Raw genomic sequence first — 111,756 nt, 5'->3', positions numbered from 1 at the left:
GATAGGTTCTCAAGATCAAACCCCAGTCTGTCTCTCAACACAACGTCTCCTTCCCTCCATCAGGGAACAAAGGTTACAGTCGTAACCGAGACGTATCCCTTAACAGACAAACTGCTCTACAGAGCGCATTTCGTAAATACATTCAGTATTTCAGCAAATAAGTGAAAAGGTGACAACAACTTAGTTCTGTGTCAGCCTCCATAGTGCTTCGAAAGGGAGTTGTGGAGTAAGCCTTTGGTTGCAATTCACAACCTCACCGCTAGATGCCGCTAAATTTCATACACTGGAGCTTTAAGGCACAATGTAAAACAGGTGGAAAACCAGCCTATAGATTATTTATGATATTATGCACAGAATAAGCACATATGTATATCAGCCATGTGCATGGTATTAGCACAATATCAATAATTAAGAGTATTAAAATCACGATTATGGTCAATACCGGTATATTGCGTCAACCCTACGCTATATAAACAAAATTACATTGAATTGAACTGATAATAATAGCAAATAGTGTTAATTCTAATGTTACTATTACCTGTATTTTAGGACTGTTAATGTGGTTATCTGCATTACTCCCATTACTCATACAACCATTACCCTTATTATTATACGATTGCTAACGTTAGCCCTGCTTTTTACTAAAGTTACAGCCTTGCCATTACTGCCACCGTTACTGCCGATAGTCACGAGTAGCACTACTGCTGCTACTGTTGACACCTCACTTGTTACCAGCACCTCAATTTCTACTTCACTTCAGCTTCTGTGTCATCTGCAGCTGAATGTTCCCATTCTCCTCTAGTGCTCTTCTGTCTGAGTCAGCTGCATGCAGTCAGTGTTCAGCCCCCGGTCTTCCTTTCTATACAGCAGCCAATACAGAACACACTTTAAGCCTGTGTATTATATACTGCCCGCCCTGCTCTCTGTCTCTCGACTTTATGGCCCTTCCTCTCTCTTTCATTTACACCATCACTAGCTCCACTTAACCCACCCAGCCATCTCAGGCTTTCAATGCAATAGTAGGTCTCTCTCTTTCGCAATGGAAATGATACCGCCACCCTAAATGAGAGTGCCAATACCGTGCCGTGATTGCGGCCCTCCTGCCAAAAAGAACGGCATTTTACGGTGCGATGACAGACTTCCTTCTTCAAAGTGATGGCAACTTACTGGCAAATGACAGGCTGAGCATGGCGGAACCTATTTGAGAGGAGCTCCCTGAGTCGCCTCCTGGAGTTTTACATTGCACTTAGATTAAGGTGGGGATTCATGTCTTGATTTGATGAAACTTTGCAATAGTGTTTCATCATGTCGCAGCAGAATCCACTGTCTGTTTCACACTATTTCACCTTAAACTGTAGCGTAGCTCATAACGCTGTGATTTTGAAAGATGTTAACAGTGTTGCGCTCTGTGTAGTTGAAGTAACAGATTCAGTGGGAGGGATATTCTGTTCAAGTTAAGCAACCTTTCCTGTACTATAGGATACAGCTATTCAATTTTTCTCAGCAAAGGCTCTAGAGATGTTTTATTGAAAGTAATGTGCGGTTAACCAAACACAACATTTACATTTATTAATTTGGCAGATGCTTTTATCCAAAGCGACTTACAAGTAGGAGAGCATATAAACATTCTGTGTAAACGCTAAACAGTACCGTTAGTTTACAATGCCATGCTGCTAGGAGGATTAAAGTTGGAGTAAGCAAAGGAGAGAATGAACAACAAAAATTTTTTTTTAGACAGACAGTCAGACAGTTATTGGTTAATTACTCAATATTCTCTCAGTGGGTTACACCTCAAGATTATATTTACCCCAGCCCTGCAGGTTTGGGGATTTTAGCACCTTTCAGTTTAGACATAAGATTGAGTTTGTTCAGCGCTATGGACCTACTGGTTTCTGTTTGTGACAGAAGGCTTTATTTGTTGTGACAGAGCTTGAGGGTTTGCTTTGCCTCACAGATGCTGAAATCCTTTCCTTAAGTTGCTGAGTCAATGCTTAAAATTAAAAATTGCACCTGAGACCTAAACAGTATAAAGAATAAACTGTTCCATTTCCCTTGCTATTGTTCTTCTGGTACTAAACTGTTCACTAGCTCTTTCCATTTTCATGCTTTATTGCAAATGTGTTTTACATTGCAGATTTGCTACAGAAACTGTATCTGAAGTGCCTTTTATTATGTTAGGATGCGTTTATACTATATATCACTCAAAAGTTTAAGGTCACTTGACTTGAATGGTTCTCAAGATCTTAAAAATCCTTGTATGCCTGAATGTTCAAATAATTTTGTGGACAAAAAAAGCATATTAATCACATACATTTCTGTCATAGAATTTTTGGTAACACTTTAGTATAGGGACCAATTCTCACTATTAACTAGTTACTTATAAGATGCCTATTTTTTGCATATTGGCTGTTTATTAGTACTTATAAAGCACATATTCAACATGACCATATTTCCCTAATCCTACCTAATACCTAAACCTAACAACTACCTTACTAACTATTAATAAGCAACAAATTAGTAGTTTACTCAGGCAAAAGTCATAGTTAATGGTTTATTAATACCGAGAATTGGACCTTAAAATAAAGTGTGACCGAATTTTTTTATTAAAACATTTACTTGGTCTAAATAATGACGAAAACATTAGAAAAAACATTAAAAATCACCATTTATCGGCCGATAACGATAATAAAAATTTAGGTCGATATATTGTAGCCGATAAATCATAAATAATTTCCTCTGGTTAAACTTCTTCAGCTGCACACTGCTCACAGTTAAAATGCATTACAGTACTATCTTTCTGTCATGATAATTCACTTACTGCTATTAGCAAAACATTGTTGACGTAGGTACAGGATTTATTAATGTGTAAATTATAGGAACTAAAGCATATTGTTTGAATCAGACTGCTGTCTGAATGCTTTCTGTCTTGAGACCTGTTAGACATGTGGCTATTAAAAAATTGTTCTGGGTTGCTCTGGAAGAACATCTATAATTTCTTTATTGAATAAAAAATATACCAGAAAAGTTTGAAGGTTAAAGAATCGTTAACTAGTGTAAAGTAGGCATGGTACATGATTTTCAGGGGGAAAAAATAGAACGAAAGGTTACCTTGTTTTCTGTAGTGAATGTTTTCAAATAAAAGCAGTTGTCCACTTTTTGCCTTTTGTTTCAGTCTTAGGGAATTTTATATAAAACACGTGTAAAACACGACTTGATGGCGCTCAAGCACAAAACGGTCTTGCCGAGCATACATTGACGAAGAGGAAGCAAGATGAATTCTTCTTCTGTGTGACAAGCAAGTGTCAGAAGCATAAAGTTGTCAGAAGCATAAAGTTGTGCCTTGTGTACCGGGGTGTTTCTGTTTTTCCTTAAGCGCCATCTATGTCTGGGAGTGAATTTGCATGTTCACTTGGCTCATCGCCAGTGAAAATCGTTTGGGTATGAACGCTGAAAAATGTCTGGAATAACACTGGCGATAAGCTCGTGCGATTAACGTCCCAGTCTGTACGTACCTTTAGCCTTTGCAAAAAATGGCAAATCTACTTAAAAGTCTAATAATTACACCATTTTACAAACTGTTTCATTGTTTTTGAACTTATATTACTTTGTAGTTAGTCTTATCCTCACGCCTGACAAGATGTTATCAATGTTGTGTTCTGTGTTGAAGTTGAAAGTAACAGATTCAGTGGAAGGGATATTCTGTTCTGCAGTTGAAAATATTTCTTCAAGTTAAGCAACACCACACTTCCTCTGCCTTTCCTGTACTATAGAATACAGCTATTCAATTTTTCTCAGCAAGGGGCTCTAGAGATGTTTTACTGTTTTACGTTTTATATACGACTGTAGCGAGGAAGGCGGGGCGAGAGCCGTGGGGCGAGTAAGGCGGGGCCGGCGGCGTAAGTGGCAACGAGTGTCAGCTGTGCGACCGCCGGTCCCCGCCTTACTCGCCCCACGGCTCTCTGGCCTTTTCTAAATACTCAGAAGATGATAGGTTCTCAAGACAAACCCCATTCTGTCGGTTCGACACAACGTCTCGTTCCCTCCATCAGGGAACCGAGGTTACATCCGTAACCAAGACGTTATACAATATATATATATATATATATATATATATATATACTGTATATAATACAATGTAACAAATGCTGAGAATGTAAAGGTGGAAACATAAAAGCTTTTCTGTAGCTCAGCTGGTAGAGAATGTTGGTAGCAGCCCTTAAGGCATGGGTTCAACTATCTTCTGCTCATAAAACGTATATAGTGATTGCACTGTAATTGCTTTGGATAAAGGTGCCTGCCAAATGCAATTTACAAGTTTAATGTAAATGTAAAGGTAGACTCATGAATTTACATATTACACTTCTTTTTCTGTGCACCTTAGTGGAGATGTTACTGTGTCAGGAGACCATATTCGCTAATGTTAAAGGGATGGTTCACCCCAGAATGAAAATGATGTCATGAATTACTCACTCTCTAGTTGTTCCAAACCTTTTTAAATTTCTTTGGTTGAAGACAGAGAAAGATATATGGAATAATGCTTGTAACCAAACAGTTCTTGGACCCCGTTGACTACCATAGGAAAAATGACAATGGTAGTCAAAAGTGCCCAAGAACGGTTTACCTATGTTATTCAAAATATTCTCTTTTGTGTTTAACAGAACCAAAAAGTTGTAGAGTAATTTTTCCTACTATTGTAGTCAATGGGGTCCAAGAACTGCTTGGCTATAAGCATTCTTCCAAATAGCTTTCTCTGAAGGTGAGTGAATGATGACAGTATTTTTATTTTTGGGAGAACTATCCCTTTAACTGTTTATGGTAGACATTTTTTGTTCTATAGGAAAAGCTGTTCTTATGTGGCTTTTGGTGGCTCTTTAGAAGAAGCAAGACGTGTTTGTGCTCTGGGTATGTGGGGTCAAGGATGATTTATTTATTTTGATTCATTTAGTTGCTCCATACAAGTTCATTCCGTAGAATGATGCAGATTTTTCTTCAGAATTAGAGCACATAATATGGACAAATCTGAAAATCCCATCTGTGCCTTTATTATAGCTGTTTGAAATTGTTAGTCACTCTCTAAACCTTGAAACTTGCTGAATTAGCAGCAATTTGCACATTTTACACATTAAAACTCATCAAAATAACTCATAATTGAATGAAATTATTTGTGACCAACAATCCTAAAATCAATCAAGTCAAAACGCTGTCAAATTTACAGTTGACATACAGTCTGCGTGCTTCATTCGTGCTGTTTTGCTTGCGCAAAAACTGAACACATCATTTCCCCTTATTTCATGTTTGCTATAATAATAAAATAAACACCCTGTACTTAATTAATGTCAACAGTAGCATTTTTTGTGGGTACATTGTGATTACAAAATTTTTGTGTATGTTCAAGCTAAGATTGTTATATAGCATACTGCAGGTCATGCTACATTACATTAAAATAGTTACCCCTTAGTTTTAAAATACTTACAGTATAAATATTTAATTAATTTCCTGACTTTTTTATTCCCCAAACTTTGCATATTGTTCCCCGTTACCTACAGATATGTACTGTAGAGGTACATTTTTGTTACAATCCAGTACCTCAGAGATGACGTATTTTTGTAGGCTAACCCGGAAGTAAGCACCGTGCTGGTCTCCTTGACCGAAAGCCTATGCATTTTTCCCATTGACATTATTTCGGCCGATTTACCAAAAACCCATTAAAAAACCCCATAGACTTTGGAGCGATGGAACCAGAAGTCTTAAAATGCTAACTCGCTTCCGGGGTTAGCATACAAAAATACGTCATCTCTGCAGCTCCCTCTAAGTTACTATCGGTAAGCCCCTCCCCTCGAATGTTTATAAACTAAACACCCCATCATTTTCACCTCTTATACTGGTGAAATTATGTGACATATGTAATTATTTTAAGAGTAGGGAATGACACATCCTTATTGTTATTTTAGTTTCAAGGTACATCAACATTTTCGTCTCTTCCCTCCTTTTCTCCTCCTCTCCTCCTCTGTCTGGCTCTCCCTCTATTTCTCTTCCCCTCTCCACCCCAGGGCTCCAGTCATAGGGGAGAATGTGTGGCTGGGAGATAAAGAGGCTTGTCGCACCTCTTGATACCCATTCGCCGATAAGATCTAGCTGCTGTCCATCAGGCTTGCTCATAGCACTGGCTGTCAGTGGCATCCTAGGAAATTTGTCAGATGCACGAGCCTTTCATATCCCTGACATTCCATAAAGAGCATCTACACAAACAAGTCTTTGGTAGGATTCATGACCCTCTGATGGCTGCTGAATGAAAGAGAGAGGCTTTAGAGTAATGAACCCAGTATTGTTTTAAGACAACAATATTTGGAGCATTTGATTTTGACAAACAATGTCTATTTAACAAGAATAATACTGTTTTTTAACCATTTTCTATCTGTGGTCTAAATGACCTTGAATACCTTTTAAATATATAACATTCAAGGATATGGATGATGGTTTATGAATTTTCCTGGTATAATGAGAATTAAGTTTGAAGTTTCCCCATGCATGATGTTGCATTAAGTCTGTTTGTCTCGGGTCCTTGCATAAAACATTAATAAATGCTTTTCTGATTGGTTCAAACTTTGTATTTTTACTTAACCTTAAACAAAAATAATGTTTATAGGTAATAATCATTAGCAGACACAACAGATGGGTTGAATCTCAGTCATACTGTATGTGTTTGCTGTGTTTTGATTTAGTCAGGGGAACATGTAATGTAAAATAATTTTATAGGAAATAAACACAATTTTCATGACTTTCTTAATTTATTTTAAAAATGTTTTTTTTATTACTGTATACATGCAATAAACAAAGATTAAAAACTATGCTTTTGGTTGGAAACCTACTTCAGGAAACTACTCTCAAAACAATTCACACATATTGTTTTCATAATAATCATGCATCTTATGACAAGTCAAAATTTACTAGAAATCATCCAGTTGAATGAATCTGTTAACTTTTTTCCACCCCAAATGAAACTGGGGATTATTAAATTGTCCTTTTCAATAATCCTATAATGTTAGCCATTAGACTTCACCTCATCATGTGATCAGGTATATGATCAATGCTGCGAGGCCTATGTAGTCGTTTTAGTGTTTTATTTGAAGCTATGTAAAAATAAATTCTTTTTAAATGGATTAGGAGTGCCATGGATTTTTTTTAGCAATTACAGTATATTTAACCTCATGCCTTTTAATACTTATGTCTACTCTGCAGCGCTCTTGCCTATTGCTTTCCAAAATACTTATTTCAATATTTTGACTATATTTGTACATTAGTTTCTCTATATCCTAACATAAGTAATGTACAGTCTACAGTAAGTAGGATGTTCGGTAACACTTTACAATAAGGTGCTATTTGTTAGCAATTAGTTTATGCATTAGCTAACATAAACTAACAAGGAACAATACTTCTAAAGCATTTATTAATATTAATTCATGTTAATTTCAGCATTTACTAATACATTATTAAAATCAAACGTTGTCACTGTTAACATTAGTTAACGCACCATGAACTCACATAAATAACTGTGTTGACATGAACTAACATTGACAAGGATTAATAAACGATAACAAATTAAATAGTTAATTGTTAGCTAATGTTGGCTAATGCATTAACTAATGTTAACTAATAGCACCTTATTGTAAAGTGTTACCGGATGTTCTTATGGGATCAAAGTCCCTGTATAGAAGTCATCCCAATACAACTCTGGACAGCTCTTGCAGTCATACAAGACTTGAGTCTTAAATCTACTGGACTGGTGGAAGATATTTTTAACATATTTCTGACCAACAAATATACCTATTTCTGATAAAACAACTGTACCATAAATTCTTTCTTAAACTCAAACCATGCCATTGCTTTAAAAACAGCTCTGATGCAATTGCTTCAGCTACTGTGCATGTGCAAAGGCTCACATTCAGTTCAGTCCCTCCCCCCGAATAATTATTAGTCTTGATGATTGGCTCTTTTTACTGGAAGGCGGTACTTGCACTTTCCCCATTTGTTGTAACAGAAGCGAGTTAGCATTTTGAGTGGGAATACTGCGTCCGCCATGTTTTATGGTCGTGACCCGTATGCTCTTTGACCTATGACATGTTAACAACAACCTATACGTGAGCGTTGATAAAAACATACAGTAATTTAGTCACGAGAAATTAATTTATTTGCACTTACATTAGAAATGGCAGCCACCTTAAAGTTTTCCACTATATTTATTTGATTTACTTTGGAAATTTGACCGTTGCTCAGCTCCCGTGGCATCATGGGATGGAGAAGTGTCCATCCGATCCACACTCACGAATCTCGGCAGAAGTAGTAGACCATCCGGGTATTTCTCACCTACTGTTTTTTGCATACTGAGGTTTCGGATATACTAATCATGACTCATACTAATTTTCGATTACTATATAGTATGGAAGTAGGCTATTTCGGACACAGTGTATGGGTTTTTTGAATGGGTTTTTGGTAAATCGCCTGAAATAAGGTCTGTAGCTTACAAAACCTCTAAATATTTTATGTCGTGAGTAATGAGCGACAGACTCAATTGCGGGGAAAGAAATCAGAAATTTATTGAAAGCACACAGCAACCGGCTCACCTCATCTCCGGTGGAAGTCCACAATCAACGACCGGTCCAACACGTCCCGGGACAGTACCCAACATCTCTCATCTGTGCCATAGCCCTCCCAGTCCACCAAGTAATGAAAACCCCTGCCGTGCTGGCAAACAAAGGGAGACATACCTGACAAGGAGACAGGGAGCGAGTTGTGGGCGTACTCGACCCAAGAGAGGTGTTGGCTCCAGGAGCTGTGATTATGCGACATCAGACAGCGGAGTCTCTGTTCGAGATCCTGGTTGGCTCGCTCACATTGCCCATTGGTCTGCGGGTGAAAACCTGAGGAAGGACTCGTAGAGGCCCCGATCTGTCTACAGAACTCTTTCCAAAACCGGGAGGTGAACTGAGGACCCCTATCGGACACGACGTCGACCGGAAGGCTATGGAGACGGAAGACGTGGTCCATCAATAGTTGAGAGGTCTTCCGGGCGGAGGGGAGTTTGGGCAGGGGAATAAAATAGACAGTCTTGGAAAAGCAGTCCACCACCGTAAGGATGACTGTGTTACCGCCGGAGGGAGGCAGACCAGTGACGAAGTCTAAGGCGAAGTGTGACCATGGGCAGGATGGAATGGGAAGTGGGCGAAGCAGACCAGCTGGCGGGCGATGGGACGGCTTACACTGGGCACAGACAGGGCAAGCCAACACAAAATGTCTGACGTCAGCAGCACAGGAGGGCCACCAAAACCGCTGACGGACGGAAGCCAGGGTTCCTCGAACCCATGGATGGCCGACCAACTTGGACGTGTGACACCACTGCAGGACGTCAGGACGCAGCACAACCGGCACGAACAACTTGCCCGCCAGACACTCTCCCGGTATTTGCACGTCTTGACCGGCCTCCGTTACCCGCCGTTCGACACTCCAGGTGACAGCTCCTACCACCATCTTGGCCTTGGCCGTAAGCTCTACCTCGGGAGCCTCAAACAGGTGGGAAAGCTTGTTGGGTTTGACGTTCTTTGAACCCGGCCGGTACGAGTTCGTGAAGTTGAAACGACTGAAGAAGAATGCCCAACGGGCCTGGCGTGAGCTTTACCTCTTGGCCGAACGGATATATTTGAGGTTTTTGTGAGAAAGTTGTCTGAGGTTTGGTGGTGGTGACATCAGTGGTGTAGTCTACGGGATACGCAGGTATATGCTGTATGCTTATACCCACTAGAAAAGGTCAAGGATTTACGTGTACCCACTTAAAAAAGCGTGAGGAAACCTTTTTTTCTTTCTTTCCCTTGTTGTTGTTTCCATATTCTATTTTGTACTGTTTTTTCCTTTCATTGAACGTATAAAAACATAATAAATAAAAAAAGGCGCGAGGATACATAACAACAACGTTTTGTGTCAGAAAAGTGCGACATACTGACTTTTGGACCATTGGTGCAACCGGGAGATATGAAACAAAAGGCGATAATGAAAGGCAAGCATTTAAACTACACTATTTCAGTGTTTTCGTAAGCCTGCCTCTGAAGCTTCTCTGGGTGACGCTGCAGCTGCAGCAGGTGTTACAGAAAATGAGCCCAAAGAGGCTCATGCTATGCTGTATGCGTGGTCCCCCTCTGACCTGATAGCATCCCGGGGTCACAATCGCATTTCTATGTTCGCCGATGTATTATACTTTCTGCTGATAACTTACTCCCACTTTCAAAACCACTGCGTATTCTTTAATAAAATGAGCACATTTGTCATCATTAACATAACTGTAAAGGGATTGTTGGCATATTACATTTTATCTAACTAGCCAACTTCACAAATGCTTGTTTGTGTGGTGAATCAATAAATGAGGACCAATTCTCAATATTAACTATTTGCTTATTAGCATGCATACACTGAAAAAAAACAACTCAAAAAATGTTTTTTAAACTAATTTTGTTGTGTTGGTTAAGCAAAAGTCCATGAAAAAGTTCACAGAACTTCTTTTAATAAGTTCATTCATTGTAACCAAACATTTTCCTCATTAACTTAAAAATATGAGTTGTGTGAAAAATTCTATGCAAATTCACTCAAAAAGACCTCTATAAATGTAAAAAATTGAGTTACATCAATGTACAATGAACAAACAATATAGCAAGAGTTTGAAAGTTCCCAAGATGCACTGCAGCATGTTCAATTCAGTGTTTCTTATTTGTTTTTCTTTTAAAAATTAGCGTTTTAGTTCTTGCTGGCTTAATTTATGCTTTAATCTCGTTGTTACTGTTAGTTATCTGTTGTGTTTAGAGTTTTTTTAATGAATGATGGTTTTTGATTGTTACCATGGTTGAGGTTTGTGTGTTCAATGTTGAGGTGTAAGTGCATGACCCATCGCCAAAACCGGTATAAATGCACTCAACTCAAACTGTTCAAACAGTTATTTGATCAAAGTAGCCTACAATTGTAGTAAAAGACAAATATATTTGTTTATTTTTAAATAACCAATTTATATTCTTTATTTATTTTCAGCCACCAAAACATATTTTGTTATGTTGTTCATTAGGTAAAAATGTTGTGACAACTTTAACATAATTTTTTGTACATCTCAAGAAAACTAATACTCCTAAATTACCTTGATTAATTATTTTTTGTATCTCCAATTAGGTGTTTTAAATCAGTACAATTTATATTCCAAAAAGTTGTGTGAACAAGAGAAAGCAAGGGGAAATTAGGGGAAAAATATTTTTTGTTTTTGTGCAGGCCTAATTTTTTTTACAGTGTATTATTGGCATATTGAGAAAATGGCTGTGCGCACAGACGCAGCGGCTCAAAGCTCTCCCTATTTGTGCTTTTTTTGTGTTTATCGTGTGTTGTACGTTCGTCTACTTACACTGAACTCTACAGTCGTCTGGACTTACTGGACATCGGTTTCCAACTGAAGATGACCATATCCAGCAACTTTCATCGCACTCACAACATCCCGAACGAGATAGCAAGACCGGTGGGATCCCCGCGGATTGTTATCGGGTCTGGCAGGCGACGCAGACGGCGACGCGAGAGGAAACAAAAGCGAGGCTGCAGGGCTGGGCTACTGGCTAGGCTAAGGAAACAGCCACTTAAACCTCCGCTGCCGAGCCTCTACCTTACAAACGATCCAGATCCATGGTACACAAAATGGACGATTTGGAAATACAGCTGGCTGGCAATCGTTATATTCGCGATTGCTGTGTGTTTATTATCACAGAGACATGGCTATGCACACAAATCCCTGATGCCACAGTGCAGCTAGCAGGCCGCACGTTACACAGATGGGACAGGAACAGCGACTGAAGAACAGGGGGGGGGGGGGGTCTTTGCATCTACGTGCATGAAGGTTGGTGTAATAACAGCACTATTTTTGACAGACACTGTTCTCCTGATCTGGAGTTCATGTTGGTGAGATGCAGACCCTTTTTTCTGCCTAGAGAGCTAGCTTTTGTTGTCATCACTGCGGTCTACATTTCACCGGACGCTAATGTAAATACGGGTCTTTCTCTGCTGCTAAATGCCATCATTATTCACCAGCGTGCCTACCCAAATGGCGTTTACATTATTGCAGGGGACTTTAATAAGGCAAATCTCAAGACTGTATTACCAAAATTCTATCAATATGTAAAATGCCCTACAAGAGGGGAAAACACTCTGGATCATGTGTATTCCAACATCAAGCATGCATACAGAGCCATACCCCTCCCCCACCTGGGCCGGTCAGACCACCTCTCCCTGGTCCTCACCCCAGCATACACCCCCCTCAGTCGACAAACAATGTCCACTAAAAGGACCATCACCACCTGGCCCGAGGACGCCCTCCCCCGACTGCAGGATTGCTTTGAACATACACAGTGGGAAGCCTTCTACCACGAAGACCTGGCAACATTCACAGATGTAGTACTGTCTTACATCAAGTACTGTATGGGGAATGTCACTGTGGAAAAGTGCATCCGGGTGTTCCCAAATCAGAAACCCTGGGTGACGAGCCAGTTCCGCATGCTCCTCCGGGCCCGTGACTCAGCCTTCAGGTCAGGTGACAGAGCATTGCACAGCGTCGCTCGCGCCGACCTGAGGAGAGGCATCAGGACTGCCAAAGCAGAATATAAGAGAAGGATAGAGGAACATCTCAACAACCCCAGGCAGGTGTTGCAGGGCATACAGACCATCACCAACTACAGAGGCCGTGCTGTGACACCCGGGGACTCAGACGCGGGGTTGGCAGAGGAGCTGAACAGCTTCTTTGCCCACTCTGAGTCTCAAACACAGCACTCAGCAACATTCAATTCAATTCAATTCAATTTTATTTATATAGCGCTTTTCACAATGTGGATTGTTCCAAAGCAGCTTTACAGGAGCAAATAAGAAAAACACAGAAAGGTAAAACACAGCACAGTGCATGGTGTTTATAGACCAAGCAAGATCATTATAATAAATAATATCTAATAAATAAATGAATAAATAAATAAATAAATGCAGTCTCCCGGTGAGCAAGCCAACACTGCACTGCTCTTCTGTGCAGTCACTTCAATGACCACCACAACTTTCACCAGCCTCCAGCACACCTCCCCCACTCACTCTTCAGCCACAGGACGTGAGACGGGTGCTTTGTGTAGTGAACCCTAGGAAAGCAACAGGTCCAGATGGTGTACCTGGGAAGGTGCTCAAGGCATGTGCCAAGCAGCTATCACAGGTCTTCACTGACATTTTCAACTTATCTCAACTTATGAGCCGTCATCCCACCCTGCTTAAAATCTGCCATAATCATCCCGATCCCAAAAAAGTCACCCACAACAAGCCTCAATGACTTTCGTCCCATAGCACTCACCCCAGTCATCACCAAGTGCTTTGAGAAACTGGTTCTGAGACACATCAAAGCCTGTCTCCCCTGGACCCGCACCAGTTTGCATATTGGTCAAACAGATCAACCGAAGACGCCATAGCCATCGCTCTCCACTCAGCGCTGAGTCACCTGGAGCAACGGGGGAGCTACGTCAGGATGCTCTTCATTGACTTCAGCTCATCTTTTAATACAATAATACCGGACATTTTGATCCCCAAGCTAGCCAACTTGGGGCTCCCACCACTCACCTGCTTCTGGATAAAATACTTTTTGGTCAACCGACCCCAGCAGGTGAAACTGGGTCCTCACCTTTCCTCCTCCCGCACTTTCAGCACTGGCTCCCCCCAGGGCTGTGTGCTGAGCCCACTACTCTACTCCCTCTACACATCCGACTGCAGTCCCGCCCATCCAGAGAACATCATTGTCAAATTTGCTGATGACACAACGGTGGTGGGGCTGATTACAAGGGGAAACGAGGTGGCCTACAGAGACGAGGTCCTGAAACTTGGCACTATACAAATAACAAGACTAATAACCTGGCACTAAACATCACCAAGACTAAAGAACTCATCCTGGACTTCAGGCAGAACAGAGCTGCCCCTGCCCCCCGTACATCAACGGTGAATGTGTAGAGCGAGTGGAGTCCTTCAAATTCCTCGGCATCCACATCTCTGCAGACCTCTCCTGGTCGGTCAATTCCACAGCGCTGGTCAAGAAGGCCCTTCTACCGTTCTACCATCGAGAGCCTGCTGACCTACGCTGTGATAGTTTGGCACTCCAGCTGCACGGAGGCATACAGGAAGAGACTGCAGAGGGTGACAAACACCGCACAAAAAATCATTGGCTGCCCTCTGCCCTCCTTGACTGTCATCTATAACTCCCGTTGTCTCAGTAGGGCCAGAAACATCTTGAAGGACATCACCCACCCCGGCTTCCATCTCTTTAACCTGTAGTCCTCTGGCAGGCGCTTCAGGTCCATACGGGCCAGAACAAACAGACTCAGGGACAGCTTCTTCCCCAAAGCTGTCACCATACTAAACTCAAACCTGCACTAAATGTATTTATTGTGTTGTATTGTATTTATTGTATAGTCTTATATATTGTGCTAATTATGTGTGCACGTTTACTGAGTTGCTCTGTAAAATCTCATTGTACTGTGTATAATGACAATAAAGGCTTTCAGTTCAATTCAATTCAATATTGGCTGTTTATTAGTATTTATAAAGCACATATTCTGCATGATCATATTCTACATCCCTACCCAATACCTAAACCTAACAACTACCTTACTAACTATTAATAAGCACCATATTGGGAGTTTATTGAGGCAAAAGTTGTAGTTAATGGTTTGTTAATAGCGAGAATTGGACCTTAAAATAAAGTGTGATCTGATATTCTTTACATTTTGTTGGTTGCCCTTCTAAAAAGATAATAGAACCCTGCCCAAAACACAATAGATGCAGATGGGAATCAATAGAACACCCATTAATGCCCAAGAATCTTTTTTTAACTTTTGTAATAGAAAAATGTGTGGTTCATAATGGTATTTTAATGGAAACCATAGAATTTATGTAATGGTTTTTATTTTTGCAGGCAGGGTTTATGTAGAAATATATCACAAATAAATGTTTTTATAGCTGGGTTTTCACATGGATCACATACACTATGTGCATTGCACATTTCTATCTGATAAAACCTGTGCTGTAGGGATTGTATACAAATACCATCTAAGGCTAAATTTAACTCTTAACTGGCTGAGAGACAGTGATTAACAAAACCAGCAAGTCCCCCCAGATGTCTTGGCTATTGAAGTCTATTGAAATCTTTCAGAATGCTATTGATTACATATAGAGGCATACTCTATGCATTCGTGAGTGTGGTGGTGCTCATGTGTTGTCGATCTGGGACGGGTGACTAGGCTGGGAGGGAAAAATCTGAGTATACTCACTTCAAAAAACTAGACTATACCACTGGGTGACATTGATATCGAGCGAGTGTAGTCTGTTTATAGCATCGTGTTAGTTTTTTACTTCTTGCGATTGTATTTAGGCTTAAAAAATAGCAAATATTGTGTTAATCTGTACAGATTATCTTGATGGAAAAACCTTGTAAACATCATGAACATTTTTTAATCACAGAGTTTATTTTTTGCGATCTTCCAAAAGTCTATGGGAAAAATGCATAGGCTTTCGGTCGAGGGAACCAGAGTGGCGCTTACTTCCGGGATGGCCTACAAAAATACTTAATCTCTGACTCACTACATTGTGTCTTTTTTATTAAACTATCATCTTTTACTGGATTGCACATAGAAAATGCATTTCCTTTCATCATACCATTTATTTCTCCAAATCTCAAATTTAAATGAGGAACAGATAAACAGAGAATTATCTTAAATTAGATAACTTTGATAACTCTTCAAATTATAATTTGTCTCCAAACGTTGTTTTTCAATCCTAGCTTCATTCTTCACATCAATTTATTCTTTTCAGTTTGGTTTGTCCTCATGTACAGCAAGCAAACTGCATTGTCTTTCTCCACTTCCAGACTGCAGGCTTTGCTTCGTCTAATATCACAAGGCCAGTCTCGACAATAAACCTATCAACTTTGTATTTTCACTTTCTGCATTTCGAAAATATAACATCTCAAACCTCCTCACAGAGTTTACTGAATTTCCGGTCTGTTATGTAAGAGAGAAGACGGAACATCTTAGTTATTCTGTGCAACCATTGTTTTAATGTTCCCCAGGGGCAAAATCCCTCAACACCATAACCTTTAATTCATGCACAATTAGGACTTGCTACCAGATGTCTGTTCTTCTACCTAAAGTGAGCAACAGATGAGGATAATGGCTTAGGAAGTGGACACATTTAGAGGCAACTGATAACACAGCAGGTGCACCCTCATCTTAGTCGCCATCAAATCAATGTACTGGGATGCCCACCGCAGAGCAACGCTCTTGTTAGCTGGGCCAAAGTGATCAGAAAGACCTCTACAGTTGCTCTCTAAATCTTGTGGGAGAGCCGTGTGGCCCTCGGATAAGCTCTCTGTGCGTTTCACTCAGAGGCGTCTCTTTTTGTTAATTATGTGCTCCCTGGAGACCCCAAGCCTCATTTGAAAATGCTCTTATTCAGGCTGTCATTTCAACGAATGATTGTAAATGCCCCTTTTATCCTGTTTCATTCCATTCAGGTTTCTGATGGCACAAAGCACTGTAATTATTACCAATGCATAATGCAACAGATCTTAGAATTATACATGGAAATGACAAAGGATAAATGTTGCTAAAGGTACTGTAAGTGGTTACAGCTGTTTTGCCTTTGCCATTTTGCAACTTCAAAACGCCTCCCTCCAAATGTCAGCAAACGAAAAAATGATGTACAGGCAGAGAACATTTATGATTGGCTAGTTTTTAGATTTGTTTTAGACTGGCCTAAGAGTAACTCAGTTTTTGTGTTTTTGTTTACAGACTAGATGGGCTGTCAAACAGACAGGTTGGTTTCTGAAAAACGGCTGTTTTAGTGATGGCTGTGAGATAATATGGACATTTTATACAACGTAGTATTTATAAAATGAATAGCTTACAGTCCAAGACTTTAAATTAATAATATTTAAAATTTAAAGTTCCAGTGTGACATTTTTTTGGGGGGGGTCTAATGACAGAAATGCAATATAATATACATACCTCTCTTCAGAGATGACCTTACATAATGAAGCGTTATGTTTTTGTTATCTTAGAATGAGCTATTTCTATCTACATACACCGCGGATCCCCTTGCATGGAATTCACCATGTTGTTCCAGTAGCCCTAAACAGACAAACTGCTCTACAGAGCGCATTTCGTAAATACGGTATCTCCTTCACCAAAGAAGTGAAAACGCATCTAAATTTCATACACTGCAGCTTTAAAACAATGTATTTATTATAATGTTCATACTGCTCTGAAATACTGACTTGAAAGTTTTTGATTATGAAATAAATAAACTAATGCTGTCAACATCACCTTGTAATACAAGACAGCAGATTTTATATTGTTACGTGTTTGTTCGACGAGCATAAGCATTCCAGATCAACACGTTGTCTCCCATAGCGAGCATGTTAATTGCCTCTGAGTCAATATGTTCAGCCTCTGCTCTGTGCATGTGTTCTTCCTCATCTGAAGAGGTAAAGTGGGAAGCCATATGAATAGGGCCCTAGGTACCCTGCCCACCGCTGTAATACATAATGATGAGTTTATTGCTGCTTACACCAGCACTGAGGATTGCTGTGTGTTTTAATATAAAAAGCTAATGTGAGGCGTCTTGTGATCTCTACTGCAAACATCTATCAAACGTATAGATGTAAAGAAAGAAGGGCAGGTTTTCGACACGTGTTTGCTTTAAAAGGGTTCTGCTTTTGCTTCTCACGTTATTTTTTCACCTTCTGCTTTTCTCATCAGACTTCAGCTGAGACACAAAGTTTTCCAAAGTTTGCCTTTTTAAAGAAAGAATGAAAAAAATGAAAGGGACAAAACCCCCTCTAGAAAAGCTGACTTTATTTCACCGAGCGTTTGGACTCGGGCAGAAACTCCTTCTGTCTAGACATTTTATGATGCTAAGAAAAACAAAGTCACAGAAAGACCTCATACGTTTGAAGTCACCTAAAAACAATATTTCAAATCCTCCTGAATAATTCTCTGAAGCCCTGCTCTGCTCATAACTAAACATTTTTATTTGCTTATTTTGTGCAAAGTAACAAAGTTAAGGGAGAATTGAAACACTCTGTAGTTCAAACATATTGTAATATATGTACAGTATATATATATATATATATATATATATATACTGTATATATGCTTATGCCGTTGCTGTAAGCACCTAGTTATTTTTCAGTGGAAAGGGATTCTTAGTCATTCATGTCTAAAGCCTGTCTAAACACTTTAATTCTGAAAGGAAGTGAAATAAAGCACAGATTGAATGCCTTATTTGCTTTCTTTTTAGTTTTTACAGCCAGGGATTGAGAACTGTGATGTATGTCAAGGCTGAGACTTTAAAACTTCATTGTCGGGGTAATATATTTCTAATTCGCTGCCTGGGTAAATCACTGGCTGAGAATTGGATATTAATTTTCAGACTCTAAAGGAGCCGAAGAGTGAATTATGCTTCATAATATGGATTACTGAACGGCAGGACGGTTGGTTTTACTGCTGTAAGGGAAAAATACTTATTCCCCTTTGTATAATTGATTAATCCAAAGTGCAAGCAACTGTGTCAACTGCAAAGGTGTGATGTTGTTTTTTTTCTGTCGTTTTTATAGACAGATTACCAATGTGAGTAGCGACCCGCCTGCATGCCAATTTGAATTGTTTATTTATTGATGCATACAGTAGTAGCACTGAAGTTTGGATGAATAGAAAAGGTTCTGGCCACGCAGCCGAAGCAGGGAAGCAAACCAGCAGGACAGGAAGTGTAATTCAGAATCCAATCTCGTGCAGAGGTTAGGAAAAATGCACCATTCAAATGGAACAACTGAACCAAAACCTAAACCATGAGTTTAGATAACAGAGCGAGGCTTCACTCAGATGAATGTGTGGAGGATTACGACTGCAAAATTTAGCCTCATGTTCCACCAATTGGTCACATTTTCTGTACTAAAAGCTATCTGCACTCTTTGAAAATGTTTTCTCCTAATTTTGTACAGATAGTCTAAAAGTACTTTAAAATTAACCTTAATTGCTTCTGAAATGAATTTGAACTAAAGGCAAAAGTTGCTATTGCAAAATCACAGTGTACTGTATTTGGTGGAACTGCTAGTTCATATTTAAACAATTACCCTCAATGGTTGCTTTTTGTTGTTGGATGTAGAAATTATTTCTGGGCTTGTGTGCTTCTGATTTGGGATGTGCAGATTATTCATTTTTTACCACTAACAGAATAATTTCAAGCATGATTGTTTTCAAACACCCCCTTCATCTGACATTGCATGGACAAACAAAATAGTCTTTCCCAAATTAATGCCATTGAATGAGCCAATCTGATTTTTGGCCCAGTTGCTGCTCAAAGGGATAGTTCACCCCAAAATGAAAATTCTTTCATCATTTCATCATCATTTCACCTCTTGTCATATAAACCTCTATGACTTTCATTGCAAAAGATATTTTGAAGAATATCAGTAACTGAACAATGGCGGTGCCCATTGACTTGCATTGTTTTTGTGTCTATACAATAGAAGTACTGTAAATGGGTACCGCTGTTGTTCGGCAACCAACATTTTTCTAAATATCTTCTTCGTGTTCTGCGGAAGGAAGAAAGTCATACAAGTTTGAAATGAACACACAATTCAACTACATGGACTTGGACATATTATTGTCCGGTTGCAGTTTTATCAAACTCCAGCATCTTTTCTGAACGTCCTGAGCGCTTTTTTTAAACGCCAGCCCTGGTGTCTTTTTCTGCCGCTCAGAACGCCCTACGTCAAGGTCCTTTTTCACAGCTAACCAATGACAGAGACCTGTCATTTCCATAACAGCATGCAAGGAATGTTATTGGTCGAGAAGACTCAAGCTCGAAAAAATAAAATGGTGGCCGACTTCTGATTGCATTTCTAGCGAGATATTAGTATTATCGTTTTTAAATATGTGATTAGTTATTGCAAAGACACTCTCTGTTTATAATTCAAATAGACTTCCGTCACGCTGCCTATCTGTTTCTTTGGGCTGCCTTCGTTCGTGCACAGATGCTGCCTCCGAAGTCATGGTGTTCGTCTGCTATTTGTAAGGCTCTCCTGTTTTTGCGAAGTGGTTGATATCCTTAGGGAAACATCATGTTGACCCTGGGACAACATTTAAATCAACCAATCAGATTTCAGAAATAATTTTACAGTTTATTTTAAGTTTAATCTTCCAACCAGGATTAGGTGCTTCTAGACCATTGTTTTTCACTTATCACTTCCCTCTGATTTTAGGGGCAAGTTATGGTTAGGGTTGGGGTCTGGTGTGGGTTTAGGTTTTATTTATAAGAATGTTGTCCTGAGGACATCAACCACTTGGCAAAATCAGGTCGAGCTGTTTGTAACCAAATGCTGCCAACATTTTGTTTTACTAAAAAAGCGCCTTTGTCAACTTTTTCTTGTCAAAGAAGAAGTCAAGTCTGAACACGGCCTTACAGACATTTACGCAGCATTATTGTTGCTTAAAGATAACACCAGCATATCTATTATTGATCAGCGGTCAATCGTAATTAAAACATGCATTAAATGTATTGTAAAGACTCATAAAGACTTTATATTCTTATATAATTTCTAATGAGCTTTGTGGCTGGTGAGAAGAGAATAATGATTTATACATAAATAAGATACTGCTTAAGACGCAGGGCACATGCAGTGTATTATTCATTTATTAAAATTAATGTTTCATGCTGTCTAGAGAGAGGTCAAAATTATTCAGCTCACATTGCTTTATTCATATAATTTTAAGCAGTCGTTTAAAGCTCAGCTGTATTCAAATGTTTCATTACAAATCATGCCGTTTTCAACAGGGTTTCACTATTGACAGTATGTTGATGAGAGGGAGGAAGGTAGATGTACTAAATGTCTGTCTTTATCCTTGTGAAGGCTGCCTGATTTTTATACTCACGACTGTAGATTTTTTTCAATTAAATTAAAGAAAAATACTTTTTTATAAATATGATTTGATGAGGATCATGCATTTGTATGAAATGTTCACCTCATAGTTTTAATATTCTGTTTTATTACCCTTGTCTGTTTTTTCTCTATTAAATCATTCGGGTCACAGGCAGCAAGTTACTCAGTTAATTCACATTCCAAATGTCGCATTATCTCCCTCTGCATATTCAGTGTTACACATGACCAGCTGATATTATTTGTTCGACATTCCACAGCATTATAAATTATAATTACTCTGAAAATGGTTTTCGGAAATACTTATCGATGTAAACAACTCTAAAATGAATCTTGTGCAGTGACAGCTGATTCTCAGAAAAAAAAGGTTTGTAGCATGAGAGTACTGTGGACTTGTCTTTACGTCTGAGTGTGTGGCTGTCCAGAGCTCTTGGTCTTGAGTGGCTCACTGACAGGGTTCCTGAAGATCAATGAAGCAGGACTGGAGATGGACTGGAGACAGGAGATAATTGGGCAGAACAGGACGTGGTGTGGCACCATGGCCGCCCAGGGGGCTTCAACACTAATCTATGGCTCCCGTGAGGGGTAAGACTGGGGAATCACTATCTTGAGCACTCCCATGCCACTGGCTCCCTTGGGAAACTCACATAGTCTCACAGAGTCCCCGTCTCTAAGCATCTGTCAACCGTCAGCCTGACTTTTCTGCCGGCCGCCAATTCTTTCCCGCTGTGACATCCGTGCTTATCAAATTCTTTGACCTCTGGTGGTGTTGTGATGCTTAGGACAGGGATCAAATACTAGATGCTGACTTGGTAATTACGGGGTGGAAAAATAGTTTCCTTTCTTTAGTAGCATGTTGACATGTGTTCAAATGTAGCACTATGGAGAATCAATTTTGATTGCTCTAAATATTGTTTTTGTCATTCCTTTCATTTTTTTCTTTCTTATCTACTAATTTCGGCACTACTGTATGTCCACAGCTTTATTTGTATAATTATATGTAAATGATCTGGCTGTATGAATGTACTGTAAAGTATTTGTTATGCCAAAGAAATTGAAAAAGAGACGCCAAAGTCATTGAAAGCCTGAGGGAGTTATGAGAATGAAAATTAATGTCCATTATTAACAAGCTTCTCGTTGGTTATTTTCAATAGACGTCTGGTGAAATCCAATCAGACGCCCACTGCAGCTCTTTGGAAAGTAAAATTAGTTAATTGAGTAAAATGCATATTTCAGCTAAACTATGAAACATAGAAAGATGCCATGGTGGGAGGAAACCAAACGCACATTTATGCTCATCTGAATTCAGAATTGTCATTTTGTATTTTGCTGTAATTGATTTTATCCCGGCTTGACACTCTTGAGGCATGGGACTGCAGATCTCAGCTGCAACCTGTGGGAATCCTGAGTTCTTTGTGACATCTCAATTCAATGAGACACCATTTGGATTTGAAAGTGTGGCCAATGTTTCTGTCAGGCCACCCAGACCCCCTTAGCATGCGGAATATTTATCAGGGAACATTTTGCATTTGTATGAAATCAACAGAGGAGAAGCCTGATGAATGTATGTATGTGCTGGCTCCACTAATTCACAACTGTTGGTTGGTTCCCTCTGTCACATAGCTTTCAGGAATGGGTTAGAATTTTAAATATTCTCTATGGGCCAAAAGCTTCATGACTGATGGGTGTCATACTCTCTCTCTTTCTCACTCTGCCTCTTTTCACCAGGTTTTTGTTTCATTACATATATTGTGTATTCTTTTTAAAAGCATACGTGGTTACAGTCAATGCAGGTTGTTGATATATGCAATGTATATCATATCACAAAATGCAGTAGACCTTATTAATTTCTCACTCCCTGTTTACCTGATTTTTAAATTTTAATTATTTAATTACAGCAAAATGGCTGAGAGGTTCCAAAACACAACATTGTTACGGTAGACTTGCATTGTTAATGTAATCAACAAAAAAATCCAGCTAAATTCTCAACAATAGGGAACACTTCATGTAGTTTGTTTATTGGTTTAAATAGCATAGATTTTTGGAAGGAGTTTAAACCTCTGATGAAAGAGAAAATGTTAGGATTGTCTTTGCGTGTGCTTTAATGTTATTTAGACTCTGGTATAATGCTGCTGATGAGATTACCCTCAACACTGCTATCTCTGAGATTCAGAAAATTAGATTATCAAAGACAGAATTTAAACCGCATAAACTGACATGTGAGTAAGAAGAATATAAGTGAGCTACATTAAAACCAAAAGCCAAACTTAAAGGAAGACCGTCTTCACCCTAAATCTGTATATTTTTTCAGGTAAAGACAGAGAAAGATATTTTGGAGAATGCTTGTAACCAAACAGTTCTTGGCCACCATTGATTACCATATTCGGAAAATTGCTATAGAAATTTCTTTGTTCTGTTAAACACAAAAGAAGATATTTTGAAGAATGTAAGAAAGCAAACAGTTCTGGGGCACTTTTGGCTACCATTGTAATTTTTCCTACTATGGTTGTCAATGGTGGCCAAGAACTGTTTGGTTATAAGCATTCTTCCAAATATCTTTCTCTGTGTTCATAAGAATAAAGAAATGTATACAGATTTGGAACAACTCGAGGGTGAGTAAACGATGACAGAATGTTTATTTTTGGGTGAACTCTTCCTTCAAGTCTGGCCTTTGGGTTGTACTGTCGTCTTTGAAAATGTCATTTTCAATGTGTCGAGGCTAATCTCATCCATACATTGCTTTTTCCAGTGTTTTATTTTTAAATATAGGAAATTGATTAACTAGCTTCACCAGCATGAGAGTTCCCTGGTGAACCAGTTTTACCCCTCCACTTTTTTACAGGTAAACAGCATGGTGCTGGTCCACCAGGTAGACCAAAACAGTATAAAACAGCATTAAAATTCCTGCTGATCTATCCATGTCTTTTAAGTAAAATAAAAAAATACTTTTTCTCCAACACAAGCTGCCCAGAAACTGTGAGATCTTCCTTCGCTGCATTTGTGTCACCAAAGAAGCTGAATCAAGCTGAACATTCCTTACGCTTATGTCACATCTTCCTACAGTCGTCCACGTGGCTATTTTTAGTGCCACACTAATTTACTGCACATGGGACTCTGCGGGCCACAAAGCTGCTCCTTTCCTCTTGCAACTCCATTGCATGTGGCTTCAGCTCGTTTATTGGTTTCCAGTCCGCCCTGCTTTTGCTAGAGGAGTTATGAGGCGTTCATGGATGGAAGCCCAGTTCCAAGCAATGGCACTGCACAGACTTTCAGTATGGAAAATGTGAGCGATGTCCGCAGAATATAGAAAAGACGGAGAAACGCAGGGGAAGTGGTTAATCCCAAAAAAGACTCTGGCCAGCCTTTCATGTTCATATGACATGCAGAGCTTGTGGGAGAGCTTGCTGCCAGTCCATATCAACATATCGCTCTGCCCTTAGGACAGATGAGGCGGCGTTTCAGTCAGGATGTCTGCGTTAACCAAAGTCACCTCAAATGGTCCTTCGCGACAGATCTGTAAACTGAATAAGGATAAAAGAACATTGAGAGTTTGGTCTGCTGTGCTGCGGGTGTCTTGCGCTTTCTGTTTCTTTTATTAATTTGAGATGCAAAAAGGAGAGTTTACTGAACAGACAAAGCCCGTAATGATGACAGATCAAATGCATCTCTGAGTTTTTTTACATTGGCGAATACACTCGTTCCATACTCGCATTACCATTTCACCCTTCTGGGAGTCAACATCTGGAACTTATCCTCTAAATGCTTGCAGAATTGAGCACCAACCATTAACATGCAGACACAGTTTTAGTTTCTTTACAACTGATTTAAAAAACAGCAGTGTTTGACACACACTTATTTATATCTTTTAAAAAATTCTTGTTCCTCTTTAATTTTTTCTTTATTCATAATAAACACACACACACGTCTAGACAGGAAACATTGATTAAACGTTGAGAATGAATGAACCAAGCGTACTTGAATATCATTCAGGGGAACTTTACAGTGTTTTAGCCTTTGGTAGTTTCAAGGATGCAATCCATTCACAGTCTCTGTAGGGAAAAGTATTTAAGGAGCCCATTACATCAACATTTAGGTTTTATGGTTTTTAGCCCATGTACAATAGCTTTATATGCTAGTGTACTCATATACATTGTAAAGCCTGTTAGTTACTTAAAGGAGTAGCCATTGAGAAAGCCTCAAAGTTTCTGTCTCAAAGATCTCAATTGTATCCACCTACTTTTAAAGACAACTTGAAGTATTTTTTTCTTTCATTTTTCCATAAGTGCATTAAGATGTACCAAACCGATTAACCTTGAGGCAGGAATATGCCTGTATGAATTAATATATTCTGAAATATCTGCAGTATGTGAAATCAGGTTTAGGGCTTTATTCTTGAAAATAGCCTTTAACATTCAGTCAGACTAAAATTGTAAAGACATCAAACAACTTTTCCCAGGAATCCATGATATTATTGCAAAGTCATTTTTTAGTTGACAATATATCTAGAGTATCTCTAGCTCATCTTTTGTAAAACTTGCAATCCATTGCAATGCCATGAGAGTTGTACTCTATAATATTACATTTTATACAACGCCTATGTGTGTACATATGTATATAGATATATACAGTATGAGTATCAAGGTTATTTTAGTTTGCTAAAATGAAAACTTTATAAACATTTTTGTTGATTGAAATCAAATAAAACATTGGCCTAAAATGATTGGAAAAACTTAAACTAAACGAAAAATTGAAAAGTTGCCTTAGAAATAAACTGAAATAAGTTTAATTATGATTATAAACAAAAAATAAAAATAAAAAAGTATTAATCTTATATCGCTAGATAAGAAATAACCATAACTGCTAAACATGTAACTTAAATTAACATAAAGACTAAAAATCTAAAAATAAAAGCAAATTTAAAATATGAATAAAACTAAATGAGACTAACAAACAAATTATAATAACTCTGATGTGTTTGTTTCTGTAAATGTGCATGTCTATGTATATTTATTCATTCCTTAATTACCTTCTCTGTGCCCTATTATTTTAAGGTTATATTTTATTATATTTGAGTTAAACGTATATTCTCTTTTTGGTTTTTCTTGTACAGCTGCTTTGATGCAATGCAAATTGTAAAAATAAATGTTACTTGACTTAAAATATTTTAGGACAGAAATCATGATATCACTTTAAAGCATTTACTTGTACCATAAACCCCTATTTTCCCGCAAAGCTAAAAATCCCTAAAAATATATTTATTTTATTTATTTGTATTTATGTTTAATCATTAATGATTGACATGTACAATTGTCTGTGTTCCTCTAAGCGTTTATTATTTGCCTCCAAAAAATGGAAGGTCCCAATTATTAGTTTGCCTTCCAAAAAAAACAAGTTTTCTTTCAACACTTACATATATGTTTTTTTGGATGATTCGTCTAAGATGACTGTGATGTTTAGTCAACAAACACCACAGCGCGGCGGATGGAAACTGACAAATGATCAACGGATCACTAAATCTCTCATCTGTACACCACACAAGATTATTCCCAGCGTGAGACTTGTAATCACTCTGTTACCAGGCAAAATAAACCCTAGCAGGCCCTGGAGCAAATGCCTTTTCTGCTCCGCAGAAGCCAAAGCACTACAGTGTCCTTTGTTGACTGTTCCAAACCTCCTGCAGTCATCTATGCTCAAGACAGCCGTCACCTCGGCTCTAATCAGCATAAAAGCTCCCTAAGAACTCAAAGATGAAGAGAATTGGGCTAAATTACACAGGTAATGACATTGTTTTCGCTAAGATACTTAGGGGACCTGTGCCGCAGCGACCTGAATCTATACCAGAATCATTACATGATCTTTAATGTAATCAGTGAACCCTTCCTTGGCGGGCTGGAGTTCCATCACTGCTCTGATGAGAGAGAAAGAGGGAAAGTGGCTTTGTGTCCTACCCTCCCGAATTACTCTCCAGAGGCTAGCAGAAACAAACGCAGGGCTGCATAGTCTTTTCAATGAGGCGCACCAATCTTATTACTATGGAAAACAAATTCTGAGAGAGCAATGTGATATNAAGCCACTTTCCCTCTTTCTCTCTCATCAGAGCAGTGATGGAACTCCAGCCCGCCAAGGAAGGGTTCACTGATTACATTAAAGATCATGTAATGATTCTGGTATAGATTCAGGTCGCTGCGGCACTGTGTCCTACCCTCCCGAATTACTCTCCAGAGGCTAGCAGAAACAAACGCAGGGCTGCATAGTCTTTTCAATGAGGCGCACCAATCTTATTACTATGGAAAACAAATTCTGAGAGAGCAATGTGATATGCATTGATACCAGGCAAAAACATGCACAACACAGAGCTGTTACTTTTGGTCTCCCACCAAGGGGAATAAAGCAGACGCAATGGTTATTTAACACCACCATTTCTAACATAAGGAATAACCAAGTGAAAGAACAGCCTCCGTATTTACTGTGCCATTTAAATAGCAGAACAGACAGATGACAGGAAAGGCAATATAAGGGATGATGTTCTACACACTATAAGTGTGACAGGAAGATGGACAGAGGTTTTGGTGTAAAAGTATATGTGAGTCAGAATTACTATCAGCAGTCTCCCTCAGACACTCCAGCAGACAGGGTTTATTAAAGAATACCTCATCTCTGCCGAGGTTATCCAGTGATAATCTTGGCAAAAGTTTCTAGCACTATGCACAGCTGACTGAACTGCATTTTCCAAGATTACAGATCTTGTCATACAAAATATCATCATTCGCTTCAAACTGAAATTTTGTGGATGCAAGCATCTAAATGTTCCTTGAACATGACGTTTCAGAAGAGAGTCGTGAAAGGTCTTTAAATAACAGCTATTTGGTACAGAGACAACCATAATGATGTTTCTTTTTAAAATTAAATAACTTCAATATTTTATTATGGCAAAATATGCTGTCGGAATATTTTTCTTTAGAAAAAACGTACAGCTCTTCATAAGCCTAGTGTGAAACATTGGATGCTTGCTCTTTATGGTCACAGCTTTCTCTTTTCTGTATACTGATTAAAAAATGTCTCCCGGTGGCATGTGATATGCATGCATGGTCTGTCTAATATGTTGCTCTTTTCTATAGAGTCGAGGTAACAGTCTCTCTTTTCCTTTGTGAATCAACATGCCCAGCTACCAGGCTGAACTGTCTGTAAGTCATCCATCCGTAACATTTGTTTGATGATGTTCTCTCCACTTTGTTAGTGTATTACGGGTATTTTGCAAAAGCTTAAATGGGTCATATGGCGCGAATCCACATTGCCCTGCATAACTTGTATATTACATAATTTGTATATAGCTCTGTACATACAATACACTGTCTATTGTCATTTTGTCTAATATTGTCCTTTTTGTAAAATGTGTATTGTCTCTCACATATTTATTTTTTACATTTTGTTACTTGTGCCTTGTCACTTTTTTAACCTGTATGTGCACTGGAAGCTTCACATTCCTTGTGTGTCCAAGCACACTTGGCAATAAAGCTAATTCTGATTCTGATTCTGAATACGTGATTTTCTGTGTCTTTGGTGTGTTATAAATTGCCCATGCATGTATTAGACACGTAAAATTGCAAAAATTAAAGTGTCGAAACAAAAGATGCATTCTATCTAAAAGCGAATGCTCACCCAGACCTGCCTGAAACGTCTCGTGTAACCACACCCCCACAAATCTACATCAGTTCGTGGTATGATTTGACTAAGACCGCCAAAATGTATACGCAAGTAAGGTGGGTGTACCTGTCAATACAATTGCTCTGTAACCTGATGTTCCAAATTTGGTAAGAGGATTTACATTTCCGTCACACGCTTGCAGTATTCGAACAATCACTACGCACTGGTAAACTGGCCAATCATAGCACACCTCGCTTTTCAGATCGGTGAGCTTTGTAAAAAAATCTGCGTGTTTCAGAGAGGCGGGGCAAAGAGGAGATACAAGCATGCATGGTATGTGGAAAATACAGCGTTTTTTAACCTTCAATCATGTATACACATTGCATTACATCTAAAACAAACAATAATATTCGTTTTAGCCCTGTCATGTGACCCCTTTAATAAGAAGTCAGTTCACATTTCTAATGCGCTTCATCGCGGAAACTTTAAACGGTAATTTGTTGAAAAACTGTGATAACCGCACTTATCAGGCATTTGTAAAATCATGCAGTTTGTCCTTTTTTCACGTGTGTTAGTAATACGCTGTATGACTTTGTTTCAAGCTGTAAATAGTTCTACCCATGAGGCCTCTGGGACAGGCTAAAGTGGCTTCCCTCACATCTTGAAATGATTACTACGGTTCAAAACGGTAAGAGATTTGATTGCATGTTTAGAATGTTATTCCACTGAGACACACTGTAATTTAGATGACAATATTGCTTTTTCTTAGAGGAGAATAAGAACATTTGTATCTTCATTTTCCCCCCTCTCTCTCTCCTTGAGCATTTTTTTCATGATGTTGACCCAGAAACAACCCTTAGAAGGGAAATCACACATTTTAATGTATTAACAAAATAATTTAATTTGCAGCACTGATTATTATCCACAAAAGGGAACCTGGTGGTACCAGGTGACCGTAGAGGAAAGCTTGTGAACTATCACCCGTGTCCACCCACTTGTGTCAAAATAACATGCTGGTCTGATCAAAGGAATGTCAACTCACATGAAGAGCACTCTGAAGTAAAGAGTGAGTTCTGCTCTAATGAATGTCAGAGAATGTTAAACATGGGACATTTGGTCAAATCTTCGTGCTCCATCTCTCAACAGCACCAACTTGATTGTTCCTCCCCCACCCTCCACAAACCCATCAGATGAGTGATTCAACCCAGCACCCCATAGTGCGTATATCCTGCATATGGAGGGTGGGCGTCTGAAGACCGTGGGGGACAAAGCTGTATTGGTGAAAGAGGTGTTTTCAAAGCTCACTGAAGCAGCGATGCATTTCCCCCCTGGTCAGCCGAGTTTGGAGAGCCCCTGTAAACAATGGCATGGGGCCATCATACATGCCCTCTGAGGACCAGCCACCGAGATAATCATCTGCTAGTGATGACGGGAACATTACCAAACAGCCTTTATTCTCCTGCTTCAGTACACAGCCCTATATGTTTCCGTCTCCAAACCAGCTATAACACACTTTAGTTTCTAGTGTTATTCATTCTAAATTTAACTATTGAGTTTTTTACGCATTTTTCATTTTAACTGTAAATTAAGAGTGTTTACCTCTATATTGTATTGTATCTAACAGGGTGTCCCGTGGTGAATTATGTTGGATGTGGAATCGTTTGAGCTGAGAAAACAAAAAAGGAAAACATATAAAGACTGTCAGACCTAATTGTGCTTCGTCTTTGATCTGTAGCGTCTATCGAATCTCAACATTTCAAGCAGCGTGTGAAAGTTTGATATTGCTCAGAATGGATCATTTTTGCTCGAGGCACTAAACTCGCACTGCATGCAAATGCCCGGCTGTCAATAACTCCGTGCAGCACATCTCGTGTGGAACAAGCAATATCCCAATTTATTCCACGCAAACCTCTTAACTTGTTGAAAACTCCAGCCATCAGGAAAACTGATTTATTCAGAAAATACGTACACTGTAAAGAAGTTAAAGCGAGAGCACGCGCACATATCAGCACTATCACGAACAGATACATCCTACTCAGGCTAATAAGCACAGCGCGGGATGTAGTAAGCATGGTGCGCAAAGTTCAAAATCCATTTACCTACAGGGGGTGGGTAAGGGACAGAGTGGTCTCTAGATTCGTGGCTCTTTTTCTCTTTTACACTCTGACTTATTGATAGCTCTAATGCGCCTCGCAGCGTCTGTGTTTTATTTCAGGAGCCACCGCTTTCCTGCCTCTCTTCTCTTTCATTTTTCATCTCAAGCAGAGAGCCTGTTTCCAGTCCATAATGTACATGTCTTATTAATGGGAGGTTTTCACAACACGGTTGTAATTGTGAGAAATGTGGCCATTGCAGCCCATCCTCCGGACTGCTTTCTTCTGCCTCCTCATTCAGGCTGTGAGAGGCCACTGCAGGATGCCAGGTGAGCCTCTCATGTGCTATGACCTGGTTACAGATTAAATCAGAGTTTGACCTGTGGGTCCCATTACAGGTATCTACTGATGTGACTTGTAACATAATGGCATAGGAGAATGAAGCATTGAGGGGCCATTTGGAGTTTGTTTTATTCCTCCTTCAATAATGGCAGTGCACAGTGTGCTGTGGTACTTTAAAGGGATACTACGCCCAAAAATGAACATTTTGTCATCATTTACTCACTCTGTTGTCATTTTAAACCTGTATGACTTTCTTTTTCTGTATAAAGATGTGCAGTGAAATATTCCAGTCATGAGTTTTTTGCTGTGTTTTCTGTGTTTTTATACACTGACTTTGTGCTGCTGGGGCGGCTGTGTTTTCCACAGCTGTAATTAATGATTTTCTCATCTGACTGAACCTGGCATTTGTGGGACGCCACCCATCTCCTGTGAGACCCAATGCTAAGCAGCCTCACATAAAAGTCCCGATTTAGGTCCTTCAGTTGCCTTGATGGCGTGCTAACAACACAGCACATATGTCTTCCGACACATAAACAACGATGCAGCAACATTTTCATAACCTCTAATTTTAGCTGCGCTTGGGTGTTTTTCAAATGGTTTATAGCATAAATAAATGGTACGTTTACGCTTACCTCAACTGGAAATATGTATGTCAATTTATCTTTTTTCCTACAGACAAACCAGAGGAAGAGAGGCATGGCCATTATGCCCATAACGGTCGATGACAGGAGAGTCTATGTGGCTGCTCAGAAGCAGTATCAGTCAAGACTAATGTCACGCTGATCTTTGTGATAAATGTTGTAGTTTCACCTACTCCAAATGATGATGTGGCTAAGAAGTCATTTCTCAAAAAGCACACAGCTGTTTCTTCTGCCCTGATCCGAGAAGTGTGAGTGTTAATCCTTCTGTCACAATGCTTGTGCGAAGATGGTTGACAAGACACGCTTTTGTACTTGTGTATAGACAAAGATAACAGTTGACGTATCAGAGTTAATTGGCTAAACGTTTTTGGCTAAACTGTTTGTATCAGCCATCAAAATAAATTTTCCATCACTCAAATATTTCTGCCTATAGAGTTTGTTTTATACATGTTATGTGATACATGTTATATAACTGTACACGTGATGATGATTGACTGACTGATGTGTTTGTTGAATATGTTCCTCTTACTAAAGTGCAAAAATAGCTGTGAAATATTTAATAGGCATCTCTTTGTATGTCAGACCAATCTACTGAATCAGCAAGCTATCTTTAAAAAAACAAGCCTGTTTCATGCGAAAAGCACACCACACCTTATTTCAATGTGATACATGTAAACCATGTTACTATAGATATATTGGCTTGAACTGTCATAAAAGTGTGGCGGGAAGAACCCAGATGCAGGCAGGCAGAGATGAAGGGGTTAACAGGGTAAAAATGTGACAAGACAATCCAAACTGGAGCAAGGGGAAGACAAAACGCACAGGAACCATCCGACGACAACGACGACGACGACGACGACGACGACGACGACGACGACGACGACGACGACGACGACGACGACGACGACGACGACGACGACCGCCACGAAAGACACCATGTACAATGCACGAGCACAGGACAAAGAAACAAGAGGGTATATATAGGGAAACACAAACGAGGGATAACGACACAGGGCAGGTGTGGGTAATCAAACACTCAGGGAAAGATAACAAGGAAACGAGAGGAACGGGGCCAATGACAAGACACTGGAGAGAACGTATATTATTGTCCAAAGGACAACAATAAGTTTCTCTCCACACATAACCAAAGACTTTGTCATGGCTCTGCTACAGGACCAAGAAAAACATGACTAAGGAAGCAGAGCCATGACATGAACTTTATATATTTATAAAAAAGCTTTCGTGCTTAGATTGTGTCAAGATCACGATGGCCTGTGTCTCCTAAATTAACTTCCTTAAAATGCTTTTGTGAAGTTGGCACATGATTCAGACACAGCTGCTAATGATTCATTGGTCCTATACCAAACTTGTAGCTTTTCCAACAGACATTAAGTCTTGCCCGGACCGTAAGCACACACTTCTTATTCATCACCCTAATGAACTGTTGGAACACATTTAGTCATAGTTCAGATTGAACATGACATTTAGTAGTGAAAAATCTATATGAATGTGCCATTGCTACCTGCTCAATGTTTAATTCTAATTTCTGGATTCAACCCAGAACAATGCAATGTTCTCTTTATTCCAAATGAATTTAATTCCACCCTATGTAAATTCTATTCTATGTTTCTGCCACAGATATACACACGGTGTGAAGAGGCTCAGTGAAGTTGACGGAGTACTGTATTGGTTTGATCCAGATAAGGGATGGAGTCCTGGTTGCCGCACATGGTTCTTCACTGGTCCAGGGGCGTAAGGGCAGCTGCTTTCATTAGCACCTCAGCATTACTTAACCCTTGGAGAGCGAGGGGCATGGCAGCTCCAGAAAACTAGGCTGACAGGCTACGATACATGCTCACTTTTCAGGAACAGGGCCCAGTGACTCAACTGTGGCAATCCCATTCTGCTTTCGTCCAGCATATATGCAAGACCAATCTTCTGAAGAGAGGTGCTCCAAGGATTTAAAGGCAGCAGGGACAAGACACGATGATGTGTTTATTCTATCACTATGTTTATGTAACTAAGTATTTATTCATAAACTGTTAAACGGAGATGAGTGCACACTAAAACAAACTCACTCACGGATTGTTTTGTGTTATTCTGTTCATTTTGACGGGAATGTAACCAAATGTTGTGTTTGTATATTAACACAATTTAGGTTGTGAAAATGTTAGGTGGGCATTATCCCATGTTTCCTTTTCCCTATTGAATTTAATGTCTTAATGTCACACTTTGTAATATTTGTTTTATTTTTGTACTGTTAATTATTCCATTTTTTTATTTTGGTATACGCTTGCTATCTTGTCTCATCAGAGAAACCACCCTGTTGTCTACAAGTAACAAGTTAATATTATTCCAGTTCGGCATTGCATCTGACACAAAGTCAAGTCAGCTGAATAAAGAGTATCAAACATTTTAAAGCAGATCTGCATCTTCCACAAGCATCTATATCTTTAAAATAATATACAGTTATCTACATTTAAAGCATCTTTATTTTGTCATTTCGTATGCATGCAATATATGTTTGAAGAGGTTTGTTACATTATTGAAAATGTAATTGTATGTATGACATTACATTAGACATAAAATTGAAGTTTTTTGTTGTTATTGAAAGGGTTGGTGGGCAAAAATATAAGATACACTTAGAAGAACACTTCTCAACACAACAAAGACCAGATGATAATTACCGATCAGTAACGATTGTCAATATTTGCTCATACTGTATCTCTAAATTACATTAACTAAACTCTAATTAGATGTAATCATAATTGAAATATTAAGTATTAATTGAGTTTGTAGTAATTGGTTTTACATGTGTGTTGTACTCTAAGTGCGATGTTATTTGTGCTAGAAAAACAGTCTAGAAGGTGTATTATATCACTGCTCCACCTTGGTGAATTATTTATGTGACTCTGATGTATATCTTCCAAACAACAAAACATTTCTTTCAGAGTGCCTCCTTGCATGTGTCTCCATACGTCTTTATGCTTTGTAAATCAAAGGCTTAGGATTTTTGTGCTTTTTCTTATTAACTTCATACATCTACTTTATTTATCCTGCCGTAACTTTTTATTTACGTCTTTTTACTGTGTTTTGATTAATATGTATATCTCTGTGTACTGTACGGCTGCTGTAAAGCCCCTCTTTTTGCTCTCATGTCTTTAAGGTAATCACATAATTCAATATTGATTATATTTCTGTTGACAAATGAGGTGCTCTATTTTTCTGAAAGTACTTCAATTTGAGCACCTGCAGAGTAGACAGCTTGAAAGGGGAAAACAAAGCTGTCTTTAAATTAAGAAAAAACAAGATAACACATTTGCTTTACCGCAAAGTGCCAAGTAAGGGAGCAGAAAACAAAAACACGAAAAGAAGAATAATACAGTATGTATTTACCAGAATGTCAATGTATAGTAAAGTATACTTTAGTTTCTTCCAGTAAAAGAGCATAGCTTACAGAGAGCTATCAAAGCATTGATATGTTACTTTCTTGTTTCCCCAAGATTGCCCATCAAATAAATGATTAATCGACGGCTGTTTGTATGACACTTTCTTTGGATCTGATTTCCCCATGCATTTTTTATATTTATGAATATAACCACTGGGCAACCAGTCCTCAGAACTGGACAAATGGGAGCCTGTGTTCCATTAAACTGGCTCTCCTTCATGAGCGCTATCTTTACCTTTGAAATAGAAGAGTAAAAAGTGAAGACAAAAAAAATTATAAATAAGTAAAGAAATAAACTGAAACCAGTCTCTGTCTATTTGTTTACGTCTCCCGAAGTGCTTGGAGAGTTAGAAAGCGCACAGAGGAATACGAAAGAAATTGTCAGGAAACATTTTATTCAGTTGAGACCTGCATATGAAATATCTTTTGGTTTTTGATCCCGGAGCTAAAGAAACATATCTTTCTCTTTCAAGCAGGTCATGTCCTGTGTAGTCACACTAGGGAAAAACACATATTATTAGCATTTTTCTGTACCAACTGACAAAGCATTGTGTTTGCAGTGCAAAGGTCATGGGTTCGAATTCCCAGAAAACAAACAAACTGATGAAAAATGTTCTTGAATGCACTGTAAAAATGTAAATGTAGCATATATGCACAGAAGAGAACACTGTGTTCAGATAGTATACTCTACTAATTCTATAAAAGAACGCATCATACATATTGTGCTTATATACTTTCATGTAAGAATTTGTGCAGTCATTTGCATACAGACTTTTTTGGCTGGATTTTGAGGTCGCGGCCGGGTTTCCAAGGTCTGCGACAAAACCCTCAGGTCGCGACCAAATCGATGCTCGTTTGGGTCGCCGAAGCTCGTTAAGTATAAGCAGGTCAGCAAGGTGATCCGAACCCGCCTCGAGCTATCCCAGATGCTACAATATTTTCAAACCTGCTTGATATTATCACCAAGTGATCTCAGTGTGTGTGACACTGTGGAACTAATCCAGCCAATCACAGAGCAGAAGGTTTAACGTCAAATTATTACATGGAGGAATTAAAAACTGCTGGCATATATTCAACCATATAACAACTCGTTTGCCATCCACCATCAAACTAGAATTTAGCACGATGTCGTAGGTGTTTTCGCTGTTGGTCGCATCTGCTCCTCGACCAAGGTCTTGTTGTTAGTGCACTTTGTCTACATTGTGTTGTGTAGTGTGAGTGCTGCTAAAACAAGAAGATGAAGGATGACAAGAAACCTTGTTGTGTAGTGTGAGCGTTATAACAAAACATATCAAACTATCTACTACAACAAACTAGATTATTCAAATGTGATGAGAAATTAATTTCATCTGTCAAAAGGTTTCGGTATTTGTAAGCCTCTGTAAACATCTTGCTATCCATATATGGCACTGAGAGGAAATGACATCATGTCTTCTGCTGTGCTATAACTTTTTGTTTTGAACTTGAATTGGTAAATGTCAAATTGCGTAATATAACCCTAACCCTAATCACACCAGAACAGAACATTTATAATATGCTCAGATAGTCCTTTCTGCAATAGTGTTTTTAAAGGAATCATATGCTGAATAATGTATTAATCTTTTTAAATAAAAGAGCTAGATATGCTATGAAAACTTAATGTAACTGTCCGAAGTCAAAATAACACATTCTCCCAGTCCAAAAGCATAATTTATTTAAACTAACCTGCAAAGATGACTGGTCAACTTACACAACTTCTTACATCTGTTACTGTTTTAGAATTAAAGACAAATAGCAATAAAAATGATGTCAGAAGCATTGATATGTTAAGTGATTTCATCTGTGTTGCTTGCTCCTGGGTGGAAGATGAGCTTGATCTGAATTGTTTTACCATAAACAGAGTGAACATCATTTTTGCTTTCACGTGCTTAGTCACTGCATGACTAAGCTGTTTTGATTTTTTCTGTCTACTTTTTACTGTTTTCCGGGATGTTGATACAGTAGATGAGTAGGATAATAAGAAATAACACATTGCATGTAACAGTGTGTATCTACCCTGTCAGAAAAAAGTGGTGCTCAGCACTTTCATTCAGTAATGTGCTGTAGTTTCTTGTTAGTTGTATGATTTAGTTTAGCATATTATATTGCATATTTCCCAGTGTTAGAGGGTGTGAAAATATTTCTGACATTCAGCAGAGCTTTCTGAGTATTATATCAAAATACTCCAGTCTCTGATATTTTCATATAAAAGAACAAGGTCCTTCAAGCAAGCAGTGCTCCAGATGTCTCTCTGCCACTCCTATTATGTTAAAGGCGGCGTGTCCGATTTCTCTTAGCTGTTGTTGATGTTCAAATCACCAAAACAAACACACCCCTACCCCCATCTGTCGCTTTCGTTAGCGCTCAGCTCGGCTAATGTCCGCCCTGTGCACTGTGCACCTTACTGCTGATTGGCTACAAGGTTGTTTTGGTACTCGGCCTGACTAACTTGTCTAAAGCGTAATTCGGAAATCGGTTACCCCGCCTTTAAGTTTTGTGAAAACTCGTAACTTAGCTACCAAATTGTCGGAACCACTTCTTGTATTATTGCTTGGCTCCTTATGATATATCGCGTTATTGTTTTCTAATTCTTGTAAGGACACTGTAAAAAAAAACTTGTGAGTCTGAGAGCTAAAACTAACTAAAATGAACATAAAAACTATTAATCTAAAAATAGAAGATTATTTAAAATATTAATAATAAGTAAATAAACCTAAAATCAAAACTATAATAACTAAGCTATAGAATCTACTCAATAAAATTGAGGTAATAATTTCCACTCACTTTGTTAGAGTACATTCTATTTTTGAGTAAAGAGTATTTAAATTCATGAGCTATAACACACTAAAAGAAATTGTGTCTACCTAATATTTTATACGACTAATTACTTAATAAAATTGACCTAATTATTCTTCTTCCTAATTATTATTAATAAATAATCAATACGAATAATTAAACTTTATATAGCCTATTACTTATTTAGGGAAGGTTGAATGAGCCCAAGCGTCCGTTCAGGCCCTATACGTTAGCGGCCCACCAGGAAAACTCCCGGAACGCCAGATGGCCAGTCCGCCCCTGCGATACTTGGTGTTCTGTCATTTATTTATCTTGTTTAAACATACGCGAATTCTCTCTGCGTGATCTTCTGATGTTTCATAGTGTGTGGATCTATCTGTGAAAGAAAAGGTAAGAAACACAGACATTAAATGAAAGAAGCATGCAGAAAAACATACACATAACTCCGTAAATAAGAACAATAACAAAATAGCTCCTCCTCGACGCCCTCAACGGCCAAGACGCGCCGCGCAACGCTGCTGCTCGCAGTTGCTCGCTGCTGGTGTTCTGTCGAATTGTCCTACCCTGTCAGATTTTCCTACCGCAGAGAAAAACAATATAATCTAAACCACATCGACAAAATAAACAGGTAGGATGACTTTACAATGCAAAATACCCTGTCAGATAGTCCTACCATCTTAAAATAAACACATAAAATAAATTTACATCGTAAATACCCTGTCAGAATATTTTACCAGCATGAAAGAAACATGTAGGATTAATTTACAGTGTAAAACCCTATCAAATTGTACTACGAGTATTAAATAAATATGTAGAATGATTTAACAACAACAAATAAACCGTAGCAGTATAAAATAAACAGGTAGGATGATTTTATAGTGAAAAAAAATAGTAACATTGATGTGCGCATGCCTGGTAGGATAATCTGACGGGTAGGATGAAATTTCAGGACACCGGCTCACATTGAAAATGAATGACTTCCGATCACTTTGACACTCTCGACGGCGGCGATGTGAACGCATATTAGCGACTTCGTTGCTGCAAGTCGCCAGTGGGCGTTCCCACTATTGGTTGCCTTTCTCAACTTTGTCCCGTCGCTAGACACGCCCATCCGGTCGCCTCGTGTCGCCGAAAGTTGCCAGCTCTCCATTGAAATTAATGGGATCATGTCGCTTTGTCGCTTGTAATGCGAATGAGGGGTAAAACAGAACCTACATCAACAGAATGAAATAATATTTATAGCAGCTGTTTCTCCCAGTTTATTTTTAGCACGTCACTCACTCATGCTGTCCTAATCAGGCAGGTGCTGACAATACAACACAAAAGCGTCAATTACAAATATTTTGCACATTAAACAAAAACAAAACTTACCTGTAGCTAGACACTTTCGTTTTCCACCAGTATAACGGAAGACGATGATTTGAATCCCTTGATTCCCTCCTTGAAGTTGATGCATGCACACTGTTCCAGGGCTAATATTTTAGGGTAAATGTTACTCAATATTTTAATGTTGTCAACTATTAATCTTAACAAATAGGTAGAATGTACTCATTTTTATAAATTGTACTATAGTTAATACCTTTAAGTAAAATCGAACTGAGTTTCATGGGTTGTTTTTATCAATCACATCGGGGTGTTTTTTTTTTTTTTAAGTTGCCAAGGTTACTCTAAACAAATAGGTAGTGCGGTTAAAATGTACCTATTCTTATTTATTAAAACTGCTAACTACTGCAGTTAAGTAAAATCTAACTGATTTTAATGGGTTGTATTTAAAACCCCCCAGAATCTTTTTTTACAGTGTAGCTTTGAATAAAAGCATTTGCCAAATGTAAATGTAAATGTAAAGGATGTCATGTTAGGATGGTTGATGTATACTTTATTTTAAAGTAGTAGATGTCAAATGTATAGCCTCCTTAAGATTTTGAAGTGTGCAAGTTTTATCAGTGTTTTATTTATTTTTTTATGAATGCAGATATTTCCTTCACCCTATCCAAAAAGACTCTTGCTCTTGAAGGCCATCACCTCAAGGGAGATTAATCCTACTTGCTGCCTTGCTTTCAATGCACAGATGCTAAAGGAGGTGATAAACACCATGAGTTATCATACACTGAGGAATAGAAACATCACATCCGCTTCTTTGGTGGTGATTCACAGGTGGATGTAGAGAGCAGGAGTTGTGAGAGAGTGTGTTCCTGCTGAACCTGCCTGCCTGGATGAGGGTACTGTGATAAATGCAGAGAAAGTGTAATCGATATAAGACAAACAGCTCTCATGCCGTACCATCCCTGTGGGAGTGTCAAAATCATAAATTTAAACGAAAACTTAGCAATAATACAAGATGATTGCTATTGGATTTCACCTTCCAATAAAGCACTTTGTGGGGGCAGTCATGGCCTAATGTTTAGAGACTCGGACTTGTAACCCAAACATTGCTGGTTCGAGCCTCAGTACCAGCAGGGATTGTAGGTGGGGGAAGTGAATGATCGGTGCCCTCCACCTTCAATACCACGGCTGAGGTGAGAGCCTTGAGCAAGCCACCCAACTGCTCCCGGGGCGCCGCAGCAATGGCTGCTCACTGCTCTGGGTGTGTTCACGGTGTGTGTGTGTTACTCACTACGGTTAAATGTGGAGCACAAATTCCGGGTATGGAACACCATACTTGGCCTCACTTCACATCACTTTCAAACATTCTCCAAAGAGGCCTTTTGTCCAATAACCTTTAAAACATCTCAATCGGCAGTTGGCATTGCGGTGAAAGTGAGCGTCTGCTGTATGTGTTCAGTCATCAGCCATCTGAGCGTGGTTTTCAGTGAACATGGCTACTCGATAGGTATTTCAAAGTTTAGAGAAGTAAGCTTTGACAAACCTTTAGCTATAACTACCTTAAGAGCTTGAATAATCTTTTCTGGATAAGAAATGTAAAGATAAGGTTGCTTTCATTTACCTGGAAGTGAGTGTCGGCAAGAAGGGTGGCATCTCTAGTCACAAAAACGGTGAGAGAGCAATTTACAGTAATATATTTCAAATAATCAAAACAATTGAAGCTTTCTACAACCACATTTAGAGAAGCACTGAAGGCTGGTATGGCAGTAACAAGAGTGAGAGAGAACTTCATTATAATAATGCGAGAGTCACCTGTAGAATTAGACCAACGTAAAGAAATATATGGCAAAAAATATATTATGACCAGTGTTGGGTAAGTTACTCTGAAAAAGTAATTAATTACTAGTTACTAATTACATATTCAATAGTGTAATTAGATTACTGTACAAATTACTCTCTCCAAAAAGTATTTAGTTACTTATTACTAATTACTTTCTAAATCCTATATCAACCTTGATTAGTTCAGTGATTTAAGGATAGGCATGAAAGGGCTTATTTAATTCATTCAATCAAATAATATTAAACTACATAAAGTACTCTTATTAACTGACCAAAGTATTACAAATGTGATAATTATACATTAAAGCACAGATTTTAAAGTTAGACTTTGAATTTTAATGTCAATTCCACTATTGCACACACATATTACACAAAGTATTTTGTTTAATTACATCATAAGTAACTGCAATTAAATTACAGAAAAAATAAGAGTAATCCCTTACTTTACTTTTTCAAGGGAAAAGTAATTCAATTACAGTAACTAATTACTTAGTAACTAGTTACACCCAACACTGATTATGACACTGTAAGGTTATCTACCACTTGTACAAGCCTCAGACCTTCATAATGTTACCATAAAACATTTCTTTCCTCCCACACAGTGTTTAGGGCTGGGGTTTAACATCTCTTTACCTCCCTGTTTTCCTGAAACTGTGCCCCCTAACTAAATTGTTGGGCAAACATAGTATGAGCTCTGTGTCAAACAGAATAATCATGTAGTCTACTAGGATTACTTGAGTTTGTTGTTTTCTGTTCCAAACTCTTTCAAAGTAAGAGAGCAATTCATCATTGTATTTTGCGATGGAGCACCACCCTTCTCCGCCAATCACGCAAGGGACCAAGGGTTTCAACTTGACAGAATCAGATCTGACTTTGTCAAGTCACTTTCTGGATGTGCCTCCCTGTCACTGTTTATTTTGTTCAAATTGATGACGAGCTGGAACAGCTTTTCCAGAAGTATGCCCTGCCTCTCAATTGCATGACAAATAGTCCTGTGTGAGTGGCGAACGCCTTGTTGCTGGATTGCCAGGCATCTGTAGAAGAGACCCCCGACTTTGTTGCTTAACTGCATCGTTGTTTCTGATGGTTGGTGGTACAAAAGCATCAGTGGCCCAGTAGATCATCAATTGCAGCTGAACTTTTCAGTCTGATATTTATTGGCATTGAAATCTTTTCTAGGCACTTTTCAGACAACTTGCATATAATTATCATTTCCTTCAACATTCGGGAATGCATAGTAAATTCTGTTTTAAGCTCAACCTTTGCTAGTTCATGTTTAATACATCATATTTGTTCAATCCCGCAATGTGCTCCCCAAGTTGAGAAAGCCTCCTGCTACTTCACAACAAAGAGAATAGATCCCATAGTCCTGTGTGCATTTGTAGATCCCAGTGCTGGGAATAAAATGAGCTAAAAAAAACTGAGGAATGGGACGGAATGATGCTGTGAAAGAACTCCCAGTGGACGTGATGCGTCGGTGCCTGGTAAGGGGAGAAATGTTTCTTTTAACAACAAATAAAAAATATGGAACAAGGAAACTGTGAGATATCCGGTGACAGGTCGCAAAAAGCCTCCTGTTTTGCTTTACGAAGGGAACTGGGAGCTCTATGTCTGCACGGTGAGCCTGTAGATCAGAGGACAGCACTCTCAGGCCATTTCCACTCTGTTGCTTGCAAAAACTGAGAAAATGTTCTGGGTGGGGCTGAGAAAACTAGTTTCCATCAGCACATGGTCCTTACCAGACATCAATCCGCTTTGAGACTCTGACACTGCTGAGCTTTGATATAGAGGTGAGGTCATGGAGACTCAAGTGACCTTTGGTGATGATTGGTCTCATTCCCATAAGCATTTAAAGGGATAGTTCACTCAGAAATTACAAATTTGTCATAATTTACTTACCCTCATGTCATTTTAAACTTTAAATATTCTGCAAAAGAAAGAAAGCCAAACAGGTTTGAAATGAAAAGAGGGGTCAGTAAATGATGACAGAATTATTGTTTTTGGGTGAACTATGCCTTTAAGTTCTGGCTTCTCTAAAAATGCTTTTTAATCCAAAAATGCGTGAATTTTCATTCCCTTGTCCTCATTAGTGTCACATTTATGAAACGTTGTAATAACGTAGCCTGATGATCTGGGCTTGTTACGCATTTACAAGGCTCTTCAAAGTCATGAATGACATCAGCACATTTAGCAGGGCTCTAGACTAACACTTGAGAGAGGTTGGTGGCACCAGCCCTTAATTTGATAGCACCAAAACATCGAGTCCCGAGTCGTGGGGTGAGATAAGAAAAAATAATCACTAAAACTTCATTAAAATGTATTTAATACATTAATAAATCAATTAGAAATTAATACAAATCATTGTTTATGATTTAATTATTTTTATTGTACATGTAAACTCTCTTTCAACACTTTAAAGCACATCTTTCTTTAATGCTACTTTCTTCCTTTATTTGTTGTGAACAACTCCTATAAGAGAACACAATTCCTTTAATATCAGTGAGTGTTTTGGGCCCGTCCGTTGTTGTTTGATGAACATTACAAACAGGGATCTTTATTATGCTGCTGCCCCTTTAAGAGCTCGCGCACTATACTGGAACACACGTTTTGTTTCCCGACTGTTTGGTCATGAAACTGAATACCTTTACAAGGTTTCTTGTTAATATGGGAATTTTGACGTTATTTTGTGTTTATATGTCTGTTTCAGAGTAAGAAGGCGTGAAAGAAAACTCCGTTTAGTATTTTGTGCTCTGACTCTGGGCGCGCGCATCTCAAACAACCCGCGAGACCTGAAGGCTTTTAGTGATTATTCTTCATGAAAGCTGCATTGATACACGTTTGGCTTCTATCAATAGCGACTTACAAATAAATAGTATTTAGCGTGATGTATAACGTTTTGTTTGCTTTGCAGTATTGTTAGAGAGCTTTATACAATAGCTTAGTGCTTTTAGGGGCGGTTTCCCGGACAGGGATTATCCTAAACCAGGACTAGTCCTTAGTTAAATTAGGATATTTAAGGCGTTTATAAAAACATGCTTTACAAACAAACATTACAGTGTGCATATTGAGACAAAACAATCGCACTGATATATTTTAAGATATGCAAGTGCAAGTTGTTTTTGATCAAGATGCCACTCATTTTTAAAGTAGTCTGGGACTAGGCTAAAACCCTGTCCCGGAAACCGGCCCTTAAAGTTTAAACACGTGTTTCCTGCATTAGCTTCACACGCATACAATACTCGCAACACATTTCATTGTCTTTGCTGTTTTGTACCTTAGCAGGGGAAATTCTTGTATTCTGCATATTTATTTCAGTTGCAAGATTGAGTGTTTCACTCGTCTGCTCTTTCGGTCCTTTGCCTCTTAACCGCGAATTACGTCTTTGGGGGCGGGGATACTGATAGATAAGTGAATGGTTGAAGGAGGGGAGATGAAAATGAGTGACTGAATGCGCCGCTTGCGCAATATATAATTTCTGCGCATTAAATTTATAATACGCAAAAAATTATATATTGATCAGTTTGGCAGTCGCACTGGCAGGAAAAATAGTCGCAAAATGCGACCATTTTGTCGCAGTCTAGAGCCCTGTTTAGCCTAATGTTTACAGAACAGAGTCTAATTTTCTTTTTCATCTCTGAATCGCCAAGTATTGTCTTTTTGTAGACGTTAGGGTTAGGGGGACATTTGATAAAATGTTTCCCTTTTACTCTGCCTGCATTCAGATAGCCTGCATGAAAAAACATCCATGAATTATGAATACACTCATACATACGTAAGTATGTGCAAACAAAGGTTTTTGTCTCTTTCTCCGAATTCCTCGTTGTTTGGAATGGCTTTGAATTCAGACTCTAAATTTGAAGGCTGGCTTAGAGCAATGACTGTCTGATTTGAAAGTCTCAGAGGCATTTATCTTAATCAGTTCATAAAAGGGAAATACTGTGGAGAGTGCTGGTTACATGACAGTGGGGGGTCACAGGAAGAAATCCAGCACATTGAAGTATATACTTAAGACGGCGTTTATTCTAATGCATTTTCCTTTAAAAACTCTTGCTAGGGTTACGCCTGGCGTTTACACTACTCCGGAGTTTTCGACCCCCGAATACGGAGACTTTTGGAAATGCTGCAGACCCTGTTTTAGTTTGAAAACGGACGAAAGCAGAGACTTTAGAATACGCAGCTGTGGTTGCCCACATTCGCTTACTGATTAGGTCATCTGTATCATTGCGTTTGCTTCGGTCATATGAGCCGAGCCATTACACTATCTGAAGGCGACAATGACCAGCCTCGCAATGACCATGTAAACAACAGGCTTGTTTGACTAAGCTGCGCTTCGTACACGGATCAACATGGTGACATTACAGCAACGGGAGAGAGAATCGAGAGCCGTATGCTTTTAAATCGTGCTCTCAGTACTGCGATGTCATCCGTTGATCGGTCTGCGTGGCACCGGATGAAATCAAACCTCAAAGCCTAATATGTATTACCTCATCTAACGTTATCCACGCGAAGACATCCTTGCTTTTGCTCGCCATCATGTTCAATTTGTACTGTCCGGTCTGTGACTAGTAACCAACTGTCATCAACAACCAACTTTTGTATGCCCATACAACCGTTTACATTTGTTTGCGCATGCCCAGCGAGTCTCAATGGTCATGTGACATGCTTTTTCAGTAGTGTAGTGTAAACGCAGATTTTTTCTAAAACACATGTGGAATCGGCAGTATAAACGAGGATCGTTTTCGTACGACAACGGGGTAATATAAACACCACCTTAGTTTCGATGCAGAGCCAGCTGCTTGTGACATTTTGGAGTTTGAGTTCTCTTTTGAGACTCTATTTGTAACGGGATGGGAGCTTGTTTAAAAGGCGATTTTTTGCATGTTTTGGAGACAATATTAAATTACTTTGACCCATTTAGCTCAACTGAAGAATGGGGCTGTACAGTTTTTCCTCCTCTATTCTTATCTCTGTGTTATAGGGAGCAGAAAGCAAGCAGCAAATTTAAGTGAGGGCCCGGGACCACATAAGGTCTTCCCTGCAGCTGCACGCCCAGCGTGCTGCACCTTCTTTGGCTTCAGAAGCAATTGAATAATTTAAGGCAATTAACGCTGGCAGGGGTTAGGGCCTGCGGCGTCCATCTTTTTCTGAATCTGCTGCTGTGTGGGTCACAGGGGAATCTTTGTTGCCTCTGCTCTTGCAGCTGGCAGTGAGTGAGAGAACACTTTGACTATATCGCATCACACTGGCAGGATGCCCACAGTCAACGGTGTCAACTCCGTCGCCCACAGGTCTCCAGTGCCTTTTGGTCTCACATCATGTTTGAGTTTATCCGCATGTGTTAATATTAGTCATCTGGCTGCTTTTAATGTCTCTTGGCCATTACAATGGTACTAAAAACCAAAGAGGACCACTAGGGGTCAACAGCTCTGCTACAAGGCAAAACAGTTCATCCGTCGTGCTTTTTCTGCTATTTTCTTTATCAAAGCGGTTCCTTTGAGCCTGAGTTATGGAGACATTAATTCCATCATGTCTTTAGTGTCGAGTTCCCCCTCCTGACACATAATCAGTTTTTACTTCATATGTGGCAGTCTGGGGTCATCGACAGCGTCATTTCTCTGGATGCCTCATGTTGGGATCAAATGAGGATGAGTTTCAACTCAGACAGTAAAGAAAACAAAAGAGTGTAAAATGAATCGATGTTTGAAGCCGACAGTTACAGAGTGACAGATATTTAACAGCCTCCATTTTACATCTGGACCCTCTCTCAAGTTGACTTGGGTTTAGAAGGATGGCAGCCCGAAAGGTCAAACCTTACCAGATTGTAAAGCAACACTAATCATCTCGGCTAGCCCATTTCCTACACTGACACCTCCTAATTTGTTACCAGCCGATTCAAAGTGCTGCCAGCCACAAGCAATGTTTGGCTTCTCTTCCCTGCTAAGTAAGAATTAGATAGGGCAGTGTAGAGAGTTTCAGAGGAGGGGTAGAAACGCTTAATCAACAGTGTTGTCTCTCTCGGTAAGGAGAAGAGCACACTTTATGTAAAATTTATATGGTCTGTCTCGTAAGTGTCCTCTGGATGTGACATGTTTGCTCACTGCTTGATACCAGTCGGCAAGACTAGACCTCGCTGTCTGACATGGGGCTCTCCTGTCTCTTATTGTGTTCGGGCACACACTCAGAGACATGGCCACTTCTTAACCCCCACTTCCTCTTAGATGTGGCAGATCTTTCATAAGCAACAGCAGCCCACAATTTCATCTTTCTTGAGAGACGGCCAGCGCTGACAATGTTTCTGAATAACTGCAATATGACAGTGATAAATATGAACAGGATATTAAACAGGGTCTGGACACACAGCAACAAAACAGACAAGGTGTGCTTACCACGAATTGATACTAGACAGACTTCTTTCCTAGACACAGATCAAACCTAATGGAGAGCTAAATGGGACATTTGATGGAGAATCCACATTGACAATATAATTTTCTCAGGGACAAAGTTTAATCTGTTCGCATTAAAACGAGAAAAACGAGTTCTATTGACAATGACAGAAGTAACAAAATCAACAGCACAATATCATGAGAAAATACCTAGTATTATACTAAACAAATGATACAAATCTTCCTTTTAATTTCGTTCTTTTCTCAATTTATTTTGTTAATGCTGTCTGCCATGGCCCGTCCTCCAAGTCAATTTCCTCGTAATAGTAAGTAGCCCTTAGACCAGGCCTGGCTAACAAGATCCATATGATGTCAATCTCAAGGTATTGATAATACACTGTTGAGAAGACAGTTGAGATTATTATAGAAAATCTGTCCATTTAACAAGGCGTGCTAGAGAAAAGAGAGAGAGAGAGAAAAAAGAAGATAATTAGACTTTGATTAAGACCAGGCTAAGGCAGAAATATAGATAATTGGGCTTCGTGAATGGCTGCTGAATGATTGTCCTCATTGAAGCATCTCCAAGAATGTGTTACTTACAATTAGATGATTTTGGCTGGACCCCTAGGCGATGTCCAGATTTTTCATTTGAACCAATCGGACATGCATCCTCTCCACCCAGATGGTTGGAATCATCATTGTTTACTGCTGTCTGCAGACTTTTAACTGAACAAGGCTACGATTCATATGCCCGTGTGTTGATAAGAACAAATATCAGCACATTTGGGGTATAAACAGTTGAATGTTTTATTTGTGCTGTTACACAATATGGAATAAACACTATCTGACCCTGCCTGGTCTGCTTGCATCTGACAAAATTACAAATTCTTTTAAATTTCAGTTTTCCAATAAGCTAAATGATTTGTTAGCTGCACATATTCACTAACTGTCTGAAATGGTTGTTTGTGTTGATAGGGCCTGAGATCAATTGTTAATTTAGCTTAGCCATGTGTATTTCAAGTCACCTGGTGCTTTATCCAGACAGAATTAAACACATAGGCTACAAACAAGGTCTTGAGACCTTGATAGATTGGACCCATTTAAGTGTCCCTGAAAGTAATTAAATGATCCAATTACTTTGTTTTGGTTCCCTTGGAGAGTTCAGGCAAAAATTCAGCTCGGAAAGCCACAGTATTTGTGACACATGTGGCTTATGCCATTTCAATCAAGATCAATGCATAACACAAAGAGTAGTTTTTTTAAAGGTCATGCCTCTGCACTAAATAAAAATTGCAGATTACTGTCATGGAATACAAACTCATCCTCTGTAGTTGATTTTGTCTGTTGTTTGGTAGATTGTGCATATGACTCATTCTCCACCAGTATAAAGCCTTCAGAGAACACAAAGCACTTGTGGTGCTCTTTTACATTTACATTTATACTTAAAGAGAGTTCAGGGAGCTATAAGCGATATGTCATACAGGAGCAATATTACAATAGGTGCTAATACAAAGTTACTAGTTTCAGCAAAAGCTAGACCAATACCTGTTGAGAGAAAGAGAGAGTGTTAGTGTTTTTGTTTTTTTCTAGTTTTTTGAATGTTGTGAGAGATGTGGTTGACCGGACTGAGTTAGGAAGAATGTTCCACCAGGAAGGTGTTGAGCTCCACGTGAAGGAGAATGAGCGGGAAAGCGATTTACTGCCCTTATGAGAAGGCAATACAAGACGCTGCTCGTTTGCTGAACTCAGGGTTCTTGATGGGGTGTAGGAGGGTGTGAAAGTATGCCAGTGCAGATCCAGTGATAGTCCTGTAGGCAAGCATTAGTGACTTGAATCTGATACGGGCTTCAATCGGTAGCCAGTGGAGAGAGATGAAAAGGGGTGTCACATGAGCCCTTTTGGGCTGTTGCAAGACGAGGCGTGCTGCTGCGTTCTGAACCAGCTGGAGTGGTTTGATATCCTTTGCAGGAATACCAGCAAGGAGAGCATTGCAGTAGTCCAACCTTGAGACAGGGTCTGGACAAGGAGTTGTGCCTCATGCTCAGTAAGATCTCAGTAAGGGTCTATCCTTTATAATGTTGAATAAGGCATATCGGAATGACCGCATTGTCTTTGCAATGTGATCATTGAAGGACAGCTGTTCATCAAATATGACTCCGAGGTTCCTGACTGTTTTGGAAGGAGTGATTGTGGTATTGTCAAGTTGGATGGTAAGATCGTGTTGCACCGTGGGGTTTTAAGAAGAGCCATTAGACCAAAGCTACATTTTAAACAAATAACTGAAGTGCACTGACATCTGTGGCCATTTTTGACCTAGACCTTTCAGCTCTGAGCGTTCATTATTTTCTGCCATTGACCTTCTGGTAACTTGGTTACTTAAATGGACTGGTCCCATATGACTTATCCATATGGGTCCTGTGTACCTTAACCTACAGATGGGAATACAAATACCAATCATCATAAGTCAGACAAGGACCACATTCTTTAAAGCTTTACGCACACATGCACTTGATGCAATGGATAAGTGCATGCAATGAATAAAGATGTAGTTATGTTGGTTTTGTATAACATCAATCAGATGAGAGGCATTGCTAATCTTTGTCATAAACCCAAAGTTATGTGTTTATCATGAAGGCATAAAGACTTCTAACATTGGGAACCCTTCACGGTAAGTCATTTCTCAGACACACACAGGCGTGGCTATATCCACTGGCGCCCGCACTTGTACCCTGACACATGCTGGTGAACAATTACATAGTCTTTTACTTTGATCCACTGTAACAAATCAAAATCACTATGGTGAATTTCAAATATGATTTGGGCCGTCTTGCTGTGCTACATTTATTTTACCATCTGGTTCAGGTTGTTCCCCTAAAAACTTCCCTCTCAGCCACTCACTATGTTTATTGGATAGTTTTACTCTGCCATGGGAACTGAGAAAATGATGCTGGTGTTGACAAATATTGCGATATGCAGAGGTGGCATAAAATACAAGTGAGAATACCAGAACAAAGCTGGAAACCTTACAACTCTTTGTTGCCCATGTCATAAGGGGAATATATTTGAATTTAAATCTTGAAATCCGCAAGCTTTCAAGTTGGGACGGAGGCATGAGTAGAGTGCAAATTGCGGTTTAGACACTGCAGTCTTTTTAAGGAACAGAAAAAAAAGCAAAGCCTTAGCATGACAATTTGCATGTGCTTTATTGTGTGTGTATGTGCACTTAAGTATACAAGGGCGTAAATCCTAGGGGGGACGTAGGGGACACGTCCCCCTCCATCCGAGGGTTGCCCACCCAAATCATTAAAAATCCCACTGTCTATTGTGCTAAATATATTTATATATACCTAAAATAATTGTATAATTAGAAAAAAATAAAACATGCGTTTTAAGTTTAGAAACAGTTGAGTTCCACCTCCCCTGCCTCACAATGGTTTGGCCCACTGCCTGCCTTCCCCGTTCATCTCACCTACGCTGCGAGTTCGGTCCGAATTTGAGGGGAATTCTGAGTCGGACGACTCCTTTTTAATTCATGCAAAAGGAGGCCCAACCGAGTATTGAGTGCATAGAAATGAACATACTTTTCAGAACCCTGACATTTCTGTTTAAAATATCCTTTTTCTTTATTAATATTCAAATTTTCTGAGACACTGAATTTTGGGTTTTCATTATCTGTAAGCCATAATCATCAAAATTTCAAGAAATAAAGGCTTGAAATATTTCACTCTATGTGTAATGAATCTATATAATATATGGGTTTCACTTTCTGAAATGAGTGACAAAAAATATTGACCTTTTTCATGATATTCTAATTTTTTGAGATGTACCTGTAGGCTACCTAACTGTGCTGTTTGAATGGGCATGATAGGCACGTATCGATGGCGTGAGATGCGTGTCTCACTGCGTTACATGAGCATGCACTTTTGGTTTGATTTAATCCCGGATCCCTAAATCCAATTGATGACTTTTCATTAAACTCTTAGTATCTAAGAGCAGCATCTATGAAATATGCGTTATAATTTAAGCCTTCGAAATGCCATGTGTTATGCATTGCAAAGTTAGGAAACGTGAATGTAAACTGTATTTGCAGATGCGTTTCAAATGCATTGATCATAATGCTTGCGTAGACTTCAGTGAAATGCGCTGGTTTCTCTTGGTGTCTGAGCTGGTTTGTGCGAGTCTCATCGACAAACAACTCAAGCTCTTATCAGCTTCATCCAGCGCATTTACATTAAATGTGATTACTAGTGGATAATTTCACGCGCTTCCATGTCCAAGTGTATTCTTCCAAGTGTCTCATAGCAGACCTGTTGTTGTGCAGTTTCTGTTCATGTGTGCAAAGACATTTCAGAAATCTCGATCGGATAATGTTTTACGGCAATGTCCCTAATAAAGAGTACAGTATGTAGGCTATGTGTGGTAACCCTATCTACATACAGTTAGGGTGATATTAAATGACTAGATTGCCTATGCAACTTCGTCAACCTCGTTTCGTTTGGTCACATCACAAGGTGTCCCTGTGGCTTTAAAGCTTCAGCACCGCCGCTCTGAGATCGATTGCTAATGTCTGAGGTGAAACACGCCCCCACTCATTAGCATACAGACAAAGAAATACATAAATAATAAATGTGAAAATAAATAAATGTAGGAATAAATAAATGAAAAAATAAATAAACGTGAAAAAATATATAATTACCCATAAATAAGGAAATAAAAGTATAAATACTCATTTATTTTTGCTTTTTTACATTTCTTCATGGATTTATTTTTGTATTTATTTATTTTTAATTAAGTCAGGTTTGGAATTCCATATTCTCGTACGTCGTTTGTCGTCCAGTGTACTGTGGGATTCGAGAGCCGATTACCCTCTCCCGACCGGCAATCGGAAGGTCGGACGAATATCTGACATGTCAGAAATGTTGTTCGCCGCTACGGACCGATTTTTCTAAATTCGTTGTTTTCTCTCACTGCGCCTGCGCGAAAACCAAACCATGGCTTCGCGGCGTGTGAAGTGGTGGAGGCAAAACTCGTCGAATTATGGTAGCAAAATTCATGTCTTATTGTGTGGAGTCACTTTGTCAAAGAGGAAATGAAAGTCCTCCACAGACATTCTAAGAAGGTTCCGCGCCCTTCATATCATCCATTACATTAAAACATGCACAATTTCAAGACCAGAAATGGCACAGTCATATCAGCTCATGAAAACAGTGAAATATACGTTTGCTGACTTAAACATACAAGTGAAGCTTTAATATGATGTATTTTTTGTAAGTAGGTATGAGTATGTATCACTTTTTGTGATAGTCTGGGTAAAATACAAGATTGTATGTACTGTGAACAGATTATATTTAGCTTGAAGCTCTTATGATGAGCAACAATCCATTCAAACGCATAATTTTTCTTCGACATAAAACGCTAAAAGTGAGGTCTGTTGCTTATCTCAAGTTGCAAAATAGATAAACCACACTGGCCGCGTCTTCCAAGCCACCTGCGCATCCATATACTGTATGTCGGCGTCTCTCTTTTTTTTAGGCGTTTCGATACACCGAACTGCGAGGATGGCCAAGGCAGTGCGTTTCTTCGTTGAAAGCATGTAGTAAACATGCCACACCAGGTGATCGGAGTTCCCACGTGTGTATTTCACACGCACAGTGAGAGAGCAGCAAGTCGCAGAGCGAAAATCGGACCGCACATTGAGAGCACATAAATCGCGAGCTTGATATTTACTTCGCATACGGTTTACTCGTGCAGTGTGAGTTGGTATTTCACAAGAACTTCGCTGAAATCTCACAGTGTGCCCGCCTTAAGTAAGGTGTGCGGCTCAGTTCAGCAGTGGTTGTTGATCTCCAGTAAGGCTATTTTGTTCACGTTAAATGAAATGATTCTCTTTAATGTAGTTGATGCTGATTCATTAATAAATTAGTTGTGGCAAAAAAGGCTGATTACTGATGTATTATTCCACGAATCTGCTATGTTAGCGATTAAAACGTTACTTAGCTAGTTAACGCTTGCTTGTTTACAATAGCTTGTTGCATAGTGCGTCACACACTGCAACTAACACGCCAAAGCCGTTTTCTCAGCATCTATTTTGTGCAGTGTGTGCGCGGCGGATAAGCTAAACATTCAGTTGACTGAAACTCGACCATTCATCAACGAGTATAACACAGAATTTAATCATCTGTCACTGTTACTGACTGTTTGAGTACACGAACATGAACATTGTACATCTATGCACATAGTTTGTTGGCGGAACTACATGGGCAAAATAACCACCACTCATAAATAACCACATATATGTATGGTGACTTATAGTAGTATAAATCAGGATATAATTTAAAAAGTGTTTAAGTGTTTAAAAAGTGACTCATTGTTAACATGTAGTATCATGGGTAGTGTGTTTTTAAACTTGTTTCCTGTCTTGACAACAGAGACAAAAAAATGTAAATGGAAACAGCTTTATTAGGTGTTCACTTGTATTACAGTAGCCTACGCGGCAGTTCAGTATAATATGACTGCAATTCTGCTTGATAAACCTATGAACCTAACACATATTGTCGCTTTGTGTCGTAGTGAGTACAATTTTGACTGTATTATTTGTCCCCTTCAAAATTTGCTCTTGAGAAATTTTATTTGTATTGTCCCCCCCTACTGTTAAATGAGATTTACACCCCGTACACATACACACAGTAGCTGTTGATTCCTTTTCCATGGGAGAGGACACAGCAGTAAGCAATCAGCTAACTGGGCCTCTAATGAGTTTTCACCTCTCAATCATCTGCCTGCTGAAATAACAATAGGATGAGTGGTGTTATGAACAGGAGATTAATACAGAATGTAGTTTGCATAGCTGCCCTTTGCGCTTATTATGAGAAACGCAGAGCTGAAAGAAGATAGTTACCTGAATGAATCTGAACTAATAGGACCGGAATCAGCCGGAGGCTTTTGCCTTTGTCTTTCCATTTTATTCATGCTGTTTTGATGACTTTGAGCATCAAATCTACTTAAATGTTACACTGTTTGTGTCTATGGGAGAGGAGGGTTAAATAAGACATAGTGAAAAGTAGCTACTAACTAGGAATTACATGAAGGTGAAGGGTGTAATTTATACTCTTAAACACTCCATCTGCAATTTACCAGAAAACCAGACAGTCCCACAACACTCATGCCTGTGCACTTGTAGAGCCTTCGCTAGTAATGCATACATATGACCCAAATTTATCACATTCCTCTAAACTGAAAGACATTAACGTTAAAATTATTAATGTGTTTAGTTTATATTATTTTAATAAAATAAAGTTTTATATGAAATATTTATCAGATATTGCTTATAATTTTTTTTGCAAGAATTTCTATTACGGTGCATCTCTATTTATTATGTATCTTAAAAAAAATCCTCTGCTTTTTTTTAATAGTGGTAATAAATAACTCAAAATGTTACAGTTTCATAATTGACACCAAGGATGAGATACAGTCCATGTGAGAAACCAGTATGGCATTTCAGTCTGGGGTGCCAGATCCCTGTTTTCTCAGCAAATAATGCTCCAATTTATGTCCAGGCTGTCTAGTGATTAGCCACGGTGGTCCAGCCTTGTCACAAGGAAATGCCCCATGCCACTTCTTGGCATTCCACATGAGCGTCAGAACACGCCAACTGGCCATGGATGGGCTCCATCCCCTGCGATCTGAAACAGGGATTTCTGCGTGCTGAAACCCTCCAAGGCATTTCTCTGGTTCTGGAAGCATAATATAAACCTAAATTATTCTGAAAATCCTAAATCAGTGTGAAACTAAAATGACAACAGTCACTAAATAAGTATTTTAGTGGTGTAACTGGTATTTTGGTCTCAGCTGATAATTTTTTAGCAAATGCTTGAATCACAGTTATTAGAGACCTTTGGGTTTGATTATGCTTGGCAGTAGCTGGCAAAGAGTTGCACTAAATCTATTTGTTGGCAGCAATATGCAGGTGATGAATGTGAATTTCAGAGATCTTGTGTCTTTGTGCTGTGGTGGGTCGAGTCTCTGATCATATTGATGGATGAGTTGGACTGAAGGGGCAATGGGTTGTGACAGCATGGCTCTATTGAGTGTCCCCCACCAGGCAAGGGGAAACTTTAGTGAAAACATAAGGCAAGTGAGTGACAGGTATGGCCCTGGCACCAGACTGAGGTCACTCTGGGATGGTGCTTAAAAAGGAAGTGAAAATCTCATCCACCTTGTTTTAAAACAGTGACAGCTGTTGAGTCTCAGCTCTCAAGCTTTCATAAAACAGCAAAACTGTTCACACATGATCAATTCTGTTATTTATTTTGGCTGTTTGCTTATTTATTTTTTATTAATGTACTCATTTACTACTAATGTATTTTCTCAACATGGAATTATGCAATGCACATAAATGACTTCTAGAGAGAAAAAATAAATTATGTAAAAAAATATCTGATTGCGAGTGCATCAATAATATCAAATAACGATAAATATAGTAGATACCTTAATGACAAGCGTTTATCTTATAGTTGTCTGTAAGATATTTCAGCCTTGTTGGTGCTCTAATTACAACATTAGCACTTATGTACACAGCGTGATGTGGTAGGTGAGTAAAACTGTAGATATTTGACATTTATGCATTTGGCAGACGCTTTTATCCAAAGCGACTTACAGTACATTGCATTATACTGTACATTTTTTAAGTACGTGCAATCCCTGAGATCGAACCCATGACCTTGGTGTTGCTAGTGCTTTGCGCTTACCACTGAGCCACTGGAAAGCAGATCATGGTCTTCTATCAATTTGTCTGCACAAGCTACTGTAGGATCAAGCTACTGTATCAGACAACCTTCTTTAAGAATATACTTAAACTTTTTTCCAGAGTTAAAAAAGTAGGGGAAAAACATAATAGATTGAATTGAAAAAAAGGGAGCCGTCAATTAAGTGTTGGATAAACTAATTTTTACTGAATGCTTGCCTGGGGCAAAGACCTAGTTTTCATCAAAGTATAATCAACATCACCTAGAGCATACAGAAACTAGTTATTTTTTCATGTCATTTTAGGGTTATTCTCAAAAATGCTCTAAATTATAACAACCCTAGTGCATTATGCAATAAAAGAGGGCTACAGTGTAACTATTTACAAAGGGCTTTACATACAATTAACATACAATCATGTTAATTATAATATGACATGCAAAAATAAATAAATAAATATGGTGGTGGGCTGGTCTAAAGAATTTTATGAAGTTTATTTAATTCTCGTAGCAATTTATAAACAGGATACATTCAAGCAAAACATTACACCTTATTAGAAATGCCTATTCATTTCATTTATTGGAGCATGTGATCATTCTCCTTGTATGCCCTCGGAAGTGGATTTTAGGGTATCATGCTTGTTTTGATCAGATTAGTGGGTGACACATGGCCATGGGGCAGGAGAGATAGGGGAAAACAGGTCTCTCTTTAACAGGATTATTTTGGGGGACTGCCTGGCCCGGCTCCATGGCATGCAGTAGACGAAACCCCATTGGGCTCAATCCTATTTACTGGATATCACCATAGCAGCAGGAGCCCTCCGTATGGTGAAGAAGATTCCCATTTTACCCTAGCAGCCTGTTTCCTTGCCATTAGTTGGTGCAGCACAGCCCCATTCAATTATTTCAGCTATACCCGCCAATGGCTCCCCTGCCCCATTGTGGGTAGATCTACTCATTGCCTGGACTTACCAACTTGACTGTCCAAAGCAAACCTAACATATTCAAATTTAGGTCAAGAAAAGAGACAGCAGTGTGGTAGACCGGGTTTAGCTTACTGTCATTGGTAAATGTCAGGAAGTGCTTGTAATATGTTAAGAAATCAATCTTGAAAGATGTTACCTGTTACATATGTGCTTGTGCAGCTTTTGTAACTTAAAGGGGTCAAATGGTGCGTATATGTGTTTTTCTGTGTCTTTCGTATGTTATAAGTTGCCCATGCATGTATTAGATACGTAAAATTGCTAAAATTAAGTGTCGGAACAAAAGATGCATTCTATCTAAAAGCGAATTCTCACCCAGACCTGAAACGCCTCATTTAACCACACCCCCACAAATCTACATCAGTTCGTGGTATGATTTGACTAAGACCGCCCAAATGTATATGCAAGTAAGGTGGGCGTACTTGTCAGTACAATTGCTTTGGAACCTGATATGGTAAGAGGCGTTACATTTCTGTCACACGCTTGCAGTATTCAATCAATCACTAGGTACTAGTTAACTGGCCAATCATAGCACACCTCGCTTTTCAGAGCGATGGGCTTTGTAAAAAATCTGCGCGTTTCAGAGAGGCGGGGCAAAGAGGAGATACAAGCATGCATGGTATGTGGAAAATACAGCATTTTTTAACCTTAAATCGTGTATACACATTGCATTACATCTCAAACAAACAATAATATTTGTTTTAGCCGTGTGATTTGACCCCTTTAAATTGATTTTTTTTGTTAATTTAACTTTGTGTTTCATTCATGAGACAACGATTTCTATAAAGAGTTCTTTCGAAGAATTCGCTGTTTTAGAAATGACACTGTTGAAATCTTTCCTTATTAGCATATACTGAGAATGAAACTGTCAGCCAGCTGCACCAGCGATTAGCCAGTTTCATCATAAAGACTTGTATCAGCAGAAAAAAAGTAATCATTTTCCGTGACGTGAAAGGCCTTCTTCATGATTTCCTCATTAAATTATTCATAGGGCCTTCATCTGCTTGTGTATTTTCCATTTAGAACGACAAGGTTCATTATGAAGACGAAGTTCCTGGCATGTTTTGTGTAACTCTTCTTATTGGTCTTTGGATCAAAATCACACAAAGGTTGTAGATCACAGGTGTGTGACAGTGGGAAGCAAGCGAGTTATACAAAGAAGTGAAACAGGTAGAGTAGGAACGGAAGATGAAGAGTTCGAGCTAGAAATCACGACTTCTGTTTGTTTGCTTTGTAATTGCTTTCATTTTCACTTTCCACTCCCAGTCTATCCATGTCTAGTGTGATGTGATTTGACCTGATGAAGAGCAGGGACCCGGGACTTCAAATCACAGAAAGTAGAAAGGCGCCACCTCATCCACAGCCATATCGGTTGAAATTCTCTTAAAGAAAATAAAGAGAACTCTCTCTGATGATCACCTCCAACTGATAAGGTGTCAGTATCACTACATTACTGTGACTGTTTTTCTTTCATTTGAACCCCGAGCTGCAACAGAGCAAGTAATCAGCCTCTCCCCATGCTCTGTACGGAGACCCCCAGCGGCCCTCTGTTCCACCAGCACATATCAGTGTCTCGTAATGGATTAAAATAGGGTTAGACAGAATGGATATTATATCAAAGAGTGCATGTGTCTGGCTGCTTCCTCTGTTACTGCGGTCAACGTGTGATCAAAACAACATAGATGGAGTAATAAAAGTTGTAACGTGCGGCGGAATCCGAGCTGGCTTTTGTTTGTGTTTCACTCAACTGTATAAATGCACATTGGCATGGGTGTATAAATCTGTTTACCCATTAAAACCATGAAATAGATATTGGCACTCAGTTGTTGTTTGTGTGAATGGACAAGGGAACAGTTAAAGACATTAATTTTTAAAAATATCTGGAGCAATATGCTTTTCAACATACTCAACGATGGCATTAGAATAGCAGATTTTATTTCAAAACAGCACTATTTCAAAACATTGTTCCCACATATAGTCTCTGGTGTAAAGTTAATAGGACAGGCTTTGTAAAATGTGCCATGGAATTCTCCAGAGGGAGTTCCAACAATATCTTGTAAAATTGTAAGTTGATACATGCAATTGTGATTTAGAAAGAAAAAGATGTGTTCATTACGTGACACCTAATTTGTGCCTCTGAACTGACACGGATCTGATTGCACTGCCATCCTGAGGTATCACTGCCAATGTGGTCTCCCTTCTTTTTTCTCCCCTCAATTCACACCCCGCCCTCCTTCACTACTTCTCTATCTCTCTCACACACTTCTTTAAACCAGTCTTGGCTGAAACACCATGTGAGCAGTGAATCCATTACCCGAGCGACAGCTCAATTCAATTATTAGACGGGCTAATAATCTGACTGAATTGATTGTTCGCTTTATCCCCAGCCAAATGGCTGATGGAGAGCGGATCATGTTTGAGACTTTTGCCTTTAAGACTGGAATAGAACTCGGACTGAATATGACCTGGAGCTTCTCCTAATGAAGACCGTTATGCCTTCACCAGTCCAAGAGTCAGACTCTGAAACCTGAAATCATAAAAACGCCCAAGGAAACAAATTTGTTTAGCAAACATTCGCAACAATGTTGCAGAAACAAGAAAAGAGAGGGGAAAATAATTTTCGGGTTATTAAACTCTCTATCTAAACCGAGCATTTTCCATTTCGCCTGATGGATTTCAAATTGGATTCTGAATAGCAATATTAAATCTCTAGTTTTTAGTATTTTGTGCGCTCATTAAAAGGGGACTTTCCTGCTAAAATCTCAAGCCACAAATGGAAACAAGTGGGTCAAACTGCAGTTTCAGTAGACTACCAATTTCAATCAACAAAGCACAATGGTAAAAGTAGACATTCCAATTAGCATGGCATTAATAGACACCATAATTATAGACCTAACCTACAATTAAGCTCTGACATGATGACCAGAGTAATGGCCCTAAAACATAATAAGCATTGTGCACTGCAGTTTGCCAAATAAACTTGGTTTCAACATTTTGTAAGTTGTTTTATTATCGTTATAAGAAAAAATATATATCTGGAATAAACAATGTAGCCTATGCATTTGTCTTTTTTTAACGAGAATATTCTAACAAAACAGAAATTAAAAGGAGGCATACAAAGAGTTACAATTGCAAACTGAGTCTTTTATTCGCTGCAACTCGATGCCTCAGGGATTTTTTGTCGCAATTTTGTTGTTTAATCCACGACCGGGCTTTTATTCCCTTGTGGGGGTTTAGCTTTTATTCGCCTGTTTTGATTGGAGGAGGATTTTAGAGGCCGGTTTAACAATTGCGTTGGCCGCTCGCTTCAGATGGGACCGCAGACAGGACAGATGAGAAACTGCTTCCATCTGGAAACATAGGGAGAAAAGGAGGCTTGACTCCACTCAGTCAGCGGCGGCGAGGCACGTTCTGCTCGCGTTACATTGCACCGGTCATCATCATTCTGCCTGCTGGAGGAAGAGGAGAGCGAACGTGCGCTTCACAGCAGCTGCACCTGACTGATCGTGGACATACCTCAGTTTTATTTCACCAGTCTTCATTTTTAACACTTATCTTTCTGAAGAAGAGAGAGAATTCCAGCGGGTCTCTTTGTTGTTTTTATGATTTTTTTCGTCCAATTCTTGGAGGGGACTTTGCCAAGAAGGAGCTGGAGTGGGAATGCACAGACTGGTCGTGTTGGATGTTGATTGTTGTTCAGACAGAAGTGACAGCGTTTGACCGCTGTTGGGACCAACCCTGGACACCCAGACGTTCAAAGGTAGGGAGTGATGATGCTATTACGATTGTTTTTTTTTAAAGGAAAGCTCAAGTTACATGTAATGTTAGCATGTCAATAGCGGGCTGTAAAGAGTTGTCTTGAGAGGAATTGAGGGGACAGGTCTGGCGTTCTCATCTAAAGTCCTTTCTATTCCTTCGCAGACGGCGCGTTTGCAGTGGATACACGCCTATTATAAACCATGTACGCTTTAGTTGTTAGTAGATGTTAACTGTCGATAAAATGACATTTATCGACAGTTTGCTGGACCGTGGTGCTTATCTCTGAGTGAACAGCTCAACTTTTAGTTTTGAGCTCTTCTTGACGTGGCGGAGATGCATAAGCGATCCGCTGAGCTTGACCACATGATAAGCATTGAAATCAAGTTTACTAAATGCTGGTAGCGGAACCATGTATCAGACAATCGTAAAAACAGCACGTATAGTATTTTTTTATTTAACAACCATTTCTAACGCTGGGCTTAGCTTTTCTTATGAGATATTCATGAGTAAGACACTGTCGATATCGACAGCAATGTACATAGGCTAAGTTTGCAAGCTGCATTATTTCGTTTACATACAATAAACATAACGGCTATGATTCCGTCTTGCGTCTCTGTTTTTTTCAATAAGAAGTTAAATCGACGTGACCACCAGTAAAGACAATATTTAGCTAGTCGTGAGTCTTTTCCGCACGATTCGGTGACTTTCTGGTTTGTATGAGGGAACGTTACATAAAAATGAGAATGAACGAGTCGCCTGTCGCTTGAGTGATTGCAAAAAGCCCTGAGCGTTCACGGAGCCCGGGCTCGGTAGGGAATGAGGAGTCGTGAGGCGGCAGAGAGAGCAGCACTCCGGGCATAAAAACAGTCATGTACCCCCTAGTGTGAGAATCACACCACGAATCATTACGCAGATCCTTTATGAACAATATCAGTCCTTTTATCTGTGAGATGTAGGACACCGGGCAAGACTGTGGTGTATTTTAGCGAGAAGTAGCATGAATTCGATTGTTAAGGCCGTTAAAGTCTTCATAGCGTCAGTTTTACATTTGTAAATGAGCTCTTTGTTGGATTTTATATGACCAGTCCATTTTTATTCTAATTATTATGTTTACAAATTTGATATTAGTCTGAGTGACAGAGCTTAACGCATAAATCGTAAACTGTAATATTATATCACGTGTCTGTGACTTGAGGCAGTTAATTCTGACCATTAGGCCTACCTATTACAAAATCTAAAACTATACAAATAATAAAACACATTTTCTTTGTTCCAACAATTTAATCCGTGTACATTTTAAGGCAAATTTTAAAGGGGAAATGGAAAGATAATTTGAGTTTGTAGTGATGATAATAAAATAGGAAGGATCCACTGCTTAGAGGCATTCAATAGAGGGTGCTGTTGTACTTTACAGTCCTGTTTGCTTACCACAGTTTTGTCTCGGAGGGCCACTCAAAAAGATTGAGCGCCACCGTCTGTGTTGCCCATGCTCCCCAAGGATGCAGAATTCAATCTAGCAGAGGCTATGGCTAATGCTGTGGCACTTTGTCAGGATTAACATCTTTCTAGTCAGTGGCTCCTGTTACCTTTGGTGTCACATTACCACCTTGGAGTTGTGTGAAGGGAGGAAAAAAATGAAACCCCGGTATCCTGCACTGCATTGTGTTGGGTGCTGCACTGCCCCCCGTCCCACATGACTGAAGGTCGATAGAGGAAGAGGCTCAGTCATTTTCAACAAATAAAGGCATTTGTTATTTTGACAGTTACTCAAAGAGCCATTTTTCACCAGCAGCCACATCCAAACAAGGCAGACGAATCTCTGTGCTGAGTTTAATTTTCAATTAGAAACGAACGCTTAGGAATTGAATGGGAGTAAAGAACTTTTGATGTTTTTTTCTTGCTGTGTTCTGTGAGGGAGCGTTTCATTTCAGGTTTCATCAGTGCAAGGTTTCTGAAAGGCGAAAGTGACGTTCAGACAAACAGTGCTTTTGCAAATAAATTGGCTTTGCTGAGGGAAGGTAAATTAATCTGCACACCTAGTTAGATTCAGTCACGTTGAAGCGTGAAAAAAAAGTCTCTCCTTGTCTACTGACAGGCTGTGTGCTCTTGTTGTGGTGGTTTCTAGTCAGACTCAAAATAATGATGATTATACTGGTGCTTGGACACGGCAAAGTATTTCATGCCAACTGTCTCTAGTGGAGGAATCTCATGCCATCTGTTAGTGACCTTGGAACACATAAATAACATTTCCTGACTGCTGGCATGGTGCTATATGAGAACACTACACTTCTTGGTTGTTTATAGCTCTTTCCTCTGTGTAGGTTGATAAAAGCGATTCGCTGACTTTTTCATATGGTTGCCCAGCAAGCTTATATGGAGGGCTGCATCTTTACCTGTTTTCAGACAGAGAGTCTACAATTACAGCTTTAAAATAAGATGGATAAAATGTGGTATGACTACTGAAGGATAATTTGGATGCGTTTGTTTAAAAAAAAATCCCCTCAAAGAATTATTAAAAGAGTATTTGAAACAGTTGAGAATTATGGCTTCATTTATACAAAGCAGACCGTGGTTGGACTAATCACTGCGTGGGTGCGTGGAATACAACCATTCACCCTTCTGTGCCGCAATTAGCAAAGCAGTAAATCACACACCCATTTTACATGGTAACTTTTAGAGCAGGGGATGATTTTCTTCCTTTCATTCTGCTTTAGATCATTTTATGTAATGCATTATACAGCAGTGCAATGACAAACTATAACTCATAATTCATTCTCACAGCTAGTTCAGCATCAGGGCCTAATGAACAACACATGGGAGGATCTTATTAATACTGCTATATGTGAGGATCAGTTGGTTTCGAACAGCGTATCATATCAGACAGACACAGTGTGCCTATTTTAGTGTGTGTTGTTTTTTGAGCGTTGCTTTCATGTCTTTTACCTCCCAACAATGTTGACAGTCTGAACCAGACGGTGCAAGTCTGATGATAATTTGGACTATGAATGACAACACTGGAATGCAGTCTGGATTTGCTTCAGACAGGATAGCGTACTGAATTAAAAAAAGGCCTCGGTGTTAATATTCTTCATTTATTCTGGACGGCCTGAAGTGTCAGAGTGAAAGTAGATTTTGTCAAAAGACAGTTTGAAATATTTTTTTCTGATGTCAAGGCCACTCTTTGATCCAGCACTGTATCATCATATTGCTTTTTAGCCTTTGAAGACCATGATGTAACTCACCTTTCTTTGACTATTTTATCCTGTATTCTTTTATAGATAGTTTTTCATGGCTAATATATAGTACAGTGTGTATTTCAAAAACTGATCGACCTAGTGCATGTTTGGGGGTACTGCTTGCAGATGCTTACTTGTTTGCTATAGCTTGATTTTATTTACATTTTGTTGTAAAAATTACATTTGTATACTGTATGTAATCATATTTAAACTGCCTGATCTCACTACTTATTAAAATACTTTTTTATATAAATAGTTTTGTTGAAATTCTCAGAATGTCCAGAATCTGCTTGTGACCTTTAGAAAGAAAGCACTGTTCATAAGTGATTGCTTAGGTTTAAGAGAACTAATAGGCTTGACACTTCTCCCAGGCTTGCCTGGCCACAAAACAGCAGACAGCATTATTCTGAACCCATTTCCACCCTGCGCAATTAGACATGAAACGTGTAACCTTTTCTTTTATAGTGTATTCATTAAAAGATGTGCCTTAGTCCCCAAGAATACCACTAAAGACTTGTTCATGTGCCTGCTGATGTCATAATGTGATGTATCATAATACAGGAGAGCACAAAACAAATCAGTTTTTTCCTGCACTTGCAGGGGAAGCAATATGAGATTGCATGGATATGGTCTTCTCTGCATTTCCCATTACTAAAACTAAAATTCATTCAGGTGCTCTTCCTGGTTGGTCAATAAATGCTTATTTGTTAGACCTCACACCAGCCGTCTGGTAATGGTGCTGTCGGTTGCACATTGCAGTTCTTTTAAGTGGAAGAGGGGTGGGCGGATGAACTGATCTGCAATGACACGCTCCATTACTCCTTCTTTGCATCTACAATAAAGCTAATTGTTGGGTTACCCCTGTTTAAGCCCTGCGCAATCACAATGTGCATCCCTCTAATATTCAATACCCCTAAAACAATGTTCCACGTAGACCAATCAGAAAGAGCACGGCGACAGAAATAGATAGAAATAGATCAGGCACACATCCTCGTTTTCCTTCTGAAAGTGAACAAACATCTTTTAATTTACAGATCACCCATAGCCAGCAATCAGAGCGTTAAGTGCACGGGGTTCATTATCTGGTGGCATATGGTGATGTATTTGCATAATACGCTAATACTTACACATGCTCTCTTCCTTTTATCCTGCGCTGTGCTATTGGCAATGTACGATGATGCGGTGCAATTAAACTTTTCCCTGAGATGTATACTCATTGTTCTTTCGTCTAATTAAGTCTTGGAATGTAATGAAAGAACAGGAGGAACACACCTAGAATAACAATCCGATCGTTGTAATTTCACTCGACATGTGTTTAAATGCGTGGGGCATCATGGCGTTATAATGTCTTTAAATATTTATCTATTGCCTAAAATTACCAGAACGAAAGGAAAGGGAAAGAAACAGAGAGTGCCAGGCATGACAACAGCGGCTAATGCCTGGTATTTGTCACGTAGGCTAGTTGTCTCTTATGGTTTGCAACCGCTTTGCTAGAACGTGAGCTTTTGTAGCAACGTTCATTTGGCTTATTGCTTCCTACTTAATGGTAATGAATCTTGCTTCAGATTATGGATATGCAGAAACAAAATAGTGAAAGGGAATGTCTTAAAATTAGCTCAGTTCAAGACGTGGGGCATGAAATTGGATTCAAAGTTTGCTGCAGACAGGGGGAGGTAAAGTGCATTGGCGTTCTCAGTTCAGTGGATCTCTCATTGCTTGCTGTCCTTTCAGTGTGCTGTATTTCCTCAATGCCGCCGCCTCACCTGTTCTCAATATTTAATGTGGTGGGGTGTCTTTTGGACTTGTAATGAACTAGAGGTCAAGAGATTCCTCCAGCTTCATTCCTTCAAACAGGCCCTGTAAATGTCAGACAGGCTGCGAGAGAAGAGTCTGAACTTTCCCCTGTCTATCTCAGTCAGTCATCTCTTATTTCTCTTCATCACTCTTGCCCACTCTCTCGCTCCCGCTATCTCCGCCAACCTTCGTCAGAATTCAGCCCATTCACTCCCAGCCCTGATCTCCACTCAGCCATAACCTGAGCTTTTTTCATGTTGTATTACCACCTCATCAGGCCTTTTTCTGTCACTCATCCGCCCTCTACCACCTGTTTTTCCTATCTGATGAAAGACAGAGAAAATCCATCCCAACAAAATGAATTTGACATGCGTGATGTGTATGGTTATGGATGGGCGCACAGGATATTTCTTCTCAGCAGAGCTTTGTGTTTGCTTGTTTTTTGTTCTTTTATTTTTTTGGCCCTCCAATGACACGGTCATTTCTTTTGGCGGTGAAAGACATAACCGATCACCTTCCAAATTTAGCACTTCAGTTTTGTGTAGTCCTGGCCATTTTCGGCGGCCTCGATAAAATATTCATCCTTTTAATCCCTAAGCTGACACAATGGTGTGTGAAGAATTAGGCTATATGTTCCATTCCACTGACCATCTGATGGGCACCCTTCTCTAAAGACCTGGCTACAGTACTAGCTTTTGGCTGGGTCTCTCAGAGAAAACAAGGAATCCAAATCTAGCACCACTGGGGCTTTGTCAAAAGTGAATAACAAGCAGGGTAATTACAACTCAGTTACCAACAGAACAGGGGAAAGCCTGGAAGTAACAGCCGTTCAATTTCCAAGCTCCCAAACTGTGAAAGAAAACTAGGTTTATCGAACACATAATGTGAAAGGTTAAAGGAGTAGTTCACTTTCAAAATAAATTTTCATGATAATTTACTCACCCCCATGTCATCCAAGATGTTTATGTATTTGTTTCTTTAGTCGAAAAGAAATTAAGTTTTTTGATGAAAACATTCCAGGAGTTTTCTCCATATAGTGGACTTCAATGGACTCCAAACGGTTGAAGGTCAAAATTACAGTTTCAGTGCAGCTTCAAAGGGCTTTAAACGATACCAGGCGATGAATAAGGGTCTTATCTAGTGAAACGATCGGTCATTTTCTAAAAAAAGATAAAAAAAATGTATATGCTTTATAAACACAAATGCTCGCTTTGCTCTGTTCTGCGATGCGCGTTCATGACTTCGCGTAATACATAATTAAGTTGAAAAGGTCACGCTTGACGTAGGCGGAAGTACCGAGTCAGTGTTTACAAGTTGAACTCGCAAGTTATTCCTTATTCATCGTCTGGTATTGTTTAAAGCCCTTTGAAGCTGCACTGAAACTGTAATTTTGACCTTCAACCGTTTGGAGTCCATTGAAGTCCACTATGGAGAAAACTCCTGGAATGTTTTCATTAAAAACCTTAATTTCTTTTCGACTAAAGAAACAAATACATAAACATCTTGGATGACATGGGGGTAAATTATCATGAAAATTTATTTTGAAAGTGAACTACTTTTTTAAGGGCCAAAGGAATTGGTTAAATACCCCAATATTTTTTTAGATTGGTTAAATGTTTCCTGTTTTTCATATAAAGAATTCCAAAAACCAAAAAAAAGTGAGAATTTAAGCTTTTGTTACTAGAATCTTAACAAGTACATTGATAGCCTTACATGGTCCTTGGCAGTCATAGCCTTGATATCCAGATCTCCAAGGTCTCATTTTAACTTTTGGCTGGAATTCTGCCGCAGACGAATTATAATACAAAAATAAGCTCAGGGACTCGTAATCAGTAGTTTGTTTACTTTAGCCGAGCGCAGGGCCACAGATCCAGTGTGTGATGTGGCCCTTTCTCTGCCAGTATCCAAAGCCTTGAAAAGATATGTAAATGATTTTATCTGCTCTTTTATACCTCTCAGGGAATTATAATTGGACAAGATGCATGATTGATAACATGTATTTATCTAAATATAACAATCTGAAGACCTCATTTCCTCAGAGGAAAATTGCAAGTAAATCAATAAGGATGAATAATTATAAAAAAAAGAAAGAACGAAAAAGAAAATGTGCATGAACTCAGTTGGATTGGAACATCTGGTGTTCTGTAATGTATAAACTCTTTTGACGTGATATGCTAATCGGAATTTTCGGCTAAAATGAAGTTACGCTGAAAAGAGGAGAACAATCCCAGCACATGTTCTGCGGGCTTGGATTTTCTTCTTATTGACTTTTTAAGAGAGGGCCATTCAGTCGGTCCATCTCTTGAAACGCAATTCACGTAATTTTCCTTTTTAACCCTGAGATCATCAAAAATAGCATGAAACGAGTGAATAATTTATTTAGCTCTCATTCTAGTGGCTCGGTTAATGGGAGGCGGTTTGGTCACAAAGGCATACATTTGTAAATGAGGCAGATAAACCTTTGGGCCGACAAGGAGCGTTTTGTTTGACACAGGAATTCTGTTGTTGGCTGTTTTGCTTGTCAAGTACTCTGGGAAGGCAGGATGTGTACTGGGCCTACAATGGGCCTTTCAGCTAAGCATCTCAGATGCAGAGAGATGCTGTCCCGCCTCCTTTCACAGTGCCCTAATCTCTTTATCAGGCAGCCACAATGGTGGATTCAGTCTTCTGCCTTGCCGGCGAGAGCTCAAAGACTAGCGGACAGACGCTATCACGGCATCACGGAAGACCAAAAAGTTTCTGTAAGTTATCATGCAGGTTATCTTTGTGATTGAAAAGAGACATTCATTGACAAAATGAAGAGACGTAGCCAAAAAACAGTGATCAGAATGAATACTATTTTAAGTATTTATTTTTATTCTGAAATAATAATGATAATTTTTCTTATAATACATAAAGACACGTGTGTGTATATGTTTAAGACTGTTGTATATATTTTTGTCAATTTATTCTTTCATTATTTTATTTTACTTTATATATAGCTGTATAATAAATACATTACATAGAAATTTAGAAATATTATATATATCATTTACATTTATATCTTTACACGTTACATTTATATTTTTACAAAATAATATATATTAATATAAAAATAATAACAGAATTAACAGAAGGGAAGCGTTTTTCCCTCCATCTAGGCCCATCTTAGTGCTTGTCAATGTAGGTTTGCATCAGTGAACCCATTCACACTCAAGCACCCTTAGGAATCTTCCAGCTTTGCAATGTTACCACCGTAGAGCGGACATTTTCATTCCACTTGCGGGGTTGTTTGTCTTTGATGCAACAGCTTTTCCATTGCTTACAGCCCTTCTGAATCATTCTTTACCTTTTATTAGCAAAATGCATTAAAGGGGTCATATGGCGCGAATATGTGTTTTTCTGTGTCTTTGGTGTGTTATAAGTTGCCCATGCATGTATTAGACATGTAAAATTGCAAATTTTAAAGTGTCGGAACAAAAGATGCATTCTATCTAAAAGCGAATACTCACCCAGACCTGCCTGAAACGCCTCATTTAACCACACCCCCACAAATCTACATCAGTTTGTGGTATGATTTGACTAAGACCGCCCAAATGTGTACTCAAGTAAGGTGGGCATATCTGTCGGTACAATTGTTTGGGCACCTGATGTTCCAAATATGGTAAGAGGCGTTATATTTCCGTCACACGCTTGCAGTATTCGACCAATCACTACGCACTGGTTAACTGGCCAATCATAGCATACCTCGCTTCAGAGAGGCGGGGCAAAGAGGAGATACAAACATGCACGGTATGTGGAAAATACAGCGTTTTTGAACCTTAAATCGTGTATACACATTGCATTACATCTAAAACAAACGATAATATTCGTTTTAGCTGTGTCATATGACCCCTTTAAGGCATTTTAGTTTTGGTCACCGTGATGCCAAATTACATTTAATTTCACACCTGTAAATTCTGTTGTGTCAGGAAGGCTCTTTTTAAACCTCTTTCTGTCACGGACCAACTCGGTTGTAAATAGTTTGGGGCCTCGGAGACTTGTCCAGCCTGAGGTTTTAATTGTTATAATTTAAAGCAAGGGTGTCCACATCCTGTTGACCCTTGTTTGTTGGGGTTTGTAGGTTACAGTAAGGCAGAAATTGTTTCCAGCTGTCTGACATTGTGGGTGGCCCATGGGTGGACAGTCTTTTAAGGAAAGCGGTCGCTTTCTAATTAGGCTGTTAAACATTAGCACTACAACTGTTGCGGGAGAAGGGATGAAATGGCCTTTTCAATGAGAACGGTAAAGGGCTGAACACTGCTTGTCACTTTCACAAGGACACAAGGCCCAGTAAAGGCCAGCAAAGCATTCATTAACATGACAGTTAGCCTGGTGTCGTAAAGCCACACCAGCTGGTAATGGAGATGCCCGGCCCCTGCTGAGCGACCAGGAGAGTGCAGTGTACAGGGGCCCTAACCTAGAGACATCCCATACAAATCAGCCCACCACTCCCATGAAAAGCAAACAGTCTACAATTCCTGTAACTGTCATGCAAATTGCTTTTCTTTTTGTGCCAGAATGATTCTCATCCGTACAGTCTCCACCACGGTTTGCTGATAATTTGTCCCCTTTAACCCAGAGCAAAGCCAGTTTTCTTTGATGCATATTTGCATGATTGTTGACCTGACAGCCGTCTGTGTTTGAATGGCTTTCCTTGGTAACAGAAGTAAACCTAGCGTATTGAAGTATCAAAGCAGTGACCGTGACCATGTGTGCTGCATAGAAACTTTTAAAAATTTCTTATAAATTGCATCACGTCCTCCCTGGCATGACTTTTTACATGCGTATTATACTAGAATCATTTGACACCATGACTTCATTTCTTCATGCTGGATCTCAAGCCCAGACTGTGTGAAGAACAATTGCCGTTGAAACGTCGGAGCCAGAAATGTGCTTTGCTTTGAGTGCAAAACTCCGCAGTGTGTTATATTCGGGGACAGTTGAGGGTGAGCCAGTGTATTGTTTCTCAGAAGTGTCTTAAAGTAGAAATGAAGCATGTGCGTCACCACATGCACACAAATGGGGGATTTCATAAGCACAGCTCCGAGCTGCTTTCGAAGTAAAGGAAATGGGATATTTTGAGTTGCATGAAAGCTGATAATTCTATAACTTCTTAACTTGGAGGTGTTTCTATGCTTCTGTGGGCTATTTGATGTACAGCTTATCGTCGCTGGAAGTGATGGACGGATAGACAGGGCAGTAGCTCTGGGTTGCGGATGTGTCGCGTTTTCTTTCGGCTTGTCTTTTGTATGATATGCATTCAAAATAGTGAAGATACATTTAGAAGAATAGAAAAGGATGGAGTGTAGTTAAGAATCAGAATATTCTCAATGATTTTGGACAAAAACAACATGGGGATTCAACTGTTTTTTTTAAACAAAAGTTTCTTTAAACAATGTCATAAAATGTACCGTATTGCATTACCCTATTGGCACTACACTGGTACATGATGGTAAAGACATAAACAATCATGCAATTACATAGCAAATTGTAAAACTATAGTTAAAGTTTTTTCTGGCACCCAGTTTTTTCTTTCTGTAAAATGTATGTTTTCTTTGTCCATGCCCAGTGCTCAAAACACCAGCGCCGTCCCAGCAAGGACCGGCTGAGTATCCAAATGCAGGTGGGGAAGAAGGCAGGCAGATGCTATCATTTATCACAACCCTGAATGCAAGCAAAGCAAAACCTGGGGCTAAGAACAGAGGCAGAGGGGTGAAAAAGAGCGAGATTTTCATGCCTCTTGAGGCCACGCTGACAGATATAGTCGCCACCAAGATTAAATCAAATTCACAATGAAGTCATCTGATACTAACACAAAGCTTGGCATTAACAATGTTAGTCATTCAGTTTTTCCACCTCCCGCCCAGCCTGAACAGAACACGGTATTGTATGGAGGGAGGGCACCCAGTGGGTCATTGTGGGTCAGTGCAGGTGTCCGTAGAAATCCTGTCGGGTAGCTGCTCGCGCTGAGATGGTAAGACCCTCTCGGACCATTTTCCCTTCGTTCTCCGTCGTCAGTATGCAGCAAACACAGTCTCTCAGTCCCTCTGTTGGAGGTGGCTTTTCAATTACAGAGCGAGGCTGCGGGGGAAAGGCGCTTGACAAAAGCCATGACATAAACCATTTATTGTGCGGCTCCATCACGGCCCCAATGCCAAACCGGCCTGGACGGTTCATTTAAAAGAGAAATTAATCACACATGGTTTCAGGCACACAATAACAGATTATGACTGGCTAGTGGCACCTCACTGAATCCAGGGATAAAACTTTGAAAAGACACTTAAATCTGTGGAGAAATGCAAGAGGTCTGCCCAGCCCATGAACGGAAAGTATAGGATTTTTGTTCATTTGAAAGCAGCTGGTGTGTACAGATTTTTATAGTAAAGAGGAACGGAGAGAGAGAGAGGACAGCTCAAATGTGCATTATATATTGAGTTTACACATGGAGCGTTCAGTGTAATATATTCTCTCATTATCACTGACTTCTTACTGTCAGCATGGAAGATTACTGTCTATACTGACATAATGGCGAAGAATATGCAAGGCTCAGCTCACTTTCATTAAACCATTGGAATAATTCATTTCATGAATTATTCCATACTGTAGTATGCCTAATAATGGGGCAAATGATTGTAGAAAGAAAGACGTGGGCAGGGAATGTCAGGGAGAGTCATTAAGCGACCAGAGGAAAAAAAGAGAAGTCGAGATTCAAAAGCAAGTATAAAGAGAGGGAAATGCCGGGCAGAATGGCGACGAATCTGCTGAAATCTTTGAGCGAGCAGCTTATTTCACAGTGGATCTAGCACACCACAACTAATCAACCTTGATGGAGTTTATAAGCATAAAGAACCTTTATAATGCTGAAAATGACAGATTTAGTCATTAGCCACAGTATGCAGCACACATTGGTAGTTACAGCTGCCTCTCCCCCACGAGTGAGGGGTGTGAGCGGCCATGCTTTGATGAATGAGGCTCAACCGTTGCTGATTAGCAGTGCGTCCATGAGTGGGTTATACACAGAACCTTTAAATATCTCCTCAGCAGCATAGCCTACATACTTTTGCCCCCCATTTTATCACTGTTGATGCTTTATTTAATTATCTTTTTTACTTGTTACAAATAATTGTTTGCACAAGGATTACATTGCCTGGGTAGTCAGTGTGGACGAGTTTAATACACATTGATCTTCCCTGATACCTTTAGCATTCACAAATGCACGGCGTAGCCTCTTTTAATTTGGCGAGCAGCAGCGGGTGTATGTCAGTACCCTTACCTCACCTTTGGCTACCGCGCCAAGAGGTAATGGCTGTTTAAAAGGAGGTGGCGATTATAATGGAAGGTTTTTTTTTATCCCCTCCAGAATGGCTGCAGACTCTGACTCACGTCACTTGATATTCATTGGAGGCTGTCACAGCGCATGCAGCTCAGGGCCTACTCTTATCAAGATAACCATTCAACTGCTCGCAGCTTTTGAGCGCTGGAAGAAACGGAGCAAATAAAAAAAACTCGTAAATAAATAAAAAATGAATTCTATAGGTCACTTTCCAATGACAACGGCCAGGGGAAGAAGAAAAATAGAATGTTCTTTTCATAAGAAAAGGGGTGACGCCTTATCTCCGCGAGATGATGTTTGGTACCCATAATGCACTGAAAGCATGAAAGTTCAAGTGCTAATTAATCACAAGGTTTGTATTGACAGCTTAATTGTGATGTTGTGAGGCTTGCTTTGGGCTTATCGCAATATTAATGCTCATTTCAGCTTGAAGACAGATCGTTTTTCCGATGTCCTTTACTTATCTAACGGCCTATCTAAATATGGGTTTATCTCCCATGTATCACTGGGCTCGTTCCGTGGCCCGTTTTTTCTATTAATGATGTTTTTATCAGGGTGCACCTTGGCTATGTAAACAGGGCATCAATGATGTGCTGGCACAAAGCCCCATTTAATAGCAATTTTCAATTTTCACAGCCTGTTCTTAAGCTCTCGTCGTTTCTAAAGATTTCTGTAAATAGATTACTACAATCAAATATGCTGCTGCACAAATCCTATTAGAAAGCACCAGAGTGTAGAAAATCATTTGCAGTTTGATCTGAAGAACTATAGACAAATAATAAAAACCTAATGATTTACAAAATTAGGGTCAGATAGGTGGAACTGCAATAATTCCATGTGCGTTCTTTTTTTCGCACACCAACAGCAGGGTTTTTCCTGGCTAAAAATGAGGCGGAGGTGGTGCCATCCCGATCTTGTACACACACACGTAGGCCTACCGTACCTTTAAGTGGCTTAACCAAAGTGACTTTGAGTTTGACATATTAAAAGTTCTAATAAAATTAGATAAAAATGACAATTATTAAGTTATATAAAACACTACTTTTATTCAACCAAACAGAAATGTTTTTTTATTCAAATTAAGCCTTTTTTTATCATGTTCAACTAACTTTTCAATAGCCAACTGAATTAACCAGTCTTTCTAAATGAGCAAAGCTCATTCACATCTTGCATTCTCTGTGGTTCACTTTAAATGATTCAAGAATCTCTTATATTCGCTAGTGACTGAAAAGTTCAATAGTTTAAATGAATCGGTTCAAATGAGTCATTTGTGTGAACGCAATGTGCATTCATACTGGCAAACTCGCTGTGTACAGTATACGCTGATTCAACGATCCAACTGCACAGCTGAAGACATTACAATGATGTACGTCATGTTAATTTAAGAAATTTTAAGAAATTAAACGTACTTGGATGCAAAACAAATAGCCGTGAAACACAGGCTGGCTCTTGTTCTGCAACTCTTTTTAGCGCCTCAGTGTGCTGATAACGAAACAGCGCCTCCACTGTGGCGTAATGTCGCAACTGCAGTTACAAATGACAGTCTGTTAAATGTACGCAGCATTTCTTGTGAAGACTCGCAACATAATTTTTGCGAGAGCCTGAGGCGGCACGACATTTGACGGAGGCGGCCGCCTCCAATTTCTCTATGCAGGAAAATCCCTGCCAACAGAAACATTGCTTTTTTATCACTTAGATACAATAGCAAATGTGACACTGGTCCAGTAGAGGCCAAATGCATGTTAAAAGCGTATTGAATTTCCCTCAATTGCGGGTTTTACGACGGTAATACGATGCACTAGGAGCCTCTTCTGCAAAATAAATGACAGTCAAGGATGGAAAGTGGAGTGATTTAATTTCGAATCGAGTCAGGTAACTGTCAGCGACGGGGGGTCAGTGACCTCTTTTGAAGGAAATAAAGGACAGTCGTTCAAAGGCACATTTCATAATCTGAAGAATACATATTCAAGAGCTTATCCATAAACATCACCCTCGAGAGAGGAGTGGTGCCAGGAATATCAGCATTCAGAGGGGAAAGCGTTCCGTTGACCCCGTGGTCTCCTTAAGCTTCCGCGGCTCTCCACTTTTACATACTGTACATTACCAATGCAATAACTGTTTTTTTGACCTTTTGTTGTTGCACTCAGACACACAAGTGCACACTCACAGACAGACATATAACCCGCATGCTTGTGCCAGGCTGGGTCTGTGTCACCTTCTCACCGAGAAGAAAATGACGGGTGCAAACGCTGTGGTTTTGACGCTGGTGGTGGTGATGCATCAGGGACAAACTCATTACTTGCACCCTGATTTGAGATTCCTCTTGGGGAGAAAAATGGTCTGGAAAAGAAATGAAAAGAAGAATAGATGACTAGCTGTGAAAAGGGGATAGCCATTCATCAGCCACTCATTTCACCCCACGGTTGTCTCCCATACAGGACACAGAAAAACACAGCTGCCAGAATATGGCTTGACTTGTACAACTTCTTTCTTATCAACAATTCATTGAATATGTATAGTTAGAGGTGAATAAGGCTATTCTAGATTCAGATGAGAGAAGAAGGTGACTTCCTGGTCTGCATTTATCATTCTTTGACGATCAGAATACATTCTATTGTTCTTTTGAGTTTCCATGGCTCTTTAAATTATTAAGTGTCCTAAACTTTTCAAAATTGCAGGTAAAAAAATTCTTACATAAATACAGTAGCTTTAAAATGTGTCTCTTGTTGAGATTTTACAGATTGTATTCATATTATAATTTGAAAAAAGAGTGATAGAATTGCAAAGTTCAATTACTGTAGTCACTTCTCTTGTAATATATAAAATTATACATTTGAAATTAATTTATAAATCATTTAGTATATAGAGCGCGTGCACACACACACAAACATGTGAGCATATGTACACAATTCACTATATTCATATAAAGAAAATCAATAACAATCAATAATACATATATACAGTTTGGGCTGTCACGATTATGAAATTTGGCTGACGATTAATTGTCTAATAAATCATTGCGATTATGACGATTAATTGTCTGTTTTAGAGCTTTGACTTTTAATTCTCATACATTTTTTATTCAGCTTTGAAATGACCATATTGTTCTGAATATAAAGACTATGTTCTTTTTCTTGGAAATACATCAGAAAAAAATGGGTCATATATTTAAAGAGCAGGTTTAAAGGTTTTTGTAAGTGTCCTAATGTTGTATTAGAGTCCCCAACAACATGTTCAAATGCTTCAAAGTTAAAAAACTGTGCTATTTTCTTAAAATAAGCATTTAGTATCTATCCATTTCTCAAAGATCCCTAAACGATTCTTCCGAAGCTGTTCAAATTTTCCGCTTCTCTAAGCTCCTCCCTACCGCGAGTCCAGTGTACTCCGATTGGCCAACTGGCCCAATCAGTTGTGATTGGTCTTTCTTTATACACTGCGTGTCAGAAACGAAACGCCCATTACCACAGATCTTATCTCAGGAAGGTTTTTGTAAACAAAGACGCTGTGTGTAAAAATGGCATCAGTATTACCATATCACATGTACACCATCTATCTTCATAAACCATTCAGACTATTGTTTCCTATTGATCTTTTTTCGTCATAGCTGTGGGCGAACAACAACAGCTCTATCCAAAAATTGATCATTACTTTGATTATACAGAAAGGAGTAACTGAGCAAGTTAGCGAGAGCTTCCAAAGATAATGCACACACCTTTACATAATAAAATTATATAGTGCTGCAGTCCGTTTTTAAAATAATGACAAACAAACCGTTTTGTTTGAAGGGGATCGTGACCACACCTTAACTTTGCACATTTGACAAAACCATAATGTGAGACAAGTTAGCAAAGTGCTACCGTGACTAAACGATAAAGGGATACAGTTTGTACAATACTACGACATGTAGAACGACAACAGTCTACAATAACCGCCACATTATTAGGTAAGAGTTGGATTATTAAAACTGTAACACTGTTATACGTTGTTTACCTGGAAACCTACAGCTGTACTAAATATACAACACGGATTAGCACAATTACTTTAACATATATTGTAAGCACTCAATTTAACATGTACACATAACGTATTTATCATACTTACAGCTTGTGGTTCTGAGACGCTTGTTAGTCCAAATAAAGTTGGTATTGACTTATCTTTAAGGGTCAAGCGGCTGGCAAATCTCGCGTTGAACTCGCCAAAATTTGAGAAGCAGTCATCGGTAAAATGACGAGCACATTACACAAGGTTGGAATTGTACTGCAGTGGTATCTTGGAAAAACAATGTAACCACTGATCCTTCACAGTTCACATCGTCATCTTTTGGCAGCGAAAACAAAGTACATTTGCGTTCACAGCACAAAACACAGCGTCTCCTCAACATGTATTATACGCAATACTACCTGAAGTGCTAGTGGGCAGGTCAGAGTATTTCTGTTTCGCGGGAAGGCAGGGATTGTGCTGATGCGTTACACTGTGACGTATCGATGTTACACTCAAAAGATTCGAAAGCCTAATGATTTGTTTGGGCGGTTCGGAGTCGACTCCTTACTTTGGAAGCTAATATCTTAATTTATCATGGACTTTTTGGAATAACAACTTTGCAGATCGTCAAAATTGAATGAAAGCTACGTTACACACTGCAATGCCGGTAATTTTATGAGATTCATGAAATCTGCTCTTTAAGGTTTAGGCTTTTACCTGTCAATAATACAATCGCCAAATACTTGTAAATTAAGTAAATTGATGAGGAGTGAATTGAAGCCACCGTTAAAATGCTATCAATCATAGAAATGCTTCTAGTCTGTTTTTTCTCACTTGCAAGACTACAATAGAAGTTTACTTCTATTTTAATGAGATTTTGGTAGACTGGTTTTCACAGTGAAATAATATTAAATTGTACTGCAGGTTATTTTTATGGTATATGCTTTAGTTTTTTTTTTTTTAAGTGATTGTGTTGTGGTGGTACATTTTACAAGTATTACCATGCTTTAGTTACAATATATACAATAAAATATGCAATATGCAGATGCACTACAGCTCCCCCTAGTGTCTTTTATAGAGATGTGCAATAATTGCGATGATCTGAATCCATCGCGATGAGGTCAAACAATCGCGATGAGACGATTATTTTATAATCGTGACAGCCCTATATACAGTATCTATTATTTTAAAGGGATAGTTCACCCAAAAATGAAAACTCTCTAGTTGTTCCCAAATTTCTTTGTTTGGTTGAACACAGAGAAAGATATTTGGATGAATGCTTGTAACCAAACAGTTCTTGGACCCCATTGACTACCATAGTAGGAAAAATTACAATAGTAACCAAAAGTGCCCCAGAACTGTTTGCTGTCCTACATTCTTCAAAATATCTTCCTTTGTGTTCAACAGAACAAAATAATAAAGTAATTTTTCCTACTATGGTAGTCAATGGGGTCCAAGAAATCTTCCAAATATCTTTCCCTGTGTTCAACAGAAAATAATGTATACAGATTTGGAACTCTTCGGGGCCCTCGAACTTGAGTAAATGTTGATAGAATTTTTATTTTTTGGTGAACTATCCCTTTACTAACTATAGTATGATATATTTGATAAAAATAAATCTCAGAAGACCACAGTTAAGCAGTCTGTAGTTTTTTTCGGTTCTCTCCGTCTCAGATGCAGGTTAAACCATTGTGATACTCTTGTGAACAGCCAATAGATGCGTCTGTCATTCTTGCGTCTGAAGAAGCTTTTGATTGCACCAGCTTGTGCTTGTGGGGGATTGGGCGGCGGTTATTGTTTTTTGTGCTGCCTGTGTTGGGCCACTTGGGCGGCATGCATGTTTGCTTGTGGATGCTTATTAATTTGCTTTGTTCCCCCTTGTCTCTTTTGAAGTGTTGGAAATCAGGCCCAGACAGTGTTGTTTGCGGCCAAAGTAGGAGTGCTCTCGCTCTCGACAAACCCTTTAAGGGTGGTTTTATTATGTTGCTTCGATCGTATTTGGACTTTGGTATTCTGTTGCTTTCCATCATACATCTTTAATATCCATTTTTTCTATTTTCATCTAAGAGACGTTTCTGGTCATTTATATTCAGAACAGATATACTTCAAATGGTGGTAATTAGACAGCAATAATAAATTATGAAGAAAAATACGCAAAAAGAAGGAGCATTACATTCATATCTGTCCCCATAATTCCTGGAAACATACAGCTTTGAGCATAAGTAATTTAGTTCTTTCTGACATTCCTGCAACAAATAACAGTAACGTCTGGCTGGAGGCTGTGTCACGTGTTTCAAAGATGAAAACTGTGGCATCGCCTCCCCGCAGCTGTGACCTGCATATTTACCCCATAAACAGGCCTAATCTGTTCACCCGTGCCCCATGTTTGTCCAAACCCAATTCCATCGTTTGTCCTCATTTGCTTAGGCCCTTTTCAGACAGTCCCACAGTGTTTTGGACGCAATGACTGTTGCAGATTAAATTCTATACGAGACAGAGCTTTCAGCCACACGCACACATTGTGTGAAATAGCAAAATACTGTTAGTTACAGAGATCCCTCTCTATGTATTCCATATGCCTGTTTGCTAGTTTTTGACAGGTTGAACGTGAAGGATAGCTGAAGAATTTGTTTCAAGCAGACGGCTGATCAGAGGTCCCACTTGCTGTAATTACGAGGATAACTTGCTCTGCCAGGCTTCACGACTAGGCTGTTAATTACCCTTCTCATGCCTTAAGATTTGCAGTCTTGCAGCTGGGGAGCAGCAAAACTCAATGGGCTGTGATTGGATATATGTGCTGGCAGATATTTTTTACATGCATTTGTAAGTCTAGACTAGGAATATTCAATTAAAGTTCCAAGACGTTCAGTCTCTAAATGGCTTTCCTAGAAAAGCTCTACACAGTCGAAGGTCCCAAAATAACCTGGCAGACATTTAGACCTTGTAAAAAAACAAGAAATATTATGCTACACAAAAAGCTTTTTTTTTCACCCAAATATTTACACCTGTGGGTATATTCACCTTTTAAAAATGGCAAAACAGACTTGATCAATGAATGATAAAAGGCAACATTTTCTTCCAGCTTGTCACACAGTGAATTTTCAACTGTTTTACAGACAGAACATCTGCTTATAGACTAGCAAAGAAGGTCATATTTCTTGATGATGGCTGATACGTCTGCTAATTCAAAACCCCGTTGTGCCCATCCTCTAGTACGTTCTACCGAGAGCCCATTTCTCATGCACTCTCATTACTGTACTGAATCAACGGCCATCATTGATATTCCGGCGGTTCAGAGCAGTGACTGTGAGTCTGCCTCCCAGCTCCCAAAGTTGATTTGATGCTAGCGTAGCACTAAATGAAATTCAATATGTCACCAGAAGTCATTTGCAGGCCCAGAGCATATAGCATTTAATACTTTAACCTTTTTCCATCTTCATCCGCTGTTCTAGCAGTGTAAGGATCGAAGGGGTATAGCGAGTTCCCCTCCACGGTGCTTTCCCATTCCTAATTGGCTATGAGACCAAGCATTTCTCCAGTTTGTCATAACAAGCACTTATTGTGTGATATATTTGTCAGGAAGGTTTTCTGGGATGGTGCACATACTTAGCTGTGATAATAGGGATAGTTCAGCCTACAACTCCATGAAGTTTTTGTTTTAAATAAAAAAATAAAGAGAATGTGAAGTATGAAAGTACCAGAGAAAATTGTTAGGATCAATATTTGTACAAGGACAGAAAAACCTAAATAATGGAACTATGCAATACGATCCTAAATTGGACGTACTGGTCAACGTGGCCAACACAGCAGCCGTTTCCCCGGTCCTGTTAGATGCAACACTTATACAACTTCCAACATCATGCGGCTTGAAGGCACACTCGTCCATTTAACTAAATGATTTTTCTGCTTGGGAACCTGGGATAGAATTGTACGTTTTTTTCTCAGCATGACCTTTGTGAATCAAACAGCCCCTGTGGAACCCTCACAAAAAAAGGTTTGCCAAAAGGATTCACACAGACAGAGTCTGTGAAATTCATGGGAGGACTGCTGCCATTATTATGCACGTGACTGACATTTTCTGCGGCTCGCTCTTATTCTCACGTATATTCTCGTCCTTTTTGCGACAGACAAGATTTTTAGAAATGGCATTTTGAGAGTGCCAAGATGACTAATCTCTGCATGCTGTGAAAAAAACTTGGGAATAATCGAACTCGAAGGTTCATGGATCCCAGTGGAATTAGCTAACTTTAGTCATGATATCACATGTTACAAAATGATGCAATCTCACACAGAAGTTGACAGAGAAAGCATTGTTTTTTTACACACTCAAGTGGACTGCACTAGAAAAACTTGCATTATAAAGATGCATTGCATTGTCAGATGTTTGATGTAAATATACCCCTCGGTTCAGTTTCCCTTGTACACCAAAGAAAAAGCAGTTGTTGATTTATTTATTGTGACAGAATGATTTGTGATACACGAAAATGCCATATGGTTTAAAAATGTGCACTTCATACCGATGTTGTGACAATGACTCCTGCGGGTATGCGAGCGTTCCCCTCGCATTATTTTATTGCATCAATATGTGACAGTTCTCATCACATGTGAGAAATGCAAAGCAATGTGCAATAATGCACCTTGACATGGTTTTTCAGGCAGCCGTGTGCTCTTATGTTAGAGCTGGGGATATTTTTTCAGCGTAATTTTTATCATGGCTCGTGGCCTAGCTTTGCCATACGTCATGAGTGTGAGCAGCCTCTAATCCCGTGTTGTCTACAATGTGAGAAAAAAAACGAAAGAAGAGAGATCCCTGGATTAGGCAAATGCCCTGGGAGTTGGATGCTAATGACAACATTGCAGCAGTTAGCCCCCCTCTGAGTTTTAACCCCTGACCCTGGCTCTTGAGTGGTATAAATCAGCGTGCCTGACATTTATAAAGGACTCTCTCTCTTTGTGTGCAGATGATTCTCTTGTCTTTAACCGTTTGACCAAGGGACCCAGCATTAGCTTGGCACACATTCTAGGTATCGAAACGAAATACCAAGGCTTCTGGATTTTAGATGGGGATTATAAATTTAGTTCTAGACTCGCGGGTTGAAAGACTAGATTTATTGTCTTGTTGCCATGGTAGAAGACAGATCTTCTTCCAACTAGTTCTTAGTTTATCGCCATAAATAGATAATTTGCCTCCCATTCATCCAAATCAGCAGCCCGGGAAGAATTTTACAGTATGCTTGATATTCTGTGGGTGTTTTTCATACTCACTGGAACTATTGATCGTAAGCATGAGTTCTGATTAAACTGAGATACAGAAATGACAAATCTATTGTGGTGCAGCAGTTCAAAGCAATTGCTGATATTTGTGGCACTTTTATCAAATTTGTACACTTGAAACATACCGGTTAGCCTACAACACTAGAAGCCCTGACAGAGTCTAATAAAGCAATAAGCCCCGCGAAGCAGTGGGTTACAGTGCATTTTATAACAGCTAAGGGCTAATCATAAAATAAAGTAAATAAAGTGATATTTAGGCTATGTAAGGCAGTCAGCCGTTATAAATCGGGGTATTTTATAACGGTTTAGAACTCGGCTCAGTCAATCAGAATCAAGGACCAGAACTGACCGTTTTATAATACATAATTTACGTTTAGGTAAGTATGTGAAGCATTATTCTTTCAAGTAGTGCACTTTCTACTGTACAGTAGCTTTATAGTTTATATAATGCAAAACAAAAAGTGCAGTTTCTGTGTCCAAATTTGAAATCTCCCTGCAGTAGGATCTTAAATAATCTGGACTATAGCAAATAAATAAATAAAGAGGCCCGGATAAATGAATAAAGAAAGCGGAACTCTGTTGTCATGGGATTATGATGGTTCATTAATCCCTGGGGAATCAAATTTAGAGATACAGAAAACAAATGTAAATCCCAGAGGATTAACAATCTCATTTTCCCATTGCTAGAATAAAGAAAGGATTGCCCTTCTTCCTTCAGTACCTGTCAAATAACTATCTTCTTAATTTCCACCGCTGCCCAGTGAGTGTGACCATGTGCACTGGGGCCTGGGCAACTCCGTTCAAAATCAACCGGGCAGGCCAGCCACCTTTGTGCTGCTCTTGAAATGGCGGATTGTGTCAGGCGCATTCACATTCGTGTCGGATGTGTGTATGTCTGCAAAGGTCATAATGTATAGGTTAAAAAAGCAGTGGATGAGATATTCAGGCAGATACACTCTATTCAGTATTGGATTGGATAGGAAAAACTAATCTCTAATAGAAGAGAGTATTAAAGGGGTGGTGCAACGGTGTGCCATGCTTTCTGACTTCTTTACAATGTTAAACGTGCTGTCTTCTCATGCTTAACATGATCAACTTGCCAAAAAACAAGTTGGGCATATTACGTAGTATTTCTGTGCTCGATACACTCCCCCAGCGATCGTAGAGGTTTCGGAATTTTTTTTTCGAACATATAAAACTGTTTCGCAACAATTTTTCTTAGTCCCTTATTGGACAATTCTCCCAGAAAAGCATGCGGCACGCCCACGCGGCAGCAAGGAGATCAGGAGAAGGAGCATGCGCAGATGTCACTTTCACTTGTGTGCAGGAGAGAGAGAGAGAGAGCATACGTTCGCGAAGTTCAGGTGTTTGTTTGTTCACTGCATTTGGGTGATGGATGTTATATAAACGGTGGATATAACGCTGGATTTGGAGATCATTTGAAACTGATATATGGAGCCGTCCCAGCTCTAAAAGATGCCGGACATGAACCGCATGCGGTGAGTGAAACTGATGTTTGTGTTTTGTTGGCAATGGGTGCGCAAGTGCTTTAGTTCAGCCTACACCATCCCCCCGCACGCGCTGTATGCTTTCAGAAAACATCGTAAAGCTGAATCTATCTTTTAGAAATGTGATCAAACTAAATACTCTTTGAAGATACGAAGTATGCAATACTACTCTATAGGTACTCAAGATTAATATGAGATTGGCAGAAACCGCGTGTGTTAGGGCCGCTTTAAAAGGCTAAGTCTTGTACCAGTCCTCTTTAAAAGCTTTTAAATGACCTCCGACTCCGGGAAGCACATATTTGCAACTGGTGTGTGTGACTATATGTAGTATGTGACACCTTTAAGCACTTTAATGTCCTACATTGTGAAAATGTGTAGCTCTCAATACATTTACCTTATCCCAAAATGTCTTGACAAACAAAATATTAAACTAATGTGGCTCATTAAGCCAAAGATCTACAGAGTTAGATGTGTATTATTCACTAGCATGCGGATCGAAAAATGCAGCACTTATTAATGACCCCTGCTCTAAAGCACAAGGTCCTGGAACGATAGATGGCATGTAGGATTGTGTCCCTCTGTCTACATTTTCTTTTTGTTTACTCCCTGCCGGTCCACGGGTCTAAGGTTAGTGTTATTATATCAATCCCTTCTCCCATTTTGAATCATTTACACCTAATCGGTGGCTTGCGGCTGTCTCAACGGAGTCCTGCTGGTAGGCAGTTGTCACTAGATGTTTTAAGGAAGACAGAGCATCTTTGTTGAGTCAGCTGTGCATGACAGGGGTGGATTGGGTTGGAGGATTGAGGACAGGCATCTTCCTGTTTTAACCACCTCTCAGGGTCTCTAAGCCGTAGTAAGAGGGAAGCTTGAGCTTCAAATTGTTCGTGTTGAGAGACAGATGCATTCTCTGTAATGCCCTCACAAATGTTCCAAAAGCAGCTTAATGTTTTTTTCGGGGACAAAACTCAGACTCTGCAGTTTTTGCTATTGTTGTTGTTTTTTCTGATATTGTATCAGTTTAAAAGAAGAGATCACCTAAAATGGAATGCTATGTCATTATTTACCCACTCTCATGTCATTCCAGATCCCTGTGACACAAAAGGATTTTTTTCATGCAACTGACTTATTTGCTATAATGCAAATATTCTGAATCTGATGTCATGAATCAGTGATGTTTGGTTTTCTTTTGTACTCCTGTTGAAATGATACACAGTTTTCAAGCTTTTTATTAACAGAAACTAACTCTGTCAATACACTACAATAATTCATCATGATTTATTTCAAGGTTTTTAACACAGTAATTAATTTTTATCTTTTAAAGGAGGGCTGCTGGGAAAGGCCATAAAAGCTCCTCAGATATTGTTCAGAATATAATTTTCTAGTAACTTTTGACTAACGTCTATAAGAGAAACATGAGTAAATAATTCTATTAAAAAAAAGATAAAAAACAGGATGTTCCAATTTGAAAAGTCAAAGTATATTTTACTATTATATTTAAAAACTGGGAGTAGGAGCTTAGCAGTGCATGTACATTCTTATACAGTACATATTGATGCTTGTATTTATGTTTTTTGCAGATTTTATTAATTCGATCTTTATTTCATTTTTTTTATTTCATTTTAAGTCCCTTGAATAATATCAGTTAAGTCATTTAAATAAATCATGTTAAGTCACTTAAAATAACTTTTTGGTTCCCTAAAAATATGTTCTGAGGCTTCCTAGTAGGCTCTGCCCCCTCAGTTGAGAACCTCTGGTTTAGGAGGAGGTTGGGGAAATGACAAATGCTTTTGTGTCTGTTTTGGTGTCAGGTTCAGTCCCAGCTCCCCGTACCTCTCCTCTCTGTGGAGGGATTAGGGATATAGGCTCAATGCCACAGTCATCTGTTCAAATGTCTTCATCATTGATAAGAGGAAATTGGAAGCAGTGAAGTGCTCTCTATATTCTCTCCTTTTGATTTCCCCTTTTGCTGGCCTACACACAACTTCTTCCTGCTCATCACCTTGACGTCTCTTGTAGGGCTGCAGCTATCGATTATTTTAGTAACTCAAGTATTCTACTGATTTTCCATCCATTAATCGGGTATTCGGATAATAAATACTTTTTCTTTATTAAAGAGCAATACTAAATATACAAGAGAAAATAAGACAGGTCTCTTAAAATGAACAACTAATTTGTTTCCTTTTTAGAAAAAATAAAAATGTTATTGCTGAAATCTGTGAAAAGTTAACCCATTTAATACATTACATTGCCATATTACATTCAAAATGCAATATAATACAAATGTATAAATAAGAAACATTAATAAAAGTAGAAAGAATAATTTCAAAGGTAAACAACTAACTTCAGCTTATGCATGATGCATTTAGTTTATCTAAATTAGTTTTAGTTTCTTTTTTTACTATTAAATAGTAATATATTTGTCCACATAAAATACCGAGTTAACCAGACTTTTATTTTGGCAGGTTGTCGGAAGTCGCTTATTTTTTAGTATGTCTGTTTCTTCAGTCAAACAAGAAAATGTTAGTGAAATAAACTCTCAGAGTAACTCTGGAGATGAAGTTCATGTCTTCATAAAGTGCAGACGGAGACAATCGTGTAGCACGTTAAACTGTGCAGTTCATTCACTCACACACGCAGAACAGCCAGATGGCATGTGTAAATAACAGGATTCGGCATCCACTAGTCCGCATCTAGTTTTATGGACTCAATGCAGCTGGAAAACAAGTTTCACTCGCAAAATAGACTAAAACTAAGTAAAATAGCAGTTCACCATTTCAATAAGCTATCACTTATTTATCAGCATGAGAAATACTTGTGAGCATGTGAACAGACTAAAGTGCGTGTGTCTCACGGTGAATGCGTGAGACTTGAGAGCTCTGTAACACGTACAGTATAGAGTTTAGCTGGCTGTGCGTCAGTAACAATGGTCCGTGGGGAAGCGCAGTGCTCCGTGTGTACTGTAGTTAAATGGATTAAACAAAGCTTCGAGGCAAAAAAAATTGCCTCTATGATTTTTTGTATTCGAATAACTCGAGTAACTCGAGGAATCGTTTCAGCCTTAGTCTTCTGTGTTTGTTTAACATCCATACAGACGGTTTCAGGTATGCTGCCCGCACCCATGAGATCTGTTCTGTAGCAATGAAATTGTGACTTTACATGTTGGATTGTATCTTACTGGTCCTCACATATATTCAATTCAATTGTATTTAGATTTCACAATGTGCATTGTTCCAAAGCAGCTTTACAGGAGAAAATAAGAAAAACACAGAAAAGGTACAGCGCATGGTGTTTATAGAACAAGCAAGATCATTCTAGTAAATAATATCTAATAAAAGCAGTCTCCCGGTGAGAAAGCCAACGCGGCCATGTGGCGAGGAACCCAAACTCCAATGATAAATACAGTATATGGAGAAAAAAATCTTGGGAGAAACCAGTCTCAGCCGGGAGGGCCAGGTCCCCTCTGATGTGTCACTGCTGCACTCAGTGACTTTGATTAAAAGTTACAGAGTATATGTTTATAAAAAATAGGGAGAGCTTGTTAGTTGTGATTTAGGAAATTTCATTTGTTGAAACTGTTTAGGTCTAATTTTGTCTTATTTTGTGATCGATATCAGAAAACAGAGGAATGTTATAAGCAGGAAAAATAGTAGTGGCATAATGTAACTGCATTAACTAATGTAACTAATGAGTGCAGCTATAACTTCAAACTGCTGTCATGTGATGTAAATTTAGCATTAATGTGACAAGTAGTCCGTCTTGGTTGGGCATAGAATTGCCTGAGCTGGAGCTGGGATGGTCAGATGGTCGCTTTGCTCTTGGTTGGTGATGGAATTTAAAAAAAAATATATATATATATATATATATTCTGCCTAATACTGCTACAGAGCTCTATTTATAGGTGGAGTAAAGATGATTCATAAGGCGGTCTTTCTGTTTATTCTGTCTATATTTATTGATTACTTTGTAAACAAGGAGAGTATGATCTGGGACATGATACTTTAAGACACGTCTGTTGTTTATTTATTTAATTATTGACTTGATATATGAAGCGTTCTGTGCCAAAGCAGCTAGATAATAATTTTCATTCTTTCCTTTTCCGTTGTGCATGCTATTGAAATTGAAATTGGCTGTGAGGTTTAATTTCTCTGTTTACCAATTCAGTGAATTAACCTCTCCTCAGAGGTGAAGATCGGTGAAAAGGTATTAAAAAATCGAGTGATGTTTATCAATGCACCATTTGCTTTTCAATCATCTCTGAAAAAGTCAAACAATAAAGCTGTCAGTCAAGCGGCCTCAGCATTGAAGTAGCTTGCAGATGCTAGCGCCATAAAGAAAAGATTTAAATAAAATAGACGCTGAAATTCAGAAGGGAGTTTTATTGAAATATGCCTAGCGACTTAAATTTTGGAGTTGGCAGGTCAGATAAGATGCCTGGGCTCTGCGACTTGAAACGGTTCCCTAAATCCACCCTAACTTTGTCACATTGGCATATAATAGCCTCATTTCTTTCTCGCTTCTGCGTCTCCATACATAGCTTTCGGTAGGATTTGTGACTTTTTGTCTGCTGTCCCCCCAACCTCAAGAATCCCAAGTATTTTATTTTCCCTTCGCCTCAAATCAATTCCAGACACCGCAGTTTCCTGCTCCCCGGATCCTTCGGGACGCGGCTGTCTGAAAGCCCTGACTAGTCCTCCATTTTCCAGGAAATGAAAAGGTTTGGGAATGAGAGGCTTTGGCAGGCCCTCACCATTCACCTCTTTGTAATGGAGCTGTTTAAAGGAAAATACGCAAGCATATCTTCCACAGTGACAGAAATATTCTGCGGCCTTGTGCGCCAGACAAAATAGAAAACACAGGGCCTTTATTAGCCTTGTACACTTGAATAATGGATGAAGTGTCTTGTCTGTGATTGAAGCTCCGTGGAGATGCAGCTGTCTTTAGTCAGTGTTTTTATAAGCCAGTCATTAGTATTCTTGGATATACTGTGAAACTATGATCTGCGTATTGGAATAGCGTAATAACTGAAGACATAATTAGAATGTTATTGATGTGTAAAGAGGAGAAAAAGAAGAAAGAAACAATCGTCTTAAATAATTAGAAACCGTGTTAAATGGCATCCAAGGCGTCAGCTGAGAGAATGCTGAAATCATCTTTCATTGCTGAATAGTTTTAAGTCAACCATGCACAAGCTATTTCTGTAAATAGGTTTAATAGTGAACGTCGTCTCAAACTGATTATCTGTTGTCTTTTATGTAATTTCCTTGATAATTGCTTGAAACTAATCATGTATTTCTTTCATTTGCAAAATGCAAATTGTACTTTCTGTATATTTAAACCATTCATTAAAAGATTTTAAGTAACACATTTTCATTTTCATCTTGTAACAATGTATTTATTTCATATGTTTTTTGAGGTATGGCAGTAAAACACAGGCTGGCTGGGGGGATTTACAGATGTTATTAATACTTCCATATTTGTGCTTGCATGAATAAACAGGAGGGTAATGTGTTAGGACAGATGAATAATGAGAGGAATTATCATTACCAGACATGTGCAAAGGCTGATCCTTGTGTTTAATAATTACGAGTAAAGCTTTAATGGGCTTTAGCAGTTGGGTTGAGTGACTCAAAGACACAATCATACACAGCCATCTGCATTTTTACACACGACACTTAGATTCTAACTAAAATAAGTCTTAAATGTACGCAAACATTCTATTCATTATTTCTGTGGTCTAATGAAGGCATCAATTTGAGGCCAATTCACATCCACCTAAAATCAAGGTATTCAGGGAATACAATGTATGCATTGTATATGCAGTGATCTCTTGTTCTTGCCTTTAGGCGGCTAACCTTCATGTCTTTCTAGGTAATATAAGTAGAATGCTGAGCCTTGTTTGCCCTAGTAAGGTGATACTCGGTTCTCTTCTCCAAGGGCACGTGCCACCATCCTGAGCAGCTGTAGAGACAGCGGCAGACTTTATTAAGAAAGCGCAAGGGCCTTCATCACCATCGGTCTGAGAAATGAGGACTGGAATGACTCTGGAATGGACGACTGTTAGGTGCCATATATAAGAAACTAGTTTCCACTGACGTTACATTTCTGCTGTGCAGTGCTGGCTGGAATAGCCGCATGGACACTAACGTCAGCAAGGGCACAATGTTTTCCATCCTGTCCCGTTACCTCACAACTAAGAGGCCTGGCCACGAATGTTAGCATATTCATAACCGAGACCTTTCAGACAATACAGGAGAGAGAGGCATGAACATTTGTCACCTTTTTAGAATTCAAATCAGCTCTTTAGTTGTGCACCGCAGTGAGCCGATTGAGGGATTTTTGTTTGCGAAACACCTCCACCGATTAGTCTTTGTAATTGAACGGCAATTAAGAGTCGGGTTTCGCCCTGTGAGCACAATCGCTGACCAGGGGAAGTGCTGCTGGGTAATGAGAAACCAAAAAGCTCTTTTCGTCGTGACAGCATCGGCACTGGCTTTGATGGCGGGACTTTGAAGTGAATAGATACACATCTCAATTCTCAGGTCCGTCAGGAGCTCGTGTAATGTTTAGAGGTTATGACTTCCTGTTACATTGCACATTTTAAAAGCCTGCTAGCTTCCGTGCCTCAGACAGCAATTAGCCATTCGAGAGAGAATTTCTACTTTATTTGAGATGATTTATCATCAATTAAGACCTCACTTCTTGGCAGAATGTACGAGGGGTTTTGACCTTCATCACTTTGAGATGGTGTTGACATTTTGTCGGGAGGAGACCACTACATGCAGTATAACCACTGTAATGGGAAGATTTAAATGACACTCAAGTTTGAAAAACTTGACCTGGTTTGCTTAAATAAGTGTTCATTATACAGCAGAAAGCATTTGAATCTTCGATTCTATGAGATTTGATCTTTGTGCCCAAGGAGAACGTGGAGTTGCATGAAGTGGTGAAATGAGAGACGAGCAACCTTCACAAAGTTCACATTGTCAAGGCCTCTGAAAATGCAAAGAAAGTGGTACTCACTGCCTGTGGTGAAACATGCACGTCTTTCTCTATGAAACCTCTGATGTACCAGTGTTTCCCACAGGGTTTTGAGAGACTTGTGTTGCTGATGATGTCACAAACTAATTAGCATATTTATGACGTCATCACGTCGTGTTTGCGTTTGGACCTGACATCTGTTTCTCTTTTACTCTCTGATCTGTCACATTATACTACATTTTAATACTACTGATACTCACATATTTTCTATTCTGATGTCAGACATGTAGCTTTCCTGTAGCTCAGTGGTTAGAGCATAGGTACAATCCCAGGGATTGCACATACTTAGAAACAAAATGTATAGAATAATGCAATGTAAGTCGCTTTGTATAAAAGCGTCTGCCAAATGCATAAATGTAAATGTAAATGTAGACATTAAATGATTAAGTCATTTTATGACAACATCATTTTCATTTTCTGACTAGAACTAGAAAATGCTCATATGTACCTTCAAACATGATTTATAATGCCAATCTCAATAGACTATCAAAAACCAGTGACATTATCTGGAGTTGTATAATAAAGTTCAGCTTCTTCAGCAGCACATTATTTATTATCATTATTTATTTAACATTCACAAAAAAACGGCAATGCATCGTTAAAAACTGATGCATGTCTTGGTCATCAATAGTTCCCTTAGGCAGCCATACCTTTTGCTAAATTTGCAGCTATATGCTGTTAATGGTATAACACCCCAAACTATCTCTTGGTAACAGAAACCCCATGGAAATGAATATGGAAGTGTCTGAATGCTTACCGCTAAGGCCGTTTCAGATTGAATAAACTTTATGTGTACATGTGTACATAGATACAAATACAATGTGAGAGACTCGGAGAAACATTGAGCTTAGCTGCGTTGAGGGAGCAAGCAGACAGTGGCATATATCAAATCAACACAGAGATGAATCATCTTTACTGCTTCACACCAGTTATATCCAGGTGTGCTTTGCCTGGTCTTAAACCACAGTTTTCTGCTGAGAGGCGAATTAAAAATACAAGCAAGAGAGGAATAAAGAGAAAAATGGAGATAAACAGAGTACAACTGACCACACCATTTTCACATTAGTGTTTGTTCTCAAGTCACTTTTCATTAGATACCAAGTTTGTGGTTAGAGATCAATAGGAGCAGAGTGTGCCTGCAGCTGAATTGCAGTAATTTTCGATTTACGTTTAGTGATAGGCACTAAAATTCAGAAATCAACAGGGTAAGTGGCTGTTAACTGAAAATACTGTGCAAAGAATAGAATAACTGTATTTCACTTAGGTCTGGCTCTTTCAGACAAATAGCTTTTCTTCTGTTTGATTTCAAGTGTCATTCTGTAACCCTCCTCTATCTCTAAATTCTTCTTTGTGTGGAAGTATATCATAGAACCTTAGATTCAATATGCTTGTAAGTAGGACCATGACAGCTCTTACAAAATTTTGGTTTATTTAAGTGTGCTATTAGTATTAGTTAAATATTAGTAGTAAACTTGGCAACTCAGTCCATAACTCTTTATTATAATTAAGGTCGAGGCATTTTATAGTGCAGAATTCAATATTTGCTTTTAGGGATGTGTAATATATTCCTTTGAATATATTCAACTGGTAATTATATGCTGTAAGGCAGCATGATCATTTGCGGTTCCAAAACACTGAGGCATTTTCCTCCATTGCCCTGCATTCACTATAACCGTACAACAGTCCGCTCCTGATACACACTAATACTGCACTCCCAAAACACAATGTCTGCATTTCTTTCTTTCTATTGACTGTTTTAGAAATGACAGTGTTAATATATTCCCCCTCTGAATATGTTTTAGTGTAGACACACCTGAACACTTAAACGTCTGGCTGATAAGAGTGCCTAATAAATAACACACTGTATCACTGTTACAGATGTTACAGATATTGCAGGGTTAGTGAATCACTTATCATGCTTGACTCTAGACTTGCTTTGTAATTCAAAAGACAAAAGATCCAGTCAGGACAGGAATAAATCAGTCGGGGGATGGGGGGAGTGGAACATTTACTGGAATGTTTGCTTTCTTTTTTATTAAATCATCAAGTGGTTTAGTTTTGTAACAAAGCATGTTGATATGATGAATAAGAAAAAGCCCAGAACTATTTTGTGAAAACATGCTGTGGGTTGCGGTTTTAATGGTGAAATTATGTCTCTGGATCTTTGTCTTTGAGCCCAGAGTTTTAGTCTGACATTAAAACGCATGAACTTTATTAAAAGGTGAGCAGTTGATATCACATCATTTCTAGATGTCCGTTATTTGCTTTTCTGGTTTAAATTTCACCCTTTCCTCGATATTGCATAGCATCTGAAATGGCACGGGTTCCTCGGCCGGGTATGTCAGCCATGTTGATTAAACGCTAAAGTAAATGCTGTGGATTCCTCAAACGTCAAGAAACGTTTGAGAGTGGCTGTAAAACCGCACCAACTAACAGAGCATGCTGACATTTTGGTGGCCAGTCAATAATGAAGGAAGGGATAAAATGTCTTTTTCCGCTAGCACCGCTGCCAATTTACAGCCGAGACTGAGAAATGCGTAACGCAATATAATGTAATCATTATAGGCCCTGACAGTACGGAGGTCTGCCTGAGTTAGGGCGCTCGTTTTCCTACTTCTCCGCTGAATGCACTTTATTTGGACAATATTTACGAGCTTTGCTTTGCGGACAGCGGATCGGTTCGGTTTAGTTCTCTCTCTCCCTTATCCGCCCCTCAACTGCCTTTCACACTCTCATAAACCCCTCCTCCTTACGTCTGTGAAGTGAGGATTTGACTCATTGTGATTAGGCTGGGGATGGTGCAGCGAGCGTGTATGTGTGTGGGCACAACGGGCCACCGTGGCTGTTGTTGTCAAAGCTGAAGGTTGTTAGCGGCTCACTGGATGAGAAAATACCCGGGGGGCCCAACTCCCATACCACATCCACCTACACCCAGCCTAAGAGCGATGAGCGGCCATTACGGGATTTCACACAACACCTCAAGTGGTTAATTATGGGATGTGTAACATGACAAGTGTTTACACTGGATAAAGGTCTGGAAAATGATCCATTGACAGCTGTTAGAGCAGGATTTGTTTGTGACGTCGGTGTTGGGAATTTTCAGTTTGAGGATATGAACCTTTTTTGTTTTCTATAGAAACGGACTATGTGTGTTCTTTGGACTCTGTTAATACATTTTCTTTTTTGGAATTGAACAGAGAGTTCTTTCTCATCATATTTTTACATGAACAGCCGTTAGCCTTGTTGTTTATATTGTGCAACATGGAGAATAGCGGCAACAATGGCTTGCTGGTAGATCACTGGCTGGGTAATGCCTAATTGAATAAGTGCAAATGGGTTTACAACCTCTGATGCTTAATTAGTTCAGGGTACACTGTTACAAAATTAATTAATATATTTCAACACAGTCAATTTAACTTTGACAATTCCAGTGTGGTCCAACACATTAAGCGTGTTGTACATATGAGCTCCCTGTGGTTGTCACAATACCAGTTTCAGTAGTCTATACCAGTAGTTCTCAAACTGGGGGCCCCCAAGATGGATCCAGTGGGCCACAGATTTTGTGGCATTTTATAATATAGAAATGTATCATCAATTTTATGCGATCAAACATAAAAAAATAAGACCATCAACCATAAGAATTGATGTTCCATCATTGTATAACTGAATATGTTTTTGGTTCAATTAAAATTCTAAGTTTAAGATTATAAGTCTTTATTTGGGGGGCCACAAAGCGATGCACTCTACCCAAAGGGGGCCTTACAACAAAAAGGTTTGAGAACCACTAGTCTATACTGTACCAATAACAGTGAAATTGAACTTTTTTTCATAGCGAAGGAAATGAATGAACAAATTAAATGAAAACAAAGTCACCTTTTTGAATTTAGTAAAAATTGCTTCAAATATGTCAGTAATAAAGGCCAAAGAATGAAATTAAGCGCAGTGAGTGTTTTTCTCTTATCGATATTGATTAATGCACAGGTCCAACATTTTGACACATATACAATTTTCTGTCCCACCTGTTTACGTTCTCTTAAGACAAACCAACTGTGTTCGCATTAATACCCTGCCAAGACAAGAATGACACAAGCATTTGAAAAGCAAGTGCCTCACAGTTAGACAGCATGCGGGAACCGAGTCAATACTCACTACTAATGATAATTTAGAAAGACTGCAATCGTTACTTTTTTATTTCTGTATTCACTTAGTCCTGCAGTACCCATGCCCTCTTATGTGACCGATGATCTGTTCCTTCTTTTCAGAATCAGCTCCTCAGAAAGAGAGAGACAAAAAGAGGCGAAGTACAATTTTGTGATGAATCTCTGCATGGCCAGTCAAGTTCGGTGAGGTCTGCAGTCCTTGTGCTCCTGTCCCCCCTCAACCCCTTTAGAAACCCAACCAGCCAGAAGACAGTTTCCAAGGATTCTCTTTGGACCCTAAAACCCATAGGACGGGTGTAAACAGGAAGGCCCAGAGGAAGTGGAGAGTGCGGTCAGGATGTGGGAAGGACTGAGACTGCAGGTGATCTTTTTATGTTTGGGAGCCGCACTATGGAGCGCTGCAGCGGCGGCGACGTACATCGGCTCGGGACCGAGGGAGCGCGGCCATCGTCGGCATCTGTCCTTACATAGACACAGAGAGAGAGGCAAAGAGGGCCAAGTGCTTCACCGCTCCAAACGGGGCTGGGTCTGGAACCAGTTCTTTGTCATTGAGGAGTACACAGGCCCGGATCCCGTCTTAGTAGGTCGGGTAAGTGGAAAATAAGCAACTTCTTGTTGTCCTGCTCCTCGTTCTGTATCTTCCCTCTCTTTTTGTACTCTTAAGGTTATGCTGTAAATGAAAGTCATTGGGGTTTTCATTACAGACAGAGTCCTTGCGATATCCTCCATTTGTTCCACAAAGCAATCAGTGGCCTACTTGATTAAAGGTTATAAATTGGATTTCCTTTTTAATAACGCTGCAGTCCCCTATGGTTCTTGCATAGGGGAAATGGACGATTTATGGGCCTGCCGAATAGTTACATGGCAAACCTGCAGCATGTTGGCTTTTTTATTCCCACTTGAATGGAACTGAAGGTTTAAATTTATTGAGTGGGGATATTCTGTGTCATGAGTTTAATATCATTTTAACCAGCATAATCCACATTGCCTAACTCAAATCTGTGTGTGTGAAACGTAAACACTCAAATGCTACTAAAATTAATATGCTTTGGTTTTAATATAAAATGACGTTTGCTTCAGTATACTCAAAAGTTGTTCAAAACCGGTATGATTCTTTCTTCTGTTGGACACAAAAGAAGATATTTTGAGAAATCCATAAAATGGAGTTCAATGAGGGCCAATGTTGTTTAGAGATCTTCAAAATATCTTCTTTTGTGTTGAGTCATACAGGTTTTGAATGACATGAGGGTGAGCAAATCATAAAATAATTTTCATTTTTGGGTGAACTTTTCTTTTCAATGTGATGATATCATGGGTCACTAAAGATCTGCTTTAGTCTCAGCGTTCTTTCCAAACAGTCTTTTCATTGTTGCTGGAAAATCCTAATTCACGTGCTCCCTGTCTGTCCTTCCAGCTCCATTCGGATGTGGATCAAGGGGATGGCGACATTAAATACATTCTTTCAGGGGAAGGTGCAGGCACTATTTTTGTTATTGATGACAAAACTGGCAACATTCATGCTACAAAGACTCTGGACAGAGAAGAACAGGCCCAATACACCCTGACCGCCCAGGCTGTGGCCCGAGATACCAACAAACCCCTGGAGCCTCCCTCCGAGTTCATTGTCAAGGTGCAGGACATCAACGACAATCCCCCAGAATTCCTCCACGGGCCGTATTATGCTCGCGTGGCCGAGATGTCCAACGTCGGTAAGTCTGAACCTCAGAAAAGGCATATTTGTCAGCTTCTTCTCTTTCTCGATGAGCCCTTCCCTGACAGCTTGTTCCTCATGCATTATTCAAAACAGCTGAAATCTGACTCTCAGTAAGTGACTCGTACTCTTGTTGCAACTGTTGTTTTGCAGTCAGACTGCTGACTTGTCAAGGTGTGTGTGTGTTTACATTTGTTTGTGTGTTTGTGTTTACTGCTTTTTCGCTGTGCAATACATCATCAGTAATGCTGTCCTGTCATGGGGTAACGATCTGTTACCCCAATACCCCCCTATTCACAGCTCATGTAATACCACTGGGAACCCGGAAAGGCTGATTTTGGCCAGGTCAATTCTAGATAATTCTAGAGACAAGTTGGTAAATTCAATCAGACTTCAGGGAAAAGCCAAGCTAGAGCAAAACACACACACATGCAAAGCCTGAAGCAACAACAGGCACCTTTGATATATTTTTTCATCTCAACATTTTTAGAGCATCTGGTAATATTGGTGTTGCCTTTGAAATGGCATTCAAACTCAAGTTCATAACATGAGAAATGGCTAAATTGCACAATCTTTATTATCCCTTGCTATAAATGTCAGTGGGAGGTGATTTTTCATACCTTTGGGCTGGATCCAAAAGTGTTGGATTCATATCATGGCTGATGAGTCAACATTATTGTCTTCCTCTTCAGGTACTTCAGTCATAAAGGTCACGGCTACAGACGCAGATGACCCCACATACGGCAACAGCGCCAGGCTGGTCTACAGCATCCTGCAAGGGCAGCCTTATTTTTCTGTGGAGCCACAAACAGGTACATTCGCCAGAATTGATATTTTACTCATCTCTGCGAGGTTGCGCGAAGCCAATTGCGCATTCAGATATGCTTCACATGCAATGTCATGTTTGGCTTCAATTCAATTACCGCAGCGTGAGGATTGGGAACGAAAAGGGTAGTTTTTTCACGCTTCGAAAGAACTTTGCTGTTTCGGAGCTAAATTAACCCGTGGTCAGATTAGTCCTACAATTCCCCTGTGGCAGTCGAAACCCCTACAGCAGTCAGAAGGGATGGAGCAGATGCTGCTAATAAACTAAAGCTGGATATTTTGCTTGATCCCGTTCAGTGCTGACATTTCTAATTCACTGCAGGCTTATCTGTGTGGTACTAACAAAGCCACCGTACAACCGTCCCACATGTATTCTGTGTGCATTATGGGGTAATACATTTATATTAAGCGCTTTATGAGCCTTAACAAAGAGTGATAGGCACTTTTTTTCCTTTTCTGAATTCAGTGTAAAGTGTCAGTGAAACCAAGAATTGTTTGAGATGTCAAGTCTGTTTGGAAAGCTGCACTGAACCAACTTACAGCAATGTCCTAAATAATAGGAACAAGGTCGATAACGTATGAAAGCTAATTGAGCGCGCAATATGTTTGTTTTCATTTTTATAGGAATTATTCGAACAGCTCTTCCCAACATGGACAGAGAGGCAAGACAGGAGTATGATGTCGTCATCCAGGCCAAGGATATGGGCGGACACATGGGTGGGCTGTCAGGAACCACTCAGGTTAAAATCACCCTGACTGATGTCAACGACAACCCTCCTAAGTTTGCTCAGGGTGAGAGAATTTATTCATTCTGCTATAAATGTTTCACTCGTTCTCTCTCTTTTTCTCTATCTCTCAACCATCCTTCAATTTTTGTTTGCCTTTAACCCTGTCAGATGTTATTATAGTCACTATTGCCATGCCTTGGTCTTTGATGGCTACACATAACATTACACTGACCTCTCCACCAAGAGAGGAGAGTTTGCTTTTAGCAAGTATACAGCTCTTTCTTCTCCACACTTCAATCCTCCAGCCACACATTAACATTGACAAGCCCTCGGGGACCAAGCCGGAATCTGCTAATACGTGCTACAGATGTTAACATGAAAATATCACAGCTTAATTATTCAAATGTTCCTTAAACGTTCTACGCGAACATGATGACACCGAGTTTTCTTGAGCGTGAAAAGCTGGATAAAATATTTACGATGTTTGTGTGCACCCCAAAGAGCGCTGGGTGGCGTAAGCCGCCGTTCGCGTGTTGCCAATGTGACATTAAACTGCACACTAAGCACATAGATTTTATCTGTCTTTTGTTGCAGAAATCGCCACTATAAATCTCCTCAGAGCGTCTGCTTTTTTGTGCACTCTGAGCCTCAGGCTGGGTAGGAAAAGGCCTTCAAGCTTTTTTCCCTGACTAAAACAGAAAGCAGCCTTGTCCCAGTAGTCCAGCTCATACCCATTCCTGTGTTTTGGTGGTTGTAGAAGCCGTTATTCACGGACCAAAATAAACTGTACATTGCAAGGTTATTGCCCACAATGAGTAGCTTAGGCTAGCAGATCCTTAAATCTACCTCACCGATGGTTTTGAGCCTACTGCATGATGGAAAAGTTCAGGGAGAACTTTGAATGCAGACAACAGTCTGGCTCGGTTTATGGGTCAGAATCGGAGCTTCTTGTATTTCATGCGGCTCGGCTCGCTTAAAGGGATAGTCCACCCAAAAATAAAAATTCTGCAACCATTTATTCACTCTCATGTTGTTCGAAACCTGTATATGACTATTGTATTTCTGTGGAACACACAAGAAGATCGAATTGGTATCAAATACAATGAAATGCAATGGGGACCAATATTGTTTGGTTACCAGCGTTCTTCAAAATGTCTTCTTTTGTGTTCTTTAGAAAAAAGGTAAATGATATAGGTTTGTAACAACATGAGGGTGAGTAAATGATGAAGCAATTTTCATTTTTGTGTCAACTATTCCTTTATAAGGCAGCCAGCTATCTAGGTTCAGTATGGATTCACCAATCAGAAACAGACTCTTACACCACAACCTTGCACGTGTTTACAAACATAGCTCACAAAAGTCAAAATGAGAATGCCGCATTTCTTTCTTTTCGAAAAAGCACACCCCTTTACATGCCCTGACCTTTCTTCATGAGGACTTCCTCCCCATGTGGGAGTTATTTTTGTAAGTGCAGCTTAAGCGTTTGGCTCTCAGCAGACAGGGAGTGGAGCCATATGGTCCTTCTGCGAGCCCCAGCCTCAGGCAGGTGTCCGTTATAGTCTTCATACACCCACCCTCATCCACACGCAGACTCTCTCTCTAATCACAAATACAAAATTCACACGTACACTCCTAGCTAAGAGCTCGCAGGTGCCAGGCAGCTGAAGGTAGCGCTTGTATCACGCAGCGAACTGGTTCCCGAGTGGGCAGTGTGATCATGAATTGTCTTGCCTGTGACTCAGAGATATTACAAACTTTATTGCATTCTCCCCCACACCCCATCCCGAGAGCTCACGGGACTCATTCTCCTCCTCCTCGACAGGTGTGTACGCTATGGCAGTCTCTGAAGACAAGGTTCCCGGTGAGGAGGTGGGCCGGCTGAAGGCCAGAGATCCGGACATTGCAGAGAACGGGCTGGTGGATTATCGCATCTTAGAGGGCGACGGAATGAACTTCTTTGAGATCACCAAAGACTCTGAGACCCAGGAGGCTGTCATCAAACTGAAGAAGGTGAGGAAGACCACTGAGGACTGAAAGGGTGTTAGAGTGCAAAAGCGACAGCCAAAGAAGTACGTGCGATTGTTATGTAAGAGTGTTTGCGAACGGAAGAAAAGCGCACACAGCGCATGGGAAAGGGTGAGGTGTTCTTGTCAGATAGTGTTGATTTGAATTTTCTATCCAAATGTTTACCCCATGTCTCTCTCTTTCTGCCCCCAAGGAATTATTTGCATGTCGCTTATTTGCTTTTGTATTTGGATTCTTATTTGCATGGATGTACGTGTGTTGTGGTCTTACATGCAGGTGTCTGGAGCATTCCGCTCTATAATTCTTATGACACTGCCATGCCTTCCATATTATTTCTGAGAGGAGGATTGACTTATTATAGCTGGTTCTCTCCGTGTGAGGGTATCTCATCTGGGCCGTGTGGTGTGCCGAGCTGCAGTGCTCAGCTGAAGCTTGTGTTATTGCTCCCCTGCTCTGAGGCCCTGGATTATGTGGACAATTACGCAGCCACTCAGGTTCGACTGCCGCCCATCCGTTCCTCCGCCGCCTGTGGTCGAGAGAAATCCTCACATTGCCCAGAGCAACCAGCATCAGCCTGAGAGCCAAACAGCCCCTGACTGCAGCCGTAACACTGCCACCTGCTGGTGATTTTCCACAGCTCAAGATGTTTGGTATCAGCTTCAGTACTGTGGCAATTTCATTAGGGGCAGAAAGGCAAACCGAGCATTTAGGTGAAATGAAAATGTATGCAAGTATAACGGATCATCACGATTTGTATTTGTTTGAACTGCGTAATGTGGTGAGGAATCACCGCTGTCGATTTTAGATTAGTCATTTGTGCGAAGGAGATGCGTGTGGTGCACCAAAAGTGTGGAATCGTCAGCCTCGCCTGGTTTTTAAACGTTGTGGCCACGGCAGAGAATGGTAAGGGGAAGAAGCGAGCAGAAGGGGGAGAGAACAGACAATACGGCATGCCAACAACAATCAGCTTGACGAAACGCTGTTTCACTCAATAACACAATGCCTCGCTGATACACCTCTTGGGAAATCATCACCTTTTGCTCTTCAAAGCATGTTGAAAATTAAAGTCGAAATTACTGACGGAATTGCCAGGGTTTTAATCAAGTATTCTGTTTCAACTGCATGCTGGCGACGCAGGCTGAATATTAAGAGGAGACGTAGCATTATTGTGAATATTATGTGCTTGTGATTAGGTTCGGTCGAGAGTTATTAGGTGCCAAAGTAAAGGATTGTGAGGGGGAAATGGAAGAAGAGAAGGGACCCGTGTTGTCAGAATAAACTGATGATAGTTTCCAACCTGTTGGAGGAAAGAACTGGGTCATACTTGTTTCCAGCGTTGGCAGCTTCATTAAAGAGATTCAAAGAAAAGAATATAGAAAGGGGAGGGAAGGGAAGGGAATGAGGAAGCAAGAAAAACAGCTTTGAACCAATCAATGTAGAACTAGCCGGCATGTGTACGTGTGAGCGTGTGTTTGAGTCGATATGTCCCCTTTGAGTGTAATTCTCACTTGGTAATTTGTGACTGAGCAGTGTGACGGGTGAGATAGGCTAATCAGAAAACAGGCGGACGTGTGAAAAGCTGCCCATGTAGGAGGAAGAGGTAGACCAGACCAGCGCTTTAGCACAGATGCTTTTATAATAGCGGCTTCATTTGCTTGCGTGTAAATTGCGTTCGTGTTTAAAGTATAGAAATTGTTAAAGACACTTTGAACTGAACTGATATATGTCTGTGAGAAGCATGATATTCTTTTTATTTCTGTTACAAGCTTCTTTTTGGAATTGTGTCACCTTCTCAAATGCATTACAACAGTGCCATCTAGTTTCATCAGATTTTTGAAGTTTGTCTTTTCTTTTTTTAGATACAGGAGTGAATATTGTTTTATCAGACCATTATGTCTTTATTCATTGTTTAGAATCATTATTTCTTAGTGAAGGATGACTATTAAAGAACCATATTTTTACACAACATCAATGACACATTTTTCAAAGTCCCACTTTCGTGTGTTCTTATTGATTTATTGAGAATCTCTTCATGATTATTTGGTGTCTCTGACTGGTAATTCACCTTCTGTCCTCCAATAATGTACAATCAATTGACATTGGTCATTTTCATAATTCAACATGCGTGGCAATATCTTGCTTGTACTGATAGCATCCATCAAAAATTCATTGACCGAAGTGAGTTCTGGCTTTTTGTTTCCAGCCTGTAGACTTTGAGACCAAACGATCATACTCACTGAAGGTTGAGGCCTCCAACCCACACGTGGATTCCCGTTTCATTGCCTGGGGTCCGTACAAAGATACCACCATTGTGAAAATAGCGGTAGAAGATGCAGACGAGCCCCCAACCTTCATGGCTCCCAGCTACAACTTTGAGGTGGAGGAGAACGCCCCAGCTGGCACTTTGGTCGGCCGTGTGCATGCCAAAGACACCGACATGATGAACAACCCAGTCAGGTAGAGCCTCAATAAAAAATTAAAAAATGTTTCGGCTGTTATGTTTGATGATAGCAAAACTGTACATACTGTCATACTTTCTACTTTACTTCAGTCATGTCAATAAAGCTTTCTTGTGTTCTTTTCTTTAAAAAAAAAAAGCAGAAAATGTTCCAATTTGAATTTTACTCTTTCTTCCCAGATATATGATCCCACGCTATACAGACTTGGAAGAGTTCTTCACTATTAATCCAGAGGACGGCATTATTAAGACCACAAGACCTTTAGATCGGGAAGCACAAACTTGGCACAACATCTCCGTCAGCGCTACAGAGATCGGTAGGTCACTCCCCTCTTTTTTGTGGCTTTCAAATAACAGGGTAGCCTTGCATTTTTCACATTTTTTCCCTGACCAAACTCTCCCTCCACCCTGCTCTTATGTGGTTGTAGTGTCGCCAGGCCTCCGGCATGATTTCACAAGAGACAGCCACAGATTACCTCTTCAAACTCCAAATGATAGCCTCAGTTCGGCGAACAGTGTGTAATTGGCCTTAAAATGTTAGATATTTATTTCTGTGAGTCTCTGATCTCCTCCATGTGCAGTTAGTGTTTATGTGTGTTTGGATACAACATCTGATACATTTTCCTTTTTCATTATGCTCTTTGATCTTTCCAGCATCTGAAATGCATGTCTAGAGCTCTACATTGAAAATGTTCTTTTGTTACGTGTTACACACTTACGTTTCGAAGCGTAATATCTAGCATTCATAAGAGCTTATCATTTCAGGAGACTGTGAAACACGCTGTGGTATTTTTTTTGTCTTGTCTGAAGTCTCGTTCTTAAACAGACAGATTAAGTTTAATCACAGCAAAGTCAACACTGTATGCAAACATGAATTCATTTGTGTCTCTTTTTGATTTGTTTTGTCATTCCAGGCGGCCATCACCAAGATGCGAAAGTACGAGTCAATATCAAAGTCAAAGATGTGAACGACAACGCCCCAGAATTTGCCGCTCAAAGTGAAGTCTTTGTGTGTGAGAACGTCAACCCTGGCAAAGTAAGTCATTGTGTTTGCATTCACTTAAGGTGTGTTTTTATTTTATTTTACTTTAATTCCTCCATATATTTTCAATAAAAAACTGTTCCACTTGAAATGTAAGTCTCCAAACTGCCACAAGAAGCATAAATTAGCTCATTCCTAACGAGGTCACAACTTTATCACAATGTCTAAATTAAATCTATGCCATGCTCACTTTCCTTTTGTTGTAAAGTTGGAAGTTTGAGTGAGTGACGGGAAAGAAAAAGAGAACGAGACAGGATGAGAGAGATAAAAGAGGCATACATTTATTTAAAGGCATGCCCTGGTGGTTTTAACCAATTTAACATGATCTGATATGAACTCTCTTCTCCACAGCTCATCGAGACAGTTAGTGCTGTGGATAAGGATGAAATGGCCCACCGCCAGCACTTCCACTTCAGTCTGGCCCCCGAGGTCGCCAACAACCACAACTTCTCCCTCAAGGACAACAGAGGTGTGTGAGACACAAAATACCCCATTTCCTCCGCACAACTTCCTCTTTCAAGCCTAGTAAACTGCCTTAGGAAATACGCCAATTGAAAACACAAAATATTTTAGTTAATTCCAAGCCAAATGAGTTTTTTATGTGTAGGAGTGAGTGTCTACAGAGTGGCTCAACCAACCTCGTGTTGGTAATTAGGTCGTGATGAGGTGGGCAAACTCAAGTCAACTTCCTCTCTTATTAATTATGGAGGCGTCTCTCTCTCTCTCGTTTGAGCTTCGCCATCTGTGGATTCCAAACGTGGGAGAAACCCAGCTGGTAGGCAGCAGTGCCTTTGTATCTGTTTCTCAGGCATCATGCTCGGTGCACCCTGGAAACCTTCAACACCATGCTTTACTCCAGAAGGTGACGTGTGTGAGTCTTACTGGACTTGCACCAAATAGGAAGACACAGGTCAGAGGAGCATGTTGTGGAGCCCATCCTGATGTAGACTAGTTTTAGCTCAATCGACCTCAGTCAAGTTAGACAGCATGATACTGTGCTAGACAGAAGTACTTTGTTCAATAGTTTGTAAAGTTGTGTGTTGAAGTTACATTGAAAATGTTTTTTTCACACTTTGGAAAATGATATGTAACATAGGAGCTTAAGATAGTACAGCTTATTAAACAGACTGTATTTTACATATGTGTGAAAAAATAAAGATGGCATATAACTCTGATTAAGGTCTACTACTGTATGAGGAGTGCCATCATAATCGGGTAGGGTTCCGTTTGAGGGCGATTCGTTTTTTTTATATATAAACGCACTACTTGATGGCTAAATTATATATGCAAATTGTGTTATCTGAGCAAACCAAGAGTTTGTGCTATCGATGGTTTCATTGGATGCACACTCTGGCCCGAAGTTAACTTCTGTGCTTGGTTCTAATATTCTAACTATTATAACTATAACTATTTATTTTATATCGATATTAATTTACATATTATTGTGTATTAATTTGATTAAATTACATTAAAACTACTCAACAGTTATTGATTCTTTGCAGAGGTCTACCGGAAGTTAAGTTTGGGCTACATAACGCTTATGTTGTTGCCGCTGAAACCGTCTGTAGTAATTGATATATTAAATGCACTATGTAAGATTTCCACATATTCCAGCGCCCAACTTGTATTGGCATATTTCTCTTTGACCACCAATAGGTTGGAAATGTGATAATGAAGTCAGTCGCTGTTTCCAGTATAATTATTGTTTGATTGATGATTAAATAACTTGTTCCTTAATAGCACACTGCTCTCAAAAGTTTCCCCTGTGAAAACTTTCTTCTAAAAGCAGATTTTTCTACAGACTCCCAAATGATCTGTTGTGGTGTAGAGGTGCACTCTCAGTGTAATTTCATGCTAATTAAAAAAAATGACTGAAGACTTTTAAATCAGTGAGCCAAAAGTATCTGCTTTGTTTTGCATGGAGCATCTCAGGGGATGTTGAGAACACATGACCAGCCATGTTACGTAATTGAAAGTGAAAGTGACCTATTAGTCAGATATGGTGACCCATACCCGAAATGTGACCTCTGCATTTAACCCATCCAGAGAGTAGTGAACACACGCACAGCAAGTGGTGAACACACGTACACACGGAGCAGTGGGCAGCTATCACTGCAGCGCCGGGGAGCAAGTAGGGGTAAGGTGACTTGCTCAAGGGCACCTCAGTCATTTGGGAATCGAACCGGCAACCTTCTGGTCTCGAGTCCGACTCTCTAACCATTATGCCACGACTGCTTCTAATTTGTATAGTGCTTTTAGTTACTGCTAAATGTGATTTGTAAGCCAAATTACATGCATTTCCAAACAAAACAGCAATATACGAACAAATACAATACACTGCAGACACATCACACAACTGTGAAGTAGCAGCTGTTAATAAACAAACTTTTCTGTGTTAAAACAATTAAGAGCAAATGCAGTAAATGAGTAAAATGTGCATTCACTGCATAATTAAAATCACATATTTCTATAGGCAATAGATTGAGAGACCCCATGTGGACAGAGAAGCCAGTAGACAGGAAAGAGAGAGAGAAATGACTCTCTATTTCCCATTTGGTCTTCCGTAATGAGAAATGAGATGAGCACTTTTTAGCAGGCCATTTCAAAAGCCAACAATATTAGGCAGACAGATTAGGCTACTCGGATTGACTGGATCCAGAGCTTTTCAAATGGATACAGTTTTCAACAGCTTTGCCCACCCATTTATCTAAAGCTCCATTAAAATGAGCCTCTGCTGAGAGGCCGCTCTTATCACTTAGACCTAATAAAGGCCTGCTGATTACGTACTTGCTTGCTTGAACTTTAAATATTTTTATAAAACGGTCAGTTATGGTCCTTGATTCTGATTGGCTGAGCCAATTTCTAAGCCGTTATAAAATACCCTGATTTACAATGGCTGACCGCATCACATAGCCTAAATATCATTTTATTTACTTTATTTTATGAAACCTTGCTACGCATATGTAATAGCCGTTTTATTAAAGCAATAAGCCCCGGGAAGCAGTGGGTTACAGTGCATTTTATAACAGCTAAGGGGGTTTTAGGCACGACGCGAACGCACATATCAAATATCATTAGCTGTTATAAAATGCACTGTAACCCACTGCTTCTTGGGGCTTATTGCTTTAATATGAACTCACTTATTTGGAGTGTAGAGTGTTATTTATGTTTAGTTGTAGTGATAAAAGTGACAAACTTTGATGCCCGATCATACTGTATGTATTCTAGGGATGGGCACCAGTACTTGAATACTTGTATGTGATATTAAAATGAGCCAAGGGCAACTCAGGTCAAACCAGCTATGATTATAGAATACAGTCAAGCCAGCTACAATTAAAAAGTGGTCCACACTTTGAAAGAAAAATGATCCTGCAGGTAGAGCAGAGAGGCACCACTTTCTTGTTGTTTTGTACTTTGTGTAACAGTGCTTAAAGATATGAAAATTATATAAGCATTAAAAACAAACAGTGAGGTACAATGTATGGCCAAGGGTGTCAGTGCCAAAAAAAATGTATTATTCTATCACACAATGTAAGGTTTGTGGCCTAAATTAACAGCAGGTGATTACCTAAATAGTTGTTACGTTTCTGTAATGTTAAATCAATCAGTATGTGTAAGCTCTTTACTTACAGTAGTATTTCTAATGCTAAAATGTAACTATTGTTATCTATAAATTTTGGAATTTACAAGAATGGCAGAAAAAATGTAAAACACTTTTTTGCTTTTCCGGGAGAATTGCCCAATAAAAGGAATAGATCCCTGTTCCGAAACAGGGATCCAGACTTATAAAAAACTTTCCGAAACAAGTTGGAGTGCTGGGGGAGTGTATCAAGCACAGAAATACTACGTCATACGTCCAACTCGTTTTTTGACAAGTTGACCATGTTAAGCATGAGAAGCCAACACGTTTAACATTGTAAGGAAGTCAGAATGCATGACACACCGTTGCATGCCCCCAAAGTCTATTTAGTTGTTTAAGTTTGTTTTTTTGTCAAAACATTTTTTGTTTGTTTTAATCAAGTTTTGACAGATTCCTAAAATGTTCTCTCTTTACTATGACAAGGTGGTCTAATAATTTTTTAAGCACTGTACATAGGCCTCAAATGTAAAAAAAAGGCAAAATGTCCATCCCGAATGACTTCCATACTCCCTTCCTGGCACACGCCATTTCTAAAAGCATGTTTTTTTCCCAATAAAGGTGCCTTCAAATACCTTACAAAAGCAACACTGAATTGTAAACAAGGACTCAGTGGCGCTCTCTCCGGTTCAAATGTGGCAAATTGATACTTTACACCGGCTGTGGTAATCTACCTGACAGAATATGATATAGAATTATAATGTATAACGGCAGATTCATCGAGCCTGTCTGCGGCGGCGTCGTCCTATACGAGCGCTGATCATTAGCGGCCTTCCCTGACTAAGCCACCCAAGGGTTTAAGATGGTGGTGTCAGAGCGAGAGAAAATTACTAAACTCCGGACCCCTAAATGAACTCACTCTATCTACGCCTTCAGCGTGACCTTGCTCCGAGTCAGGGAAGTGCTCTGGCACTGATCCATCCCTCCCAGTTGCAAATAAAACCAATAGCGTTCCCTCCGCTCTAACTTTGATTACACTTCCAAAAGCTGATAAATGTTCACAATATTAAACATGAATTTAATATCGGAGGATTCACACCTCATTGCCTCTTACCGGTGGCTGTGACTCATTCGTATGGCACCTAAACTCCAAGGAGAGCAGAACTTTATAGCGATTCTGTTCAGCACGTTTACAATTTTGTTTTTACTAAACTCTCGTAATCTCATCTTCATTTGGGTTAAACGTGTTTTCCATGTTCCTCTGTTGGTTCCGCAGACAGCACCGCAAGTATATTTGTAATACGGAAGGGATTCAGCAGAATGACCCAGGATGTGTATCACCTTCCTATTGAGATCAATGACAACGGCGTGCCACCAATGAGCAGCACCAATACGTTGATCGTCCGCGTGTGCAGCTGCGACAGCAAAGACACGATACTGTCTTGCAATGTGGAGCCTTTCATCCTGTCGGCAGGGCTCAGCACCGGAGCCTTGATCGCCATCTTGGCCTGTATTGTTATTTTACTGGGTAAGCATAATTATGCATTTTAAAAGATTTTCGATGATAAGAAATGTTTTTTATCCTTGCATTGCATTTCCGATAAAATAAATCTTGCAATATAGGAAAAGAAGGGCAGAATATTTGTGCAGCCATGTGTAAATAAGTGCGGTCTAGCTCGGTTGGCTGAAGCATCTTATAGGGACCCAATGCATGTCAATATTTGCATTTCAAGTCCACAAAACACTGAAGTTGTCTTTTCGGCTTTAAGTATTTATAGAACAGATGTTTTACAGATATGCACAACATCATTTATTCACATTGCTCAGCCCCAGAAGCTGATCACAACTGGGAATTAAAATGTATTCGACGGCCTATTTTAGACCTGTAATGCTGCACATGATCATTCTCCAAAATATATTAGCTGTCTCACGTTATGCTGACTTACTAAAGAGCGGCATTATAACATTGTATGTAGCAGGGACTATTTGTCATTGTATCTCCAGTAACTATAATAAGAGAAGTGGTAGGAGATGCTATTCTCGCACGTCATTAGTATTCGCATGACGTTTGTTTGCTTCTCCGCAGCAATCGTGGTGCTGTTCGTGGCCCTACGCCGCCATAAGAAGGAGCCTTTGATCGTGTTTGAGGAGGAAGACATTCGAGAGAACATCATCACCTATGACGATGAGGGGGGCGGAGAAGAGGACACTGAAGCGTTTGACATCGCCACCTTACAGAACCCAGACGGTGCCAACGGCTTCCTGGCTCGTAAGGACATCAAGCCTGAGCTGCAGTATGCCATGCGCCCCGGTCTGAGGCCCATTGGTAACAGCGTGGACGTGGACGATTTCATCAAAACGCGGATTACCGATGCAGACAATGACCCCACGGCGCCCCCGTACGACTCTATTCAGATCTACGGTTACGAAGGCAGGGGCTCTGTCGCCGGCTCTCTCAGTTCATTGGAGTCGGTGACAACAGATTCGGACCTGGACTATGATTACCTCCAAAGCTGGGGGCCACGCTTCAAGAAACTCGCCGATCTTTACGGCACCAAAGACTCGGCCGATGACAACTCTTAACGTTTGCTCAAATAAGTCTTTTTCATCTCCCTCCACGCTAGCCTCCTCCACTAACTGTGTGTTCTTCGTGAAGTTTACTATAAGTATTCCATGAGTTTATCAATTTATAGTAAACTTTAGGTTGTTAGTTTTGCGTATACGCGCAGTATACCAGACGCTTAAGGGTCATAGCAATGTGTTGTGGGGGAGCAAGAAGTATAGGAATAATACAAATTTCACAAAAAAGAAAAACAGACACTCTTCGGGATGTGTTGGCGTGTACGAAATCAAGAAATACGTGATGGTGTTGTTTAAGAACATTATGTTTCACTTTTAATGTTTATAGGTTCCTACAGGTTTGAGGTTATGAAGATGGATCACAGGCAGACATGGATTTGTCGATACTGTGAATGAAGAAAAAACAGTTGCCTTATTAAGAAATCTGGAAAGAACGTCAGCAAATTAAGACTCGTAACTTCTGTAGCGCCTCCATGTTGTCTTTGGAGATATTGTTTGTTTGTTTTTTTTCATTTGTGGAAGCAGATGGATCCAGCAAAATAGACGCAGTGTGTTTCTGTCACCTAGAAAAAAAACTACAGCCCTGTTCCATCTATGAACAATCACGAAGACCTGTGAGCTCAAAAATCGCCTTAACTAATGGACACTCTTGCGACACAGTGCATTTTTTGTAACTTGAAAGCTATATCCTAAAGCAAGCTAAAGTCCTTATAACGTATGTACAGTACAATGTGCAAAATATGTCTCTTGAGGATCAATCTTACACCTATCTGCTTATGTAAATCTTTCTCTTTTTTCATTATGATGATATTATTATTTTCATTTTTCGTTCATTTCTTATTTTCTTTAATGGCTTATTTTATTCTCCTTTGCGAGAAAATAGCGATCTTTCCTGTCACAGTGAGAAATGGCTAATTTTTATGTCAATTTTATGGTAACTATTTGTACAATTTTAAAAGTTCTTATTTTAGTATACACACAAATATCAGTATTTCAACATGTAAGGAAAATATTACAGCATCACACTTATATTTTATGAACATTGTACTGTTGCTTTATTATGTGCTTCGATCCAAGAAGCAAAAAAACTTTGAAATAAATGCTCTTTTTATAAAAAGATTGACGGGGTTAATGCGTGTGAACACACATATATCATCGGTTTTCACAATTTTCATGGTTTTCATATTGTTCGCTGTAGCACAAGTAATGACCGAAACACAAAGGTTGAATGAGGACCGTGGTGCCTTAGAGCTGCACGTCGCATGAATCGCATTCACACTTGTAGAGACATGCAGAGCTTTTCATTGCTTTTAGGGCTTTCCAGCGGTGGGTCTCGCTATTGTCAACCTGCGGAGTCCTGCATTCTTTCCTCTCCCAGGGTAGCCACATATTGAAAGGTCAATGTGCACTTTGTTAAAAAAGAAAGTGAA

At 39.5% G+C, this 111,756-nt stretch overlaps 1 protein-coding gene across 3 annotated transcripts; it reads left to right on the top strand.

The window, feature by feature from the left end:
- The first annotated feature begins 60,572 nt into the window (after positions 1-60,572).
- cdh11 (cadherin 11, type 2, OB-cadherin (osteoblast)) lies at positions 60,573-111,439 on the top strand. Of its 3 annotated transcripts, none has more exons than XM_057337317.1 (12): positions 60,573-61,033; positions 95,483-95,969; positions 96,795-97,089; positions 97,784-97,903; positions 98,541-98,708; positions 100,467-100,654; positions 102,873-103,126; positions 103,308-103,444; positions 104,042-104,163; positions 104,521-104,638; positions 109,023-109,274; positions 109,833-111,439. In XM_057337317.1, the coding sequence occupies exons 2-12, from the start codon at positions 95,718-95,720 to the stop codon at positions 110,327-110,329; spliced, it is 2,403 nt and encodes an 800-aa protein (XP_057193300.1). In that variant the 5' UTR covers positions 60,573-61,033; positions 95,483-95,717; the 3' UTR covers positions 110,330-111,439. The 3 variants fall into 3 exon arrangements, with proteins under 3 accessions (XP_057193300.1, XP_057193316.1, XP_057193308.1); XM_057337333.1 differs by lacking the exon at positions 60,573-61,033 and adding an exon at positions 68,707-68,803; XM_057337325.1 differs by lacking the exon at positions 60,573-61,033 and adding an exon at positions 84,012-84,170.
- Positions 111,440-111,756: the final 317 nt, after the last annotated feature.

The sequence above is a fragment of the Triplophysa rosa genome, linkage group LG1 (assembly GCF_024868665.1).
Source record: "Triplophysa rosa linkage group LG1, Trosa_1v2, whole genome shotgun sequence".
Lineage (NCBI taxonomy): Eukaryota > Metazoa > Chordata > Actinopteri > Cypriniformes > Nemacheilidae > Triplophysa > Triplophysa rosa.
This window is presented reverse-complemented; position numbering and strand designations above follow the sequence as displayed.

What these genes read in the sequence shown, in the direction of transcription:
- cdh11 (XM_057337317.1), top strand. Translation starts at nt 95,718, where the DNA reads ATGTGGGAAGGACTGAGACTGCAGGTGATCTTTTTATGTTTGGGAGCC. An exon ending in CGTCAGCGCTACAGAGATCG is followed by an intron (nt 103,445 to 104,041) that starts GTAGGTCACTCC and finishes TTGTCATTCCAG; the next exon opens with GCGGCCATCACCAAGATGCG. An exon ending in CTGTATTGTTATTTTACTGG is followed by an intron (nt 109,275 to 109,832) that starts GTAAGCATAATT and finishes GCTTCTCCGCAG; the next exon opens with CAATCGTGGTGCTGTTCGTG.